Below are 143,175 nucleotides of genomic sequence, written 5' to 3' on the forward strand. Positions count from 1 at the left end.
TGTGACAATTTATCATTCAGACACGTGTTGCTATGACAACGGCGCTGTTTTTTTGTTTGTTTCTGGACCGTTGGAACTCTTGAGACCGTCGTTCGGTTGTCAAGACGACCGAATCCGAACAACCAGGAAAAGTCAGCTGTAGTTCCACCATTCAACACAGAGGGGCAGCACTGAGACGGTTTTTGGGCAGATTTTACAGAATTCAAAAAATTTCCATGAAAATAGGCCTGTCACGATAAACGAGAAATCAATTAATCTTACAATAAATTAAAACTATCGACGTCATTTTAATTAGCGGCTTTATCGTCTCTTTTCCTCTTTCTGTTGATGACACTGAATGAAAAAAGGTTCAACTCCGCTGCTCTCCACTGACCCTCCCTTCCTCATTTCCTCAGTGTAATGTCCAGTTCTCACTACACCATCTTAGAGCTGTCGGCCGATTGTCGGCCCATTTTCAAAACCTGAGAGATCACACATTAGCCGACAGAAATCCTAGGTAGAACGGTTCCATCGGGTTCCATCGGGCCGTGTGGTGTCCAACAATGGGCACAAAATAATGGCTACAAGTCCAGTGAAGTCATTTTAAAACCAGGCATTAATCAATGCTTTACTACAATCTACCTGCAAGTAGGCCTGTCACAATAACAAATTTAGCTAAACAATTAATTAAAAACTATTGCGATAAACGATAATATTGTTTGAAGACCTTTTTACACTGATTTAATGGAAATGACATAGTAATCCTTGTGATTTCCTGCCAAAGTGTAAATAAATACTGGATTCAACCAAAAGAGTTCAGATTATAAAGTCTGTAAACCATATTGTCCTTCAGTAATCATTAGATTTAAATAGAGAAGATGGAACATCGACTACCTGATGCAATAGTTCACACTACACGTTAGTTCACTCCTACATTTTCCCCTTAAGACAATCTGAGAACGTTGATGTTCTCAGATTGTCTCTTGTGGTTTCATAACCGATCATCCTGTAGTGTGTGGTGTGTTACGGTAGATCGTTGTGGCGCTCCGATCTAAATCAGGGGTTTTCCCCACTGGGAGCTTAACGCAGCCTGTTGAATGTGACAGGTAGCCAATCAGAAAGCCGGATTCTCCTCCTGCTTTCTGAGGGGAAATTACAGAGGGGAATCCCAAACAGCTGACACGGAGCAACCCGAAGTCCAGCGGACATTGGAGATGATATGTGGAAACAACATTAATGTTTATAAAACATTTGGTGTAAAGAATATAGAAATGATGAGGGGAGGAGTTGGAGCCAAATTGGTACCAGTTGATGAACCCGGTAACTTTTCAGCTGTTCTTCGTTAACGTGACATAAAAAGGTTCTAATGATTTTCATTCAGTCAGGACGTTACGCTGACACTAGAGACACATGCACTGCAGGTAGATTGTAGTAAAGCATTGATTAATGCCTGGTTTTAAAATGACTTCACTGGACTTGTAGCCATTATTTTGTGCCCATTGTTGGACACCACACGGCCCGATGGAACCCGACGGAACCCGATGGAACCGTTCTACCTAGGATTTCTGTCGGCTAATGTGTGATCTCTCAGGTTTTGAAAATGGACCGACAATCTGCCGACATGAAAATGTTTCATTTTTCACAGAAACTTAAAGATGAAAACCTGAAGGACAAATTTAGACGATTTATCTACAAAACAAAGTTGATTTAAGGTTTAGTTCTTCTAGTTTAGATTTTTATGCTGATCCAACATCTTACTGGTTTCTTTACCTTCTGACTTTAATTCACTTTTTTATTTAAGATGTTTATTTTCATATTTAAGTGTTTGTTTTGAGTAAATGTATCCAAGTTTTACTCATTAATATTTGTTTTTGTTCTCATTTCAGACGAAGAGAATTAATGAGACGTTTGTTTCGTTGACCAGATCAGCCTCCATCTCTACAAAGAAACAATTTAATTCCCATTAAATTTCAATAAACACAAGTTGGGCAAATTAATTTAATCATGTTTTTTTTTTACTTTGTCTTGCTTTTGTTTTGTTTTTTTACAGAAATGGGTCGATATTCTCACAAGTTGATTCATAAAGAATAAAGTTCAGACAAATTAAAATAATTTTTGATTTGAACTGAACTGTCAGTAAATATGAAGTTTCATTACATGTAGGCAAATAAAAATAAAACAAATAATTTCACTGACTGTACAGAGAAGCAAGGTGGCGCTGCATGCAGGGTCAGGAAGCTCTGTGACCTTCAGGTCACCTGCACCGATGGCGGCCATTTTGAATGGACTGTGTGTCACAATCTTTTCAAGGCTGTGGTTATCACTTCAGTTATTTATCTTCCTTCCACTCAATTTTCCAAACCAGCTTTTCTTTAGGAAAAGCTGGTTTCGTCAACAACTTTTTTTTTTAAAATTAATTATGCATTTTTGATGAATTGATTCTTATTTTGAAAGCCGTAAAAAGCTTCTGGATGACGGAGCGATTAGTTTTCTGTATAATTCTAGGGATATAAAATGCAGTAACGTGCGGTGAGGTTCATAGCTGGTGAGGCACTGACGTCATCAGAATCAGATTTGCAAATAGATGCATAGATTGACAGCAGTTTACAGGTTATGTTTCACTTCTGCATCCTTACACAAACAAACTGTAGCTCACAAAACACACATTTCCTTAAAAAACAAAACAAAAAATCACTATCTCTATTATAATCTATCGCTGCACTTGACTTGCTTCCCGAATCGTTTAGCCTAGCTCGCTGTCACTTACTCGGCAGTTGAGGAGTGAACAAGACGAACGTCTGGGATCTTGAGCGCCCCCTGCCATGAGGCAAGAGAACTGCCTGCCTCACCTCGAACCTGTTCTCTGCCGTTTATAATCGCTCATTACACGTTACACAAACACAGTTGGTGACAAAAAGCACTGTACATTATATACATAAGCTAAATTATTGGAAATAAGTTCACATATTAAATTTGTTTAAACCATTTTATTGACGCCGTACAGCAACATGCTCTCTCCGCTTAGCAGCCAGCGCAGAGCCAGGGGTTGCGCAATCCAACCGGCATCGCTTCCAAGCATTTGAATGGGAAAATAAGAAAATTCAGCGATTTTGAACAAATAAAAATCGAAATTGGTGAAGCTACACGAAAAATAAATATTTTTTAGTACAAACCACCGGATGAATATAACAATTTAAATTACTTTATGATTATATATTTTCTTTCTTTCCATGATGGCAGGTGAGGCACTGCCTCACCTGCCTCCCCTGACCGCACGTCACTGATAAAATGCAGCGGTCAGCCCAGTGAGGAACAGTTTAAATGGAAATGAGTCAGAAAGGCTCCTGGTTGACCTCTGATCCAGATAACACGAAGGTCCAGCTCAGCATTCAAATGTTCAGTTGCTCCTCTATTCAAATCCTCCACCGCCGGTTCTTCCATCACACTCCGTCTCCGCTTATCGCCATCCAACCGCAGGACGTCCCGTCACAACCGTCTGACCTGAACACAGAGGAGCAGCGTTTGTCTTCAGGACGTCAGGTGAGCTGATAAACCCTCTTCGTTCCTGTTCCTGCTCCACCTTCAGCTAAACCAGCAGCTTTCAGGATTCGCTCCATCTGCCATCCTAACATGTTTAAGTTATTGTGATTAAAACTGACAGATCTGCTATGGACCGTCTGCAGCGTGACGTCACCATGCAAGGCCCCGCCCCCATCTCAGCGCTGGAGGGCTAACGAGGACTAGCATTGGTTTTAGCTGCTAAGTTGTCAACATCCATCCATCCATTTTCTGTTCACCCTGATGGGGTCAGGAGGGTTGCTGGTTCCTCTCCAGCTGGGTTCCGGGTGAGAGGTGGGGTCACGGGGTCACGGGGTCACCCTGGACAGGTCACCAGTCTGTCTCAGGGCAACACAGAGACACACAGGACACACACTCACACCTAGGGAGAATTTAGAGAGACCAATTAACCTGACAGTCATGTTTTTGGACTGTGGGAGGAAGCCGGAGAACCCGGAGAGAACCCACCATGCACAGGGAGAACATGCAAACTCCATGCAGAAAGACCCCGGGCCGGGAATCGAACCCAGGACCTTCTTGCTGCAAGGCAACAGCTCTAAGTTGTCAACATAACACACTAAATTTTAAATGTAAGAAAAATGAACAGAATGCTTCGCAACACGACATCTAGATAACAAGATCATAAAAAAACGGCACAGAGGAAAGTTTCAGTTTTTCTAGCTTGACTTTGACAACCTAAAGAGTTAAATTACAAAATAAAACAGGCGACCTAAACTGACAGATCATCAATAGAGCAGGTGTTTAAATTAGGTAATCTACTACCGCTATCAGCATCAGTCGCTAATTTACAGCTGCTGTTAGCTTAGCTTATAGCCGCATTAGCTAAGCTACCATCGCTGTGTTAGCTTAGCTAACAGCAGTAATCTACCACTGCAATCACTTATTAATAATCGTAAAATAGTCAAATCTAAAAACATAAACCTGTAATTGAATGTTTTGGGAAATGTTGAGTGTTTTCTGGTGCTGAATCCTGATACGTAGTGGCGTTGTTGTCGGTTGTTATGGCAACGAGTCTGCAGCATAGCAGACAGAAACCAAGAAAAAAGTGGTTTTGATCTTATTTCTCCCTTTGCTGTTGCAAGCTGCACTAAATCAATAATATCCACATCTCCAGGTTACATTCTGTTAAGTACTGCGGCAGCGCCACTATGGACAGGCTGTAAAGGAATAGTCATTTAGAAGTATCCGGGTTGAAGCATTAACATGTAGGAGGTCAATAATCCACCTCTCAGAGTTCTGGTGATGACGTCACATTGAGAGGATTAAGATTTAACCTGTTAATTTTGATAAATTACTAACCTAGATTTTAATTGTTGATAATTACAAACGTCCCAGTCGGAACCTTTTTATTTGCTTTTTATCTACATTTCTGGCCTCAACATTTCTCTCCAGAAGTCTTTGAGACATTTACACAAGTGAAACTGACAAAGGCTCTAACAGGTGTTTGTTACCGTAACGAACTAAAAACAAATGCTGGGCCGACAGTTTTCATCCACAAAGAACCTAAACATCCCTGCGGCAAGAGAGCAACTGAAATGCTAATGGAGCTAATGCTACTGGTGCTAAATATGAAACCACCGATCCCACCAGGCCGTAACCAGCTGTTGCCGAACTGGACACAAAGCCACAGAACTACTTACCGGATCACACAGTTGACCTGAGGTACATGTCATTCATTGTTTCATTTATGAAGCTGAAGGTAGCAGCAGCAAACACCAGCTCCGACAGCTCTGTCCTCTTCCTCCGTTTGGTTCTCCTCATCTTCATCACCTCTTGTGATTTCTACATTCTCATTGATTTCAACACTCCAGTTCAATTTGAAAGGCTTAGAGACGTTACTCCTCACGGCTTTGGCTGGATGAAGCAAGTGCAATCAGAGGGTAACCCTTACCCTAACCCCTAACCCATATCTGACCTAAGCGGCCCCTCTGGTAAGGTCCTACCGAGCTCCGCCCACAACCGACCCACGTGACCGCAAGTCTCACAAGCAAAGCCTCGTAGCGCATTGTTTCTATGTAAACATGACTCCATTAGTGCATCATTTCTACAGGATTTTCACAATATATCAGCTACTATAATGGACAGAGGAACAAACAAGTTCATGTCATCATCTGGGAGGAGGTTACTGGTTTTTCAGTCACAAGCTGGTTGCAAACCTGAGGCCAGCAGGTGTCAGTCGGTCAGTCAGTTATGGTAGATCTGAAATTTGGTTTGATGACCTCAATATGAGAAGCTACAGACTGATAAGAGGAACCAAAGAGCTCTGTTACGGTAAAGAAGCCATTTGTTTGTTAAAATTTTATGAAATCTATTTGTTCTTTTTGATGTTTGTTATGAATGACGTATAATCACAAACAGGGTAATTAGTCAAACGTTTAGAAACTACAGCGGCTGTAATGAGCCACAGCAAATGTAAACAAAGTTAAAATAACCCGAACAGGTGATCAACTCAAAACCACTCGTACCTTTTTACTCTGTCTCTCTCTTTGTAGTTTAAGCACACTTGTTACCGTGGCAACCACCTGCGCCCCCGCAAGACGAGCAAAGATTAAGTTAAAAACAAAACATTCAGTCCGTTACGATATCAAGTTTATTTCTGGATTATTAATCGTTGGTTCCCTGAACACAGCGATGGTTGATTGACCAGCTGTACTTGGTGCTAGAGAGGCTAACAGGAGGAACAGTTTAGTCCAAAACCTTTTCTACTAAAATAAAATCTTTAGTGTGTGTCAGATACACGTTGCATATTGATCTGTTTAACTAACATGACTGTGCAGCAGACAGGCTACAAGGTGTAGAAGTTTTATCAGTGCTGCTTTATGCTGCACTTAGCTAACGTGAAGCGTGTGTTTGTGAGACGGCCAATCACGTGACCACGTAGAACGGGCATCAACCAATGAAAAGCGGCCCCTCTGGTAAGGTCAATGGACCTTACCAGAGGGGCCGCTTTTCATTGGCTGATGGCTGAAATTTACTTGTGGAGACAAACTTTTTATTGTTTTAAACATATACACACCTTATGAATGTCCTCAAAACGAAGACGAATTTCTTAATAGATTGGCTTTTATTATGTCTTTTATGCAAGATAATCAATCTACTTGTTTTTTTATTGTGGGGGACTTAAATGCAGATGTTACAGATAAACATTCTACATTTGCTTCGCATTTAATGCAATTCTGTCACAGTAATGCCTTAATTCTTTCTAGTAAGGTACTTTTGCCTAACAACAGTTACACCTATATTAGTGAATCATGGCATACAACTTCCTGGTTAGATCATTGTATCTGTTCAGCTGATGCTCATGATTCCATTCTGGGAATTTGTGTCAACTATGATCTCGCCACTACTGACCATATACCATTCTCCTTATGTGTAAACATGAATTGCATACCTTCTGTTTTGCCTGTAGACTATAATATAAGTACAGGAAAAATAGCATGGGATAACTTGACTGAAAAAGATCTATCAGATTATTGCTATCGAACTAATGATATGTTCAGCAATATATACTTACCAAAGGGAGCAATCTCATGTTGTGATATGAATTGTAAAGACCCTCAACATGGTATTGAGTTATGTACTCTGTATGAGAATGTTGTGAAATCCCTCCTTATCTCAAGTAAGCCACTGCATAAAACCATCTCGCATAGCACCAAGCCGGGTTGGAACGACTATGTAAAAGAACATCATGCAGAGGCCAGAAGGGCTCTTAAAGCATGGGCTGACGCAGGTAAACAGAGACATGGTCCCTTGTTTGAATACAAAAAACAAGCAAATGCTAATTTTAAACATTCTTTAAGAATCATAAGGAGACATGAAAATACTATGAGGTCTGACTCTCTCGCTAGAAAGTTAGGAAATAATAATGTTAAGGACTTTTGGAAAGAAATAAAGAAAGTAAACAACTGTAAAACGTCACTTCCATCTACTATTGATGGTATTACTGGTGTAAAAGAAATCACTCAGTTATGGAAAGAGCACTACAGTGCGCTATTTAATTGTGTCAAAAGCGATATTTCTGACATAGGAAGCATTCACAGTAATGAGAATGTGACTGTATCCCCACAAGAAATATATCATACAATTATGACACTGAAAGACAATAAGGCCTGTGGGATGGATAACATTTCCGTTGAGCATTTGAAAAATGCAAGTAAAAAACTCTGTGCATTACTCTCTATGTGTCTCACTGGCTGTCTAGTACATGGTCTGTTACCTAAATCAATGCTATCTGTCATTCTGGTACCTACCATTAAAGACAAAGCGGGTAAGATTAGCTCCTTGGAGAATTATCGACCCATAGCTTTAGCTAGTAGTTTGTCGAAAGTTTTTGAAAGAGTCCTTCTAAATAGGCTGGAAGAGTTCCTTTTGACCTCTGAAAATCAATTCGGTTTTAAACCCAAACATGGTACAGACATGTGTATTTTTGTGCTACAGGAGATTTTAGATCTGTATAATTTGCACAACACTACAGTATTTATGTGTTTTATTGATGCTTCTAAAGCATTTGATCGCGTGAATCATCAAAAATTGTTTTGCAAGTTAGAAAACAGAGGTGTACCCAAATATCTAATTAGAATAATGGTCTATTGGTATGGCCATCAACTAATGTATGTCAAATGGGGTAACTCATTGTCTGACTCGTTTAATGTTGGTAATGGAGTAAGGCAGGGAAGTATATTGTCCCCTTACCTTTTTAACATTTACATGGATGAACTATCAAGGCGCCTGAATTGTTGTAAAACAGGCTGTGTAGTTGGTGACCGCATAATCAATCACATAATGTATGCGGATGATTTGGTAGTCTTATGCCCATATAGTGCTGGCCTTCAACAATTACTAAGGGTCTGTTCCCAATATGGATGTGATTTTGATGTCAAATACAACGCTAAGAAAAGCAATGTCATGATTGTTAGAAGTAGAGCAGATAAGCATCTGATAACCCCTGACTTCTCTTTATCTGGCATTGTCCTCAATATACGCAATGAAATTAAATATCTGGGACATTACATAACTGATGACCTATTTGATGATCGTGACATTTGTAGGCAGTATTGCATGATATATGCTCAGGCTAATATTTTGATCAGAAAGTTTGGTATGTGTTCATCCTCTGTGAAGGTAGCTCTTTTTAAAGCTTTTTGCACTTCATTTTACACAGCCCATCTATGGCGAAGATATAAAAAAAGTAGCCTGCACAAACTTTATGTGGCATACAATGATGGCCTGAGGCTCCTACTTAAAGTGCCTAGATGGAGCAGTGCTAGCCACATGTTTGTACATACCGCGGTTCCCACATGTGCAGCTGCACTCAGGAATCTCATGTATAAATGTATGTGTAGATTATCTGTGTCATACAATAATATAATAGTAATTTTAGTGAACCCTGTTTTTAGTACAGTGAGATTTTTCTCAAGATTGTGGAAACATTGGCGTCATCATTTATTTGTGGCTCAGTGACTGTCATATTATTCTGTGTTTGTCTGTTTTTCTTTTTCTTTATCATTTGTGTTTACTATGGACCTCTTTTGTGTCTGGAATAAAGATTGATTGAGATTGAGATTGATTTAATGATTTTGATGAAGGCACTCATCAAAATGTACCAGTTTTCTCAAAGGTTAATTATGGCATATTTTGTGACTTTATATTTATGTTTTTATTATGTAAAACATTTTGACACTGGATTGCTGCTGAAATGTGCTACACAAATAAACTTGATTGAAATTGAGCCAGCAAGAAGAAAAAATCTGACATCAGGGAATACTTTGAGATGATTCACTCACAAGATTCTTAATAAAAATAATTAAACCTTCACCTCCAAAATTCTCACCTTCTTGAAATTTCCACTATTTCTTTGTTCTGCAAAAATACATCAGTCTCTAACAGCAGAAACAGACTTAAAGCTGTTGGAAAAGTAAAATTCTGGCTTATGAGTAAAAATATAAGGGATCAGATCAGAGAGCCAATAGAAAGTTTTTCAGGAGGCAAATCAAACCTCAAAGAAAACTGTCTGGCCCAACAAGCTGCACTCTGAGTACATTAAAACAAATGTCTATTGTCAAATCAGTCAATGACAGAAGAAAACAGCCACTAACAGTAAACATATACCAGGATTGACTACAAATTATTTTAATTACTAAAAAAGATTAGTTAAATAGGATTTAATTGACTCTCCTGTTACTAAACGTGAGTTTGACAAAAATTTTGACAATATTGCATTTACTAATTGTTTTTAAATATGTCTGTCTGAGTGACAAGGCCACAGTTTCAACAGCTGATGTCACTAGTGAGAAATGAATGAAGCATCAAGTTATGAACTTTTGGGCAAAGCAATGGGCCGGGAAGCTTCATTGCTTCACGAGGCTTCATTTGGCCATCACTACCTAGCATACATCATCTAACCAGAATGCATTGCAGCATGAGCAACATGGCGGCGTCCGTGTGACAATATTTTATTTAAATTTAGAAAAACTAAACAGCCTAGAGTATTATCACTGTATTGTTTTTACATGTAAAATAAATATTTCTCAAAGTGGATTGTTCCAACTAATCGTGGATCTCTTTAATGTGCCACTGTTCTGGCTGGAACCTTTGTATTCACATGTTTCTGGTACGCCTGTAAATCTGACGCACAGATGGTGGAAGCTGCTTCTCGGTTAATTTGTGCTTCTATCTGATTGAATTCTGGAAAAGACTGTTGTATCAAAAGGAGTTAGCCTATCAGTGGAGCAAAGCTAACCTAAAATAGCATCTCAATACTAAACATGTAGCAGCTGATGCTAATCCTTCCTCCATCATTTGAGTACTGAAGAGGAAATCGGTCCGTTTGGTTTGGGTGTTGAAGGAAGGCTGAAGCTCTTCTGCTCTGGACTGAAACTCTGCTGTTCTATAGATTATTATTCACGTTTCCAACGATTTTACCTGCTTATATAAGAGCCACTAACTCCTTTATCCTGGAAAAGCTCTCGCTGGCAGAAAGCCTTCCTTTGTCCAAACACTTTTCATTCAAATGAGAACTCACTGGGAGACGGTGGAGGCGCTATCAGGTCCAGATGTTAACAGACCCCCACATGAATTTATCAAGCTACACATGAAAAAGGATCATTTGCCTACAGAGCCACTTCCTATAAAACCAGGACTGGAGCTGGGTGTCACCAGTCTGCAGGTGGATTCCCAGTTGCTCTGCAGAAATTGGTCCAGATCTCCAAACCTCCACGGTCAGTTCAGATCTCACTTCTATTAAATCATCTTCTTTTGTTCATTTTAAAAATGCTTCAACAAACTTCTGAAGCGTTTTGTGTTTCCAGAAAAAGAATCTCCCAGAACTGAAGATCGCGGTACGTTTGGTTTCTCATCATCGATTCTCTGACTGCGAATCAAATGAAATGGTTACATGCAGTTTTCAAATCTGATTTAAATTAAGAGCAATAACCTCAAAAGAAAATGAAATTATGTTTTTGTTTTTCTGCAGCATTTGAACAAAATCTCTCCTGATTTGCTTTATTTTGTTCATTTAATCTTTTGCTAAAATGAAAAAGGAAGGTTGAATCATATTGTTGTTGTTATTAATTTCACTCAAACTTTCATTCTTCCAGGTCAGAGCAGATTTTATAATTTAGCAGAAAGACTTTATGAAGTAATTCCTGACCGTTCTGTGTTTGTCCTCAGTCATGGCGCCGTCTGGCCCGGTTCTGCTGCTGCTGCTGTTTTCATTCCTGGCCTGCAGCCTGAGCGTCCCGCCGCGCTCCGACCTGCAGGGAAACCGCGCTCTGCAGAAGAGAGGCCAGAAACTAGACACAGCAAAGGCTGCAGGGGAATACCTTCTGAAGATTGTAAATGCAGCTAAACCTTTTATCGCTTTAATTGAACCGGCTGGGAAATATTTAAGTGCTGTGATACAGTTGGTCGGAGCGCTTAGTGGTAAAAGTCCTAACAAAGAAGTGCTAGATTATCTCAAGAAGGAATTTGATAATCTAAATTTAAAGATTGATGCGAATCGGAAGGCAGTGGAATATGCCATTCAGGCCATGGCGTATGCAGACATGGAGAGAACAATAAATGATGGATGGACGAGGCTGCAGGAACTGCTGGGAAAATGTGACCAGCCTGAAACATGCAAGACAATTCTGAAAGAATATGGTGAAAAGTTCTTCAAAAACGCTGAAACGACTCTGTATAAACTCCATGACGCCATAGTAGGTCAAGGTGTTTACAGTAGTGACTATGAAAAACTACTGAAAGAAAAAGTCAGATGTCATGAAGATCAAATTAAAAAGTTCTCAGCTGTTAACGCAGCGCTGGTGTTCAAAGCCATCACCATGACTCATCTGTACAACACCATTAATAATAAGGAAACAGCGCTACAAGATGATCTGGTTGATAAAGCACGCGACATCTCTGTAGCCATGTTCCACATTCACAAGAACTGTATTTCAAAACCTGATGAACATGTTAAACTGGAAATCAAAGAAAAGATTGACGAGTCAATTTCCCGCAAGAGTCTGGCACAGAACATCATGATGTATCTGACTAAAACATATGACCGGTACGACTGGATGGTGGTTGCTTTCTTAACAAAAAATTCAAAAGGTGAAACGTTTTTCACCAAATGGAAGAACAGACACACTTTGTCTGGATTTACTGAAGTACAAAAAGGGAAAACTAGTGTGGCTTTTGCCAAACAAGTGAAAGGAAACCACAATAAAGCAGCTGAGATGATAAAAGTTATTAAGGAATGCTACAATGAAAAGCAGCTCTGCAGTAATGTTAAAGAAAAGTTAGATGGCTGTGTTACAAAAACAGGAGAACCTAAAGTGATAGACATGTATTCAGCCATTCATGCTTACATTCATAAGAAACATGATGCTGCTGCAGCTTTAGAGGCAGAAGATATTCCATCTGAAGGATACTTTTTGCCTGAGGAACAGCAGACGCTGCCCTACATTTACACTGGGACATGCAGCATCAGCTTTTTAGGCAGTGCAAATATTCTCCCTTATGGACGCTTCAGGGTTCTGTTGAAAAGTGATGAAGAGTTGATGAATAAGAGTCCATGTGAAGGAATCAACTGTGGAGGTCCAGACAGAGGAAAATGTGTGGAGGTGAAGAACGCCCGCATTGGGCTGTGTGAGTGTGAGAAGAAATACTATGGAGAGAACTGTGAGGAAACTATAGAGGAGTACAAGAAAAAAGTGTTTATTAAAGAAATCCACAAATCCTCAGACAGCATGGGCTGAAAGATCCCACAACGTTTCTGCTCTCATATTTGATTTTTTCTGCTCATAACCTGCAGCTAACATGTTTTAACCTGAACAGTTTCAGTCATTTTGACAGAGTTGCTTTGTGAAAACTCCATAATTATGACAAATCTTTATTTTAGCCACAAAAATGACAGAAGAAACCAGATTCTGTGTTTTTTCTTGCTTCCATTTTGTTTTGCTCTTCACATGTTTCATCTTTTAACTGTTGAGACGTTTTGGGGAAAAGTGGCTGTGTTGGTTAAAAACTGGTTTCATGTTGAAATGATTTGTGAATCCAGAACATCTGAAAGTGACTCAGTTTCTGACCAGCTGGAACCAAACTTCCTGTGAAATGATCTCATCATGTTTCTTTAAAATGATCATTTGCTTCTTTTGGTTTGAGCTTCTGTTGCAACTTAAGGGAAAAAAAACCTAATAAAACTCAAAATTTAAGAGTTATTACATGTTTGTTTTTTTTCATTATTATTATTCTACAACTTTTCCTCCAAAATAAAAACTTTAAAATCAGATTTATTGTCTTCAGTCTTGATGTGAACCAGTCAGGCTTTTAATGAAAAGTTTCCAGTGAGAATAAAAAACTCATTAGACAGAATAACCTGTACAGTTAGTAAGCATTATTATAATCATGTAATGTTATTACTAGTGCTGTGTTCTGCCTGGTGATTTTGTGTATCTTTCTGAAATGTTTCCTGGACTTCCCTTCAGACTTTGATCCGATCCTCCAGTGTCTCCAGCTCTGATCTCGGTTTGGTTTCAGATTCTCTGTTAGATCTTATTTTCCTTTGGCTGTTTCTGTCATCTGAATCTCAATAATAAGAGATTTTCCCATTCTGAGTCTTAAAATCAACACTAATAATGTTTTCAGAAGAATAATGTTTTCATGATGTGTAAACCCTGAAGTGAACTTCCTGCTTCTTTTAACCAGAGTTTTGTGTCTTAGTGTCTCAAATTGACGGTTCATAATCTTTTTATTCAACAGCCTGAACACCATAACAGCTGCAAAATATACAAAATATAAATACTATTAGTAACTCAAACATTTGTTGCCTTCATCTGTTTGACTTATTCATTTACCTGAATGAATTTTTAACTTAAATTATTACAACTTTTATCTTTGAGGATCTTTTCCTTTAGCGCTGTTATTATTTTACAGTATATTTGTTAAATCTTTTGACATTCCCTTCTATAGTTTCCTGTATCATGAAATAAAATGAAATACTAACTAAATATACATTTGGAAACTAAAACATTCACTCCAACCTTGTTCCCTCATCAACAAGGTGCTTTGAGCCACAAACTAACTAATTCTCTTTTTGTCTTTACCGGCTGGACTGTTTGCGCCAATCGCTTTACGGCACCTTCCGGTCCCAAGCCTTTTCAAAATAAAAGCATTGCCTGCAATACTACTGCAGCAAAAATAATAAATAAACCCTATAAGCCTATAACTCTAGTTATAAATTTAGATCTATAACTCTAGATCTATAACGCTAGACCTATAACTCCCGATCTACATCTAGTTACAGATCTAGATCCATGAGTCTAGATATATGACCCTAGATTTATAAATCTAGATCCATGAGTCTAGATATATGACCCTAGATTTATAAATCTAGATCCATGAGTCTAGATATATGACCCTAGATTTATAAATCTAGATCCATGAGTCTAGATATATGACCCTAGATTTATAAATCTAGATCCATGAGTCTAGATATATGACCCTAGATTTATAAATCTAGATCCATGAGTCTAGATATATGACCCTAGATTTATAAATCTAGATCCATGAGTCTAGATATATGACCCTAGATTTATAAATCTAGATCCATGAGTCTAGATATATGACCCTAGATTTATAAATCTAGATCCATGAGTCTAGATATATGACCCTAGATTTATAAATCTAGATCCATGAGTCTAGATATATGACCCTAGATTTATAAATCTAGATCCATGAGTCTAGATATGACCCTAGATTTATAAATCTAGATCCATGAGTCTAGATATATGACCCTAGATTTATAAATCTAGATCCATGAGTCTAGATATGTGACCCTAGATTTATAAATCTAGATCCATGAGTCTAGATATATGACCCTAGATTTATAAATCTAGATCCATGAGTCTAGATATGTGACCCTAGATTTATAAATCTAGATCCATGAGTCTAGATATGTGACCCTAGATTTATAAATCTAGATCCATGAGTCTAGATATGTGACCCTAGATTTATAAATCTAGATCCATGAGTCTAGATATGTGACCCTAGATTTATAAATCTAGATCCATGAGTCTAGATATGTGACCCTAGATTTATAACTCTAGATATATGATTCTAGATACGTGACCCTAGATTTATAACTCTAGATATATGATTCTAGATACGTGACCCTAGATTTATAACTCTAGATATATGATTCTAGATACGTGACCCTAGATTTATAACTCTAGATATATGATTCTAGATATGTGACCCTAGATTTATAACTCTAGATATATGATTCTAGATATGTGACCCTAGATTTATCACTCTAGATATATGATTCTAGATATGTGACCCTAGATTTATAACTCTAGATATATGATTCTAGATATGTGACCCTAGATTTATCACTCTAGATATATGATTCTAGATATGTGACCCTAGATTTATCACTCTAGATATATGATTCTAGATATGACCCTAGATTTATAACTCTAGATATATGATTCTAGATGTGACCCTAGATTTATAACTCTAGATATATGATTCTAGATACGTGACCCTAGATTTATAACTCTAGATATATGATTCTAGATACGTGACCCTAGATTTATAACTCTAGATATATGATTCTAGATACGTGACCCTAGATTTATAACTCTAGATATATGATTCTAGATACGTGACCCTAGATTTATGACTCTAGATCTATGACTCTAGATTTATAACTCTAGATCTATTACTCTAATTCTATAACTCTAGATCTATGACTCTAGATCTATGACTCTAGATTTATCACTCTAGATTTATAACACTAGATCTATGACTCTAGATTTATGACTCTAGATTTATAACTCTAGATCTATGACTCTAGATTTATGACTCTAGATTTATAACTCTAGATATATGACTCTAGATCTATGACTCTAGATTTATAACTCTAGATCTATTACTCTAATTCTATAACTCTAGATCTATGACTCTAGATCTATGTCTACAGATAATGAATTCAGTTTTGTTTTTGTTCTGCTGTAGAAAGTTTCGTCTCATTCATACTTTGATCTGTTCTCAGCATCAGTTCAGTGATTGGACGGGGTCAAAGGTCACCCGGTGACATCCTTACGTTGTCATGGTAATTGATCTTATTTCCTGTTCTAACCTGAGCCAGTGGAGCTGATAGATATTGGATAAGCAGAATCCCAGGGTTGAACCTTCGGTTTGAAACGGCGGTCAGGCGGCTTCATGTCGTCATCAGCAGCTGGTTTGGAGGAAGTGACATCATACAGCCGGTGATTAGACTATTGTCTTTGTTTTCCTGGATCCTGATTGGAAATGATTTGTTTATGAACTCAGCCCAGTTCTGCTTCCCCTGATAAAATGAGTCGATGTGAATGTTGCATAACTTATCTAAACTACAGGTTGTTTTGTTTTTCTTCCTGCCTTTTTTTAAGCTACTATAATTATTTAACCATTAAGTGACCAAATTCAACAATGAGACGCCAAAGCTTTCTATGTGTTCTGTGAATAATTTTATTTAAAATATTTTCATGTCCTGTTTTGTCACAAAACTGAACATCTTCAAAAAACATCAACACACATGAAAAAGCGAATACATCCAAACTAACTTTAAAGTGATTTTATGTTGAACGCAGAGCAAAACTGTGAAAGAATAAAAACATTTCATATGAAAGAGGAGCAACAGGAAGGAACCAACCAAGAAAACCCAGGAGCCGAATTATTGACGGCTGGTTGATCGATCTGATTAGATATCAAACAATGAAACGATATGGCAAGACATTTTGAACAATAATCAATACAAGGCAGTAAATGAACATGAACAGATTGTGTATGTTCTGTTCACATCAAAGTGCATCAGAATACAAACAGAACCGAACCAAAAGGAGTCGGACTCACTGTGAAAGAATCTGATCGAACAGCTGCTCATTTTCTCCCAGTGCTGATCTCTCTGACATGAACACTGAGGCTCATTTCATGAAACTCCATCATCCTCTGAACCTTGTTTTCCACGTTTTCTGACTTCTGGCGTGAACCGTTGAGTCGACAGCATGACAAACACTTTTTACGTTTCAGAACCAACACCAGCACCAAAACAAACACAAAAATCAAACCAGAAATACTGCCGCCGATTATGATCAACTGTTTATGCTCAATTCGGCTGGTTGGGCCAGGCAATGTCATGTTGATTATTTTATCACATGTGTCTCCATAGTAACCGTCCTGACACTCACACAGCCACTCGTTGGATCTCAGCAGCCTCTTACATTTTCCGTCGTTCTGACATCGATTGGTGACGCAGACAGACGACTGTCTGGAGTAATGAAGAGAAATCCAACTTTCATATCCGTCCCAGTAACACTTCACTCTGTGAAACGGCTCTGGAACCTCAACAAACTGCTTTTTATATGCAACTTGTGTAACTTCAGCATATTTTTCCAGAGGAATAGTAATTTCTTCACCACGATCCTTTGAATACCATTTATGGCTGCATCTCTGTGCGGTCATTTGGATTTCACAATCCTTTTTTTCAAAACAGTCGCTGGCTGTATTCTTCACTTCATCAACATGCATCAGATCTGCCTTTATAGTGGAGCTTATGCCCACTACAAACTGACTAGTTGTGAAGGTAAACTCAGTGTGGAGCTTGTGATTTTTGGACTGGCTGCTGTCAAACACCACCACCACCCAGTTGTACCAGCTGTACTTCAGGTCCAAAGCTTGTTTCACCTTACGAGCGAGAGACGCTTCGTCAGACCTGGAATCTGTGATGAGTTCCTCCACGTCTTTCTCTAAGTATTGCCGGTAGTTGTTGAGGCAGAAGTCCACAGCTGACAGCTGAGCCTCAGAAACCTTTTTGAACATCTGTACATGTTCAGCTTCTTTGCCGTTAGTGTTGACACCAGTGAGTTTCCAGTAGAACTGGGTGAGAACCATTCCCTTCCAAAACAAGCTGCTCAAGTACAAGTTATATCTGCTAATCACAGAAACGTCACATTTGAACTTGTCCTTCAGCAGACTGTTGATGTTTTCGCTCAGAGATATGCCCTCCACTGTTAGGTAGTGGTAAAGATTCAACACACTGGACTCGGTTCTTTGTCTTTCGTAGAAGCTGGTGAACTCTTTAACCTGTTGATTTGTTTCCTCAGGACTCGGTGATGCTCTTCTATCCATAAACTCACTAAACTTCTTCCAGGTATTGAGGATGTTTCGTTCGTCTTGGGAGTAGACGCTGGCATAGTTGAACCATTTTACATCTGTTGCCAGGTTGGAGATCTTGATGTAGAGAGAGTCTAGTTTCTGGTTCACCTCAGCAAAGCCTTTCTTCACCTCTTTCAGCACCGGGTTTTCCTCAGGGATAAAGGCCAGGATCACGTTGATGATTGAGGAGACTACAGGTCCAACTTTTGGTGCAAAAGCAGCAAAGCTGGAGATACCCTTCATGACTGCTGTCACCTTCGTAGAGTCGAAGCTTTCCATGAAGTCTTTGAGAAGAAAGAGAGAGTCTTTCCCAAAATTTAGGATCTTCTCTGTTTTCTCTTTACTTCCAGACGGCAGCTGCAAACCGGCGGCTGAGGTCAAAGGATCCGACTGCACAAAGTGAAAGACGATCAGTGAAGCCAGCAGCAACGATGCCGACCTCTTCAGAGCCATGGCTGCAACACACGAACACAGAACCATCGATCAGCACCACTGTAGAAAACACAGGTTAGCTGCACTTAAAGCAGGAAACAGTTTGAGCTCAGGACAGGACTGACCGATGAGAAGAACCCAGAGAGGTAAAGTTCTGATCATATGAATAATCAGATTTGACATTCTAAGCTGAAAGCTTTTAGAGCTGTGTGAATCTGACACCCCACCCACGTCAAAAAATTCAGCAAATAGTCTGAATGGTTAGTGCTCCGTTTGTGCAGGTTTGTGCCGTTAAAATTTTCGTTTGTGCAGTTTTGGTTTCTGAGATATTAAAAGTTATTTTTTAGGTCATCTAGAGTTCACCATCCCCCCATATCGCTCCAAAACAAACCAAAGTGGGCTACTTCTTTTAATTCTTTTAATTCTTGTTTTGAACTTCAATAAAGATTTAGAACAAGAAAAAATGTGTCTCATTTCAAGTAATGTTTCAAGATAGCAATGTTTTCTCGCGAACGTAGCGTTCTCTCCACAATAATTGAATCCTGCTAATAAAGGACATGCAGCCTTGACTCTAACGTAATGTGTATAACCTGTTCAACTGTGCTTTGACTTCGGAGGTGGTCTGAACAATTATATTCACATTGTTGACGTACTGTCTGCTGATTATGCAGCAAACGTGTAAAAAATATACATTAGCCTATAACGGTTCAAAAAATAGAAAAAAAAATCCACAGCCAATTTGCTAGTTGCTTGAGCAAAGTTTTTGCAGAGTAAAACGGAAATGTGGCATTGGTTCAGAGTTCATCCAAGTAATGTACTTAATATTTAGTAAATATATTTTCAATGCAACGACTTTCATTTCATCCAATTTCTTACATTAAATGTGTATGGGCTTCAAGGATTTTGAAAAGCTGCACATGTTTTGCGAACTTTAACATAGTTCTCACACAACTGGGATTGGCTCCATCCACTAGTGAGCCCCTCCCCCACCACCACCACCCCGATCTTGTTTTGGCGGCAGAGCAAGTGTAATTTCAACCTCTCGTTAATATTCTAGCGGTCTCAAATCGTTTTGAATAAGTCATTTTTGGAATTTTTTCAACCCCGATTTTGATTTTTGAACAAGGTAAGTAAATTAATGCTCAGGCTTCACATAAAATATTGACTCAATGCAATCCATCCCTAGCTTATATATGCATTTATTTAAATTCACAACTTGTATTAAGTCGATATTTCAAACCTTTTGAAACATAGCGAGGCATCATCTTGCAGCCTTTACATTTATATTGAATCATTAAGCATATGCACAAAGGGCACATCTTCTGAATTCAATTAAAAATTTATTCCAAAGGAAAATTTAATTTTAACAGGTACTTACATTTTCAAGTAACAATGCATTATTGAATTATATATTTTTTTAATTAGCTTAAATGTTAGAAATTAAACTGGGAAAACCAACTTGATATTTTTAAATTCAAGACTATTTTAAGTGTGCAGACACTGCTAGAATACAATTTGTGTCGTTTTTATGCAATTGATGCCTCGCTATGTTTTGGTAGAAAAGGTATTATAAATCGTGTATACAGTTAGAGTAAGACAATTTCTGGTAATTATCTTTTTGTTTTTTTATGAAGTTGCATGTGCCTCATGGTTTGCTATTGACACACCCAAATATCTGTAGTGTGAGGCAAAGGGTTTCTATCCTAATTGACAAGTAATGAACCATGAAAGTGACTGTTTTGAAAATGCAATTTAATTATACATTATTATAATTATTGCTATATTATTATTATTATTATTATTATTATTATTATTATTATACTTTTTTTTTCTATTTTTTGAACCGTTATAGGCTAATGTATATTTTTTACACGTTTGCTGCATAATCAGCAGACAGTACGTCAACAATGTGAATATAATTGTTCAGACCACCTCCGAAGTCAAAGCACAGTTGAACAGGTTATACACATTATGTTAGAGTCAAGGCTGCATGTCCTTTATTAGCAGGATTCAATTATTGTGGAGAGAACGCACGTTTGAGAAAACATTGCTATCTTGAAACATTACTTGAAATGAGACACATTTTTTCTTGTTCTAAGTCTTTATTGAAGTTCAAAACAAAAGGTACACATTGTACAACAGCTGAAAATCTGAAGAATTAAAAGAACTAGCCCACTTTGGTTTGTTTTGGCGCAAGATGGGGGGATGGTGACGTCATCGGCCAAAATTATAACTGTTAATATCTCAGAAACCAAAACTGCACAAACGAAAATTTTAACGGCACAAACCTGCACAAACGGAGCACTAACCATTCAGACTATTTGCTGAATTTTTTGACCTGGGTGGGGTGTCAGCTTCACACAGCTTAGTTTTAGCCTCATGCAGTGTTTTAATGTGAGGTAAAAGTGTAAGTTTGGGAAAACTTACTGCGTCAGTTACTGGCTTGTGGTCCAAGAAGATGTTCCACAGTTTGTTTGGCAGGAAGAAATCGATTCCCAACAGCTGGCAGGTCAGAGACTCAGAGCAGCTCCTCTCTGCTGGACATCACACATCATGAGCCACTCCCTCCGAATGCTTCCTGTCTTTCACTTTACAGACTAACTTACACTTTTCTACCAAACCTCAATAGGAGCATCTAGTTTAAACACTTTAGATCAACATTAGCAACTTTTTCTCCTGTTGCTCTTTCCTTTGGTTTGTTATTTTGTTTGTATTTCTTTTTAATTCCTGTAAAACATTTTGTGTTGCCCTGTCAGTTATTTTCTCAGCCTAATTAAAAAAGAACCACAGACAACGTTATTTAGTTTTCAATGAAACTCTTGCAAGAACTGAGAAGCACAGAAGATCGACGCCTACAAGCCGATCTGCCATCCTGAGGCAGAATTTATTTTTGTTAGCAGGAAAAGGGAGTGAATGGAAAGTGGGAGAATGATGTTAACAAGAGGAGGGGAACAGAAACTAAAGAAACTAAATTCTCACACAGACAGTTTTCCTAGAGAAACTCCTGAAAACCTGCTGAGGTGAAGGAACGGTTAGTTCTGTCTTACACAGTCTAACCAGTTCTTCTAAACCAAACTAAACCTTTAAATATAAAACAACTAGTAATATAATGTAAGAAAGATAACAAAACATGATGATTCTAACACCTTGACATTTGAAATGTTTCATTTTATTTTGTTTAAATAAAAGAAAACTGATGATTTAGAAAAGAAAAACTGAGCTGCTTCATGTAGCTCATTTTTCCAGGAAACCTTCCAGGAAAGATGTAAAATATTTTATTGAAACATTTTTTTAACATTTTTGTAAATTTTGTTATGAGAAACTCAGAGGAAGGAAAATATTCCGCCCTACACTTGGACTCTCTGTTAACCTTAATAGGAACCAGATGAGGCTGGACTTTATCCACTAATGTCAAATATTCACAACAATCTAACCAGCAGCGACACCAAGTGGAGGAACTGCGGTACTGCAGGACATTTCTACGATAAATAGTTTGTTTTTTCTGTTTTTTCTGTTTTCCGTCGTTAGGATCCTGATTCCTGCAAGTTCATAAAAATATGTGAACTGAAACGTGAACAGCAACATTTCTGGTGCATTAATATTTTGTTTATTGAGGATTTAGTTTTAGATGTTTTAAATGTTAACGTGGTTTCCTTTAGTTGGATTGTTTTATGTTCTCTCTGAAAGATTAGAAGTCAATAAAAATGATTTATCGAGATATAAACTGTAAATCCATGTTGGATTTCAAAGGTCAGGGTTCAGAGTGAAAACAGAACCAAATCATAACTTCAGCTGAAGGTGAACCTCCATCCTAGCTGCTGGGATCCGACCCGAGTCCTGCAGGTATCAGAACCGAGTTTGGGACTCAGTTGGTTTGAGAGACTGAACCGTGTTGAACTGAGACCCGATCAGTTCCTCTGGTTCTGTTTGGCTCCAGTCCAGCTGTTAGCGTGTCGTCGGTCCTGTTTGTTTGCAGAAACAGAAAAACCGTTTCCAGAACTAGGAGTCGGAGAGAAGAACCGTTTCATCCGTTCATCAGGAACAAGCAGCGACACGGAGCATCAAACCCATCGCCTGCAGGGGGGCGTGCAGAAACCTGCGTCCCCACCCGACAGGAGGCGTGTCCCCGTTTTACCAACCGGCTGGTTGTCATGGCGACGGCGGGCCTGACCTCTCAGTCCCGGTTCAGGAGGAACCAGGACCAGGAAGGAAAACATCAGGCGTGAAGTTAAATCCCAGAAAATCCCAGAAAATTGAAGCTCACAGCAGCGCCACCTTCTGGACAAGAACAAATCCTGGGATTCTGCTCCCAGTAAGGAAACATACTGGTTACTGGTCTGAACTCAGCTCAGACTGGGAGGAATCCATGATCCCTGCTGGTTCATCTGGATCTGAACCAAAACAAACTCCAGTTATGAACGACGGCTTCACTTTGGAACAATCCAGAACCAGTTCAATCAATCAATCAATCAATCAATCAATCAATCAATCAGTCAGTCAGTCAGTCAGTCAGTCTGTCTGTCTCCCCGTTGTGGTTAAATGGAGATAAAATCTCTCCAGACATCTGGAGCTTCAGAGGAAACCAATAAACAACATTCCTCTGCTAGAAACCGTAACGGCAGATCTTCAGGTCTCATCATGTTTCAGGTTATTTCTTTGTTCTCTCCAGAGATCTGCAGGATGGCAGATCTGGAAATGTCATTCTACACCTTAATCATTTGCTTCTCCACCTGCTTTTAGCTGGTTTCCCTTCTGATGGTCCAGTGGATTCAGTTCGACCAGAACTCCATCATCTGCTCCACCTGCAGCTGCTGTGGTTCTGAGTCAAACCAACCTGTTCCCCTCCTGGCCTGTGGGGGCGCTGCACCAACAACCACTGAAGGAAACCACACAAAAACCTCTGAAGACACTGAGAGCAACTTCAGATTTTAGTGTTGGAGGATTTCTCTTTAGTCTTTGGCTGAAGACCAGGAGACATTTCTGCTGCTAGCGCTAGGCTAGCACGTTAGCTTTGGTTGTATTTACCCAGAATGCCCTGTGCTGTAGTCCACTTCCTGCTTTTGGAGCGGTCTCTGGTCCACTTGGCGTTCACATTCAAACTGAACCCAGTTGAGTCCCAGTGGACCAGAGGTCAGAGGTCGATTAGGATACACACCTCACCAACCGAACCGGACTTTGACTAGACAAGTGGACTGGAGTTGGATCATTTCTGACCTCAGCTTCTCAGAGGGTGAAGATCGGATGAGATTCCTGACCAGAAGCAACATGAAGGTCCAGAACCTGGATTTATTATTTTCTCTATAATTAACTTGACTTGGTTCTTCATCGTGTTTTTAGTCACATTACAGGAACCACAGCTGAAGCTTCAAAGCTGCTTGAGGCTCCAGGTCCAGACACAAAACCTGGACTAAGAGACTAAAGTCCAGTTAGAAACCGACTGAAGCCGCTTCAGGTTCTGACCCAACTGGTTCTCCCTCCACTCTGCTCAGAACGGAGCTGCTGACTTTACAGCCTGAAACTTCAGGATCTGCAGACGATCCGATTTTACAGGAAGACGGAAAAACGGAGCAGCAGGTAAACATTTCCTTATAAGGTAAAGACAGAGAGATGCAGGAAGAGGAAGAAGAGGAAGAAGAGGAAGAAGAGGAAGAAGAGGAGGAAGAGAAGCAACAAGCTGCAGGCAGAACCAGAGAAACTGAACATAATCAGGTTCTCACCCAAACATGGAGCCGTCCTGGTTCTGATGGTTCTGATGGACCTGGTGTGGAACTGACAGACGGCTTCAGTCTGATCTGCTGATTCCTGGTTGAATTTCTCTGTTTGCAGGACAAACAGAGAAAATAAAACCCAAAAAAAACAAAAAAAAACAAACATAATAATAATAATAATAATAATGATAATAATAATAATGATAATAATAATAATAATAATAATAATAATAATAATAATAATAATAATAATAATAATAATAATAATAATAATAATGATAATAATAATAATAATAATAATAATAATAATAATAATAATAATAATAATAATAATAATAATAATAATAATAATAATGATAATAATAATAATGATAATAATAATAATGATGATGATAATAATAATAATAATAATAATAATAATAATGATAATGATAATAATAATAATAATGATAATAATAACAATAATGATAATAATAATAATAATAATGATAATGATAATAATAATAATAATAATAATAATAATAATAATAATAATAATAATGATAATAATAATAATAATAATAATAATAATAATAATGATAATGATAATAATAATAATAATAATAATAATAATAATAATAATAATAATAATAATAATAATGATGATGATGATGATGATGATGATGATGATGATGATAATAATAATAATGATAATGATAATAATAATAATAATGATAATAATGATGATGATGATGATAATAATAATAATAATAATAATAATGATAATAATAACAATAATGCTAATAATAATAATAATGATAATGATAATAATAATAATAATAATAATAATAATAATAATAATAATAATAATAATAATAATAATAATAATGATGATGATAATAATAATAATAATAATAATAATGAATTTTTAGTTTTGATTTGACAGAAGGAACTGATTCCAGTCCTGTATTCATCTGACCTTTGACCTGCTGCACATTTGTCTCCATGGTGACAATGAGCTGCTGCAGAGTTTAACAGCCTGTTTGATCTCAGGCCGCGTCTCTGCTGGGTGAAGTCACTTTGTGTCAAATAGGAAAATCTTCTGGAAGGACGACATCCTTCCAGAACCTCCGTGGCTGGAGCCGGGTCCGAGCCACAGAGGGGAACCAGGAACCTACAGAAAGTAGAGCATCTTTATGACTTTGGAACAAAACTATTCAACATTTTAAAAAATAAGGCAGTCCTGTATTCTCTGACCTTGTGGAAGTAACAACTTTTTCAGCCGGTCAATATTCTTCTCAGGCCTCTAACGATCCAGGTGTGTTAAACCAGGGAGAGAATACAACATGGAGGATGCCGGACCTCCAGAACCCACTTTGGGCTCCACGGCTCTGGAACAACCTCTGGCTGGGTCCAGCTGCAGTTTTTTGTGTCTCTATCACTTTTGTCCACAGGCTAAACTTCGTCCCTCTTCTTTATCAGGGAAAATCAACAAAAAGTTGGATTTTCATTGGATTCAAGCTTAGGCTTTGACTAGGCCGTTCTAACACATGACTATGAAACCATTGCATATCTTGTTCTTGTCCTCTGAGTCTCGGCTGTTCCCACTGCTGGCTTCTCTTCTCTCTGCTGCTCAGGCTAAGAGCTGAGGTGAGTCATATGAACAGCATCTGTTAAATGAGCTTTTATGATGTTCATAAAGAGAAATGAAATTCTTTGTGTGACTGATGTTGAAGCATCTGAAGAGCTTTGCAGTCAAACACTCCTTCATTTGGCTCACACACAAAGGAAAAAACAGACTCTGCTGAAGCAGAAGGAGCGATTACTGACACACAGACAACACCTGACTCACTTTATGCTCACAAACAAACAACTAACGGATCACCTTGGTGGTCTGGCTGTCGACTCCCTGCTGTGTCAGAAATCTCTTCTTCCTTTAAACTCAACGTTTCAGACGTTTGTGGTGCAGGAGGAGAAATCTTCTTCTTCTGTTTACTTCCACAGCGTTCCCATGGTTACCATCAGAGGCTGGCAACGCTAACGATGATCTTATTCCTGCTAACACACTACATCAACATGGTATTTAGCAGGAGCTAATGCTAAAGCCAGGTGCAAACCTGATAAGAGCTGGAATATAAACTTCTAAATACAGTCAATAAGCAAAACTACAGCGCAAATGTTGAACTTTATTCAACCAAAAGTTTATCAAATTAGATTTTCATTGTTACCAAAAGCGCTAAGCACAAAATTAGCTCCACTATTAGTGCATTAGCAGAAGTATCATGATTCAGTGGATCCAATATTAAAGGACGATTTCAGCCACCAATGAAATATAGAAATCTGTTAAAAACAGGAAATGTCCTCAAAAAACACTCCCAACTACCAAATAGTTCAAATACCAAATAAACCTTCACATGCAGTAGTACAGTGGCAGGATGTTAGCACTGCAGAAGCTAACAGCTACAGTGGACAGGATGTTAGCACTGCAGAAGCTAACAGCTACAGTGGACAGAATGCTAGCACTGCAGAAGCTAACAGCTACAGTGGACAGGATGCTAGTACTACAGAAGCTAACAGCTACAGTGGACAGGATGCTAGCACTACAGAAGCTAACAGCTACAGTGGACAGGATGCTAGCACTACAGAAGCTAACAGCTACAGTGGACAGGATGTTAGCACTGCAGAAGCTAACAGCTACAGTGGACAGAATGCTAGCACTGCAGAAGCTAACAGCTACAGTGGACAGGATGCTAGTACTACAGAAGCTAACAGCTACAGTGGACAGGATGCTAGCACTACAGAAGCTAACAGCTACAGTGGACAGGATGCTAGCACTACAGAAGCTAACAGCTACAGTGGACAGGATGCTAGCACTACAGAAGCTAACAGCTACAGTGGACAGGATGCTATCACTACAGAAGCTAACAGCTACAGTGGACAGGATGCTAGCACTGCAGAAGCTAACAACTACAGTCACCATTATTTCTGCTTTAGGAGGTTTAATCTCCAGCCAATAGCGTGTCAGGTAGCACTGCCACCATTAATCGCTCACACATCCAATATGGCGACATCCAGAGTTGAGACATCATACAGTTTTACATGTTCAACGGTGAAATAATAACCTGCAGACAGTTTGACTCTCCGTCCTGCTCATCACCTCGCTGCCTTTCCTGAACCCTGAAATGAAAACATTTAAACTAAATAAACCATTAAAAAAACTTCCATGTTTCCCTGAACTGCAGCTCCGATTTTCTGCTTCACAGGAAGTAAAACGAGCTCATAAATCAGTTTGCTCATCAAAGTAAGAAGCGACAGCTGAGTGACAATCCAGTTTATGAGGATGAGTTATGAAACGTGAAGTTCTGAGGAATTCAGGAGCTACACCCTGAAGAGGAGGAGGAGGAGGAGGAAGAGCTGCCTTCATCCAACAGACGAAGTTACAAAACAATAAAAACACAAAACCAACGATCCGAGTGACGGATCGTTGGTTTTGTGTTTGATCTGCAGGTTTTACCTCAGAGATGATCTAAAAACTTCTTCAGTGTTTGTTCAGAGAGAAAATCTGATTCCTCTAACTTTTCAGAATTTGTTCTTTCTGAAGAAAAAAAATGGAGATTCAAGTTACACTTAAAAAACAAAGATTAGAGTTGTTCTGTAACTAAACTTATTAAATTAAATTCATTCAGTCACCTTCCCTCCACAATCCGCTCCAGTTAGCTTGGAAGCATCTCCGTTATTTCAGTCCTGATGTTCAGCTTTTATTGTGAAAGGAACTGCATGACCACTTCCCTCCAACGTCGGGGGTCTCCAAACTTTTTGCACCAGGGGCCAAAATCCCAAAGTTGAAAGTATTCAGGGGCCAAAATTGTCTTTTTCCCCTGAAATAAAGATGCAAAAATATCATTTTTTTCATTCCTTTACCTGCACAAAAATAAATCAAACGTAATCTTTTATTGGTTTTTGTTTTCAATTTACAATGTTTATTAAATCCTTCAACAATTAAACAAACAGTGAAACTGATGTTGACAATATCAGTGCTGTAAAGCAGGGGGCCAAATGGGTCCTGGAGGCCCAGGTTCCTGCATGTTTTAGTTCCTTCCCTGGTACCAACAACCTTTCAGCAGGTCCATGTTCTTCTCAGGCCTCTAATGATCCGTCACCTCACTAAAACATGCAGGATGCCGGCCCTCAGGGGCCTCGTTGGGCCCCTGATGTAAATATACAACATTAAGCAGTTATAGAGAGAAGGACTTGAGTTTTTCTCATTTTGCCCCTGATCCTCCCGTACTGCCCCGCCCCAACCAGCAGAAGCAGCTAAAGCAAAAGAGAATCAAATAAAAGTAAAATAATGTTAATAAAACTTTCTCACACGCTGCATGTTTTATTCTGGACCAAAGTGTTGGAGCCTTTCCTCTGGTTTTAAGAACGGTTCCCACGTTCTCTGATCCGCCTCAGTCTGACCGTTTATCTTCAGGATGAGTCTAAACGTGCTGCACGGTTCTCTATAGGCACAGATGTTCTCACCTTTCCAGTGTGTAAATATAACATAAATAATATAATGCATAACCATTGTGCTGTTACTACTTTGACTTTATAATCTGAGAAGTTAAGAAGTCCTAATGAGTCAAGTTGGAGTTAAAGAAGCTGTTAATTTTCCCATAACCTGCCAATAAGAAACTAGTTTCAGACAAGAGGAACATGTGAATGTGTCTCCTGGACTTTGTTCACATCGCCAGCAAATATCACAGGAACTTATTGTAGCTCTAAATAATTTAATTTAATTGTTTTGTTTCCATTGTTTAACATTTTGGGCTTATTATTTTACTTTTTTCAAAGGATGCAAATATTTTTAGTTTATTCCAAGACATGAAAATAAAAATGTTCTTGTTCCTCATTTATAGATTTATAGATTTCATCTGCTCTTTGTTCCTGTTTAAAGGTTTAAATGCAGATTAAATCCAACGCTGCAGGATGGATGAGTGACATTCTGCTTCAACAGCTTTTATTTGAACAGAAATGCATATTAGTGTTTCTGTAGTGAATAAAACATGTCGGGTTGAATTAAATGTTAGTAAATGTTAAAAACTCTGAATGTTTCAGTGAAATGTTCATGAAAACCGTTTCATTCCGTCAGAAGTGGCTGGTTTCTGCAGCTTGTTGTTGCTGCTGCTTCATGTTTGGTTTGTCTACAGAGCTGAGTGAAACGTTGCCATGACGACACACCTGAGGACAGGTGGTTCCTCCCTGCCGCCTGCAGGCTCCCGTCTGGTCACAGCTGCACCGCTGCGTCTGTTCAGACTTGTTCAGAATGTAAAACTCATAAAACAGGAGCGAGCGCTGACTCTGTTTCATTCTGATTTTATGATTTTTATTTCAGTTTAATCTGCGTTTGATTCTCCGTCTAAAGCTTCATAAAATAAACCTCATATAATCACATACAAATTTTAAATTTCAATCAAATCCCACCAATAATTATCAATGTTTTGTTGTTAAGAAAATATTAACAACAAAAATAATCTAAATATGTTTTTAGTTTTAATTTCAGTTAACTGTAAAGGGAGTTCAGGTTGCATGTCATGTTTTAATCTGAGTATTTTTAATGACTGCATAAGTATTTTCTGCTGCTGTTAATCTGCCAACTTCTTATTTTCATGTTCTTGTTTTTAAGTTTACCTTTGTGTAAATCTACATGCTCCGTCTTGCCTTCCTGAATTCCTCCAGGTTATTCAGGTTGAAACCAATCAGAGATTTTCATAAAACAAATTAAATTCGTGAAGAAAAAGAAGCAGATTTTTTCCTTCTGGTGAATTTTCTGCTGCAGAAACTTGGATCCAAGAAGCAGCAAAGTAAGTCAGTGAAAAGTAGAAAGTTTGAGAGAAACATGATCTGAACACGGTTTGGGTTTAATGAGCTGCTGTCAGGACTCTGGACCAGGCAGGAAAGATAAAACCCATCAGTTTCACAGAAACCGGTTCTGCTGGGTCCAAGCTCATCAGCCAATCAGGAACCAGAGTCCGGCAACAACAAACACCTTCACATTTTTAAACATTCCCATTTAATTCCGCTCATTCTGCAGCACAGACCCAAAACCTCTGCTACTGAATCGTGGAGGAAGCTAAACAGCAGCTAAGCTAAGCTACGCTAACCTATTGTTTGTATGGAGGCTAAACTTAATTCCCACAGAAACTATGGTTATGGCACAGAGGTCTTCCGTACTCCCTGGAGGATCAGTCCTTTTTAGAGACATAGTTTTGCTTATTTAACTTCTGACCGGAGCTTTGGACCTTTGGATGTTCAGCTCGTTACCGGCGAACCGTGCGGTACCAACCGCGGCCACCAGGGGGGCCCAAGAGCATTTTTTTCTTTTCTTTTTATCCATAAAATAATTATTTCTACATACATTATCAAATATATAATATTGTAAAAACAAATTAGTTCATAGTGAAATTGTGTGTTTTTGATATTATAATGACATAGAAATTATTACTAACAAAAAACAAACAAAACAAAAATCGGCTCCACTGAGGGAGGCCTTAGTGGCCCCTTAGTGGCCCTGGAGCCCCTTAGTGGCCCTGGAGCCCCTTAGTGGCCCTGGAGCCTTTTGGTGGCCCTGGAGCCTCTTAGTGGCCCTGGAGCCTTTTAGTGGCCCTGGAGCCTCTTAGTGGCCCTGGAGCCTTTTAGTGGCCCTGGAGCCTCTTAGTGGCCCTGGAGCCTTTTAGTGGCCCTGGAGCCTCTTAGTGGCCCTGGAGCCCCTTAGTGGCCCTGGAGCCCCTTAGTGGCCCTGGAGCCTTTTAGTGGCCCTGGAGCCTCTTAGTGGCCCTGGAGCCTTTTAGTGGCCCTGGAGCCCCTTAGTGGCCCTGGAGCCTTTTAGTGGCCCTGGAGCCCCTTAGTGGCCCTGGAGCCTTTTAGTGGCCCTGGAGCCTTTTAGTGGCCCTGGAGCCTTTTAGTGGCCCTGGAGCCTTTTGGTGGCCCTGGAGCCTCTTAGTGGCCCTGGAGCCTTTTGGTGGCCCTGGAGCCTCTTAGTGGCCCTGGAGCCTTTTAGTGGCCCTGGAGCCCCAAGCGGCTGCTTAGTTTGAAGCAGACTCTGGACTCTGTAGCAGAATATCCAGATGTTTCTGCAGAAACCCTCCAATTGGAGCCAGGAGAACTTTTCATTTTGTGTTTTTTGGTTTTCTTGGTCAACAAGAAAACAACAACAAATAAAATCAGAATTTTTTTCAGACTAATAGCCAAACTGAAAAGTTCTTCCTGTGTGATGTCACAGATGTGATTTATGACCTCAACAAGCTGCTGATGTTTAAACCTTCCTCTTTTTCATAATGATAAAGGTTTTATGGGGATTTTAATATAAAGTAAAATATTCACCAGATTGGAGAGTCCAGCTGACGTCTGTTTTCACCCAAACTCAACAAATCCACATTTAAAGGCCAAGCAGACCAGAGACCGCTCCAAAAGCAGGAAGTGGACCACAGTGCAGAGCATTCTGGGTAAATACAACCTAAGCTAACGTGAGTAGCCTAGCGCTAGCCGGAGAAATGGCTCCTGGTCTTTAGCCAAAGGCTAAATAGAAATCCTCCAACACTAAAATCTGACGCCTCCATCTGTTGTAGTTCTGATCCGGTACCGGATCAGAACTACAACATCTGCTCCATCAGGAGTTAAACATCTTATATTGGGGGGGGCAGTCCTGGTCCTGGAGGTCCTGGAGGTCCTGGAGGTCCTGGAGGTCCTGGAACCTTCAGATGTTTCTCCACTTCAACACACCTGAGTCCAGTAATGATGTCGTCAGCAGGAGAACCCGACTGCACTGAGGAGGAGATCCAGCTGTTGGGTTCAGGTTGTTGGACCAGAGAGACTCTAAGAGCTGCAGGACACCGGACCTCCAGAACCAGGACCGCCCCCCCTGGTTTATATCAATGATTCTCTCTGGAATCGACCCCTTTAAATGTTGACCTAAGCAGCTGTTTTCAGTTTACTGACATGTGGAGCTACTTCATGTTTTATCTCTAAATCTGATTAAAAACCTGAAAGGTCCCGTTTTCATCCTGCTGAGTGTTCAGGGACTCGGCAGCTCCGTGTCCAAAGCCCGGGTGTTTTCCTTCCCAGCAGTTTTCCCTGCAGGCTGGGAGCAGCACTTAGCTAATGGGATCATATTCAGTTACACCCAAACCGCTGAAAAACATTTATGAAGAAATGATTAAAAGATCAGGGAGCAGCGGCTCGTTTGATCTGTGTGGGAACGAGTTCTGTCAGAAACCCGAGGCTGATGCCAAACTTCATTAATCTGGCAGTTTTTATTTTTAACGTTTCAGGCCTGAAACTGGAGGAGCTGTGGATCATTAACAGATTATTATTGGATCATTAACAGATTATTATTGGATAATTAACAGATTATTGTTGGATCATTAACAGATTATTATTGGATTATTAACAGATTATTATTGGATTATTAACAGATTATTATTGGATTATTAACAGATCCATGTCCTTTAAAGCTCCACTGAACAGTGAAACTTTCTTCTACAGGCTGTTTGGATGATCCGACTAATTACTGACGATTACATTTATCCTGAAGGAAAAACATCTTCAGACAGAAAAAATGATCCGTCATTCATCCAGCAGCTTCTACAGCCCACATCATCACCCTCCTCCACCATGCGGACAGCAGAATGATGGACTCCAGATGGTTTGGAGATGAAATTATGACCTTCCAGTTTGTTGCTGTTTCTCTGCCAGGTGGACTGGACCGGGTCACCGGACCGGGTCACCGGACCGGGTCACCGGACCGGGTCACCGGACCGGGTCACCGGAAGCCAGAGTGACGCCCAGGAAGGCGTTCTGGATGTGGCTGATGTTTTATGGATTATTGTGGATTAGAGGATTTAAGCTGAATTCTGTGTGGATCCACCTTAACTCGACTGAAGCCGAGTTAAGGTGGATCCCAGTTTAAACTAACATCACTGGAAGCAGCTGCTGGTAGCAAAGAGATGAGAAATGTTGAGTCACTGATTAGCAATAAATGGTTCATATTTTCACCAAGTTATTCATTCTTTATAAATGTCAGTTTCAAACTAAATATTTAGTTAAAGGTTGCTAAAATATTTAGCTCTGAGCTCTTTAATATTTGCTCAGCAAACTACATATTTAGCTCCAGAATATTTAGCTTAGAGTTAAATATTTAACTTTAAGCTAAATAGGAGGCCTGAAGGATTTCATTGGATAAACCCAAAGACTGTCACTGAAATCAACCTGGAGGTCCAGAGGTTCTGGAGGTTCTGGAGGTCCAGAGGTCCTGGAGGTTCTGGAGGTCCAGAGGTTCTGGAGGTCCAGAGGTTCTGGAGGTTCTGGAAGTTCTGGAGGTCCAGAGGTTCTGGAGGTCCAGAGGTTCTGGAGGTTCTGGAAGTTCTGGAGGTCCTGGAGGTTCTGGAGGTCCAGAGGTTCTGGAGGTTCTGGAGGTCCAGAGGTTCTGGAGGTTCTGGAGGTTCTGGAGGTCCGGTCTCCTGAAACCTGTAGATGTTTCTCTACTTCAACACCTGAGTCCAGTAATGAGGTCGTCAGCAGGAGAACCAGCTGCTGATTATTTTCTGCTCCTACTGAGTTGCTCCATGTTTCCCTGATTTTGTATTTATTTCCCTCCTGGGTCAAAACATGACAATGAAAACTAAACCCCCGTTTACTAAATAACACAAATCTTTGCTGTCAATTTTTGACTGTGACTTTTCAAACGGTGCTTTATGAAGTCGTAGATTAAAGCAGCAAAACCAACAGACCAGAACATCTTCAGAGACGTTTTAAAGCTGCACCTGTTCCACCTGGATCAACACCAAACCAGTTTGCTTACAGAAAGTGAGCGGCTCCGTGGAGAGGAATGATCTCAGTCTCTGGTTCTTTGTTTCTACCTGACAGGAGATCATCCAGCTGCTCCTCTGGTGTTTACAGAGGATTAATGCTGACAGAAGTGGCCCAACCAGAGGGTTCATCTTTAAATCACTTTGGCACACAGGTCACTCCTTTCTTTCGAGCTGCGCCTCGTCATTCCTGCAGTGGTTTGAGGTTAATGTATTCCGTGTCTGAACTGGCCCTTGCCTTTCATGTGAAATGAAAGTTGGCATGTTCTGATTCTGATAATTGTTGGCTCCGGTATGTCTCAGACACACCTGAAGGACAGGTGTCTCCTCCCTGTTTGACTCCAGCTCTCCATCCTCCTCCTCCTCTGGAGCAACACGGAGCAGGAGGATATAAAACCCTGCTGCTCCCTCTCGTCTCCACTCTCTCCTCTGCAGCTGATGCTCCGGCACCTCCTGAACATCCATCACCATGAATAGCTTTTCCTCCAGGTCCCTGGGTGGTTTCATGTCCAGCGGCGGGTACGGTGGCCTCAGGATGTCCTCCGGCTCCTCTGCCATGTCCATGTACAGCGGCGGCCGCAGCGCAGCCGGTGGCGGCGGAGCCGGTGGTGGCGGAGCCTCCAGCTACGGCTTTAGCTTCGGTGGCGGCGCCGGTGGTGGAGCAGGCGGTGGTGATAGCATGAACATCTCTGCCAACGAGAAGGCCACCATGCAGAACCTGAACGACCGTCTGGCCTCCTACCTGGAAAAGGTCCGCAGCCTGGAGACGGCCAACGCCGAGCTGGAGAAGAAGATCCGGGAGTTCCTGGACAAGAAGACCTCGCCGTCCGCCAGAGACTACAGCGCCTACTTTGCCACCATCGCAGATCTGCAGGGAAAGGTAGGATGAGTGATGCTGCAGCTAAACAACTGACTCCAAGTTCAGATAAAGATCTTCATCTGGTTTTGGGTTAAAACCTTGTGTAACTGGACCTTCTTGTCCCTCAGATCCAGAAAGCCACTGTAGACAACGGTGGGATCTACCTGGCCATCGATAACGCCAAGCTGGCCTCTGATGACTTCAGGATGAAGTAAGTCCACAGAGTTCAGGCTCAAACTGCTCCAACCAGACCTCTGGCATCACACCTGTTTCCCTACAAACCGGTCCAGAAACTCTCTGTCTTAACATCCTGTCCAGGTACGAGAACGAGATGTCCATGCGTCAGTCGGTGGAGGCCGACATCGCCGGGCTCAAGAGGCTCCTGGACGAGCTGACCCTGGCCAGGTCTGACCTGGAGATGCAGATCGAAGGCCTCAGGGAGGAGCTGATCTTCCTGAAGAAGAACCACGAGGAGGTGAGGCGGCTTTGATGGAGCGCAGTCTGAGTGACTCTGGACGGCGTCATGCAGCTGTAAATGGTGTCTGCAGGAGCTGCTGGCCACGAGAACGCAGATGAGCGGCCAGGTGAACGTGGAGGTGGACGCAGCTCCAGGACAAGACCTGAACAAGATCATGGAGGAAATGAGGGACCACTACGAGTCCGTCGCCGCCAAGAACCGCAAAGACCTGGAGGGCTGGTTCCAGAACAAGGTGAGGAGTCTGCTGCTCATCGCAACATGCTTTCCTCTTCTTCTGAGATTCTCTGACTCTGCTACTAGCGCCACCATGAGGCTGATTCTACGGTGTTCTTGATATTTTTCCTCCACACAGATGGAAGGGCTGAACAAAGAAGTCGCTGCCAACACAGAAACGATACAGGTATCCAGGTCAGAGCTCACAGAGCTCAAACGGACGCTGCAGGCCCTGGAGATCGAGCTGCAGTCACAACTCAGCATGGTGGGTGCAGCAACCGGCATGTATGATCAAACCAAGACACACGTCAACTCAACCGTCTCCCTCCTGTTCCCAACAGAAAGCCGGTCTGGAAAGCAACCTGGCGGAAACTCAGAACCGCTACTCCATGCGACTGGCGGGCTTCCAGAACCAGGTGTCGACTCTGGAGGAGCAGCTGGTTCAGCTGAGGGGCGACCTGGAGCGGCAGCGACAGGAGTACCAGGTGCTGCTGGACATGAAGACCCGACTGGAGATGGAGATCGCAGAATACCGCCGCCTGCTGGACGGAGAGGGAGGCGGCAGGTGAGACATGTTCACCGGGAGAACGATCCTCCAATAACTGTCAGGAAATAAACTCACGTTTACTTCAGAAACAAGCTGAAGGAACCAGAGAGACGCCAGCATGTCATCGACACAAACAACTGAACTGGAGTCACTTTTACAAGCAGCGTTTTCTCCTAAAACACAATCTGAACTAAATCAAACTCTGCTTTTCTACTTTGTTTTGAATATTGTCTGAAAATCTTTAGTAACACTTTTTAATAAATTTATATTATTTTTTATTTCTTTGCTTCTGGAAGAAATTCAAACTTATATGAAAATATTCCAGCAAACCCAGTCAACAATCTTCAATAATATATTTCTGTTTATTTTAAATGTTCATTTTTTTCTCTAAATGTGAAAAAAATACCTACCTCCTTTAGAGGGGGGGTCATAATTATGTAAAAACTGTTTTTTAACCCAGTCAAAAATGCTTATTTATAGGAAGATTTTTGTTTAGAATTTCATAATTCAAAATTTCAAGTGAATTATAAATTTCTCAACATTTTGTTTAAAATTTTCTGGATTGAATATTTAAAAAACCCAAATTTATCTAATATTAATTTAAACATTAAATATATTTAATGTTTGCATCAATAAAAGCATTTATTTATTTATTTTGTTGTTTCATTTTCAGCGTCGTCTCCTCCAAAGCCTCCTCCACCTCGGCCTCCACCTCGGCCTCCACCTCCGGCTCCTCCTCCGCCTCCACCACCACCACCACCACCAGGTACGTGGTTGTAGAGGAGGTGTTGGTGGACGGAAAGGTGGTCAGCACCTCCACACAGGATGCCTAGTGAGCCGCAGACAGCGCCCCCTGCTGCACAAATGGAAACAACTAAAACCTGCTGAGGTGCTTAAAAATAAAATCAATTTTAAAAATCCAGCTTGTTGTGTCTGTAATTCTTCTGATCACCACCAGGTGAAGAATCAGGATCATTTTGATTGTAAGAAAAATAAACGTGAGTTTATAATTCATAAGATGAACCATGTTTTGATATTAAGTAAAATAAATATAGAATAATTCAGTTTTGATCTTTTTTAGTCTTTTTATTGTCAACAATTTAAATCACCAGCAGCTTCCAAAAGGAGACCAACAGGTTTAGTTTTAATATAAAAATGTCTAAAGCTGTTTGGTAAGAATTTTACCAGGATTCAACCAAACTGACAGATATTTCAGAAATATCAGATAAAAACAACAATATTTGGAGATTAAGAAACAACAAACTCCTGCAAACATCCATGAAGACCAACAAGATCAAATATCCTGAAGTTAAATAAAATATCACCAAAGATCATCTGGTATTTTAAATAAACTGCAAAAAAAACAAACACTAATGTCCAAAGTGCTTTTGTCAGCGTCAGATTTCACAGATTAACGTGAAACCAGAGAAACTTTGTCGGTTTAAAGGTTTTCTCCATCGTCCATCTTTGGATTGTTGCAACGATATCAGAACATCAAACTTTATCTTGTGATAATCCATCATCATGGTGACTTTTATGCCAAAAAGAAACAAGAACAGATGAAAAGGACGGCAGCCATTTTCTCTGCTCTGTTAGATAAAGCAGCCAGAAGATCAGATCAGATCCACATGATGGATCCTGAGTCTGTCTGGTCCTGCAGGCCGAATGGGTCAGACTGACAGGATTACAATAATGAAAATCTGGAGTTTATCTGGTGGAACAGAAATGTTTTTAACGAAGGCCGAGCCCAGCAGCTGGTACAACGGAACCGGCTCCCGTCGGATCTGAAGTCAGTCGCTGAAGCAATCCTGACTCCACCTGGTGAAAACCTGAAGCTCGGCTTTAATTCAGCTGAAAATGAAAACTGCAGGAAACCAGCAGGATGACGGTGCAGAAAGATCCTCCAGAACCTCTTCCAGTCAAACGTCGTTTATTAGAGATCATTTTAAGATTTAATTCGATCCAAAATGAGTCGGTTTGACTCCCGGCGGTCAGAGGAGGAGATCGAAGATCCATTTTGATCTACCAGATAAGTTCTGGATGGGAAGTAAGAGAATCTCCCAGAATTCCCATCAGGATCCATTCAGGACAACTGGGTCCAACTCCTGTCCCCCAGAAATGGACCTGCTGTCTCCACCGTCTGCAGTCAGAGCAGCCATTTCCTCTGTGTGGTTCTGGTCCAGCCCAAAGGTCCTGGTGGGCCGGCGTCCTGCAGCTCTCTGCCGTCTCTCAGGTTCAACAGTCAGATAGTTGAATCTCCTCCTCGGTGCTGTCAGGTTCTCATCCAAACCCAGAAACCCAACAGGAACCCTGATGGATGGAAAAGCTTCTTGTTTTTAGAAGAATAATTTTATCTTGGATGAACCAAAAGCTCATCAAACTGTCAGCAGAGCAGAGAAGTCAAAGTTCATAAAACCCAAAACAACCAGCTGTTTTCTACCAGTTCACTGAAACTCCTGCTTTCTGTCCCAGTGAATGTTTCCCAGGCTTGTGGTGATGGACTAGAAACACGTGGAACTGCAGGACAATGTGAGAGGAAATTGATCATTTTCACAATTTATCACACTTTGATGTTTACTGCAAAGAAATCTTCAATATTATTTAATCTTAATAACTTATTTATATTTTAAGAGCATCATAATCTTGATTTGGGCCAAAACAAAATTCACTTTGACGGTCCTGACCAGTCAATGCACAGCTTCAGTTACTGCAGCTGGAAATTAGTGTTCAAATCTCTGTGATGTGATGACCTCTGACCTGAACCTCCAGAGCCACATAAAGTCAGGTACAAAGTCGGCCTTCTATCACCTGAACAACATTTCCAGGCTTAAAGGACTGATGTCCAGAAAGACTTTATATGTGTGTTTATCTTTAGTTACACGGATCAAATCCATCAGACAGTTGATCCAGAACCTGCTGCTCACAGCCCAGTTCTAAGGCCCAGTTCGACGGTCAGATGAACCTGACCGTCGCAGGTTCATCTGTTACTAGACTTTTGCTCTAAATCAGATGTTGCTGCACCACAGATTCTAACAGACCCGATTCTGAGCCGCGGTCCAGGAATGTTTACTGGGCTGAAGACGTTTGGCTGGAGGAAAATTTCCTGACCTCTAGAGAAGCTCTTTAGTTACTGGGAGGAGCTGGGAACCAGTTTAATGAGGTCAGCAGGGGTGTGGTAGGATCCTTTGTTTGAGCAGTCTGAGTTTTCACTGCCTGCAGGCAACAGAGCGACACACAAAGAGACCAAATGAGGCGTAAATCAAGGCTGAGAGACTCAGAGGGATCTGCAGCTGATCTGCTGCGTCTGTCAAGGTTAGCGTCAGAAAACCTCCGAACTTCAGATGGGCTTTTTTCATCTGACCTCATGTCGCTGCGAAAGCCTCGACTCCACAGCAAAGAAGCCAGAAGTTTACATACAGCCAATGAGAAACATGCACCTGGCTGGCCTGGCTTCAACCAACAGGACACAACAGACCTCCTGCTGTGTTTAACCGTTTGTACTTCCTGCCAAAGACAGGCTCCCTGCAGAGGAAGAGGACGTTCACCTCCAAATTGTACATAGACTCGGTTGGGTTAGAATGACAGCGCCTCGTTCGGTGGCGCCTTAAACTGAGACAGGCAGCAGTTCACCGGACCTGCTCTGGTGGACAGGAGAGGCTTTCTGGGTCCTGAAAACAAAGACAGGATGATCCGACCGTCTGTTTTCTAGACGTCAGAAATGTTAAGTTAGTTTCCGTCATCATCAGATTTAGGCCACAATATTTACACATCAACACAGACGGCTGCAGAACAAACAAACCTGGTTCTTCCTGTTCGTCGTCTCAGTCAGTCTCCATCCTGGAACTTAAAGAACCGAAGCAAAACCTCCAGATCACATTTAGCATGTTAGTATTCTCTGCATCCACACCGAAACCAACAGCAGGCCAAACATTACTCTTCTCTTCTGGCTCCGCTCCCAGTGGTTAGTAGTTAGCTAACCTGTAAAAATCAACCAATTGGATTTATTTGTTCTGGTACCGGAGCGCTCCACTGGTCCATTCAGGTTTAAATGTCCCAGAGTGAATAAACCAGGTTTAGTGGCAAGTTCCTGTTTTCTGTTTCTCAGGAGTTTCCTAAACCAGAAAAACTCTTGAAATGTATTTTTGTTCTGCTCAGAAGGAGAGAATTTAAGTTTACTGATGATTTCTGTGATCCAGACTCAGAGGCCGACGGTTCTGGTGGGAATCTGAGCTGTAAAGCACGGCGGAGGAGGGGGCATGATGATGACGTGGAACTTTACTGTTTCACAGCCAGAGGACATTTTTTACAACTGATTCCTCTGATGACAGATGAGGATGAGATAAAACCTGCAAATATTTGCATTTCAAAGAAAGGAGCCAAATATTTGACTGGGAAACACGAGACTGGTACGGAAATGAGACGACTTTCCTCCGGGACAAACGGACCTTTCTGATCAGGAGGTGTGGAGGCTGTGACTCCAGACGGGCCATCGAGCCTTCTGCCTGTCTGGAGAGTTCCGGTTCTGGTTCTGGTTCTGATCTGTGGCGGTTCCAGAGGTTCAGTTTCATCACAGCAAACTGAGTTTCATTGTCTGGTTGCACAATAAGAGAACAGAGGTGGGAGGGAGGATGTGTGCAGACCTGCAGGGCCCAAAGCAGCAGAGCAGGCGGGTCGGGACACGATCCCGGATCAGGAGGGGGGGTCCGGGTCTGATAACAACCGGTCCTGGTTCTGGATGACGTCCCTCACAGCCTGCAGCTGATTTCAAGGAGCAAGAGAATAAAGTGCCTGACATTCCTGCAGCAGTTTGTCACCGTCCTGCGGCTGCAGGGGGTGTTACCTGACCCTCCCCCTGCAGCCGCAGCATAAATGCAGCAGCGCCGTCCGCCGCTGCATTCTCCTCTCCTCCACCCAGAGCAGCAGAACTCCTCCAGCATGGCCAACCTCTTCTCCACCCGCTCCTCCTCCTACTCCAGCGGGGGCCGCCTGGGCTCCATGAGGAGCGGCAGCGTCTACGGCGGCGCCGGCGGCTCCGGGGTCCGGATCTCCAGCAGCACCGCCTCCAGAAGCTTCGCCTCTGGCGGAGGTGCAGGTTTCGCTGCGGGTGGAGGCGGCGCAGGCTTCGCCTCTGGTGGAGGTGCGGGCTTCGCCGCAGGCGGAGGCTTCAACCTGTCCGAAGCCCTGGACATCTCCGACAACAAGAAGGCGGCCATGCAGAACCTGAACGACCGGCTGGCCTCCTACCTGGAGAAGGTCCGCAGCCTGGAGACGGCCAACGCCGACCTGGAGAAGAAGATCCGGGAGTTCCTGGACAAGAAGGCCCAACCTGAGAGCCAGGACTACTCCAGGTTCTACACCATCATCAGCGACCTGCAGAACCAGGTGAGTCCAGGTTCTGGTTCTGGTTTTAGGTCAGGGCAGAGAAACTGATGATGCTCCATTGTAAGAACACAAAGCCTGAAATCCTGCCTGCCTGGGCCACGCCGCTGCAGGATCCTCTTCCTGCTGGAGGAAACTGGAGCGACCACGCCCAGAACCACCAGAACCCGCGGGCCTCGCTCCTCACCTGAACCTGCATCATCTGACTCTCATTTCCACGTTTCCACCAGTAATCAGACTCAGAGAAGTTGTTCTAAACCACGTCTGTCCTCTCAGATCATCGATGCCACCCGGTTGAACGGCTCTCTGCATCTTTCCATCGACAACGCCAAGCTGGCCACCGATGACTTCAGGATTAAGTGAGTCCACAAACACCAACCTGACGGTGTAAACTTGGCTTTCACTGCTCATCGGCTCCTAACCTGGTTCTGCTGCAGGTACGAGAACGAGCTGGCCATGCGGCAGTCGGTGGAGGCCGACATCGCCGGGCTGAAGAAGCTCCTGGACGAGCTGACCCTGGCCAGGTCCGACCTGGAGATGCAGATCGAGTCTCTGAGGGAGGAGCTGATCTACCTGAAGAAGAACCACGAGGAGGTGAGCCGAGCTAACGGTCCGGCTGCGAGGCGGAGCCAAGCTTCCGGCTAAATCATGTCATTCCTGCAGGATCTGCTGAGCATGAGGTCACAGGTGGGCGGTCAGATCAACGTGGAGGTGGAAGCCGCGCAGCAGCCGGATCTGACCGCCATGATGGCCGAAATCAGAGAACACTACGAGAGCGTGGCCAGCAAGAACCGCAAAGACCTGGAGAACTGGTTCCAGGCCAAGGTGAGCCTGGAGAATCGGTTCTGCCAAAAACACAAGAAGTCCAGGAAACAGTTCCTCTACGGAGGTCCATAAGGGCCACAATGAAAAATATGAAAGTCAAAATCTTTATAACAATCAGAACTTGGATAAAATAAACAAATATCTGAAATTATCAAGAGTGAAATTAAGAAAATAATAACACATTGTATTATTTAACCAACACATTGAATAATTAATACAATTATCATAAATGAAAGACTAAAACCTCAATCAATCATGAAATATAATAATTATATTATTCATATTTATTATATTATTATAATATAATCATTTCCTTACTGCCATTATATAATTATATTCATTGTATAATTATGTAATATAATTATTAAATAACCCTATTACTGATTTAAATAATAATATAATAATGATAACAAATAATAAAATAACTAAATGAAAAGAATGAATATAATAAATGTCGAATTATATTAAATAATAATCAGGCGGTTCACATCACACTAATTATCTTAGCGTGAGTGTTAGCCCCGCCCACAAGCTTGGCTCACAACGGAATCATTTTATTACTTTTTAACATTCATAATATTTAAATATAAAATCTTTACAACACTTTACCCATTTTAAGACATTTTAAAAAAATAGATGCATTTAATTAATTTATTAGGTTCTGACACCTTTGGCCTTCTATACTTTTGGGACGTTTATGTCACCATCTAGAGGCGGCGAATGGAACTGCGTTTAAATGCTTGAAGTTTAAAACTCCTAAAATGAACAAAAAACATTTTTTACATCCCAGAGAGAAAAACATTAGTGATGACAGCAGAGTGTCATCTGCATAAATGATTTCTGTTTGTTTTCTGCTTTTCAGTCTGAGGAGCTTCAGAAAGAATCCGCCGTCAGCACAGAAACGCTCCAAACGTCTCGCTCTGAGATCTCAGACGTCAAACGGACGCTGCAAAATCTGGAGATTGAGCTCCAGTCGCAACTCAGCATGGCGAGTCTCTGAAAGCTCCTCCACTCTTCTTCTACTGCCGTGCTTTCTCTAACGTTGCTCTCACTCCTGCAGAAAGCATCTCTGGAGGCAACGCTGGCGGAAACGCAGAACAGGTACAGCAACATGCTGGCCGGCTACCAGAACCAGGTGACGCACCTGGAGGAGCAGCTGATTCAGCTGAGGGGCGACCTGGACCGGCAGGGTCAGGAGTACCAGATGCTGCTGGACATGAAGACCCGACTGGAGATGGAGATCGCAGAATACCGCCGCCTGCTGGACGGAGAGGGAGGCGGCAGGTGAGACGCCAGTTCTGCACGAATCTCACCAAGTATTTTTGGTCTAGTTTCTTGTGCAAGTATCTTTGTACTCATGAAATGAGACAAAACTAATTTACAAGTAACTTTTCAGCAAAATACAGTAGTAAATAAATCCTTAATATTGATGGAAAAGTTTTAGATCCATTGGCTGATTATTTCACTTGTAACAAGACATTTTTCCCATGTTATAAATTAAATAATCAGCCAATGGATCTAAAACTTTTCCATCAATATTAAGGATTTATTTACTTAAAACTAATTCTTATATCTTGCTGAAAAGTTACTTGTAAATTAGTTTTCTTATTTCAAGTTAAGTAAGACATTTGCATTAGAAACCAGAAAAATACTTGGCAGGACTTTTTGCAGTGAACTCTTCCAACACCAGACAGTCCAGGTTAGTCTAACCCTTCCTCCTCTTCCTCAGCTCCTCTTCCTCCTCGTCTACAAAGACGACCAGGAAGGTGATGATCGTCACCAAGGAGACGTCAGAGAACGGAGAGGTCATCACCGAATCCCAGGAATACTCATGAGACGCTGAACAGCCGCTGTTCTCTCAATAAAACTCTACTGATCAACATCTCTGTGTCTCCTCTGGTTCTGTTGGGCCAAGCGTCAGCGCTAAGGACAGAAGGTCTAGTCACTGGCTGTAAAACAAGCCCACATCATCAACCCTCCACTGCCGTGCTTCACAGCAGGAAGTAATGAAATAATGAACCTCGATGAGCCAAACATGAAGGCACCGAGTAAAGGTCCAGTTAGCACAGGACACAACGGATCCGGGTGTTAAAACTGAGACCAAAATGAGGAGTAAACAATAAACAAACTGTCATTGTGGGTTTTAAAGGTGAGATCTAAAACCAGGTGATCAGAGAAAAGATAAACTTCTAAAAAAAAAAATTTAACAAAAGGAAAAGTTACGCAACATTCAGGCAAACGAGCAGCAATTCAACGGTGGTGGAAAAACAGAGGAAGTAGTAAAATCTGAACATCTGAGGAAAGACTGAGCCAATAACAAATAAAAAGGATTAAAAAATAATTAACCTACAGAAAAACTAAAACCAATTTGGGTTCCGACTCAAGATAAAATGAATAGATGAAAAATCTACATTTCATTCAAGTATCTGTGATAAATGTTAATGAGCAAACAAATATGATAAATGACTTAAATCAAGTTAAATGTTTCCTGGTTTGATTAGAAGAGTTGAGGGTTCTGGACGGGTTCTACAGTGAAATGGACCGAAGTGCTGAGGAGGCGGAGACGTCCTGGAGTCACTCCGATCTTTAACCTGATGGAGCAGAACCCAGCAGTCCGGTTTGGTTGTTGAGGTGTGAATGTAACTGACCTCTGACCTCTGGTCCTCCAAACCTCGGTCTGGGTTCGGTTGAAGTGAACGCCAAGTGGACCGGCGGCCGCTCCAAAAGCAGGAAGTGGACTACAGCACCGGGCATTCTGGGTAAATACAACCAAAGCTAACGTGCTAGCCTAGCGCTAGCAGCAGAAATGGCTCCTGGTCTTCAGCCAAAGGCTGGAGGTTTTTGTATTGATTGACCCGTTTTATTAAATGATTCAGACATTTTCATAAAGTCTGCAGGAATAAAACTGTAAAGACTTTTTATGAGCCCGATTTATGAGGTCATGACTCACTGATGTGAAGCTGTTCATTTCTCGCTGCTTTAAAACAAACTCCAGACCCTTCAGGTGTTAGCGGTGTCGCCCTCTAGCGGTCGGTTTTTGTAAAGACAGTTAAAGGAAGTCAGCCTTCAGATCCGTGAAGAAAAAACAGATTTCCTTAAAATGCTCAGAAAATCTGAGAAGGTTCTTTGATATTCCAGCAGGTTCTGGATCTGAATGGTTTGTTTTTTATGTATTTGACCAGACGAAGAATTATTACTATTGTTAATTATTATTATTATTTCTATGATAAAGCAATATAAAAACAACTAAAATGGGTTTAAGAAATTATTAAAAACAAAGTTCTCATATAACAAACATTTTCAAAGCATCTATTTTAATATCTCTTCAGATGTTTTGCCCTGTTTGGAGGCTCTGCAGCTTCAAACTGCCCTTGCCTCCAACATGCAGTACCAGCAGACGGCCACCTGAGGGCAGCCTTACTGCAGGAGTCTCTCTTACCTTTTTCACTCTGACGAAGCGGCAGCTTGGTTCTTGGTTCGGATCTGTGGTTCTACTTCAGGCACGTCCAGCACCAAGACTTGATCCAAACGGCTTCATCTGAAGAACCAAGATGGTGCTATGGCCTAGTCAAAGGCCGGACATATGTGATGGAAATACCTCAGAAACATCAATGAAGACAAACAAGGTGGGAGACAAAAATGGAGCAGAAATCCAGCAGAATGCGATGGACTGGGAAAAGGAAGAACCGATTTGAGTCCAAAGGTCCGAAGGAAGTCGGTTCGGTTTTGTTGCAGTGAAAACCCAAAGTTTGACTTTCATCAGACCTGAAGGTCAGTAAAAATTACCTGAAAAGGAAATTCAAAGAAGTTATTCGAGTAACTGTGACTGTCTCTGGTTCCCCTGCACATTTACAAAAATTGTGGGCGGAGCCACAAGAGACGAAGGGCGTGATCAACTGTGGGGGTGGCCACCAGGGGGCGTGGTCAAGATTAGAGAAGCTCGGGGACTTTGTTGCTGTATTTATCAACTTTTCAGAAGTTTCCTGCTATCAGAAACTTTAATATCAACAAGGTTTTGCAGCTCCGTCGCCTCCTGAGCGAGTTCTGCTGTCAGCTCCTCCTCTTCCTCAGTCCAGCTGCAAACCGTCTGCAGGCCGAGCGGAGGAACCCGGGAGAACCACATGAGCAAAACTGAGAAATGAATCGACCAACGTCTGCCACAGTGACTCACCACCAGGGGGCGTGTCTGAGTGAGACGGGTTTAATCCAGAACCGGGGTTGAATGACAGCTGGGCCGCTGCAGCCAATAGGAGAACTGCAGTACCACCATTCAACCCAAAGAGGGCGGCGCTGAGACGGTTTTAGGCAAAGTTTTGCAGAATTAAATTAATTAAAGTGTCACAAATAAGACAGAGCCCTGAAGGAGCAATTTAGACGGATTATCTGCAGAAGAATGTTGATTTGAGGCTCAGTTGCTCTTCATCGCCCCTCCGGCTCCTCAGAAGTGTTTTTCTTTTAATCACAGAGTTTTTCTCAGCCTCTCCATTATCTGAGTAGTAACAGTAGCTGCAGTGGGAGGGGCTGACTGGAGAAGCCCCGATGAACCAGAACCTGTTATTATTTACAACAAGCAGAACCCGACGGTCCAAAGGGTCACGAAGGTCTGCAGAGCTGAACTCCCACCAACATTTAGGACGGGGGGAGAAGCTGAACTTTTTAAAGTCCCACAACCAGCGAGGCTGTTGCTGCGGTGATGGATTCCCGGACTGCCACCATGGAAACGTCTCCCTGCAGGGATTTCTGCCGTTTCAGTGGGGGGGGGACGGTGCACCTGCCGCCCTGAAGGTTAACCTCATCCAACCCTTTGATGGCTGTGCTGACTGCAGGGAAACATGTAGATCTGAGATGAGATCTCCAGGTGGGTGACGGGTCGGCGTGCCGCGGCTGGTAGGATCAGGAATGAAATCCTGCAGGCTGGGTTCAAAGGTCAGCTCCTGGACGGGTTCTGTGGCTCTAATCAAACAGGATTCAATCGGTTTGTCAAAGAGAACGTGAACGTCTCCAGTCTCTGTTAGATGCTAGTTTTCATTCAGGATGGGTAGCAGCGGCCATAAACCCTCAGGTTTAGGTTCTGGAAAAGCTGCAGGTAGAAATGCTCCAGGTGACGAGCCAAGGTCCGATTGGACCATCAGGCTCTCTGTGGACGCAGAGCTTTTGATCCAGAGATGAAAAAAATGATGAAACATGTCTTCTCACTCTCCACCTGATGTCTCTGTGTTTTCTTTACACAAGCGTAGTTCACCGCTCTGGTTAGAGGCCAAACCTTTTCATGCTTTAGACGGAAAATCAACTCCAGTAAGAAGTTAATCCTTCATCCGACGATCCGTGAACGACGGATTGAAGCAGGAATGTTTCCACCTGCCGCAGCAGGTATGATGGACCTGCTGGTGAAGGAGTTCAAGGAGAAAATAACTCCTGTTATCCAGAACCATCAAGTCACAGCTAACGCTGCCCTGTCCCTCCTCCTGAGGATCAAGCATGTGGCCACAGTGGGAAGGAACAACCGGGGAGTCAACACCTTCAACTCGCCAGGATCCTCAATCCAGTCCTGAAGAATTTCATTCAGGGTCCGTTTTGAAGTGGGTTCAATAGAACCCAAGGTCCAAACGTTGCCTTGGTTCCCCAGTTAGAAGACACAACCAGCCAGTCCATCAGAGGACAACAGAACCGGCGCCAGTCGGCCCAGTTCTCCGCTGCTCCTTCCATGATCTCCTGACTGCATGTGGAGTTTCCTTCCTGGACCGGTCAGCTCCATGATCCCACCTCAGATAAGCAGACAGCATCAGGAGGTCAGAGGTCACCTCACAAGACCAGGTTCTTCCTGTTCCCAACCAGGAGGTCCAGATGTGTGAGAGACAATCAGGGAGGATCTTGATCCTGGAGATCAGCTCCTCCATCTCTGCCTGTGGATCCAACCTAAAGACTGTTGGTGTTTCTTTGACCTCAGGCTGCAGAACCCAGAACCTCCAGGTCCATTCCTGCAGACTTCCTGCCCGGTTCTGCTCAGCAGAGGGAAGTAAACTCTGACCTTACTGGTGATCATGACCTGCATCCTGATTCATCGTCTGTAACGGACCTGGACCAAGGTTCTCCAGAGACGGAGGAACTCCGCCGCGCCTCCACTTGGACCTCCAGGCTAAACGCTGTCATTCCTCAGAACCGGCTGACGTTCCCGACGCTGAAGCGTCTAATTTGCACCTCAGCGAAGCGCCTGCAGGAGGGGATTTTGTCGGAACAGGTCTGGGTAAAGGTCAGCTCCACGCCCAGCGCCTCGCATTCCTGCAGCCTCGCCTCCCGCAGGAGCTTTAAAAGCCGCGCCGCCTCCTCCGCTCCTCACTCTCCTCTCAGAGACGCAGCATCCGTCATGTCCTCCACCGGCTCCATGAGGAGGAGGAGGGTTCTCCTCCTTGAGGGCCGGCAGCGTGTATGGAGGAGCTGGAGGCTCTGGGATCCGCATCTCCTCCGTCTCCTCCTCCCTGGGTGGAGGAGGAGGAGGAGGTTTCTCCCTGGGTGGAGGAGGAGGAGGAGGTTTCTCCTTCAGCGCCTCCAGCATGGAGGACAGCCTGGTGGGCAACGAGAAGTTCACCATGCAGAACCTGAACGACCGGCTGGCCTCCTACCTGGAAAAGGTGCACAAGCTGGAGAAGGCCAACGCCGAGCTGGAGCAGAAGATCCGCGGCTTCGTGGACAGCAAGGTGGGGCCCTCCACCCGAGACAACAGCGGCTTCTTCACCTCCATCACTGAGATCACAGACAAGGTGAGGAGAACATGAAGCGTCTCCTGGTGTGGGTCTGGAGCTCCAGGTTCTCCTGCCTGGTTCCTCAAACTCTACCTGTACCAAACTCTACCTGTACTTTGTGCAGAAGACATCCTTTCATCCTCCTCCAGCTCTTCTCCAGGTTCTGATCTTCCAGGATTGTAATTTGGTTTTCTTTGGCATTCTTCTTCTGGTTCTCTTTCCTGAAGTTATGATTCCTGAACCTGGAAGCCTGACTAGAAATTACTAGCAGCTTTCAAGTGACAGAGGTCAAAAGGTCGCTGCAGTCTCTGGAGATCGAGCTGCAGACAATGCTGGGCATGGTGAGGACACACACACTGAAACACACACACTCTGAAACACACACACTCTGAAACACACACACTCTGAAACACACACACTCTAAAACACACACTCTGAAACACACACTCTGAAACACACACACTCTGAAACACACACTCTGAAACACACACTCTGAAACACACACTCTGAAACACACACTCTGAAACACACACTCTGAAACACACACACACTGAAACACACACACTCTGAAACACACACTCTGAAACACACACTCTGAAACACACACTGAAACACACACACACTGAAACACACACACTCTGAAACACACACACACTGAAACACACACACTCTGAAACACACACACTCTGAAACACACACACTCTGAAACACACACTCTGAAACACACACTGAAACACACACACACTGAAACACACACACTCTGAAACACACACACACTGAAACACACACACTCTGAAACACACACTCTGAAACACACACACACTGAAACACACACACTCTGAAACACACACTCTGAAACACACACTCTGAAACACACACTGAAACACACACACACTGAAACACACACACTCTGAAACACACACACACTGAAACACACACACTCTGAAACACACACACTCTGAAACACACACACTCTGAAACACACACACTCTGAAACACACACACACACACTAAACACACACTAAGACACACACACACACTGAAACACACACACTCTGACACACACACACACTGACACACACACACTCAGAAACACACACTCTCAAACACACACTCTGAAACACACACACTCTGAAACACACACTCTGAAACACACACACTCTGAAACACACACACACTGAAACACACACACTCTGAAACACACACTGAAACACACACACACTGAAACACACACACTCTGAAACACACACACTCTGAAACACACACACTCTGAAACACACACACTCTGAAACACACACACTCTGAAACACACACACTCTGAAACACACACACTGAAACACACACACACTGAAACACACACACTCTGAAACACACACTGAAACACACACACACTGAAACACACACACTCTGAAACACACACACACTGAAACACACACACTCTGAAACACACACACACTGAAACACACACTGAAACACACACACACTGAAACACACACTCTGAAACACACTCTGAAACACACACTGAAACACACACACACTGAAACACACACACTCTGAAACACACACACTCTGAAACACACACACACTGAAACACACACACTCTGAAACACACACACTCTGAAACACACACACTCTGAAACACACACACTCTGAAACACACACACTCTGAAACACACACACTCTGAAACACACACACACTGAAACACACACTGAAACACACACTCTGAAACACACACTGAAACACACACTGAAACACACTCTGAAACACACACACTCTGAAACACACACACACTGAAACACACACTGAAACACACACTCTGAAACACACACTGAAACACACACTGAAACACACTCTGAAACACACACACTCTGAAACACACACACTCTGAAACACACACTGAAACACACACACACTGAAACACACACTCTGAAACACACACTGAAACACACACACTCTGAAACACACACTCTGAAACACACACTGAAACACACACACTCTGAAACACACACTGAAACACACACTGAAACACACACTGAAACACACACACACTGAAACACACACTCTGAAACACACACACTCTGAAACACACACTGAAACACACACACACTGAAACACACACACTCTGATAAACATTAACACTCAGCTGCTGATCAGGATTATTTTAGTTATTGATTATTGTTTTTTGCTCAAAGCCTTTTTTATGAATAAATTAATAATTCATAACATTTTATGTCTAAAAGTCTTTCCTCTCTTGGACGTCAACATGAGAAAAGCCTTTCTGATCATCAATACAGCGTAGAGCTGATCTCCTGATTAATTATTGATTAACAACTGGATTTTATTACAGACAGTAAACCAGGTTAAAACTGAACCAGAGAAGTTCTGACTAACCTGATTTATAGGATTTGATCTTAAATGAAAAATGTTTATTTTTGTAGCTCTGACTGCGTTGTTCTTTAGCAAACTGTTTTTTTATGCTCCGGTTAACGATTAATGGATTAAATTAATCTGATTAACTTCATCCAGCGTCTCTGAGCGTCTAAACAGAAACTTATCACGGCGTGAAAACTTTTTGACTCTTTGGTTTTTAAATGAACGGAGTGAAATATTGAAGTTCTTCTTCTGTGGTTTGTGGGCAGAAAGCGTCTCTGGAGGCGACCATGGCTGAGACCCAGAACCGATACTCGCTGCAGCTGTCCGGATACCAGATGCAGGTGAGACCGGTTCGGTTCTGGTTGACCTGTGATGCAGTGAAAGTGGGAGGAGCTACAGCCTCACCTGTGTCGTGTGCAGGTGTCGTCCCTGGAGGAGCAGCTGGTTCAGCTGAGGGCCGACATGGACCGGCAGGGTCAGGAGTACCAGATGCTGCTGGACCTGAAGACCCGACTGGAGATGGAGATCGCAGAATACCGCCGCCTGCTGGACGGAGAGGGAGGCGGCAGGTGAGACATGTTCACCTGGAGAACGATCCTCAGCCCACAGGTGGTCGGCTCCACCTGATCTGTGCTCTGATTGGTCCGCAGCTCCTCCTCCTCCACGCGACGCGAGGAGACCGTCGACGGGAAGCTGGTCTCCTCCTCATCTTCATCCACCTCTTCCTCAGTGACTCACTGAAGCAGCCAATCGGCTTCCTCCCTGCTCACTCACCTGAGAATAAACGAGAGTCGCCTCAGCTCCGCGTGTCCGTCTTCATTTCTCCTCCAAAACCCCACCGAGTTCGGGTCCGGTCAGAACCGGGCCTGCAGCCTGCTGGTGTTTGGAACCAGAACCAGTAAAAAAAAAAAAATAAAATATATATATATATATATATATATATATATATATATATATATATATATATATATATATATATATATAAACAGTAAAAAACGTTCTGGTTCTGGCTGCAGATGTAAACTGAATGGAGGTTCTGATTACAGGAAAAGTTTCCCAGAACTAGAAAGTTACCAGATAATAATAATAAAACTCCAGGAAGTAACTTATTTAACATTTTATTTTTATTTTCATATCAGACAGTGAGATATCCGAGACATAATCTGTGGGGAAAAAAGTTTCCTCCCAGTGCTGATACAACCAATCAGAGCCAGTGGGCGGGTCTAAGCGCTGTCAATCATCCTCATGCTCACTCCTCCTTGCTCTCTGCTCTTCACCACAACCTGAAAAAAATGCTAATGCTAGTTAGCATAACTACTGATGAAGGCAGATAGACGGTTTTCCTGGAACATTAAATTGTTTCTTCACCATTAGCAAATTTAGCAGTGAGTACATGGTGATGATTGACAACACTAAGACCCTCCTCCCGGCTCTGATTGGGTCTCTTTGACCAGGTATGATCGTTGTATTTTATCAAAGGACCATAATCTGATAGAAGAGCATCAAATGCTGACATTCATGTTTGAGTCCCTTTTTAAATAAAGTTTATTTAATTATTATTATTATTATTATTATTATTATTATTATTATTATTATTATTATTATTATTATTATTATTATTATTATTATTATTATTATTATTATTTCTTGGGAGAAGAATTGTGACTTTTTCACAAACTCTCATGACTTTGTGACAGTTTTAATAAATATGGAGAAAACCAAACATTTGAATAAAAGTTTTGCAGAAAACAGTTTCAGAACCGATCTGGGTTCTTTTAGCAGAACCTGATCCACTCACAGGTCACAGGTTCTGCAAAACCCAAACAGATACAAGAAAAATATAAATTCAAATAAATTCGAATAGAAATATGGAAATAAGAATTAAGAAAAAATCCCAGCAGCTTATGTGGGCAGCCCTGGAGGATAAACACCGCTGGTCAGAACTCAGAACTGGGTCAGGATTTGGTTCCAGTTCAGTTTAAATGAACTAAACTCTTAACTGTCACAAGCAGAGGAAGTGGGGATTGGTTCTGGTCCAGAAGGAAACGCAGGAGGACAAGGAGGGAATTCAGATTTATAATTATCCGTCATGGCCACCAGGGGGCAGCAGCGGCCATTTTTACTTCAATCCACCGATTCAAACTGGAGCTGCAACACGCATGCTACTGCTAGTCGGCTTTTACTGTGAAAAAACCACAACTTTATTTCTGTTTAGCTTTCAACACATCGTCAAAACATGTTCCTCCAAGCTCCAGAGTTAAAAGGTTTAATCAGCAGAACCAGAACCCACCAGGTCCAACAGAACCAGCGGTCAGTTAAAAGTAGTTTCTGATGGTCCAGTGACAGGCATGAAGCTAAGAGTCCAAATTGTTGAGATTCATCTACTTATCTGTTCTTATGTGTTCAACATGTGTTAAAATGATAAAACTATTTTCACACGGGCCTTTCAGAACCAGCAGGTTAAACCCAAAACCCTGAGAGAGTCAGTTTAATGGTTCTGGTTCACAACTATTAAAAACTCAAACGTTACTTCCTCACAAAGTTAGAGAATTACATCAGACTGATCAGAAAAATTATTTTTACTACAGAAATGTTCTGGTTGGTTCTGATTGGTTCTAAAAAGTAAGTGTCACTGCAGGAGGAGCTCTGCTGACACCAAACACAGGGCCGTAACCACAACCTGGAGGCTGGGGGTTAAAATCCTTCTTAGAGTTTTCCAGACTATAGTGGACAACACACAAAAACACACAAATTACTAACGTGTTTTTTTTGTACTGTAAACATTAAACAATCTCCCTTCAGTTATCAGTGGAGACACATTGTTGATGTTAACGTTATAAAATCGCTAACAGTTAATTATTGACAAAGATCAATGTGATTTTCAGTGTTATTGTTAGCAGCTGCTGAAAGTAACTAAAAAAGTTACTTTTCATGTCACTTAGTTACTTTCCAAATCAAGTAATCAGTAATATAACAGTTACTTTTTCAAGGAGTAATCAGTAATCCGATTAAAGTTACTTTTTCAAAGTAACTATGCCATCACTGAAAACAGCTAAGTAAATCAGCGCTTTCGAACTGATACAAAAAAATTTACTTAGGGTAAGTAGAGCAGTAAACTTAAAAAAACATCAGGTACCAAACAGAACCCGACCTCTGGACCTTCTCTGCTCCTCATGGAGTCTCTGTGTCGGTTTGGTTCTGTCAGCGGCTCTGAGCGTCTCGTCACGCCCGACGGCATCAGAACTGGTCCAGTTCCTCTCCTCACCTACAGACAGGGCCGTGCAGAGACCTATGGAGGGGCAGGGGCTCGAATTTAAAAAGGGGCACATTGAACAAAAACTCAGTACAACAACATAGCTGCAGCTGATCCAGAATGCTGCTGCTGGAGTTCTGACTAAAACCAGGAAGATAGAGCACATAACACCAGTTTTAAAGTCTCTCCACTGGCTCCCTGTAGCTCAAAGAATAGACTTTAAAATACTGTTGTTAGTTTATAAATCACTGAATGGTTTAGCACCACAATACATTAAAGATCTGCTGCTGTTGTATCAACCTTCCAGAACTCTCAGGTTCTGGTTCTGGTTCTGCTCTGCATCCCCAGAACCAGAACCAAACGAGGAGAAGCAGCATTCAGCATCTATGCACCAAAAATCTGGAACAAACTTCCAGAAAACTGTAAAACAGCTGAAACACTGACTTTCTTTAAATCTCAACTAAAAACCCACTTGTTTAGAGTTTTATTTGAAACGTGATCAATTATAAATTTATTGATGGAATCTGATTTAATGTTCTGTTTTAATGTTGACTCTGTGTTGCATTGTGTTTCTGTTTGATTTGGTGTAAAGACTTTGAAATGCCTTGATGCTGAAATGTGCTATAGGCTACTAATAAAATTAGATTTGATTGATTTTGATCGATACCAACAACCCATATTAATCAATAATCTAATTGGATTCTACTACATCATTACCATCATCTGGGGAAATGCAAAGTAAATATATTCTATATTTTCCCCAACAGGTTTAAAGTTTCTGTTTCTGCTGCTGACAGTCCTGAAGGTCTGAGTTGATCTGAGACTGTAGCTGTTAAACAGACCAGAGGAGAGAAGGTCAAAGGTTATGAAGTTATGAAATAAGATAATTTGCTGCCATTTTACTAATTAAGCTCTAATAATATCTATTTAACCTCTAGAACAACCTGGATGCAGAATGATTTATAGATCCAAAAAAGCTCAAAGGGGTTTGATGTTAGCAACTCTGAGACCTACAATTATAAGACTGGAATATCAAGGCAAAGAAAACTCAGTAGCTGCTGGTAGGGGCCATTCAGGGGCCTCCAGACACTCAGGGGCCCCTAGAAATTGTAACACAGGCCATAGATCTAAACCTGTAGCATCATTTATAGAGAATGACAATGTTACCAAATTTTATTTAATGCATTCAGCTGAGAAAAATAAATAGTACATTTAGGATTTAATTAGGACGTTTACTTTGTATAAGTTATAGAATTATCTTGATTGATTGTTGTTACCATGGCTACAATATGATGTAATCTTTGTGTTTGAATTGGGTTTGTTCACAAATACATCACAGCAAATAACCAATAATCAGTGATTGATATTAAACTCGGCCAATAAACCTGGTCTTCCTCTGACAGATTCACCTTATTGATATTTAAACATGTTAGTGATGCTGAGGTTCTTAGTAGGACGGTTCTGGAGGGAGGGGGGTTCTGCCTAAGGCCTCATATTACCTTGGACCGGCTCTGCATGAGCAGCTGCTGCGATGCACATCTGTGGAATCCACCTGGAATCTACCTGGAATCTACCTGGAATCGACCTGGAATCCCCCGGTGGCCCCTGTCAGTCCCCCGATGCTTTGGAGACATTTTGATTCATTTCATTGTGGCGTGTTTGGCTTTTTTCTGCGATTCTATTTATTGCTGCAATATTTTCTCTGATGTTTATTTTGTGCATTCGGCCCAAATGCTCTAATTGGGTCGAATCTTCCTTTAACACTTGAGGTTCTGCAATAACTTCTTCAGCCGGGAACCTCCAGCCCAGAACCCGTCAGCAGCGGCTTTAAACCGCCTGGTAGAAACGTTAAGGAGAAGCAGAGCGAACAGTCAGCAAGTGGTACCGGGTGGTACTGGGGTGGTACCGGGCCGTAGCGGGTGGTACTGGGGTGGTACTGGGGTGGTACTGGGGTGGTACCGGGGCGTAGCGGGTGGTACCGGGGCGTACTGGGGTGGTACCGGGCCGTAGCGGGTGGTACTGGGGTGGTACTGGGGTGGTACCGGGCCGTAGCGGGTGGTACTGGGGTGGTACTGGGGTGGTACCGGGGCGTAGCGGGTGGTACTGGGGTGGTACTGGGGTGGTACCGGGCCGTAGCGGGTGGTACCGAATGATACCGGGTGGTACTGGGGTGGTACCGAGCCGTAGCGGGTGGTACCGGGGCGTACTGGGGTGGTACCGGGCCGTAGAGGGTGGTACCGGGCCGTAGCGGGTGGTACCGGGGCGTATTGGGTGGTACCGGGGCGTAGCGGGTGGTAGTGGGGCTTTGAGCTGCGTTGCGACTTGCTGTGGACCGACTCAAGCTGCCTGTAGTGAATCGGGCTTTTAGCAGAATGATGAAGTTAAAGTCAGACGTTTTCTCTGCAGCTGAAACATTTCTGTGTTTAGGGAGGCGGATTTTGTCCCGCTATTGCAAGAACGATTATAAAAATATACAGTTTTTTTAACGTCAACATCAGACCTACGTTTTTATTCACAAACCAATGTATAAAAAATATTCTTGCCCATAATTTGATAGTTAGAGGACACAGATCCGCCCTCCTCCTCCTCACCATGGACCCGATGTGTGAACAACATGGAGGTTCTGAGAGTCTTTATTAGACTGAGGGCAGCCAGACTAGTTTATTTTGCTAACTTATATTTAGCTAAATATTATTGCTGGGGGCCCAAACAGGCCTTCTGATATACAGATTAAAAATTACAAATTTTGAAAAAAAAAAATTTTGAAAAAAAAAATGTTAAAAAGGGCACTAGGGGCATCATGGATAAAAAGGGCAGGGGCTCAAGCCCCCTTTGTCCCCCCCCTTCTGCACGTGCCTGCCTGCAAAGCAGAAAATGTCTTCCCAATGGCCGCCACCGCTAGCCAAACAGCTAATCATGCTAACATGATAACTCTAATCATAAACATTAGCTCAGCATGCTAAAGCGTTACACCAGCACAGAATTTAGCAGAAGAATTTATCCAGAAATATTAAATTAGTGGAAGATAGAAGTGCTAAACAAAGTTAGCAAAAATGCTAAATGAAATATTAGCTACGATATTAGCAGATTAGCGGAAATGTTTATCTTTCCCTGTGTTTATCGCCACCAGGGGGCGTATTTCTGAGTGTCTGAAGGGGGCGGGGTCATTTAAGGTCAGGCGTGATTCTGGAAAAGTTCTTTGGCCCGACTGTTTGGGCCGGCCCAAAAGCAGACTGTAGTTTCTAAACAAAGCCACGATCTCGGCTCTGTCATCAGAAACAAGGTGGGGCGGGGCACAACCCCAGGCTGAATTTCTCTTGTCCTCATTTGCGTTGTCATGACAACTGCAATGCCACTCTGAGCAGCTCATGCGATGCTGGTTCAGCGATGAGACAGTAATTCTGGAACGACATCAGCAAATTCAGCTGCAATGTGGATGAGATGAGATGCAATTGGTCGAGACCAAGAAGCTGCTTCTCCGGATCAACTCAATGCTCAGGGCCTGCAGCCACTGCAATGCACAAAGTTCACAGATTCCTCACCTTTATCTCAAACAATGATCCCAAACCCACATCTACCCAGATCTGGACTGGGTAAGGCAGGGTAACACTATGATCCTGGAATGGCCTAGTTCAAGTCTGGACCAGTCAGCAGAGAGGACAGAATGATGACTGAAGCTACAGAGTTTTCTGCTCTCCCAGAAACATCTGAACCCCCGTTTCCTGGTTCCGCCTGCAGCGGATCCGTGACCCGTCTTTGGTTTCGTGAATCGGACCCGTCCCCGGCCCCCGGCGCCGTCACCCCTCCCAGATCTGCAGAGTGCTCATAAATCTGTTGATGCGCAGCGCTGGAGGGGAACTCTCATCAGATCCTGGAATGATCTCATCGCTCCGGCGCGCCACAACCTGATCCGAGTCCGTTCCAGGAGGTTCTGTTGAGACCTGAACCAGAACCCGGCTCCCTGACTGAACGGTTGGAAAGCCAGCAGACAGAGCCGGCGTTCATCCTGCCCTCTGCCTGCGTGCCCTTTGGCCAGGCGCTGAACCCAAGCCGCATGTCCCGTCACATTTTCAGCAGGTTGATCCTCTGAGCTCCCATTTGACCTTTGACCTCTAAACAGAAGCAGATTTCTAATCATCAAACCGGCCTCTCTGTTGATCATAATATTTTCTGTGAAGGTCGTCGAGCAAACGTCCAATAACGTGATCATAAACGATCAGCGGCCAACAGGCGTCCAGAAAATCACATGATAAATGAAAACAAACTATAATTTATTGTTTAGATGATTTATTGTTTCTCTCTCGTCTCGGGGGAAGCAGATCAGAGGCGGACAGGAAGAGGAAACGACTTTAATGTCTCTGTTTGTCTCCCAGTCTGGACCAGGAGGATCCTTCAGTCTCCTACAGACTGAAGCAGAAATTATTATGAATCATCAGTTTTCATGAAACTGGGAATCACCAGACAGGTGAACAATCCCGTCCTTATCGGACCGGTCGCCACTTCCTCACATATTAACGTCATATTTTATAAAACCACGCGGGTCAAAGTTCATAGAGACGAAGTGAAGGGAAAGTGACGCCGTTTGGACCAGAACCTGCTCAGACTCCAGGTTCTGGTGTGGTATGAGTTTATTATGAGTCGTTCCAATGTACAGGAGGAACAGAACCAGAACATATATGGTTCTGGTCCAGAACTCGGGTTACGGATACAGGAGTTTTAGGGGAATTCTGCAGGAATGAGAGGGAAGGCGGAGCAAGTCCAACACCTGTCAAACACAGAACGTCCTCCGAGATCAAACTAAAGGAAAACCAAAATGTTCCGGACCGGTCCGTCTGGTTTTAGAACTCTCTGGATCTTACGGGCTCTGCTGGACTCTGGTTTTCAGATCCCGTCCCTGTAAGCCTTCAGTATCGGACCGTTTGGACTTGAAACGGAGACGTTGGTAGAACTTTATCCTGGCGGTAAAAGTCCTGGTTCCACTGCCGTTCTGTTTGAGGTCTGATGTTCTCCCGGGTCTTCAGGGTTCTCTCTGGGTTCTCCAGCTGAGATCCTGGTGTTCCACACGGCTGCGATCAGATGAAGATCCTGGTTGTTGGTTAAATGATCATTTCAGTGAGAAATAATCTCTGAACTCCAGAAACCGTCAGTCTGGAGATAAACCAGTTTCCTTCTGCAGCTCACAAACTGAACGGCCTTCTAGATCTCAGCTTCTGGGAGATTCTTGATGTTTTCTGAAGAAATCACAGATTTAAACAGACGATGTGGTCTAACCCGAGAGCCTCTGGTGGATTTTGCTCCATTATCGAAGCTGGAGTCGTCCTCAGAGAAACATTGATGCGCAGCAATGAGCGGCAGAGTCAACGGATCAGTCTGTGTAAGGGAGAATGGACTCTTAGCTGCCCAGGGGGCCGCGGTCGTCCGGCGCCCAGCCGACCCAGCCGACCCATCCTCCACGCCACGGCGATTCTCGTCCTCCAACACCCGGTTGCTGCAGCAGCTGAGCGAGCAGCGGGTGCTGCAGCAACACGCCTGCAGTCAGACCCGCTCCGTGTTCCATCAGTGCTAACCATGCTAGCTGTCCATGTCCTGACTCACCACCAGGGGGCGTGTCTGAGTGAACCGTTTCTGCAAAATTCCCACAGAAACATAAATATAGAACCTTTAACTTATTTTGACAGTTTATTTGCAAAAATGTGATTTGGGTTTAGTTTCTTTTTCAGCTCATTAAACGTTGTTGGATCAGGAGAGGACGAGTTTGACTTTTATTAGTAGGAGGTTCAGAAGAGCCGGGTTATTATCCCCCAATGTTTTATCAGCCTGGCGGGCTGCCAGGTTTTACCTGCCCTCCCACCAGGCTAAGAGTTTATATTTGAAATTCCAGTAACTGTGACGGATTAAACCGGGTTTAATGGTTGCAACTTTAAACATTTTTCAACCAGAAAGCGTCTGGTGGGCGACCCAGAGTCCTGTGTGGGGTCCAGACATCGGGGCCGGTGTGTGGAGCAGAAAGTCCAAACCGCCTGCTTTAACGGTTCAAACACCAAATTTCATTAATACACAGAGGAAGCCGGCTAAGTGCTAATGCTAAAGTAACATCTAGTGGCTCACCGGCACCAGCAGGTCCAGTAGTTTCTTCTTGCTGTCTCAGGTTCCCCAGATGCATTTTCTACAGAAAAATCTGTTTTCCAGATTAGCCTGATGCTCTTGATGCTGTTGGTACCAGAGAGCGGCTGGTTGTCTCCGTGTTGGACTGGAAACCCGTCCAGGATTCATTCTGGACCTGCTAACATCTAGCATTTCCCTTTCAGAACCTGCAGGAACCATTTCAACAGGTTCTGTCTCGTGTTTTTGGCCCGAATTGGAAAATAAATTTCTCCACTCCTCTTATTGACTTTAGGGATTTCTTTCCAATCTGACAGAATACCTGGAGGTCTAATCTGAAGCGCTCTGGAAGGTTTGATGACAGAAATGCTGACAGTTTTAACAGGAACATCTTGAATAAAGTTTCATTTGCAGCGATTGGACCCGGAGCGATTGGACCCAAACTGATCCAAAAAGCTGCTGATGCAAGCAGAGAAATATGCAGCTGTGATGAGAGCCGCAGGCCGACGGCAGATTACTGCCTGTCAGTCACAGCCTCACCTTTAGTGCCTCGGATCAGAACCCACCTGCAGCAGGTTGGCATTCGCTGGAGCCAGAACCAGAACCAGAACCGACTGGAGCTCAGATGCCGACTTAACAGGAGGATTAAGAGCCACACAAAGAAACCTGCAGTTTCATTTTTACTCCATCAATAAAGAAGAAAGTTGTTTTTATGCCTCTGGTCCACGGCCAGCGTTCAGAACCAGAACCAGAAATTATGGAGTTATTTGGATGTTTCATAACCTGAAGAATATCCAAGAAGTTCAACATCTGTGTTGAAGTTATTACTGTTAAGAATGACATTTGAAGTTATTTTAAATTAAATACCAATGTTGAATAAAGTTAGATCTTTAATGACATTAAATTATTTTCAATCAAACTTATTATCAATATTTTTATTTTATCTTTAGGACAGTTGAGTATTTTTATTACTTATTATTTCATCATTAGTAGAAGTAGAAATGTTATTTTTGCCTCTTTAATAGAAATATTTTATTGAACTGTTTGGTTTTGTTTACATCACCATAAAAATACTCTAAACATTAAACATTGTGTTAATGTTTCAGTTTGTTTACCGTTAGCATTAGCATTAGCAGGACCGATGTTTGATTAGCGCTTTAGCGTTAGCGGAACTAGTAGTGTGGAACTGGAAGACATGAACTGGGTTCTGTTCAGACGCCGACTCCATCCGGTCCACTTCCAGAATGAACTCAGCTGAACCCCAGCAGAACCAGAACCGGCCTGGTGGTTCTACTCAGACCAGCAGGAGGTCCAGATTACCTGCAGGAACATCTTCAGGTGAGTCAACCTGAAGCCTCTGCTTCACTCTGATGATCACAGAAAATGTTCTGACCTTTGACCCATAGAATCACTCCGAGGGCCGCAGTCTGCCCCCGGACCACCCTGGTTCTGGATCAAAGCAGACTTTGTTTCAGAGCTTCACGCCCGAACACACTCTGCGCCGCGAGTCAAGCTGCGTCGCCATGGTGACGGCGGCCCAGGGCGCTTTCCCACAGCGAGCCGTTTCAGTCCGCTCTGAGAGCGAGATCAGCGCCAGGTTACCTCAGGAGCTCCAGAACCGGTCCGACCACCAGGCCTGCACCTGGATCCACAGAACATTATGATCACCAGCAGAACCGCACCAGAACCAACTGGAGGTCCGACGCATTCTGGGTTTATTTTGTGTCAAAACAGTAACTTCACTTTTAAAACGGGCCGTGATTAGCGCTTTAGCGTTAGCACAACATTCATACGTTCTGCAATGTCACATGCAGTGAAAGAATAACCACAGAAAGTTGAGTGGAAGGAAAAAGTGCAGCAGCGGAAGGTGAACAGCGGCCTTTGGAGGATCATTAAGCAGAATCCAATCCAGAACCTGGAGGAGCTTCATTGGGAGTCAGAACATCTGGACCCAGACGGGTTCTGAACCAGAACCACAAGCTGGTCCAGTGACCCTGATGGTTCTGGGCTTCATGAGCCTGAAACAGGACCCGATCCGAGGAGGAAGAAGAAACCAGGACCAACGATGAGGACTGCCCTGGACCTACAGAACCTCAGCAGAACCTGGTCTGGGTTCTGGAGCCCAGACCACAACCGAGACATCCATCCATCCATCCGTTTTCTATACACCCTTTATCCCTGATGGGGTCAGGAGGGTGGCTGGTTCCTCTCCAGCCAGAGGCGAGAGGTGGGGTTCACGGGGTCACAGGGTCACCCTGGACAGGTCACCAGTCTGTCGCAGGGCAACACAGAGACACACAACCATTCACACTCACACCTAGGGAGAATTTAGAGAGACCAATTAACCTGACAGTCATGTTTTTGGACTGTGGGAGGAAGCCGGAGAACCCAGAGAGAACCCACCATGCACAGGGAGAACATGCAAACTCCATGCAGAAAGACCCCGGGCCGGGAATCGAACCCAGGACCTTCTTGCTGCAAGGCAACAGCTCTACCAACTGCACCACTGTGCAGCCAGAACAGAGACATTTCTGTTAAAATCTGTTTTTTTCATGAGTTTTCTGAAACATTCTGATGTTCTGAGATGTTCTGGGTTTTCCAGAACCATCAGAACCACAAAACATAAATGCTGCATAATAATTCATGTGTGGATTCTCCAAACTGGACCGGTTCTGTTCAGCAAGTGGTTCTGTTTTTCCCAGGTTCTGTGGGTTTTTATGATCCTCCATCAGAACTGCACCTTGGGCCAGACTGCGGTTCTGGACCCGGTTTGGACCTGGACCTGGTTCGGTTCTGGACCCGGCAGAGCTGCAGCAGTGGCACCGCCCTGGCCTGGTTCTGGTTCAGACAGGTCAGAACAGAGCCTGATGTCTGGGCCGGTTCGGTTCTGCTGCAGGTGTTTGCCTCGGTGGGTGTGGGGTCTTGGCTCCGCCCCCTCACCTGAAGCCCCGCCCACCGCGGCTCCATAAAAGGCCGCCCGGTCCGCCGATCCTCACTTCTCCTCTCTCCTCCTCTCCTGAGAAGACAGACCGACTCCTCATCTTCATCATGGCCACCATGATGTTCTCCTCCTCCTCCTCCTCCCGGAGCTCCATGGGCGGAGGCCTGGCCCGCTCCTCATTCGGCGGCGGCCTCAGCTCCTTCAGCGTGGCCGGGGGGGCCGGCGGCGGCGGCAGCATCAGGGTCTCCCGGGCCAGCCGGAGCTTCTCCTCCGGCGGGGGCGGCGGCAGCGCGGCCTTCGGCTTCGGCGGAGGAGCCGGTTCCGGGTTCGGCGGCGGGTTCGGTGGGGGTGCAGGTGGCGGGTTCGGAGGGGGCGCGGGGTTCGGTGCAGGTGGCGGTGCCGGGTTCGGAGGAGGTGAAGATGGCATCATCGGCAACGAGAAGTTCACCATGCAGAACCTGAACGACCGGCTGGCCTCCTACCTGACCAAGGTGGCGTCGCTGGAAAAGGCCAACGCCGAGCTGGAGCTCAAGATCCGGGAGTTCGCAGAGAGCAAGGTGGGCCCGTCCAAACGGGACTACAGCCACTTCTACGTCACCATCGCAGACCTGCAGGCCAAGGTGAGTCTGCACCAAGACCCGAAAACACCCGACAACACCCGACAGGACCCGAAACCACAACTTCAGAAAGATGCTGACAGCGGCAATAATCTGCAGAAATTAGGAAATCTGAACATATTTATTAAAGATTTTGATAAAAGATTCTCCAGATGATTAAAAAGTTTTAAGCAGAGAAACTTTTCATCCCGATGATGCCGCACCCAAAAGACCGTCAGCAATAATCATATCTATAACGATCATATCTATAACGATCATATCTATAACGATCATATCTATACCGATCATATCTATAATGATCATATCTATAATGATAATATCTATAACGATCATATCTATAATGATCATATCTATAATGATAATATCTATAACGATCATATCTATAATGATCATATCTATAATGATAATATCTATAATGATAATATCTATAATGATAATAAATGCTGGTTTTGGGTTGTCTGTGTTTTCAGATCGAAGCAGCCCTCGTCGCTAGAGGCTCCGTGATGCTGAGTATCGACAACGCCAGACTGGCTCAGGATGACTTCAGGATCAAGTCAGTGTGTGTGTGTGCGTGCGCGTGCGTGTGTGTGTGTGTGTGTCAGCACAGGCGCGCCCTCTCCTGGCGGAACGTCCCCATTACATGGAAAAATCAGTGAAAATGCATCAGGAGCTGCGGGGCTGGATCGATTAATCAGTTATTGAAATAATCAAGTAATTTTATAATTAAACGCTAGGTGCAGCACACAGACTATTAAAAGGTAATTTGTTGATAAAACACAGAAGAAATCAATCCAAAACTGAAGTGGTATTTTTATCTTCACACAGTTCAGATTCTGAAATAATCTGCTATTTCTATAACATTAATAAAAATTAGCTTTCCTGCAAGAATAAATAAAATGTCATTATTTTTTAAAGCATTTTAAATATTTGCCTTTTTTATGTATTTTATTGCAGATTAATAGGTCAAATTAAAACTCTGCAGAATGAGCCTTTTTTAAATCCGATTAATTGTCTGAATAATCAATAACAAAAATAATCATTAGCTCTATCAGGTAGGCAGCTGACCTTTGACCTGTCCAGATAATTCAATTCCAAAATCCTTTATTTATCCCAAAATGAAGTTAAATGTTGTAACTCATTAATAAGGCTACAGTTGCTTAATTAATTAGTTTAATGTTACATTTCTTCCCAGTTTGTCTTGTTAATTTTCTAAAAATTTAACAAGTTCTTACATTTAAAAAAAAATTATTTCAAAAATAAAAAACATTAACGTAATTTTATTTTAAATGTTAATAAATTTTTAGCATTTTCTAAATTTTAGTTATTCATCAACAAACATTAACATTTGAAAATAAAAAAATAAAATAATTAATTTAATTTAATTTTAAAAAGTTATTGTTTTTAAATTCGTAAAGTTTGCCAAAGGAAATGTCTCCCAGTGATGTAAATCCAGCGACTCCTCCGGCCGCCGAGTCGCTCCTGGCGGTTCTGACGCGCTGCCGTTCGCGCCTGCAGGTACGAGAACGAGCTGTCCATGCGCCAGTCGGTGGAGGCCGACATCGCCGGGCTGAAGCAGCTGCTGGGAGAAATAGGCATGGCCAAGGGCGACCTGACCATGCAGATCGAAAGCCTGAAGGACGAGCTGGTGTCCATGAAGAAGAACCACGAGGAGGTAGGCGAGCCGCCGCTGGGTTTTCACTGCCTCCCACAGGCTGACGCTTCAGCTGCCGCTTCCCTCCGCCGCAGGACCTCCTCTCCATGCGCTCCCAGGTGGGCGGCCAGGTCAACGTGGAGGTGGACGCCGCTCCCCAGGAGGACCTCACCAAGATCATGGAGGAGATCAGGGAGCACTACGAGTCCGTCGCCGTCAAGAACCGCAAAGAGCTGGAAGCCTGGTTCCAGGCCAAGGTAGGAACCCGACCGCGCGCAGCATGAGCCGGCGGAGGTTCTGTTATGTTACCGAACCGAAACGTCGTCTTTCTGCAGTCCGAGACGCTCACAAAGGAGGTGGCGTCCACAGAGATGACTCTGAAGACGACAACCACAGAGGTGAAGGAGGTGAAGAGTCAGCTGCAGGCGCTGGAGATCGAGCTGCAGTCCCAGCTGAGCATGGTGAGAAACCTGACTTTTACAGAAACACAAAGTTACAGGAATAAAGTACCAATACCCTGTTTCTATGGAAAATCTGAATGTCATAAGAACAGAGTTAAAGTGATGGAAGTCAGAATATCACAGGAATATATTAATGTGAGAATAAAGTCAAAATAATACAAGAATAAAAATATGAGAATGAATTAGAAACATCAGGGAAATAAAGTCATAATAATTTTGAGAATAAAGTCATGAATAGGAATGTTGAGCAGCTTGTGAAGTTCTACTTCAGTATCAGTTTTACGAGTAAGAAAATACTTTATGCTTTTACACGTCATCAAATTAAAAACAGCAGAAACAAAAAGTCTGTTGAGAAAAACCACAGCGGAGCAGAACATCCAAAACTTTCTCTCATTTGATAACTGCTACCTGGTAAAACAGAATCTTTATTCTGCAAATATAAAGATTTTATTCTCAATTAAATGATGAATTATAAGCAGCACTGCGGAGGTTGGTCTGATTTAATCGTCTCGTTGCAGAAAGCGTCTCTCGAAGCGTCTCTCGCTGACGTTCAGAACCGCTTCGCCATGCAGCTGAGCAGCTTCCAGATGATGGTAAGCCAGAGCTCACCTGTGAACTGCTGAGGCTGATCTGAACAGCAGCACTCAGCGCGAGGTTACCTGTGCAGGTGACGTCTCAGGAGGAGCAGCTGCTGCAGCTGAGGGCCAACCTGGAGCAGAAGGGACAGGAGTACCAGATGCTGCTGGACATCAAGACCCGTCTGGAGATGGAGATCAGCGAGTACCGCCGGCTGCTGGACGGAGAGGCAGCAGGATCCGCAGCAGGATCCGCAGCGGGATCCGCAGCAGGGTGAGAGTTAAAATGGAGGCCAGCGGTCTGCAGACACCCAGCAGGTCTGTTTGGTGGAGATTAGCAGCATCTTACTGACCTGAAGCTGAAAACTGGATTGAGGAACATTTAATCTACTCAGTGACCAGCTAATTCCTGTTAGCATTGCATGCTAATGGCTACAGTTGCCTCTACATTCAAGCAGTAAAGCACCAGATTCACATATTTAAATCTGAGAAAGATTTAATGATACACAAACTTCAAACAGGAAAAATTAAATCTCTATAAAGGCAGCCATCTTGGATTGGTAAGAAACCTTCAAATTTAATCCAAGAGGATTTCTCTCCCTCTTTTTTCTTCTTTGTGTTTGTCTTCATTAAAACATTTTCTGACTCTGAAATATATAAAATAAAAGCACAAAAGAAGAGACTCACCACTTCCCTTCTTTTGCAGGCTTTCCTCTTCCTCCTCCTCCTCCTCTTCAACCACAGTTACCAAAACTGTGATCACCAAGGTGATCGAGGAGAGCAGTAGTTAAGAGCATTCACACGGCTGTCTGATGGGGCGGAGTCGAATCTTGACCTTTCACCTTCCTGCCGATGAGGAGCGTCCATCTCATCTTCTTCCTTTTAACTCACTTCCTGCTGTGACTCAGTTAAAGATGGTGAATCTGTGAGGGAAACTTTCTGTCTGTCTTCAACAAATAAACTAAACTAAACTCAATAGAAATCATCTCGTATTTATTTGAGTCTATTAAAGTGTTTAAATCAGTTCTGGAAAAACTCCATTGATCTCACATCTATCAGCCAATCAGAATGGAGGGAAACTTTCTTCCCTACCTGAGAGAAACGTAACGCAATCTATAAAGGAAGGAGGTTTATCACTAATCCAATTATAAAATACAACAAACTATCTGCTAATGAATAATACAAAGGAAGCATAAACTATTAAAGACTAAATACATTTCTAAAACCAAGAGGGAAAGTTTTCTGACTAAAGCATTTAAAAAATGACTAAAACCAGAAAAAGTGGTTGAGAGTTTATCAAAGTCTGACTTTAGCCTCTGAGTTTACCATAGCCAACATGCTAAAGATAGCAACATGCTAAAGATAGCCAACATGCTAAAGATAGCCAACATGCTAAAGATAGCCAACATGCTAAAGATAGCAACATGCTAAAGATAGCCAACATGCTAAAGATAGCCAACATGCTAAAGATAGCCAACATGATAAAGATAGCCAACATGCTAAAGATAGCAACATGCTAAAGATAGCCAATATGCTATAGATAGCCAACATGCTAAAGATAGCCAACATAATAAAGATAGCCAATATGCTAAAGATAGCAACATGCTGAAGATAGCAACATGCTAAAGATAGCCAACATGATAAAGATAGCCAATATGCTATAGATAGCCAACATGCTATAGATAGCCAACATGCTAAAGATAGCCAACATGATAAAGATAGCCAACATGCTAAAGATAGCAACATGCTAAAGATAGCAACATGCTAAAGATAGCCAATATGCTATAGATAGCCAACATGCTAAAGATAGCCAACATAATAAAGATAGCCAATATGCTAAATATAGCCAACATGCTAAAGATAGCCAATATGCTAAAGATAGCCAACATGCTAAAGATAGCCAACATGCTAAAGATAGCCAACATGATAAAGATAGCCAACATGCTAAAGATAGCAACATGCTAAAGATAGCCAATATGCTATAGATAGCCAACATGCTAAAGATAGCCAACATAATAAAGATAGCCAACATGCTAAAGATAGCAACATGCTAAAGATAGCCAATATGCTATAGATAGCCAATATGCTAAAGATAGCCAACATGCTGAAGATAGCAACATGCTAAAGATAGCCAACATGATAAAGATAGCCAATATGATATAGATAGCCAACATGCTATAGATAGCCAACATGCTAAAGATAGCCAACATGCTAAAGATAGCCAACATGCTAAAGATAGCCAACATGATAAAGATAGCCAATATGCTAAAGATAGCCAACATGCTAAAGATAGCAACATGCTAAAGATAGCCAACATGAGAAAGAGCCAATATTCTATAGATAGCCAACATGCTATAGATAGCCAACATGCTAAAGATAGCCAACATGATAAAGATAGCCAATATGCTAAAGATAGCCAACATGCTAAAGATAGCAACATGCTAAAGATAGCCAACATGATAAAGATAGCCAATATGCTATAAATAGCCAACATGCTAAAGATAGCCAACATGCTAGAGATAGCAACATGCTAAAGATAGCAACATGCTAGATATAGCTAACATGCTAATGTTAGCATTGGATAACTTTGGGATTTAGCTCATTTATTTTTTGTCACTGCAACAAAAGAACTGCAGATAATAAAAGAAGCAAATATCTAAAATGTTGAGTTTGAACAATCATAAATTCATCCTATGGCAAAAAAACCTGATCCTCAGGGATGCGACCTCTTTTTTTTCCCCACCAGGGTTTTTTTTTGTGGGCTCTGGTGTCCCTTATACCACAGTGGGGTGACAGGAAAGGGGGAAGGAGAAGGGGAAAGACATGTGGCAAATGGCATCGGGTCCAGGAATCGAACCCGCGACAGCCACGTCGAGGACTAAAGGCCTCCAAACGTGGGGCGCGCTACCATCTGCGCCACCGGACCACGCCCCAGGGATGTGACCTCTGACCTTCTCTTGCTGCTACATTAAAAGAACATCCTGTTGGAAATGTGAGAATGAAAGCACTTTCTGTCCTATTCAGAAGTGCAACAGTCATCTGCTTCCTTCACCTTGTTTCCTTCATGATGTTGGACTTGATACCTTAAATCTGAACTTATTTATTATTTAGAGCTGAGAACAAATTGCTTAAACGTGAAAATTAAAACTCAAACTTAGAAGAACAAAACCATTGGAACCAGATTTCATCAGATGCTCCAGGATTTCACGGTTGTTTTTGTCATTTTATGCAAAGTCACTGATTTTGTGGTGCTATTTGTAACAAATTGTGAGGTATTTTCTTCATTAAACCCCTTCCGAAGAAAAAACGTTAGTAAAAAGTTAAGCAGACAGACTGGAGACAAAGATTATTAACAATCCACCAGGTGTTTGAATATAAGCTGCAGGTGAGTCAGATAAGCAGCAGGTGGCGCTGATCCCTGATGGTTTATGAACAAGAAGGTGAAAAAAGTCCATGAAGCTTCAGCGTCTTTTCAAGGGTTTATTTAAGGTTATTTATCTTTATCTGGCCCCATTTTATAACCTTTTTTTAATATTCGGTAGAAATATTCCTCTACAGGAAGTGTTGTATAAAGGTTTAGAGATACAAACATATATCTATATTTTGGTGGACGGGTACTCCTGGTTTTCCATCAGATAAATAAATGGTATGATAAAACAAATGCGTCCAAACAAACACATTTTTAGATTATTCGAGCTGAAATAAATATATTTGTTTTTATTTTTGGAGATTCGTCCACCCCCTCGCCCATAATTTAAGTTTAAATTAAATTATATATATAAATAATATGGTAGCTTTCAGAATCAAGCACTCATAGCCTGATATCTGGGAGAAAAGATTAATTTCTATACGTTTTGGTCTTTCAACACAAAAACTCAGTTTAACACAAACGAAAACTATTCATTATTAAATCTCCAATAAAGTGGAGATTTGAGAAACCTCCGTGTGGAGGGAGAATCCGCGCAGTGCAGGCTGCCGCAGATAAAGCGCCAATAAATCCACATGTTTGCTTTGACACGATTCCCGTTATTGTGTTTTAATAACTTTAAGTTCTGATACACCGTTTAAAGCAGTTCAACACAAACGAAACCCCTGACGTCATTAAATATCCAACAGGAAGTCCCTGTTGTTGTGAAGCCATCTGATTGGCTGATGCGTTTGAGTTTTGCGCTACACTGCCCCCTAGGGGCCAGGCGAGTTTTAAACAGTGTGCCGCTTCATCAGGTAAAAAATGTGTGAAAACGAAACCGTTAAATATTTTGTTTTTAAATAATGTGGACATTTCCATCTTCATAAAGATTTTATGATGTAAAACAAAATAAAATTGAATGAATCTAACATTAGCACTTTAGTTTTCTTTCATTCCCATCATTGTTTAATGTTTATTTATTGCATATTTTAGTCAAAAAAATGTTTCTTTTTTTAAATGAGAAATGTTTTATTTTTTATTTGAATCATTCTTGGAGGCCCGGCTTCAGAACTCTGCAGGTTCCTGTTGTGGAGAAAAAGCAGAGGAGTCAAAGGTCAGGATGTAACATTATGTCTTTAATAACGTCTCCTTTACAGGATGTTGCATCACTTCCTCTGTTTTCTTTGTTACACTTTGTTGGAGCAACATAATCCATTCGAGATTTGTACACAGTGAGCGATCTCCGTGGAGCTGGGGGGGTCGGGATGTTTGGTCCGAAAGCCCGGCGTTCCCGCTGAGCTCGTCTGGAAAAATTATCTGGAATGATTCGGAGCGAAAAGGAACGCCGCCTGATTATCGTCAGCAACGAGACGCCGGTCGCGTCCCGGTCCGAGGACGGCCGGCCTCAGAAGATCGCCTGCTGCAGGCAGGAAGCCCTCTGAGGTCAGAGGTCAACGTTAACCAGAAAACACCTGAAGTTAAGAACCAGAACCCACCGGAACCGGATCACAGAGCGGACGGAAGGAGCCGCAGAACCTGACCCGGCTTTTAAACATGAAGTTACTCTGGATGCGGCTCCTTTAGAACCGACAGATCCATGAGACAGTAGGTCCGGTCCGGTGCGGTCCGGTCCAGTTGGTCCGGTGCTGCTGGTCTGATTCAGTAAAAAACTGGAAATATTTATAAAAAAAAAACAAACAAACAAAAACAAACATGAAACTTTTGTGCTTGTGTTTCATAAGTACTCCAAAAATACAGACAGGTCCTGCAGAACCGGTCCAGTTCCTCCTCCCCCCCACAGTATATAAGGTGAACAAACACACACGCACACACACACACACACACACACACACACACACACACACAGCCTTGCATAAATCGCTCCTTTCACTCCGTCCACAGATAAAATGTAAAAGAGCACAAAGGTATGAAAATGTAAGAAAAGTCATAAAGAAACCTTTATATAGCGCTTGTATAAAAACAGGAATAATACTTTGACTCTCCGGAGGTTAAAGGTCGGCTTTAGCTGCTGTCGCTGCTCACGGCGCTGCTGCCGCCGTCGCTGCTGGTGCTGGCCGTGTCGGCCCGCTCCCGCTTGTGGATCTGCTCGTGCGCCTTCAGGTGGCCCGACTGGCTGAAAGTCTTGGCGCAGCGGGGGCAGGCGTACGGCCGCTCGCCCGTGTGGATCTGCTGGTGCGCCTTCAGGTGGCCCAGCCGGCCGAAGCTCTTGCCGCACTGCGTGCAGCCGAACGGGCGCTCCCCCGTGTGGATCTTCTCGTGGGTCTTCAGGACGCCTGAGTTGCTGAAAGTCTTCCCGCACTGTGAGCAGGAGAAGGGCTTCTCGCCTGTGTGGATCTGGATGTGGTTGCGGTAGCTGGTCTCCTTGGTGAAGCTCTTGCCACAGTGCTGGCAGCAGAACGGCCGGGTCTTGGTGGTGATGAGCAGACCCAGGCCGGCGCCGGCCTGGCCCGCCCGGCCCGCCCCGTCCGCCGCGGGCTGCAGTTCGTACAGCGTGCCCTCTCCAAAGTCGGGGTCGGGTTTGCCCAGCCCATCTAGCAGCAGGGCGTCGGGCCGCAGCTTGTTGAGCTCGGTGCGCAGCTCGGCCATGTGGATGGACTCCAGGCCGTTGTGGTGCAGGTGGGCCGACACGGCGCCGGCATCCGGGTACTCGGACTTCAGCGCGCCCAGCTCGGCGCTGTAGTAGCAGTGCAGGTCCACGGCGTGGTCCGACTTGATGTACTCCAGGGTGTCGGTGACCTGCAGGAGGAAAACCACCCGATGAGTCGGACCTGGAACAGACCAGAACCGCTACGAGTTCTGCAGACCACAGGTCTACAGAATGGAAATGAGAAAATCATTTCCATTTTAAGAACAATGTTAGAATTTTATAACTTCTCCTTCAAAATTTAAATATAAAACAAAACTTATTGAGCATTTATGAAGTTTTACTTTTAGGAATGAGAAAATACTTCATCTTTTAAAACACCAGCATCAAATTATCAGCAGCAAAACTTTGAAGCAACAGACAGCAACTGATGGAGCAACAGTCGGAGCAACAGACAGCAACTGACGGAGCAACAGTCGGAGCAACAGACAGCAACAGACGGAGCAACAGACAGCAACTGACGGAGCAACAGACTGCAACTGACGGAGCAACAGACTGAGCAACAGACAGCAACTGACGGAGCAACAGACAGCAACAGACTGAGCAACAGACAGCAACTGACGGAGCAACAGACTGAGCAACAGACAGCAACTGACGGAGCAACAGACAGCAACTGACGGAGCAACAGACAGCAACTGACGGAGCAACAGACTGAGCAACTGACGGAGCAACAGACTGAGCAACTGACGGAGCAACAGACGGAGCAAAAGACGGAGCAACAGACAGCAACTGACGGAGCAACAGACAGCAACTGACGGAGCAACAGACAGCAACAGACGGAGCAACAGACGGAGCAACAGACGGAGCAACAGACAGCAACAGACGGAGCAACAGACAGCAACTGACGGAGCAACAGACAGCAACTGACGGAGCAACAGACAGCAACTGACGGAGCAACAGACAGCAACTGACGGAGCAACAGACAGCAACTGACGGAGCAACAGACAGCAACTGACGGAGCAGCAGTCGGAGCAACAGACAGCAACAGTCGGAGCAACAGACAGCAACTGACGGAGCAACAGTCGGAGCAACAGACAGCAACAGTCGGAGCAACAGACAGCAACTGACGGAGCAACAGACAGCAACTGACGGAGCAACAGACAGCAACTGACGGAGCAACAGACTGCAACTGACGGAGCAACAGACTGCAACTGACGGAGCAACAGACAGCAACTGACGGAGCAACAGACTGAGCAACAGACTGAGCAACAGACAGCAAGTGACGGAGCAACAGACTGAGCAACAGACTGCAACTGACGGAGCAACAGACAGCAACTGACGGAGCAGCAGTCGGAGCAACAGACAGCAACTGACGGAGCAACAGACAGCAACTGACGGAGCAACAGACAGCAACTGACGGAGCAACAGACAGCAACTGACGGAGCAACAGTCGGAGCAACAGACAGAGCAACAGTCGGAGCAACAGACAGCAACTGACGGAGCAACAGACGGAGCAACAGACAGCAACTGACGGAGCAACAGTCGGAGCAACAGACAGCAACTGACGGAGCAACAGACAGCAACTGACGGAGCAACAGACAGCAACTGAGGGAGCAACAGACTGCAACTGACGGAGCAACAGACAGCAACTGACGGAGCAACAGACAGCAACTGACGGAGCAACAGACTGAGCAACTGACGGAGCAACAGACTGAGCAACAGACAGCAAGTGACAGAGCAACAGACTGAGCAACAGACTGCAACTGACGGAGCAACAGACAGCAACTGACGGAGCAACAGACTGAGCAACTGACGGAGCAACAGACTGAGCAACTGACGGAGCAACAGACAGGCGGAGCAAAAAGGCGGAGCAACAGACGGAGCAACAGGAGCAAACAGACAGCAACAGACTGAGCAACAGACAGCAACAGACGGAGCAACAGACAGCAACTGACGGAGCAACAGTCGGAGCAACAGACAGCAACTGACGGAGCAACAGACAGCAACTGACGGAGCAACAGTCGGAGCAACAGACAGCAACTGACGGAGCAACAGACAGCAACTGACGGAGCAACAGACTGCAACTGACGGAGCAACAGACAGCAACTGACGGAGCAACAGACTGAGCAACAGACAGCAAGTGACGGAGCAACAGACTGAGCAACAGACTGCAACTGACGGAGCAACAGACAGCAACTGACGGAGCACCAGACGGAGCAACAGACAGCAACTGACGGAGCAACAGACAGCAACTGACGGAGCAACAGACAGCAACTGGCCGACGAGCAACAGACTGAGCAACTGACGGAGCAACAGACAGCAACTGACGGAGCAACAGACTGAGCAACTGACGGAGCAACTGACGGAGCAACAGACTGAGCAACTGACGGAGCAACAGACTGAGCAACAGACTGAGCAACAGACTGAGCAACTGACGGAGCAACTGACGGAGCAACAGACTGAGCAACTGACGGAGCAACAGACTGAGCAACTGACGGAGCAACAGTCGGAGCAACAGACAGAGCAACAGTCGGAGCAACAGTCGGAGCAACAGACAGCAACTGACGGAGCAACAGACAGCAACTGACGGAGCAACAGACAGCAACTGACGGAGCAACAGACTGAGCAACTGACGGAGCAACAGACGGAGCAACAGACAGCAACTGACGGAGCAACAGTCGGAGCAACAGACAGCAACTGACGGAGCAACAGACAGCAACTGACGGAGCAACAGACAGCAACTGAGGGAGCAACAGACTGCAACTGACGGAGCAACAGACAGCAACTGACGGAGCAACAGACAGCAACTGACGGAGCAACAGACTGAGCAACTGACGGAGCAACAGACTGAGCAACAGACAGCAAGTGACAGAGCAACAGACTGAGCAACAGACTGCAACTGACGGAGCAACAGACAGCAACTGACGGAGCAACAGACTGAGCAACTGACGGAGCAACAGACTGAGCAACTGACGGAGCAACAGACGGAGCAAAAGACGGAGCAACAGACGGAGCAACAGACGGAGCAAAAGACGGAGCAACAGACTGAGCAACAGACAGCAACAGACTGAGCAACAGACAGCAACAGACTGAGCAACAGACGGAGCAACAGACAGCAACTGACGGAGCAACAGACAGCAACAGTCGGAGCAACAGACAGCAACTGACGGAGCAACAGTCGGAGCAACAGACAGCAACTGACGGAGCAACAGTCGGAGCAACAGACAGCAACTGACGGAGCAACAGACAGCAACTGACGGAGCAACAGACTGCAACTGACGGAGCAACAGACTGAGCAACTGACGGAGCAACAGACTGAGCAACAGACAGCAAGTGACGGAGCAACAGACTGAGCAACAGACTGCAACTGACGGAGCAACAGACTGAGCAACTGACGGAGCAAAAGACGGAGCAACAGACAGCAACTGACGGAGCAACAGACTGCAACTGACGGAGCAACAGACAGCAACTGACGGAGCAACAGACTGAGCAACTGACGGAGCAACAGACAGCAACTGACGGAGCAACAGACTGAGCAACTGACGGAGCAACTGACGGAGCAACAGACTGAGCAACAGACTGAGCAACAGACTGAGCAACAGACTGAGCAACAGACTGAGCAACAGACTGAGCAACTGACGGAGCAACAGACTGAGCAACAGACGGAGCAACAGACTGAGCAACTGACGGAGCAACTGACTGAGCAACAGACAGCAACTGACGGAGCAACAGACAGCAACAGTCGGAGCAACAGACAGCAACAGACGGAGCAACTTGTGTCAGATAACTTTCCAAACTTTCTCATTAAAATGACTTTTTACACAAACATTTATTTTTTTTCTGCTAATACATTTTTTTTACAGTGTTGTAATTAACAAAAATCTGTGATGTATGATGTCGGCCATGCTTACAGATGTATTAGCATTTCAGCACTAGCATGCTAGCTGTTTGTGTATTTTTTTGGTTCCTCCATATTTTATGTTGATTTACAGTTTTATGTTAATCTGCTGAAACAAGCTGATTAGTTTTATTATAACTAATAAAAACTAAAACAATATTGAACTAATCTAAACAAACTATATATTTAATAAAAAAAAAAAAACTAAACCATTTTAACTTATAAAGACTAAACATTTAACTAATAATTAACGCAAACTAAACAATATTTAACTAATAAAAACTAATTAAATCAAACTGAATTAGACAAAACGTCTCATAAAAATAAATCTAAGTTGTAATAAAAACTCCAGAACCATCAAGACTCTGGTTCTGACCCGACCGGGCCACGTCAGAACCGCCTCTGGTACCTGGGAGATGTAGTCGAACACAGAGCAGGGCTCGTAGTGCGACTTGTAGTCCAGCTCCGACGCGTCGCCGTGGTGGAACGCCAGCTGGTGGTTGTCATGGTGACCGTGGTGCTCGGACTTGATGTAGTCGAGGCCGCTGATCTCCATCTTGATCTGGTCGTGGCCCAGCTCGGCGGTGGACAGCGGCTGGATCTCCGACAGGTCCACGGTCCGGATGGGCTCCAGGTCGCCGTCCTCCGGCTCGCTCTTTACGCACGGCAGCATCACCAGCGGCTCGGCGATCTCCGCCGCCAGTGAGCTGAGCGTGGGCGTGGGGCAGTCTGACGACAGCAGCGCCAGCGTGGGTGTGGGGGGGGCGGCGCCGTCCAGAGGCAGAGGGGGGGAGCCGCAGTCCGGCGGCAGGCCGAGGCCCAGACACTCTGCCTCCAAGTCCGACATGTGGAGGGGCGGAGCCAATCCTCCTCACCGCTCTCCGTACTTACGCCTGAAGAGTCGCCGAGGCAACAAGCCACGCCTCTTCCTCTCCTCCTCCTCTCCCCACGGCTGCTGGGGGGGGCGGTCCTGATGGGGGGTGAGGGGTCGACCTGAGAGGAACCAGAGACGATGAGGAGAAGGTCCGAGACGTCAACGCCGTCACCTGACTGGAACCAGCCTGCAGGGGGAGACAGAGAGGGGACAAAAATAATATTAATTATTATTATTATTATTATTTAACGCCTTCAAAATGGGGCTCTGTCTCTTTAAAACTCCTGCTCTTTCTGAAGCTCCGCCTCCAGGAAGTCATGCCAACATGGCTCCTCTATTAACCCTGAAACGTTTCTACCAGCTCTGCTCTGAGAACCTGATGCAGTTCCTCCAGGTGTTTGCTAATTGCTGCTGGCTAGTCTGAAGGAGTTGAGAGAGACGGGCGCTGGGAAGCTGCAGCTGTGAGGAGGAGCTGCGCCTCGAAGGCGGGGCTAGCTCCACCCTGGAGCTTTGCAGCTGAGGGTTAAAGGATTTATCAAACACGCATGAAAGAATTAAATGAACACTCCAGGTTCGTTTCTGATGAGGACATAAAAACATTTTAATATGATAGAAAGATGAAAAAGTTGGTTTTATGTAAAACTGGCAAATCAAAAGGGCATTAAGTTGCTATGAACAAAAAAAAAAAACATGAATATGAAAAATGATCTCCTGATCTGCTACATCCTATTTTAATGAACTGACATCATCAAGTCATTTAGAAACCATCTATTAACCAACCATAATTAATTCACAGCACTGTCATTAATCAGATTAAACTGTTTGACAGCCATAATTAAGAGTTTTATTAATTCTGTATCCAATATTTAACAAATGAAGTTTATTATTGTTTTTGGTTGTAGTGGTACTTTCTATTTAGCTGCATTAATTATTCATTATATTGTAATTAATCATAAAAAACCAATAAACAGAACCTTCTCCAGCACATAGTGGACAGACAGAGGAGAACCTTCTCACATAAACTGCTGCAGCTCTGCTGTTGTAGAGACAGATACAGGAAATCCTTCCTGCCACATGAAATCTCACTGTACAATAAAAGATAAATCATTGTTCTGCACTAATCAGCCCAATTTTGCACAACTGCACTGTGGCTCACTGGCTGTACATATATTACATTTACATATCTGCATGTTTTAATCTCTGTAAGGACTGCTCTTAAGTTGCATTTTATATTTTACAGCACTTTATAATTTTACAATTTGTAGCATTTTATATTTATTTTATTTTATCTACAACTAGTTGTTGCTGTGTCTTGTCTTTATGCTGCAACTGCGAAGTAATTTCCCTGCTGGGATGAATAAAGTACTTCTATTCTATTCTATTCTATTCTCTTTTACCGGCATTAATTAAATTAGTTTAACAGGAGCTGCATTCACTGACGGCAGGAAAACAGACCAAACCTTTTCTTGCATTTTTTTTCAGTCCTCCTGCTGCAGACTGTGTCGCAGCACAACCTGCAGCAGGAAGCATCATGTCAGGTTACTTCCTCCCTCTGAACTCCAGCAGCTTTAGTCCTTCATGTCTCCAGATGTTTCATCTGTTTGGGAATAAAGTGGAAAACAAACGCAGCAGGTTTCCATTCCAATCTTTAACTTGGTTAGATTTTGTTTCCTCTTTCATCTGCCAGCAGCGAAGGATCTGCTAATTATAAGAGCCATAAATCAGCATCAGTATCGGTAACGTATCGGTATCAGTAAACCTTGATATTCATCTCTGATCCAGATGAATATTAATATCTTCTGAATATATTATCCAGCAGTTCCAGACTGGACCAGGAGAGGAAAGGGTGACATGCGCTGCGTTCACTGACTCCGGCTGGGATGCGATGCGTTCACTGACTCCGGCTGGGATGCGATGCGTTCACTGACTCCGGCTGGGATGCGATGCGTTCACTGACTACGGCTGGGATGCGATGCGTTCACTGACTACGGCTGGGATGCGATGCGTTCACTGACTCCGGCTGGGATGCGATGCGTTCACTGACTCCGGCTGGGATGCGATGCGTTCACTGACTACGGCTGGGATGCGATGCGTTCACTGACTACGGCTGGGATGCGATGCGTTCACTGACTCCGGCTGCTTCCATCATTTTCAGATGTTGTTTATGTTCAGATTTATCATCTGTCTTCTTCTGCTGCAGAACTATGACGCATGTTTCTCGTCAGCAACGTAAAAGTTGGATAAACGGCGACGTTCAGACTGCAGGCGCTTTGGAAACTATCAGTTTTAGTTCCACATCTGGAAGAGGAACAGATAACTGCATTACGCCACACTAATGTAGCTCTTATTGATTTAATTCTTATTTGGGCCAATGTTAATATTTCTACTATAAACTGGAACATATATATTTTCCTAACGAAAAGTTGACCACATCACTAGTATTGCATCTCTGCTCCAAACTACCCACAATGCAACGCTGCATAACTGTCACATGACCAAACGCCTCCACAAACAGCAACAAGATGGAAATAAACGCCAGTTTTTAAATATATAATATATTATTTATCGGTTCCTTACGGTGAGTAAAAACTTCACAAACTTAACGACACTGATGTAGAAGAAAGGAAAAGAAAAATCAGGAAAAACCCAAAATCCTGGCAGGTTTGGGTTCATCTGTCTGACATTATCGTCACAACTAAACCAGATTCTGATCACATTCTTTACCACAAAGGCATCAAGAACACTTACAATTTACAGACATTTTCCTCGTCATCAGTGCTTTCAAAAGCTGTGATCGTTTGGACAACAATTCCTGTAATATGGCCACCAAAGGACTGCATGGATTAAATATTGAGCCATTATATTATGAAGCCAATGGAGTCCCTCTGCCGCTGACTGGCAGAAATAATGTTCATGTTAAACTCAAAGAAGGTCTCTGCTGTTTCTTTGGTTGCTGTTTTACTCGCTCGGTTCAGTCTGAGGAAAACTTGGGTTAAAATTATGGGATGGAGCAGCTCCAGGTGTCCATCAGGTCCTGGGCCAGATGTCCTGGTGATGATGGAAGGACTGAACTGGTACCAGGGTCAAAGGTCAAGCTGATGCCAGCTGATGAAGGCTGAGATGGTTTCAACATAAATATGATGGGAATTTCTCTTTTTCACTCATTTCTGAACCTCCAGGTTTTTCTTATCGTTTAAACAAACAGAAACAAAAGTCCAGGAATTTAAATGTTTTTCTTTTGTCCTCACTTATCCCTGGAAATCAAATTCTAGTTTTATAGGATCAGGAAATGACCCGCAGGCGCTGACCGTTACCTGTCTGCTGTCACACAGCCACGCAGGCTCACGCACACCGGCCCACGCACCGCCGCCGTGACCTCCTCCCGGTGGCGGCTCTTTCTTGACCTCCTCCCGGTGGCGGCTCTTTCTCCGCCTCCAGACAGCGGTAGAAAGCTGCTGCTGTTTGCGGAGGGAGTCGCTCTGCAGCCGCACCAGCAGGGCCAAGCTGTTAGCCGCTAGCAGCTACCAGCTAGCCAGTGGCCATCTTGTTTACGGCGAACCAGCGGGGCTAGCTGCAGCTAGCATCCCGCAGAAAGTGAGAGTGAGGCGGCCACAGGAGGAGACACAGCGGCTTCATTCAAGCTGCCTGGCCGCTTTATGCATCCCACAGGCAGGCTGCGGGCACCAGAGACCGGCTGACACCCTGACACGGAGCCACAGAACCGGGGGCGATACGAGCGGCGGCCCGGTCCTCCGTCAGACCGTTAACAGGCTCCGAACAGAGCGGAACTCCGCGGCTCGGGGCTGGGGAGAGGGAAATCCCCGGAGAGGGAGGTTCTTACCTGCGGGTGACCCGCTTCATGGTCCGCTATCCTGGTTCTGCTCGGTTCGGTTCGGCTTCCCCTCAGCTGCGGTAGCTCAGTCCTCCGGACCCGCCACGTCCACCTCGGCAGAACACCCTCTCCTCCTCCTCCTTCTTCTCCTCCTCTTTCACTGACTAATTCCCCTCCCTCCTTCCTTCATACCTTCCTTTCCTCCCTCCTTCCTCCCGCTCGTGCACACACATACCCGTTCAGGCGGGTATCTGGGTCACCATGACAACGGCGCCAGTAGGTGGGTACAGCTGTGAGGGCGCGCGCAGAGCGGGTACGCGCAGTCATCTCGCGCTCTGCCTTTTGATCTCCATTGTTCAGACTGCACGCGCCGATGTGCTAATTTGAATTGGTGAATGAATGAGGAGCAGCACGCGCCCCGCTGAGCCGGGGCAGCCAGGGCACGAGGCAATTATCTGACGTCACTACGTCCCAAAGAAATGTTTGCTTTCTTAAGGGAACCAAACACATTTCAGAATGTTTTTCGTTATATCAGCGTTTAAATACTTAACTTCTTTATTAATATCAAATTATTAGTTTTATTAATTCAATCTGAGCTTTAATTTAAATAATGACATTAATATTATGTCCTAATACTTTATTCCCATTTCTTTTGTCAGTTTTTATGTATGTTTTGTAATTTACTTATATTAATTTAACACATATTTGTTCAAATATGTTATTCATATATTTTGTTTTCATTTATTCTTATTTCATATTTAATATTTTCATATGTGGTATTTATTTTTTGACAGGTTTTTTTATGTGTCATAATGATCACCTTTTGAGCTCTTTAGTTGTTACCATTTTAAATAAAATATTTTTTATGTTTTATTTACTCATTTTAATTTATTTGCACCATGTTTCATATTTAATAGCCATGTTTGCTGTTCAATGAGTTCTTTAGTCTGGGACTATTTTGGTTTATTTGCCTGTTTATTGTTTCCTTTATTTTTGCACTTTTCTCTTTGTTTTCATTTCGAACCTCTAAGGAACACTGTCACCAGTTTTACAGCAGAAAAATGTGGTTTATTGATAAAGTGATGAAAACTGAGTCATAATCAGTTAACTATTGGTAAATGAATGGGCTTAAATGAGAAAAGGGAAAGTTCAGAATTATCTATCAGAATATTATATTTCTAAACAGTTAAAGGACAGATAATATGTCAAACATGGCGGATAAAGATGCAGAACAATAACTCAGGTTTACAGGAGCAAATGTTTCTGATTGTTTCAGTTCTTTTTACATCTGTCTTTCAAGCTAAGATTACCATCATTGCCCTCTGACCCCAGGGCTCCTGAGCGTGCTCAGTGATCCAAACGCAGGTCCAGGGCCGGTTCATTAACTGGAAACCTGTTGATGATTCACAGAGGAAAAACTCTGGATCTTTTCAGTGATTGTTCTTCACCAAAACGCCTCGTTCTGGGTCCAGGTCCGCGGCATGGTGGCTCCAACACTAGTGTTTCTCTGGGCGCCAACCTGAAACCCGTTTCGTCTCAAACCGGTTTTCCTCTGGGTTTGAGACAAAGTGCCGTTGTCACCAGAGACTCATCGTAACGAGCATGGTGGCCAACACAGCTGGACTTCGCTCATCCTGACAGTGACTGGAGAAACTTCGTCTTCGTCTCACTTTCTGGTTCAGCCCGAGCAACAATCCAGCAGGTTACCATGGTGACCTGCTGGTGTTTCTTTATTGCTGGACAGCAGGCCACAAACTCACACTGCTCTTTATGACTGTTTCCCTCCTACTGGTCCGGTCGACCCGGTTCTACTGGAACCAGAACTCCATCATCTGCTCCACCTCCAGCTGCTGTGGTTCTGAGTCAAACCAACCTGTTCCCCTCCTGGCCTGTGGGGGCGCTGCACCAACAACCACTGAAGGAAACCACACAAAAACCTCTGAAGACACTGAGAGCAACTTCAGATTTTAGTGTTGGAGGATTTCTCTTTAGTCTTTGGCTGAAGACCAGGAGACATTTCTGCTGCTAGCGCTAGGCTAGCTCGTTAGCTTTGGTTGGATTTACCCAGAATGCCCTGTGCTGTAGTTCACTTCCTGCTTTTGAACCGGTTTCTGGCATCTACATATGGATTCAAACTGAACCAGAGTTCACTTCAACTGAACCCAGATCGATGTTTGGAGGACCAGAGGTCAGAGGTCAGATAGTATTCACACCTCACTATGCAGACCAGACTTTGACTAGACAAACGGGCAGGATTTGGACTAAAGCGGAGTGAGTCCGCTCATTGATTCTGAGTCGGAGTCAAAGTATTGGAACTTTCTGGTCTTGATTTTGCCGTCAGTTTGGTGAACACTTTCAAGAAATTTCATTTCCGACCATTTTCTTTTGATTGATCGCTCCATATTTAGTTAAATTTAAATTTCTTCCAACTATTTCAAATATTCAAGATATTTCAGTAGGTAAACCCTGATGACAGAACTAAAAGCCAGCAGGCTGTGATGTGTTGGGAACATTTATTTAGGTTTTTCCATTAAAAGTACCCGGTCTCATCGACTAAAACAGGTCAGAAATATTAGAAACGAAACCAAAACACCTCCACCGTGGCCTTCATCGTCATCACATCACCAGTTAAATAACAGACAGAGCATGAATTAAAACAAACTGATGATTGGTCTGCATTTCTTCTGATGAAGGCTGAAGGCTTCATGCTCTTCATCACTCATGTTCAGACTGAAGAAACGTTTACATCGATTCATCAGAATTACAAAAAACACGCTATATTTTATAAAAGTATTGCATCAAATCCAAACAAACACAGGGATGAACTTTCTTTGTCAAACAGTTCATCGACATCATACAGGAAGTAGAAACAAGATGTCCGAAGTACAAAAACAACGAGGAAATCCATAAGAATATGAACATCAGTCACGTTTGGCTGCATTGATAAAAACAGATAGTTCTGTAAAAAAAATCTAATTAAGGATATTTAAAAATGTCCCTTTCACCCTCACACCTGCATCGAACATCAGGAGGATCGAGAGTCCGTCCGTCTGTCCGCTCCTGCTCAGCTGACCTTTTGAGACGCCTCGGCGCTCGCTGCCGGAGGGTCAACAGTAACATGGTTTTCTCTTCAAATAAAACAGAAACAGCTGAGTTATGTACACGTTCACGGCGTCTGGATGCGTCTCAGAGGACGACATGAACCCGACGTCACGGCGCCCAGCCTCCTGTAGAAACGTCGGACGGAGAGACGCGCACCCGCCGGAAATCGGCTCAACCGGGGAAACTTTAAAACTGACTGAATGGTTCAGATACCTAAATTATTGCTTTATCTCTGAAGTATTACATCAGATCAATCAAACTTTATGCTAAAATGTTCCTAAATGTTGGCTTACATTGGGAATATTTTGATTTTACAACAATCTGGGTAAGAGATCGCTACGATGTTTTAATTTCCACACGGGTGCGTTTCTCTCTCATGGCTTTGTAAACATGACAGGAGGAGCAGTGATTGGTTCAAGAGGTCACATGATCACAGCGGCTGTTGGAGGACACCAGGTAACCTCCAGGTAACACTCAGCTGGTTCCAGTTCTCCTCCGAAACCGGATCAGAACGCTGAACTGAAGCTGTTTGGTAAAAGAAACGCATCAGGAAATCGTTCATGGTGAAAATTAGCAACTTATTTCATATTTTTGGGGGCATTTTACATGATTTTCTTCTTTTCCCAAATTAAAGTGTTTAACATTTTTATTCCCAAAATTATATGAAAAATCTTTGTGATATTTAAGTTTATTTACAAACCAAAAATAAAGTATGGAAGGTGAGTGCAACTAAAATAATTTGATTTAAAATATTTTAAAAAATAAATCAACCTATAAATTAAAAATTACAATTAATCACAAGAACTTTGCTTTCCTTAGAAAATTTTTTTGCATCAAAATGTTTTTTTTGAATCTAAATGCTTTTTTCCCTTAAGACTAAAGATTTGATAAAGTTGAAATAAAACGTTTGTTTTAACAAAATACATTGAAAGGAGAAAACTTTTGCTTTAACATGATTTAAAAACCTCGTTATAGGTTTCTATCTGATAAAAATCTAACTATTTTCCTCTAAGTAAATGTTGCAACAGTAAAACACCTGCTGGGACTGAGAAGGAGAAACAAGATTTATATCTGAATTTATATCCGAGTACTGGCAGTTATAAGCTTCCATACATTTCTACTTATTTTCCTTCAGATTTAAAAATCTATTTGGACGAATCCTGTCAATAAATCTCTACCAAGAGCAAATGAATAAATATTTGTCTTCCCTCAGATTCTAACATTTAAATGTTTGTTTCTTACCAAACAGCTTCAGGTTCTCGTGTGATTTTCTGACACCCACCCAAACAGAAACAACAAACGATTCGCTTTAAAAAACTCTAAGAAAATCCACTTCGACGCAGCCAAATATCAGCGCTGTACATCTGAGGTAATCGGGTCTGTTTGGACACAGAAACACTTGTAAAAAATGAGGTATGTGAACACGGTGGAGGCTGAGAGTGCAAACGAGTCGGTCCAACCGAACACGCGGCGTTCGCAGAAGTTCGGATGTCAGCGAAGCAAAAACGTGGAAATAAATTGTAAAATCGACCCCAACAAGGTTTTTAATTTCTGTTTTTTTTTTTACACGGCGGGTTGGCAGAAACCAAACCCAAAACGCTCTGCAGATCCTGACCTTCATCTTCGATTAGAAACCAGGAGTTCATCACGAGGCGAGAAACGAAAAGATAAAAACGAGTCTGTTTACGAGAAGAACCGAGAACCGTGAGATCAATCTGTCAGCTGATCCTGCGAGATAAAAACAATTGAAAATCTGTGATTTTAGGCAGGAAAATCACCGTAGGGATAAAAGAGTCGCGATCAGGACATTTTCTGCCTTCACAAATAAAATCAGAATTTGTTAAAAGATTATAGTTAAATGTAAAATATTCATGATTTTTGTGTCATGGCAAAAACTCCAATAAAAGCAATAAATTAATATGAAGCTCAACGTCTCTCATTTCAATATTTAAAAGAACTAAAATCAATCATTTTATTCCAAATCGCTTTCAAAATAAAAGTGTAAATTTCAGGATTTTTCTTTCTGATCTTCATTCTTTAAATAATTAAAATTTGCTTTTTATCTTTTTAAAAATGTTTCATTCATTATAATTGTATGAATATTTTCATAATTTATCAAATTAATTATTTTTGCATCAATATTTTTAAAAATATTAAATTTGAACATTTTTTATGAAAATATAAAAATGTAAATTAAATTTACATTTTCATATTTTATTGCATCTTAAAATGGTTGAATAGTTTTTTTTGCACAAATTTTTTTATATATGAACATTTTAATTTTAAGCATAATTTTTTAGTAATATCTTATAAAACACTAAGAGCTTTTCTGACCAACCATCTAATTTAAGTGCTAAACGTTTAATTAATTTACTGTTTAGTTTTCTGTCATAATTTTATATATTTTAATACTCTGACGTTTTGTTTTTCCGCTCAGCAGGGAGGGAAAAGCAAACGGCTCGTTTTGACTTTAAATCTTGCTGGCAGTGACGATCTGATGCCGCCGCCAACCGACCGGCTCCTCTCTGTAAACATCTGAAGCAACATGGCCGACAGGAAGTAGAAAGTAGAGCGGGGGTCAGGGAACGACGCCGGCCAGGAGAGTAACCAGGAAGAGTCCGGTGGCACTTAGAAAGCCCGGTTCTGATCCAACATGAGAAGCCAAAGAAAGCGTCAGGTGGTGGGAAGCCTCAGGGCGTGAGGTCACTTCCTGTCAGCCTGGAGGACTAATTTACACACCGAGAAGGAGAAGAAGAAGAAGAAGAAGAAGAGGGCCTCGGTTCTCCGGGTCCAGTTGGTTCAGATTCAACAAGATGGTCTCTAAATGGATTAAAGTTCTGAGTCCTGCACATCAGAGATCCTCTCTGGTTTCCTGTAAAACCCAAAGTCCAAGTGGTTCTGGTTCTGGTCGGGAAGTTCTCAGAACCTCGTTCTATTTTCTTACTTTGTCAGAAAGAGAAATTCTGGTCAAATTGGGCGCAGGCTAACCGTTCTGCTGTCCTGACGGTAGCTGCAGCTCAGCACCGGACGTCCCAGGTCTGGACCTCTGGTTCTGGTTCTGGTTCTGGTTCCCTTAGTTAAATTCTTCTGCTTTAAACCCTAAAAAGGTTCATGAAAATTTTCTTCTGGCTGCAGAATCAGGCGGATACGGTTTCCACGACCAGAACTCTGCTCTGGTTCCGAGGTAAATGGGCCTCGCTGATCCCACTTCCTGCTGCCTTTCAAAGTAAAAGCCTCAGGACTGGTTGGGATGCTGGGTCCGGACGTGGCTGTGCAGCCGGGTGTGGGACGAGAACCTCTTGCCGCATTCGGAGCAGTGCAGCGGCGAGGCGGCGCCAGCCGGCGGCGACGACGACGTGTCGGCGGCGGCCGAGTCGCCGGCGGCGTGCGTCTGGCGGTGCGCCTTCAGCAGCGACATGCGGCTGAACCGCCGGCCGCACTCCTCGCACTCCGACCAAACGCGCCGCCGCTTCTTCTGCCAAACGAGAGAGAGAGAGAGAGAGAGCGTCACCCGACCAGAACCAGAACCAGAACCAGCTGCTTCTCCTGTTCCTCACCTTCCTCCCTTTGTCCCCCTCCTCCTCTTCCTCTTCCTCCTCCTCGTCCTCTTCGCCCCGGACCGTCGGCTCCGCGTCGTCCCGCTGGTCGCTGCTGCCGTTGGTTGCCAGGGCGATGAGCGTCTCCTTGGCGGCGGCGTCTTCGTCGTCTTCGTCCAGCAGCTGAGACGGCAGCGTGAGGAGGCGATGAAGCATGGAGGCAGAGGAACGCCGGCCTGAGGGGTCAGAGGTCACAGATTACATCGTTGAAGAGCCATCGGCCACCAGAGGGCGACAGACGCCAAACATGAGTTACAACATTTCAATTAATAAATTGGTTTTTATTTAAAACAATATAATTTCCTGACATTTTTTTTAGTATTTTACTTAATTTGTTTACAGTTTTATTAAAGAAGTTTTTATGGTCATTTATTAAAAAATTATTCAAAAAATAAAAAACAGTTTGAACCAAAAGCTATTATTTATATTTTCTACGAATGTATTTTTAAAAAATTATCTTTTCTTATTCGACTGAAATTTGTTTTTGCATAAAATTGCTTTAAATCATTATTTATAGCATTTTAAATTTATAAACTATGTATTTTTACATATTTTTGTTATTTTTATCAGTTTAATTTTTGACATTTTTATTTACTACATACAAATAGAAATTCGCAGAATATTCAGACTTTGAAGGTTTTTGTGTTTAATTTTCTAAGTCACTAGATATTGGATAAATTAATGAGTGTAAAATATTACTCTCCAGGTTTGAAAGAAATGAAATTTAAAAAAAAAGTTATAAATATGAGTTGCACCGTTGTATTTACAATTAAAATAAAACTAATCTTTAATCTCACAATTATGACTTAGAAACACAAAACAACATTATGACTTATTTTCAAAATTATAATTTTAAAACTTATGACTTATGGCTTTTATTCTTTTAAATATGGCATTAAAATTTGAACAATAACTTTAAAATGTGTAAATCTGGGAGGATCAGGAAACCCGGCGGCTGGGCGCTCAGCAGTCCGTCCAGCGACTCGTCGTGTTTTAGAGTTAAAAATGTTTAAAGTTGACAGGAATCTGGGAACATCTGGCGGAATCCCCTGTGAGACGGAGCTTTAACTCCCATCTCCAGCAGAACTTTGAACACGTCCCAGGTGAGGTGGGGACATGGAGTCTGAGTGGACCGTGTTCCTGCCTCCATTGTTGAGGCGGCTCATCTGAGCTGTGACCGCAAGGTTGTCGGTGCCTGTCGCGGCGGCAACCCTCGAACCCGTTGGTGGACACCTTCGGTGAGGGAAGCCGTCAGGCTGAAGAAGGAGTCCTATCGGGCCTTTTTGGCCTGTGGGACTCCGGAAGCAGCTGATGGGTACCGGCGGGCGAAGTGGCAGGGGGTTCTGGTGGTTGCTGAGGCAAAAACTCGGGTGTGGGAGGAGTTTGGAGAGGCCATGGAGAAAGACTTCTGTACGGCTTCGAGGCGATTCTGGTCCACCATCCGGCGTCTCAGGAGGGGGAAGCAGTGCAGCACCAACACTGTCTACAGTGGGGACGGTGTGCTGCTGACCTCAACTCAGGATGTTGTGGGCCGGTGGGCAGAATACTTCAAAGACCTCCTCAATCCCACCAACATGCCTTCTATTGTGGAAGCTGAGCCTGGGGACTCTGGGTTGGGCTGTCCAATCTCTGGGGTCGAGGTCGCCGAGGGGGTCAAAAAGCTCCTCGGTGGCAGGGCCCCGGGGGGGGATGAGATCTGCCCGGAGTTCCTCAAGGCTCTGGATGTTGTAGGGTTGTGTTGTCTAACACGACTCTGCAATATCACATGGACATCGGGGGCAGTTCTCCTGGATTGGCAGACCGGGGTGGTGGTCCCCCTGTTCAAAAAGGGGGACCGGAGGGTGTGCTCCAATTACAGGGGTGTCACACTCTTAAGCCTCCCTGGCAAGGTCCATTCGAGGGTTCTGGAGAGGAGGGTCCGTCGGATTGTCGAACCTCGGATTCAGGAAGAGCAGTGTGGTTTTCGTCCTGGTCGTGGAACACTGGATCAGCTCTACACCCTCAGCAGGTCCTGGAGGGTTCTGGGAGTTCGCCCAACCAGTCTACATGTGTTTTGTGGACTTGGAGAAGGCGTTCGACCGTGTCCCTCGGGGAGCCCTGTGGGGGGTTCTCCAGGAGTATGGGGTACCGGGCTCCTTGATACGGGCTGTCAGGTCCCTGTAGGACCGGTGTCAGAGTCTGGTCTGGATTGCCGGCAGTAAGTCGGGCTCGTTTCCGGTGAGAGTTGGACTCCGCCAGGGCTGCCCTTTGTCACCGATTCTGTTCATGACTTTTATGGACAGAATCTCTGGACCAGCCAGGGTGTTGAGGGGATCCGTTTTGGTGGCCTTAGCATCAAATCTCTGCTTTTTGCGGATGATGTGGTCCTTTTGGCTTCATCAGGTCGTGATCTGCGGGCGCTGTACCGGTCCGTCGTGGTGAAGAGAGAGCTGAGCCAAAAAACGAAACTCTCGATTTACCGGTCGATCTACGTTCCCACCCTCATCTATGGTCATGAGCTTTGGGTCATGACCGAAAGAACAAGATCACGGATACAAGCGGTCGAAATGGGTTTTCTCTGTAGGGTGGCTGGGCTCTCCCTTAGAGAGAGAAGTTCAGTCATCCAGGAGGGACTCAGAGTAGAGCTGCTGCTCCTTCACATCGAGAGGGGCCAGTTGAGGAGCATCTGGTCAGGATGCCTCCTGGACGCCTCCCTGGTGAGGAGTTCATGTCCCACCAGGAGGAGGGGAAACCCAGGACACTCTGGAGGGACGATGTCTCTCTGCTGGCCTGGGAACGCCTTGGGATTCCTGGGAACGCCTTGAGATTCCTGGAGGAGCTGGAAGAAGAGACTGGAGAGGGAAGACTGGGCCTCCATACTGAAGCTGCTGACCCCACGACCCGACCAGGATAAGAGGAAGGAAGGAAGGAAGGAAGGAAGGAAGGGAGGAAGGATGGATGGATGGAAATATCACTTGATAATTATGTGTTATTGTAATATTAGAAGGTTAATATTTTAACAACTATAAAGTCTTAAAAAAAATCAAAATGTTTTACAGAAAACTTCAATAAATAAGCAATGCTAAGACTAAGAAATGTTTTTCACTTAATGAATGAAATAAATGTAACCAGTTTGTCCAGTGTTCACCTGACGGGCTCAGCGGGGGCCCCGGGGTGGATGTGGGCCCTGGGGTGGGTGCGGCGGCAGCGGCGTTGCTCTGGCCGTCGGCTGCTTCGTCGTCGTCGGGAGAAAACACCTCCATGTCTTCCAGGGGCGTCCAGCGGGGGTCCTGCTGGGGGGACGAGGGCGAGGGCTGCAGGATCACCGAGGTGGAGGAGACGAGGTCGTCGTGGTGACCCCCGCCCTCGCTGGGCCCCGGCCCGTCTCCACGGCAACTGTCTCCACCTTGAGCTTTGATGGGCCAGACGGCGCTGCACCACTTCTGACCGAACACCTTGTCCAGGATGGGAACCCAGTCCTGGGCGGGAGGAGGAACCGCGGGGGGCTCCGGGTCTGTCGGGGCAAAGGGGGGGTTCATGTTAGGGTTTACAGACCCAATCAGACCCTATCAGAACCATCCCTATCAGCGGATCACTCACCATCTGCCCGCACCGTCTCCTTGGACTCCTCAGCCGGTTCCTCCCGAGTGTCTTCGGACCCGCTGGGCGACACCGAGTCGTTGATGGAGCCCCGCCTCCTGCCCCCTCTGGGCTTGTCCCCGCCCCCTCTCTCAGAGCTCCGCCCCAGTTGGTCCTCCAGCTGCTGCTGCTCCGCCTCCATCTTGGTGATCTCCAGCAGCAGGTCGTCGAACGACGCCTCCACGATCTTGGTGAGCTCACGCAGCGCGAAGGCCAGGACCTGCTCCATGACGGACTTCAGCTGGTCTGCAAGACAGAGACCAGACGGGTCAGAACCTCAGAACAACAGAGCCCAGCAACAAGCCCCGCCCCTCTGGACTCAGACCAATCCCTGGGTTCTGAAGCACAGTGATCCTAGCAGCGACGCTAACAAATTAATGGTCAAAAACAGTTTATTAGATTTAATCTGTTCCCTTTGATTAAAGTCCATTTAGATTTTCTGTTAGTTTGGCCTCCATCCAGCAGAGGGCGCTGCTGCTCATCCTGAAGCAGAGCCAGCTGAAGGAAGAGAAATAATCATGGCGGGGGAAAGAGAAACGATCCAAACAGTCGAGTCGAGAATCTGTTCACAGATGAGTCTTTTGAACTGAATCGTAAACATTTCCAGTTCTCTGTGGGAACTATGATGGGTGAATTCACTGAAGGTTCTGCAATGCGTTCAGGTTCTGATCCGTTCTTCAGACCCGCTGACCCGGCTCCAGCAGAGAGGGTTCTGGTTCCAGTTCTGTTCCTGTTCAGTTTTGTAGATTTAAACAGGTTATTTCTGATTTCTTCCCAGCAACATTAAAGGTTCCAGTCTGGCCACCTTCAGAACCAGAACCAGAACCAGCCTTCTAATCTGACCCCCCTCCTCCTCTTCGCCCTCCGTCTCCATGACAACAAACAGATTTTAGGTCACCATGTCATCTGACCAGAGTGTGTCACTGCAGTGACCTCATTACATCACCCTGTTTGTTGGCGTTAAGCCCCGCCCCCCCACACCTACAGCCGCACCCGATTGGCCGATGAGGCCGCCCGTCCTCCAATCCGGCAGCGGCGGCCATGATGCCGGCCCGATTCCCCATGGAGGGGCCGGACTGTGTGTGTGTGTTTGTCTCTAATACCTTGTGGGCACCGAAGTCTGGGCCCCATAAGGGGAAACGCTGCTTTTGGGTCAGGGGTCAGATTTAGGACCACGGTGTGAATTTAGTTTTGTTTTGGTGTGTGTGTGTGTGTGTGAGAGAGAGACACTGAGACAGGTTGAAGCTTCTTTTAATTTGAAAGTCTGAAGCTTTAAGGTTCTTCATGAAGCTGATTAAATAGGAAATGGACTGAAGTTATTTAGCACTGGAGTCACACACACACACACACACACACACACATTCATACACCGATACGCAGATTGGGTTCAGTGCCCAGTGGCAGTAGGAAGCTGGAATCAAACCCGTTAATGGACAGTTTTCCGGATCAGAACCTCGGATCGGATTCTGGACCCAACAGAACTGCACAGACGGTTCTTCATCCATCGTAAAGCCCTGATGTCACGCTCTGCATATCTTCCTCCTTTATGAAGGAGCATCTCCTCAGATTAAAATCCTAATCCCAGCCTCGTTCCTCCCAGTTCTCCCAGTTTCCTGAAGGTCTGGTTTCTCTCTCATCCAGTCCAGCAGAGGCTTCCTTTTCCCAGTTTGTCTCCTTCTGGAAACACTGGGAGGAGTGGGAAGCTGCTGACTCTGGATTTTCTGTTTACAGACAGGTTCCACTCTGAATTATTCCAGAGGGAAAATAGCTGCAAACACGACCAGCAGGAGGCACTAGAGCTCCAATCCTCCCCACAGATCATTTCTGGTTCTGTTCAGGTTAATGAAGAGATCGTCTTGATTTGAAGGAATCAGCAGTCAGAATAAAACAAAACCAGATTTAAGTAGAGCATCGTTTTTAAATAAAGAGTGGACCGAGAACACGACCCTGAGGAACGCCATGTTAAATTAGACACAAGAAGAAGACTTCAAACAGACTCCTCATCTTCTGTCACTACGCCACGTTCAAACAGCAACATCGTAAAATGATGCTCCGCTTACGATTCCAAGCTGAAACCTTTTTTTGACGTGTTCATTCATTAAACCCACCCGTTCCTGCGCAGCGCTCCGTTTACAGCAGTAAAGATGGCCGCCGGCGTCTCCTGATGGATTTTAAAGTGGTTGACAGCGACATCCCGGTCACCAGATTGTCAGCAGACATTTTCAGCCTTTTTTTACATCCAGATTTACCGTCTGGCTTCTTCTGCTGCAGAATTATGGCGCATGTTGGATAAAATGCGACATAAGCATCCAGATGCATCTGGAAATGGAACAGGTCGGATTTACTTGGGGTGAAAAAGTTGGAATTGGGTCGTTCAGACTTCTGTTAAAAGGTCGGTTCTGGGTTCTGTTACTGGATGACATTTATAGCATCAGAGTGGATATGAAAGAAACTTTTTTGTTGTTTTAAGAAAATAATTCAATCAAACCATCAAACGGTTGTTTATGTTTTCCAAAGATCTGATTGGTTCTGCCATGTTTGTTTACAGCAGCTCCTTCCTGTTTTACCTGCAGCTGGTCCCTCCTCTAGAGGCCCATCCCGCTGCTCTGTCCACTGTGCCTCTGCTCCAGGTAGCAGCCGGCTGCAGTGACCTCCAGCTCTGACCTCTGGCCCTCCATGCCGGACCAGGAGCTCCAACAGCAGGACAGCCCCCTCCCCCATCCATTAACCCCCCTCTCCCCTCCTCCTCCTAACCGCAATGTGTTGCCTCTTTGTCCTGGTGACCCCCTCCCCCCACACACTCCACCCTTGAAGGGAGACCTGTCAAACCGGACTGTGGCTCATGTTTATGACCTCCAGGCGGCTGGGTGGGTGTGGGGGGTCAGAGGTTTATTTTTAACCCGCCCGGTTCCGTCCCCGGGAATCCACAGCTTCTGGAAACTAGGCCACATCCTCCCTGTAAGCAGCTTTGCGTGCAGCGGCACGGCGGGTGGGCGCTCTCCGCTGCCCGCCCTCCGCGCTGCTTCGTCCCGATCCGGGAGTCAGGAGAGGCCGGGGATGCAGGTCCCGCCCCCCGCAGGCCTCCGTGAGTCTGCAGCCTGTTTACAAATCTCACCCCGCTTACGCAACGCCTCTCCGGCTCGGAGGGATCCCCCCACGGCCGTTTGTTTACGTGTGTGTATGTGTGTGTGTGTGTGTGTGTATGTTGGTTCCAGCGGCTCACCTACGACCCGTCCTCTCTGCTCCAGGCGGCGGGTGTCCACAGCCGTCACGGGCGCTGCGGGTTCTCCCCCCCGCGCTCCGGCGCCGCGTGGCTCGGGCTTTGTCCTGCCTCCGTCCCCCCGCTCGTCGCCCGCCTTACTGCTCCTACCGCCCGCCGCGGAGCCTCCGTCCTCCGGGGAGGTCGAGCCTCGGCCTTCGCGGGTCTGGAGCTGCAGGCGGAGCCGGCGGTTTTCCTGCTCCTTCGCGGCCGTCTCCAGCAGCAGGGCGTTCAGGCTGGAGCCCACCGACTTGCTGATTTCCTGGACGGCGAGCTGAACGACCTGCTCCAGGACGGACTCCAGCTGGCCCTGGAAAAACGAAATGTAAACGGCCCCGTTCATGTTTTCGGCCCCTCTGCGTAGAAGCCTCTCTCATTCTTCTGTTCCCGACCCTCCAGCCCGCTCCCCTCGCCGACACCCTGACCGCAGACTGGGTGAAATCTTTCCCAGGTCGCGGTGCTCCTCCGGCGGCTGCGCGCTCCACGTCGCTCGCTGCTACTGCTGCTCCGCATGTTTTCCGACGATGGCCGAAAAGAGCCGAGTAGAGGCGCAGCGACATTTTCCCGCCCACATGTGCTGCCTGGGCCGTGACGCCATTTTGGCTTTCAGAGAATAACAGCAGTAATTCCCAAATGTCAGACTTCCTGCCTGATTTTTACTAGAAAAACACCCGGGAAATGAACTCCAGAGGCCACACAAAAACAACCACACGTAGATTAACTACAGGTTCAGCTATAAAAATCTAAATCATGTAACTTAAACTGAGATATTATACAAATCTATCCCACATACAGGGGAATATTTCAAGCCTCAATCTCTTCTCTTGCTAGTTTGATAATTATGTCTTAAAGATATTGACCCAAAAAACCCTCTGAAAAATTTGAATATATTTCAAATGAGCCATTATTCAGTTTAAATGACCTGCGATGAGCAGCTGGATTTGTTGAGCTCACAGTTGGTTGGAAATCTCCTGTTTCTTCAGGAAAACCCAAAGGTTCTCTGTTTGCTTGTTTTTATGCTTAATTTAGCAACAGTAGGCCTTGGCTTTGTTATTAACATGAGTTTTTAGTAAGGTGTGAGTTGTTAACTTCCTGTTGGAAACAAACAAAATGTTCTTGTTTCCTCCATCATTTGATTTTCCATCTAAAAGTTTGGCCTCCTGCAGATTTACCAGAAAAATGGTTCTGGTTCCAGTCGACCCGGCCTCTGTATATTCGTACCCTCGGTTCTGAAATGGACTCAGAGATGACCTGATGTCTAATGTTGTTACACTTAACCTGGAAAACAGTTTAATATAACATTTAAATTAAATAATATGATTATTCACCTGGATGCATGGCTCTGGTTCTGGAACCAGTCTCCTTGAGAGGGGCTGGACATACTTCCACTCTGGAGTTGTCCAAGGTGAGAGGCATCGGGCAGGAGTGGGCATACTTGTTGCTCCCCATCTCGGCGCCTGTACATTGGGGTTTACCTCGGTGAACGAGAGGGTAGCCTCCCTCCGCCTACGGGTGGGGGGACGGGTCCTGACTGTCGTTTGTGCTTACGGGCCGAACGACAGTTCAGGTTACCCACCCTTTGTGGAGTCCCTAGAGGGGGTACTGGAGAGTGCTCCACCTGGGGACTCCCTTGTTCTGCTGGGGGACTTCAACGCTCACATGGGCAATGACAGTGAGGTCTGGAGGGGCGTGGTTGGGAGGAACAGCCCCCCGATCTGAACTCAAGTGGTGTTCTGTTGTTGGACTTCTGTGCTCGTCATGGATTGTCCATAATGAACACCATGTTCAAGCATAACGGTGTCCATATGTGGACTTGGCACCAGGACACCCTAGGCCGCAGTTCGATGATCGACCTTGTCATCGTTTCATCGGATCTGTGGCCGTATGTCTTGGACACTCGGGTGAAGAGAGGTTCTGTCCACTGACCACTACCTGGTGGTGAGTTGGCTCCGCTGGTGGGGGAGGATGCTGGTCAGACCTGGCAGCCCAAACGTGTTGTGAGGGTCTGCTGGGAACGTCTGGCAGAATCCAATGTTTTGATATTTGTGTATTCCTAAATAAAAACGTATCAGTAAAAAACTGCATGAATAGGCAACAGTATGCTACTTATTAAAAATAGGAGGGAAAGAAAGTAAATGCATAAATAATCCATCCATCCATCTTCTTCCACTTATCCTGGTCGGGTCGTGGGGGTAGCAGCTTCAGAAGGGAGGCCCAGACTTCCCTCTCCCCAGCCACTTCCACCAGCTCCTCCGGAGGAATCCCAAGGCGTTCCCAGGCCAGCCGAGAGACATAGTCCCTCCAGAGTGTCCTGGGTCTTCCCCGGGGCCTCCTCCCGGTGGGACGTGCCCGGAACACCTCACCAGGGAGGCGTCCAGGAGGCATCCTGACCAGATGCTCCTCAACTGGCCCCTCTCGATGTGAAGGAGCAGCAGCTCTACTCTGAGTCCCTCCTGGATGACTGAACTTCTCACCCTCTAAGGGAGAGCCCAGCCACCCTACAGAGAAAACCCATTTCGGCCGCTTGTATCCGTGATCTCGTTCTTTCGGTCATGACCCAAAGCTCATGACCATAGATGAGGGTGGGAACGTAGATCGACCGGTAAATCGAGAGCTTCGCTTTTTGGCTCAGCTCTCTCTTCACCACGACGGACCGGTACAGCGCCCGCTTGACGGCAGATGCTGCCCCAATCCGCCTGACGATCTCCCAATGTTGAATATTTATAATAAGGTTAATTACTAACCTTTATTGACTAGAAAAACAGAAAAACTACTTACTAGAGTGATACGATAATGACCAACATCCGCATCGAGCATCCCTGTTTTTATTTTGCTACTTTATTTTAATACCTTTATGATTTTTTTTCCCAAACATATATTACTTATTAGTAAATTTTTTGGTATTTTTTCTTGCTATAAACTTTACATTTAATTTTGCGTTTTATTTTTTAATGTTCCTTTATGAATTAATAGTAAAAAACTGTTCTGGAGCTAAATTTCTATGAGTTTTTTTAATGAGTCTGTTCATTTTTCTAACATTGTTTTTTTTCCCAGCTTTTAATCTTTGAAAACACTTTTTGTTGCACCATGCTGCACAAAATGAGCCTTAAATGTTTATTTATTGGTTTATTGAATGGAGAAAATGTGTTTTTAAATTTTGTGGCTAAATTTAAAAATGATTGATGATGCTTGTTCTGTCTGAAGCGGTTAAACTGGATCTGGACGGACCCAGAGGCAGTTAAACTGGACCTGGATGGACCCAGAGGCGGTTAAACTGGACCTGGATGGACCCAGAGGCGGTTAAACTGGACCTGGACGGACCCAGAGGCTGTTAAAGTGGACCTGGACGGACCCAGAGGCTGTTAAACTGGGTCTGGACGGACCCAGAGGCTGTTAAACTGGATCTGGACGGATCCAGAGGCTGTTAAACTGGACCTGGACGGATCCAGAGGCTGTTAAACTGGGTCTGGACGGACCCAGAGGCTGTTAAACTGGATCTGGATGGACCCAGAGGCGGTTAAACTGGACCTGGACGGACCCAGAGGCTGTTAAAGTGGACCTGGACGGACCCAGAGGCTGTTAAACTGGGTCTGGACGGACCCAGAGGCTGTTAAACTGGATCTGGACGGATCCAGAGGCTGTTAAACTGGATCTGGACGGATCCAGAGGCTGTTAAACTGGACCTGGACGGACCCAGAGGCTGTTAAACTGGACCTGGACGGACCCAGAGGCTGTTAAACTGGATCTGGACGGACCCAGAGGCGGTTAAACTGGACCTGGACGGACCCAGAGGCTGTTAAACTGGACCTGGACGGACCCAGAGGCTGTTAAAGTGGATCTGGACGGACCCAGAGGCTGTTAAACTGGACCTGGACGGACCCAGAGGCTGTTAAACTGGATCTGGATGGACCCAGAGGCGCCTGTTCTGCATGAGCCTCAGTAGAAGCAATTTGCAGGTGAAAGTGGCTCCATTAGGTGCTGATCAGATGTGCTGAAAAACAACTGGATGTGGTTAAATTTGGGCGGACTTGCCCTTTAATCCAGCATTACATCACTGACTCCCTCCCCCCTTCCCCAGCCTCCCCGCCCTCCCCCGTGAAGGAGCGCATGCCGCAGCGGAGCGACACTCCCCCTGAAAACAGCTGCACCTCTGCTCTGGGTTTTACGGTAGCTGGTATCACGGAGTTTGAGCAGGAGGGGGCGGAGCCTGCACGCTGCTAGTCTGCGGCTTTTGTTGTTGTGAGACGGTGGAAGAAGCCGAGCCGAGCCGACCGCGGCAGAACCGGGCTGCGTGCCTGCAGAACGCGCTTTAGGGAAGTGGTTTCATCATTTCCTTCCCATGTCTGCAGCTTCTGTGACTTCGCTTCATAAATCAGCAGTTTACGAGGCTGAACTCATCAGTTCAATACCTGTTAAAATATATTTAGCACCCAGACCTTCAGTTCCTGTTTATTTCCAAAACATTTTGATTCAGGTTTCAAACATTCAACATAAACTGATTTAATCGGTGCAGTGAGTTTAATAAATCAAGTCGTCTTGTTCGAATTCATTTGGTTCTTTGAATTAAAGTAGCCACGGATCCAGGGTCCAGTTAGGTTCGGTTCTGGTTCCTTTGCCCCGGAGCAGCTCCGCTGAGGCCGGTACCGGTCCATTAAGGCCTGTCATAATGACACAGTTTGTTGAACGATAAATTGTTCCAGAAGTTATTGTGATAAACAATAATGTTGTTGTTTTGAAACAATTTTTATGTAATATAATGCAAATGGCAATAAACTTTAAATTCCAATTATTATTTAACACTAGAACTGGGAGACATTTTAAACATCCAAAATAAATAAAACAACAAATAAGATGAACTATGAAGTCTCTGTAAACAAAACTGTCCTTTAAAAAAGGAACTAGTTGAGACCAAAGCAGCCGACTGAAAACTTTTCTCATCCAGTTTTTGGTAGAAAGATTAAAAAAAACAAAACTATTGAGTTCATTTTCATTTATCACACAATTAATGTATTTATTGCTTATTGTGACAGGCTTAGGTCCATTCATCCGATTCAGTCTGAATCAGACTTTAGGCCAAAAAATAAAGGCCAATAGAAGACAAAAAGAAACAAAATACTAACATTTTTTTACTTACTCAACAATAATGTGTGTTGCAATACTTTAATTAAATTAGTAATTAGTACATTTTTGTTGGAAATGAAGGTGTTAATTATTGTACCTTTTTTTAAAAGATCTACACTGAAAGTGAATAAAATCTTTGTTGTCAATTTTAACAATAAACCTACATGTAGTTTTGTTTTAAAGAGAGATTATGAATTATTAATGAGGCGACGCATTAAAAACACTGTAGCCTGCCAGACGAGCTGCCGACTGAAACCCGTCCAGTCTGGCTGCAGGTGGAGGTAAAACTGAGAAACGCTTCACTTTCCTGGTTCTAGATGCAGAAATGTAGATGGAAACCTTCAAAAGACGGAACTGACCCACTGATGCACCGGCATGGAAGAGCTTCAGCCCAAAGAACCGAACCTCCATCCAACGTTTTAACCAACCAAGGTTCAGACCGGCTGTGGAATCAACTCCTGATCACCGAAGCGAGTTGGTTCTGCTGGATCGGCTGCAAAGAAATGAAACAACTCAGGTGATCTTCAGCTGAGCCACTGGATACAGTATCCGTTCAGATTACCTGAACTAAATGAACTAAATCTTTATTTTCACTGAAGCAGGAAACGAGCTTTGAGACTGAACAAAAAAAACAAAACTGAGCGGAAAATGAAAATGAAAATCTAGATTTCAGGTGAAACATTAAACAGAATCACCTGGGAATCATTCAGTCTGAGTTCCTGCAAGCAGCACGATGCAACCTCATGTTGCCATGGAGACGTGTTGTTGCCAACATCCATGATGACCCAGAGGAGGAACTGTGTCTCAAATGAAAGCCAACTTCCTGTGGACCATGTTCAGTTCTGAAAACACACACACACACACACACACACACACCCACACACACACACACACACACACACACACACATTTCCTAGTGCCCTTCAACCTCAGTCCAAGGAGAAATAGGAGCAGATATTGTCTGAACCTTGGCCAGCAGGGGGCAGTACAGAACAGAGGAGGAGGAGCTCAGAACTTTGATTCTTCTTCCATCAATATGGTTTCTGTTTTGATTAAAGAAATACTCTTTAAAAATCAGCCACAATTTTATTTTCCTTTTTATCAGGAACGTTTTCTATGTTAAAAAGCTTCAGAGGCTTTTTGAAAAACATCCTCCATTGTGTAAATCTGCTGAGTCCATAAAGACACACTCTCAATAAGACACACTCAATAAGACACACTCTCAATAAAACACACTCTCAATAAGACACACTCAGAGCTCCAGTGAACCCAGATGCTGGTTAACGTTACTTCAGTGAGACGCTGGAGTTTCCTGACTGAACCTTCATGGAGATCAGAGGACAGATTTACTCCAGACCAGGTAAATATAAATCTGTGTAATAAAAAACTTTAAACAGGAATTTGTTCTGAATGTCTTTTTAAGTTTTATGTTCATAATTGTGCAACTTATTATATACAGAAAATTTGTTTTTTGAATAATAATTTTTCTTAGTTATGTGATGATGATGATGTACAAAGTTAATTCATTTAAGGAAAAGCATTATTTTAATTATTTAGTTTTAAAAGTGCTTGCATTTTCCCTTTAGCAGGAACCTGGAGTCCCTGCGGTTAGCTGGGGTCAGCTGGGGTCAGCTGGGGTCAGCTGAGGTCAGTTGGGGTCAGCTGGGGTCAGCTGGGGTCAGCTGGGGTCAGCTGGGGTCAGCTGGGGTCAGCTGGGGTCAGTTGGGGTCAGTTGGGGTCAGTTGGGGTCAGTTGGGGTCAGCCTGGGTCAGCTGACCTCAGCTAGGGCCTTTTCTTCCCACTGAATGAAAATCAAACCTGTTTTCACCAGAAACTCACCAGATTCAGACTCACTTGTAGTTTCTGTTAAATCTCAGAAGTTTTTGACTGAAAGAAACTGATTTGGAAAAATTTTCTTTTGCCGGATTTTGTTATTTTTTGGTTACTTATATGAATTATTGTCATTTTTGTCTGTAAAATACCAACATTTTCACTTAGCATTAAATTTAAACTGATGTAATTTATAAATATTAAATTATTGATCATTTAATCTGTTAGTACTTGAGAAGACTTTTACCAAATACTTTGTTACCCTTGAACTTTTTGGACGGCTACTTTTTACTTTTACTTGAGTACAAATATGCTGAAGTATTTCTACTTTTGACAGGTTGGAGCATTAATACTAAAGTTTAAAAATGGGTCACACTGTTTGTTTTGCAAAACACAGCAGAAATAACCGCAGCTTGATTTATTTCAGATTTAAGTGTAAAATCATGCTTTTATTATGAAATCATGTTGAAGCCTGCGAATCTGTAGATGATATTAAAAACATAACATGATTTAATTTCAGTAAAAACTGAAATTAAATCCAATCCTCTGTGATTTTGATGCTCAGTTTGAATTTCAGCATTTCTTCCAGAAGGTTTTTGAATCGCTGCTTGTCAAGTTTGTTAGTTTTGCAAATTTCAACAACAGCAAGTATTCAACATGTAATTATGAAACAAACAATAAACGTTACATTTTCTCAAATGATCCCATCAAAATCTTCCAGAATGATCAAATTTATTGATCAGTGTTGCATTTATTGTTTATCAGAGGCAGCGCTAAAGTCCAGATTTAAAGGATCTTGGTGTTTCGGATGTTTTTCAGTTTTCTGGAAGTTTGTTTCAGCTGAATGCTGCTTCTCCGTGATCTCTCAGACAATAAGCTTGAGGTCTGGAAGGTTGCTATGACAACAGCAGCAAATCTTTAATATATCCTGGAAATGTTCTTCAGCTGACAGAAGGCCGACTTTGTAACCGACTTTATGTCTCTGAAGGTTCAGGTCAGCCTGAAGCTGTGTGTGCTGCTCTAGATCATTCCTCCTTAACTTCAGTTTCTGTTCAGCTGGAGAAAGTTTTGTCTCATCCACACATTGATCTGTTCTCAGCATCTGTTCAGTGATTGGATGGGGTCAAAGGTCGCCTGGTGACATCATGAGCTGACTAATCAGTCATCTGAGTTTGCATTAAAAACTGATCAGGTGTTCCTAATAAATTGGCCAGAGCCGGACTCAGAACCGGGGATCCCAGTTGTAGCTAGTGCGCATGTGCACCCCTCTCCCCCTCTGCTGTCTGCCCCCCCAACCTTAACCCGCCCCTTAAACGCACGCGCACATGCGCACGCATACATGCCTATATAAGGCAGCAGAGTGAACAGATTTTCCTCCCCTCTGATGCTGATCCTCTCTCACCTGAAAGCAAACAGTCTGCTGCGGTGGGAGGGGGAGGGGGGGGCAGACATCAGGGAGGGGAAGGGAGAAATGGCAGCAGGAAGAGATGGAGGATGAAGGGAGGGAGCGCATGCGCGCTGCTTTCCATCCGCTCCGCATCTCCCCCTCCCTCCCCTTCTCCTTTTCTGCAGCATCAGTACCACCCCCCCCCTCCCCCCCATCGCCCCTACTCCCCCCCTCCCCCTCTCTCTCGCTCCGTTTTCCTGCCGGGCTGCTGCTGCTTTGCGCGCTGCGGGGCCACACTGCGACCGCACCGAGGAGGAAGAGGAGAAAGGCGCGGAGTGAAAGGGGGGAGAGATCCACTGAGGAAGAGGCAGACCGAGCTGAGGAGGAGGGCTGATTCACGCACCGTCACCGCACGGATAAAAAACCCTCCGAAGCAGCAGCAGCAGAAGGCGGAGACGCGTCACACCGCGCTCTTCCTCCCTCCATCTCTGCTCCGTGAAGAAGAGGAGGACGCCCGGAGGGACCCGCTGGGATCCGGTGTTGGACAGCCCCCCTCCCGCACGGACCAGGGCCGATTCCCCGCACTCTAGCAGCCAGCTCGGCACCATGAAGGACCGCACGGCGGAACTGCGAAGCGTAAGCTGCTTTTCCTCTCCCATCCTCCCGCCGGCCTCCATCTTCCTCCCATCCCCTCCTCTTCCTCCTCCCGGGCCGCCGCAGCATCTCGGCCTGCCTGAGCGCGGCGGCCGGAGGATGCGGGGAGGGAGAGCCGCTGGACCCGCGCTGCTGCGGGTTCCCGGTGGCTCTGCGGAGGTTCGGGTGCGGGTCGCGCTGCGGCCCGGAGCCTTTCATGCTGTGAATACAGAGTGCGCTGCAGCCCGTAATGGAGTCTGTGCGGTGTGAGCGGATGATGCGTGGCTGCAGTTTGGACTCTTTTTATTCTGATTATTTGCGGGATTTCCGCCTCTGACGGCGGATTTGAGCGGCCAGACGCAGAGGCCCAGCTCCGCCACTCCGCTCGGGTTTTTCTCCCCTCATGCATCACAGGGACGCGGCTTGAAACGCACCCATCCGAGCTAATTCTAATTCGGGCCGTGCGTGTCCGTGCATGCGTGTGAGGAGGAGGGACGGAGGAGGAGATCTGACCGAGAGGAGGAAAAAATGCAGATTTTCTGTTTTCTACACCGAAGGAGGCCGCATCCGGTAGCCGCCGCCTCCCTGATGGAGAGCCGCGGGAATGTGGAGGAGGCGGGATGGATGGATGGATGGACGAACAGTTGGATGGATGGATGGATGGATGCGGCTCTCCTCGTGCTCCTACTCGGGTGAAGGTGGGAGGGGGCGATGGGGAGGCCTTCACCGTAGGAAAGCCTCACCCATTTTATGACTGTGCGCCTCTGCGCCGGGTGAGAGCGGCGCTTTGACGCGCGGGCGGCGCGGCGCGGCGCGATGCGGCGTTTCTGGATGGCCTGGAGCGAACAGCTGATGCTGGCGGTTTGGGCGGACTGATGGGGGGGGGGGGGGGGGCTATCACGTCAAGCAGTCATTCTGCTGCAGCTCCACGCGTGTCCTCCCCCCTCCCCCCTCCCCCCGTGGGTTCATCCAGGTTGGGATGATCTGAGTTCAGCAGTAATTCCCATTCTGTTGCATTTCTCCTTCATCCCCTGTCCCTCCATCAGGGGGTGGGGGTGGGGCGGAGGGGGATCAATAACCTCTGATCGGTAAATCAGCAGCTGGATGTGGAGCTGATCAGAATGAAAGAGGCCTCAGCAGAGTTTACCGCACTGCCGCCCCTCAGGAGCTTCTCTCATCTTTCATTTGATTTCTTCTTCTCCAGTAATCTCAAGCATTGCTTCTTCTTCTCAGCCCTAAATTTAAAGTCCAGTTAGAACATTTTCTCTGTGGATTCCTCTACTCACTGATCTGCTTTGACTTGAAATATTTTATCTGGAGATATAAAAAAAACCTCATTGGATTTCCAAACCTACTGGAAACCTTCAGTAGAAAGGTTCTCCCACATCACAGCCTGACATGAGAGGGAATAAAAATCTGCCTCCTGAACAATAAACTGTCCCAGCAATAATTTCAATAAACATTATTATTGTTTTGAGACCATTTTCAAGTAATATATTGATAATAATAGCAACAAAAAAAAAATGCAAGTATGTCCTGTCAAAAGCCAAAAGAACTTTAATTCAGTAAAGAACCTGCAGACACACAGAGGAGGATTTGGGAAAACAATCAGGTCAAAGGTCAAAAGACATTAAGCTTGAGAAATAAGTCTAATCTATGGTTTCCAAATGTATTAGTAGATAATCAAGCAGCAGGAACCGAAAGAAGATGTGAACGTGAAATATATAGATGTGGTGAATTGTTTACTGTGGGGAATGTGTGTTGGACAGAGTCCTAGAAATGGAGGATTCGCTACGATTGGGCCAAGATTTCCTCACAACTCAGTCATGCTGACTTAGGCTGCAGTATTGTAATAAAACTTTACTGTTCAACCAAAGTCTGCAGCATGCAGAGTCTTTTCCTGCAACGTCTCCACACACATGGAGAGGAGACGGACAGAAAGCACCGCAGACTCTCCAAACTGGAGCTGGAAAACATTTTAAACATCCAACATGAAACACGACATTCAGAACCAAAATGCAAAAATCCCTACTTCCAACCAAAACCATCAATAAAATAGATTATAATTATTGTGATGAGGAGCCTCAGGTTTAGTTTAGTTTTACTTGGTGTTCTGCTCCCAGGATTCTACTGACAATTATTTTAGTCATCAATTACTTCATTGATTATGATGATGATTAAATCATCATTAGAGCTACTAATTATGACAATTAATCAATTGCCAGAATAAGAAATTATTCCAACGATTAATTAATTAACAGCTTTCCATCTGCAACTAAAACATCCTTCTATCATCCACATGTGGAAAAGTCAGGCCTTTCTGCTCGACTCAACATCGATACAGTGGGGAGATTATTTGGGATTATTTTATGGATTAACTGATTGATAACTGGACAGAAAAAGGGGCTTAATCCAGGATTTTTTTGGAAAGTCTGAACCAAGTACAAAACTGCTCCAAGTTTGTTATTCATACAGCAAATAAAATTCTTTCTTAATCGGCACTCTCCAGTTAACGATTAAACAATTATTAAATTAGTTGATTATTTCATAATCGATTAATCGTTCCAGCTCGTTTAAAAATAAAAGATGAATGGAGAGCTGGTCACAGCTTCTGGTGTCTGGCAGAGAAACTCCATTTACTGACATTTACTGATGTAAATCAGCACAACCCAACAGTGAATCAGATTCTCTGGATTCATCGTAGCTTTTCTGATTTTAGTTCCATCTCCGTTAGGTTTCTCCCTCATATTCAGGGTTTTTTTATCCCAGAATTTCTCTGCAATCACTCACTTTTATTCCTTCATACATATTCCCCTCTCTGCTATTCCATTTATTCTCTCATTTTGTCTTCCTCATGAATTTTTCTAGCATCACTTTTTGTCTTCCAACTTACTCATCCCTTTTTTTCTTTTTCACCATTTCACACCCAGTCATTCCTCTTCATGAAGTAAATTTGTGTTTTTTATTTCTATGCTCTGCCTTTGTGAAGCACTTTGTTGCACTTTTCACAGATAAAATCACAAATGGTAAATTGACTGAATATATCTAGAGCTTTCCAGTCATATGTACAGTTTCAGGCTCTTTACACTAGAGCCACATTCATCCAGATATGTTCAGTACACAACTCTGTGTTAGCTTCTTTTCCCAGACGCAGCTATATAGCAGAAGAAAGCTGGAATTAAACCCACAACTTTTCCATAGGGCCACTACATTTACAGAGCAAGGATAAAAATGGAAAATAAAACCATAAGTCTGGCTTTAGCACATGTTAGACATCATTAAACATCGATAAAATAATTAAAATGTCACTTTAATTAATGTTGATTAACTGGTCGCTACGTCTGACAGCGTCATGCTAAGTTGAAAGGTTTTGTAAGTGATGTAATTATGGGATTGGTAGGGCAAATGTAAGCGTTACAACATGCATTAGAGGTTTGTAAAATAGAGACGTTTCCTTGATTGCTATATCAAACATTGCTTCTTAAAACATCAATACTCGTCTTATTAATAATTGATTTGCTGGTTCTGCTGGTTGCTGCAGCCGCATGTCGACAGTATTTTAAAGAGCTGGAAACAATATCTGTGCACATGGAGCGACAGACGGATCGTTTGTGTTTGTTTGCAGCAGAGTGTGTGATCACATATCCTGTTTCATTTTCATTGACTAAAACAGGGGGAGTTGGGACGGGGGTTGGGCGGTCTGTGCTGGGACATAACTCACTGGTGATGGATGGATGCTGACGTTTTTTTATTAATTCTGAAGACATTTCCTGACATAAACTGAGTTTTCACACTGAAAAATTACACGTTTTCTGGTGGTCCCACAACATGACAAGACCCCATAAAGTAGCTGTGAGTACGCTGGGCCCTGAACCACACATAAACAAGTACAGAGGTGTAAGTTTATTACAACTGATGTGTGCTGTTGTTTCCACAGTATAGTAAATAGATATTTCATAAAGTTTCAGTTCAGTTTCATGTCCAATCCATACAAGTACCATCAAACATGATGAAGCAGTCAGTCCAAATTAAATAATTAAATTAATCATTCCTTAAAATTTAAGCTTTAATTTTCAATTCCCTTTTATTTCATGATAGCTAGTTTTGTGAAATGAAATGAAACTACTCAGTTCATCCAATTTTAATCATTCTTGGTTAAATTAGGTACAATGCAAATGGATGCCATTTTAAGATATTTCTAATATTGTATAAAAATGTAGGTGGCTAAATGAAAAACATGCAAAATGTAAAAAATTTTTCCCCAATTGATTCATAAAATAATCATTAGTCGCAGCGCAAAACCCAATAAAATGAACTATTCTAGCTCTCTGCACTATTCTTAAATGATTCAGTTTATCTATATATAATCCAATTCAATCCATTCATAGCTCAAATTATTTCAGAAATTTCTAGTTTAGTTTAAAACACTCTAATTAAAACATGAAAAACAGAAAGCATCTTAAAGCAGAATTAAAGTTTGAATGATTGTATATCAGGAGAGCTAGCGAGTGATCAGACCAACCGGATCCCTGCTGGGTTCTGGCAGTAGCAAAGCAGCCTGAGGTGATGACAGCAGCGCCATTTATTGACGACGATTAAAACCTAAAGCTGGAGAATTTCTAAGGTGACATGAGACATCCTGACAACATGAGGAAACAAACGGCTGAAAATGTGATCACACCCTGTCAGTGTTGCCAAGCCAGCAGGTTTTCAACCCAGAATGTGTTTTTCTTTAGTTTCTGGTTTTTACTTCCTCTAACTTGTAAAGACACATTTACATCAAAATGCAGTGGATCCAATGAATACGCTCAACAAAAAGGCCTCTGCAGAATTTTCCTGACATAGTTGGATGACTCAGAAGAGTGTAAAGCTGATGGTTTTGAATATAATTTCATTTAGACCGACAGGTCCACAGGATGAACCACAGAATGAAGGCAACAATCCAGTCTGTACTAAGTCAAAATCCCAGCAAATCATTTAGCATGATTCAAATTTCTCCTTTTATTGATTCACTCATCAAATACAATCAATTTATGTTGACAATTGTGCCAAATATTGGGTATTTGATCAAAAATAGATTCTTGCTGATTAATTACAAAACCCTTAAGAAATTAGATCAATACATTTTATTATTTGTATTTTTTTTGTGGGCTCTAGTGTCCCTTTTATCATAGTAGGCTGACAGGAAAGGTGGAGGAAGAGGGGGGAAGACATGCGGCAAATGTCGTCGGGTCCGGGAATTGAACCTGCGACGGCCGCGTCAAGGACTGAAGGCCTCCAAGCGTGGGGCGCGCTAACCTCTACGCCACCGGAGCACGCCCCAGAGCATTACATTTTGATAAATATATAGAATTACTAATTAATTGCATAAATTTTAACAATCTAATAAAATTTTAAAAAATGCATTCAAAATTTCGGGCCAGAACATTTGTCTTTATGTGTTTCTGGTACGCCTGTAAAACTGGCACACAAGCAACTTCCTCTAATGGTGATGAACGACCGAGATGCTTCTCTCTGGTCCCACTGGGGATTCATTTCTGCTTTTAAACAATCTGACTGGATGGTGGAAAAGACTAATGTGTTCAAGTTGTGCTAAAAGGAGTTAGCCTATCAGTTAAGTTATGCTAGCCTAAAATAGCATCTTAATGCTAAAAATATAGCAGCTATCACTAATGTCAGCGTCCATAGTCCGCATTTCTAAAGAATCTCCATGAATGATCAGGACTTTCTGAAACTCTGGACAGATGAGTGGACAGAAGAATCTGAAGAACAGATTAAAAACTGTAAATATCTTTGTTTTTCAGCTCCATTGTTTATTTATTCAATAATTCAGCAGCTGAAATGAGTTTGAATTGAAAATGTTGCTCATTTTGTCTTTTGAATAAAATTATTGACAATTACAGATCCTGCAATTAACACCATTAAAAATTTTAAATGAGAGCCACCACTAATAAAAATGTTTCCTCCTGCTTTATGGAGACAAATGGACTTCCTGTTTCAGACGATGGAAACTAAACAAAGCCGTGTGTGCTCAGTCCTGGATAACATGGTCTGGTTTGTTCTGCCCCTCTGGCAGCTCTGGGCGGGCGGGGCTGGGTTTGTCTGACTTTATTTACTTAGAGAACACACACACACACACACACACACACACACACACACACACACACACACCTGCTGTGGTAAGGCGTGCAAGGACACTTTGATTGCTCCAATCACTTTTAAATTGAGCTGCTGCTCTTCCTGTTGTATGAACTTTTCAAAATAAAGCTGTAGAGACTCTAGCTGCTGATCTGCTTATTTGTACATTTCAAGGTCCTTGAAGGACAAATAAAATATTCCAAACCAAGTTTAAAACAGTTCAGTTTGTACTTTACATTTTTGACTATTCATCATGTTTTATGGAAGATATTAAACAAATCAGACTTCCATTTATTGTTCACTAGTTTCCTCTGATGATGCGACTCAGCGTGTGTGTTGGTTTGATGTCTGGAAGTTGCTCTAAAACCCAGTCATGAGGAGGCCGACTGGCCTCAGTCAAACCCAGCCCAATGTTGGTTTGTGTTTCTAATCTCTTCTCAGCTACTGAACACAGTGATGCATCATTAACAGTTCACTCAGTTTCTGCAGACATACCCTCACTGGAAACTGACACAAAGATAAAAAACAGAATAAAACAGCTGCAGCTTCAGTCCAAGCTGTAAAACCATCAAGGCCAAAAGGCGACGACGGGAGAAACGTCCAGTCAAACTGACCAGAGGACAGAATCTTCTGCAGAGTAACTGCTGGTCACCGTGGCAGAGCTTGGATGATCAAGAGTTTATTGCAGCTTTTGAGATGAAAACTAAGTAAAAATGTAAATCTTTGTATACAAAAAAGATCTAAATGATGAAGTAAGACTATCAGATTTAATTTTAGGCAATTTAAACAACAACCACCAGCTATGTTGTCGGGCTAATTTTGAGAGAACTTTTAACAGAGTCTGATTTTGTCAGATGCTACGCAGGTGGAACCACAAATCTTAGAAAAAAATCCTCCCTTCCAACTGGATCTACAAGCATCACTTGAGCCAAAGTTTTGAAATCAGGGAACATTTCTCAGACTGAAGCAGTCAGAAGAAGGGAAGCGTCTCTGAGAGGATGCACTCCCTCTGCCAGATGCTTTTAGTCCAGTCTGCAGGTCAGAGACCAGGTTCAGATGTCTTCTGTTGAAATGATGAATTTTCCCATAACCGTTTAAAGAAAAATGGAAAATATTCGGTTAACCAACTGCAGTTTGGTCAAATTTGAGTTTGGTGCCTCTAATAAGGCACAGACTTCTTTAGAGCATTAACTCTTAGCCAAAAGCCACCTCAAGTTAAAACATTTTTGCAAAATTGAGTAAGTTATTTTGAATTTTGCCATTTCCAACGTTTTCAAATGCAACACCTCATAATGTAAACAGTTGATGGAAACGTGGCTAGTGGGTTTAATCTGCACATGCAATGCTTGTCATATTTCTGACTTCCTTTTTTAAAACTATTTAGATTTGCTTTTCTTCATAAGGAATAAAATGTTGCATCCTTTGCTGATCACTTTATCAATATATGAAATTATTTTCCCTGCGGCCCTAAAAGAGCAGAAAAACAACTGATCTGTCCGACGGCTTCTTGGACTGAATCTGGACTAAACCTAAAATGACAGGAGGTTTGACTAAAACCAAGTGAAAGTCTGCAGTGAAAGTGAACACGTGTCTGCAGACTCGCCAATATTCCGATGCGGTAACTGTGACGTGTTGAGCTGCAGTGAAATCTGCAGGATTTGAACCCTGTTGGTGTTCCTGCCTCAGTGGTCAAACAGCAGCCACATCAAGGACAAACTCAGCGTTTCTGCAGGCGTACAGAGGTCACTTTCACCGCTCCGCGAGCCGGATCAGGGAGCAGGAAGCTGATCATAAGGATGCAGAGCGGCACGTCGAGGCTGCTGCAGAAACGTTCAGGCTGTCAAAGAAAAGCTGGAGGAGGAGACAGGATGGGGTGAAATCCCATCGATGGGTTGAAGGAGAACGGTCATGGTCACTTCGCAGGTCTTGATGTCCAATTCCAAATTTATCCTTGTGAGCAGCTTCTGACCCCAAAGAAGCGCAGAAGAAGAACATATCCAGCCCCCGGCAGCGCTCTGCTTACGGCAGTAAAGATGGCCGCCGCAGCGCTCTGCTTACGGCAGTAAAGATGGCCGCCGCAGCGCTCTGCTTACGGCAGTAAAGATGGCCGCCGCAGCGCTCTGCATGGATCGTCAGGTTGTTTAGAGCGACAGCAGGGCTGATAGAAAGCTAACAGCAGCAGCCTTTAGCAGAGCACTGACTGCAGCTTCTGACCCGGTTCTGTTTGGATGTGGAGTCGGACCAGGACCGGTGGGCTTGGGTTGTGATGCCTTCACTGACTCAGACTGATTCCAGTTCATTATTATTTTTACGTCCAGATTTACCATCTGTCTTCTTCTGATGCAGAATCATGATGTGTGTCCCACATGAACACAGTAAAAGTCGGATGAAATGCGGTGTGAACGCTCAGGCTGCAGACACTTGGAAACTATTGGATGTGATTTTGTTCCATTTGTCAGCGCCTGGGTTCTCTCTGGGTACTCCAGGTAGGAAACGGTTTGGTGCGTCTGCATGGTGGTTGGTCTTGCGTCTGTTTTCCTGAGAGATTCATTTCACGCAGTGCTCTTGTGCGTTCTGCTCAGACGGTCCAGTTTCATCTTCATCCTTTTTCTGCTTCAGGAAGGAGACGGTAAAGAACAGCAGCATTTCCTAAACCACTGGAAGCTTTGCTGGAAAGATGAGAACATTTCTTCATGATGACATAACAGAAGGGTTAGAGGTCATTCTTGTGATCATAACTCATCATGGGGATCCCCAGTAATTTCATTAAAACTGTCGTCTCTGAGGATTCTTTTTAATATTTTATTATTTCCAGTTTTTAAAAATGTACCTGCAGAGCAATAAAAGATTTTGTTTGATGGGTTTTGGATTTTTTGACAACATTTAGTTTCTCATAAAATTTTCTGAGATTCTTTTAACAGCTTTGATTTAAATCCCAGAAATCTTCAGATATAAGGAGCAAAAACGCTGAATAATAAATGAAAAAACATAAAAACTGCCTTATAAATAATGACTGATGAAATAGTGAAAAATATGTAAATAATTTTTTATCCAAAGCAGAAAAATTAAGCTAAAAAATAGTTTTATTCTCTCTGTCGGCGCCTCCTGCAGGTTTTTCCTTTAAACGTGAAGATTGAGGAATAATCTGCACAAATACTGGACTGAAAATCTTTTAAGAGCTGAAATTGCAAATTCTGACTTTCATTTTCGTTTGCATTGAAATATTGTTGCTAGGGTTGATTTCCCCTCCTTCTGCCTGCCAGCGTTGTTTCTTTCAAAGATCTGGACGTTTGTCGGATTTTTCCCTGTTCAGGACATTTTGTCCTCGTTTTTAAAAACGCATCCAGAAATGAAGAGCTGGAGAAAAACCCTCTTCCTCTCTGAAAACGAGCTGCCAGTGAAGATGCTCTGACTTTCCTCCGTGCATCTGCTGACTGAAGGCAATCTGGAGCGGCAGCTGATTGGTCCATCAGACAGTCATGTGACTCATGGCTGCCTCTGCTCAATGGCCTCCTTTATGTGTGTGTTGTGTGTGTTGTGTGTGTGCGCTGTCATGCATAATAGATGCACCCCTCCCCCTTCAGCAGCGCGCCGAGCCTCTTCCTCTCACCCTCCTCTTCCTCTTCCTTTAAAGCTCGTTCGTTTGTTCTCTCAGCCAATCAGAGAGCAGCTCATTATCGTTACTGTCAGGTTTTGGTTTCTGGCTTCAGGCAGAGAGACGATGATGTCACAGTGATGTCACAGTGATGTCACAGAAGATGTGACTGTTCCAGCTCCAGTCGTCTTCCAGTGACAGTCAGACTGATGAAGAGTTTTGATGCCGTCAGCAGTTCAATAGATGAAGCTGGTTTATTACACAGAACTGCAGCATCAGCAACTTTTCGGGTTCAGTTGTTGTCCAGGTGATGCTGAAGCAGGACGGCTCTGATTGGTCGAGCTGCAGTGGCTCCGCACAATATTCTGAGTATTTTTGACCAAAAGTTTTGATTTTCCTGTTTTCAGTTCGTGTGGTTTGGAAGGAAAATGAACTCATGTTTCATTTCAGACAACATGAGCTTCCCGTTTACGTTTTGAAGAGAAATTCATAAAAATATCACACAGTTTTGATACCGGCTTTGGTTGGACCTACATCTTTCTTCACAGTATGAAGTCTCATCATCGTTTTAAATTTAAGTTCAACTGTTTGTCCCAAAAGGAAACTACGTGTCATAAGACCTTCAACGGGTCCCAGGATGGTGATGCTGCGGGCCGGAAGTATCATCTCCAGTAGCAGTCAGTCTTATTTGAAGAGGCCTCTGACTGAAGACTGTTGCTGTGTGATGCTAACATGCTAACAGCTCAATACCGAGGAATCAGAGACGAAATTCCACATCATAGGTTGTTAATCCCTCAGCTCCTTTACTTTGGCTGCTCCTCTTTGATCCTCTGTATCATCAGAGATGTTGGAGTAGGGGATAAGATGGCTTGAACATTCTCCTCCTCTCTGTGCACCATGCCTCCGTTTCAACTCCTCTGGCATTTGGGGTCAAAGTTCAGGGATTATTTGAGCTTTTGAGATGCTAATCAGCTGTTCACAGTTGTAAAAACTACACCTTGTTTCCATGACTACACATCATAATAACCTGTGTATGTAGCACCGCTACTAAATGTTTAAGCTTTTCTAAAGAGACTATTAAATATTAGGGAAGCTCCGATCAGGTTCTTTGCTGCCGATTCCAATCACCTGTTAATTTTTCTCTTTAGCTATAAATGCTACTACCTAATCTGGCGAAATCAAAACATTAGCTGGCAACAAACTGACCTAATTTAGACACAACAGAAACATTTCACTAGATCTCTAAAACCAGTTCCAGTTCCTGCTGTCAGAGTTCACCGTCTGGACGTTCAGCGGTGAACGTCTGGCAAATATCTCCAACAGAACCGGCGTCTCGCTCCGCAGCTCCAAGACTTGAAGTATTGTTGGGTCATTAGTTGGGCTTTCTGACCGTCATGCTAACCCGGTGAGAGTTGGTAGCTGCGCTGCTCGACCTGCTGACTGGACCCGGACGTCTTTAGTTCCTGGTTGAGCCTCCATGCAGCCAAATCCATCAACGTGTTTGTTTTTTAAATGTCTTATTAGATTCGTTGTGTTGATGCGTTTTGACGCGCTGCGTCGTCGAGGTCGTTCTCCGACGCAACACGCAAACGTCCCCGTTCGCTCGCCGTTCCAGTTTCTCTCCACGTCACGCAGCGTTTGCAGTGCGACGCAAAGAGGAGATCAGCTGCAACGCAGGCTGAGAAGTCAGATACTTGTGATCGGCAACAAGAGACGGTGATCGATCAGACATTATGATCGGTGGCCGATCGATCGGAACGCCTCTATTAAATTTTATTAGCGTCTCAAGGATACATTCATGTGGAACACCAAAACTAAATGTATCTATATTCAAAAATTTTCTGTAATTGATTGCTGTTTGAATTCCCCTCTCTTCCTCAGACCCCACCCTGCTTCCTGGGGTCACACTGTGCCCCAGAGAGGAGGATTCTGGGTAATAGTTACAGTCCAGGGGGCTTTAATTTAAACAGAAATGTGTTCAATTAGAAGAAAACTGAAAAAAGTCTAAAATCTGTGTCACATGTGAGACAAAAAGGAGGTTTGAGTCGTCTTCAGCTGCTGCCTGAACGGTAACATGCTAATGCTAACGGCGCGGCTCTCTGGGGAACAGGAAATGGAATCGGGACGCTTTAGGAACAGGAAATGGAATCGGGACGCTTTAGGAACAGGAAATGGAATCGGGACGCTTTAGGAACAGGAAATGGAATCGGGACGCTTTAGGAACAGGAAATGGAATTGGGACGCTTTAGGAACAGGAAATGGAATTGGGACGTTTAGGAACAGGAAATGGATTGTCGTACAGAACTTTCTGCTGCAAGGAACCATTAACATGTTGGAAAAGGTTTAAATAATTAACATTAAAACACAGAAACAGCACATCAGCTTCACAGCAGTCAGACACATGAAACCACCTCATCATCATCATCATCATCGTTTCACCCAGAGACGGCAGGAAGGAGGGAGTGAATGGAGAAACAGAAACCAGGTGACCCAGTCAGGGTGTGCAGGTGAATGAATCAAACAGCCTCAGCTTCACCTTCACGCTGACAGGAAGTGAGTCACTCACCTTCATCACCTGAGCTGCCTCATCCTCCCACCTCTGAGTGAACCCTGCTGGGGTCACATCAGGTCAGTTCAGGACAAACATTTCCTGTCTGGAGTGTTTCTGTTGCATTTCATTTATTTTAATCTGCAGTTCTTTGTGTCTGAGGAAGAGATTTCATCACGACTAAATTAAAATAAACAAAACTAAAAATGAAGTAAATGGTAATAAATAAATATTGTTAAAAAAACATTGACTAAAGTATAAAAAGACAAAAATATATAAAATATAATAGATAAAAATAACAAAATTTCACAAAATAGAAAAAATATAATGAATCAGTGACAAAACAAATAAACTAATATTAAATAAAAAATGATTTACAATAAAAGCAGAAAGCAAAAACAAACATTTAAAGATTCCATATATGTACACAATTTGTATTTTATTAGTTTTGTGTTTTGTCTTCTTTCCATTTGTAATTTGGATTAGTTTCATTTTTTGATTTTACAATATTAATCTGAAAGTAAACTTGCAGTTGTTGTGATTTTGTGTTGTTTAAATTCTTCGGTTGCTTCCTGTTTTTTAGTTCATGTTGCTCGGCTCAGATGACATTCAGAGTTGTTGTTGCGAATTAAAAAAAGGTTTTATTTACCTTTATACACAGTGCCTAACGCTCCCAGAAGAACGGACACCGAGCGCCGCATTCAATGACATACAGGAAATATCAGTTACTGAGTTATCAATGAAAAATGAAGGAACTTATTATAGTAAAGAAAACAGATTGGGTGGGGTTCCTGTGAACTATAAGACACATGGACAGTAAAATAAATAGATAAATCTCACATTCAGTTTTTATCTTAGAAACAATCTTTGCTATTAAGTTTGTTTCTTAATCTCTGTTCCATCTGAATGGTGTTTATGTTTTTGGGGTCAAATTTTTGTTTATTTTTGGTGTTTAAGTTTTTTCATGTTTATTTTCTTGGTGATTCCCAACAGTTTGAAGTTTTTTCAGTCGTTGCTCTGTTAGACTGCTGGTTGGGTTACGCATTGAAGCAGTTTCTAAAATAAATGGTAGTCGATATAAAGTCCTCAGACAGACAGGAAAACAAGAATGTGTGTGTGTGTGTGTGTGTGTGTGTGCGCAAAGAGTCTTAATTATCCAATTAGAGCCTCACCTCATTAATTATCTGCTTGGAAGCCACTTTGTTCAGGTTTTCTGTTGCTTTCTGAGTTTGGTGTCTTGTTAAGGAGGCGGTTAACGATGCAGCATCTGTGAATAAATCCCAGGTGTAGCGTTGAGGCTCAGGTGAGCTGTAACACCTGATGTGTCAGGTATTGATCCTGCTTCAGCCGTGCAGCTGCTGGAATCCAACAGATGTTTTTAGAAAGAAGAAATCCTTTTTGTTGAAAGATTTAATGACATATTTAGAGAAGGACAGTTGGATCGGCCTGCTGGAGCCCATTGGTCTAAAATCCTTCTGGTTGCTCACTAAACTTCGTTAGTAATACAGTTTCAGTTCTTGCATCGACCTCTGTGGGGTCGTCTTATCGGACTTCGCCTGAGTCTGAGCCGGGCCGGACCGCAGAAACCCTCCATCCTCTGGTTTATGGCCCAATATTTAGCAGGCTGGTTCTGGTCGGGAATGTTTCTGAAACGTTCTGCTGCGGCCGTGTTCAGTTGGATCTTTTACAACATTACATGGTGTTGAGTTAATCCTATTCTTTAAATCCTGAAACCATAAAGTTTCAGCACCAGAACAGGAGGAGTGCCTAATTCTTCCCCCAAAACGAGCCGTTCTGTGCAGGACGGACCGGGTCACAGCGCCAATATCTGGTTCTGCTGGAACCTGCTGTTTGATTTGAACTTGATCTTTCATGTCCCGTTTCTTCATCCAATCAAAGGTTTGTCTCCCACTGCTAGAGGACTTCCTGTTTTCCGTCCAACCAGAGTCCAGAGTGCAGGTGGACACGCCCACTCCTTCCATTTAAGCTTCGAAGGGTTTTGTAAATTTGTTTGGTCGACGAACGTTTGGACATTTATTGCTTCTGGTTCTGGATGATTTGCAGCTGGAAGGTTTCTGCTTGCCTTGCCTTGATATTGAGCTGTTAGCATGTTAGCATGTCCTGATGGCCATGAGACTGTCACACAGCAAATCTTCAGTCAGAGGACTCTTCAGATTCACTGCAAGACTGACTGCTACTGGAGCATCACCATCCACAACGACTGAAGATTCTTGGATGAGTTAATTTTGCTTTGGGATAAATAAAATTTTTAGGAATTTGAATTTCTGCAGATTCTATTAAATCAGGAGACAGGAAGCTGGACTCCTGTCTCCTGCCCACTTCCTGTGGGCCGCCATCCGCTTGGCTAGAAGGTCGTTACTGATTATCCAGAGGGTCTCGGATCCGTCCTTTAGGTGTTCACAGAGTCAGGACATGACACCAGACTTTCCTTCCTGTTGGTCAGCGGCTCTCTAAATGACCGGCGCGTCTCCATCCTCCTCTCTGACGCTCCGCTCCGTCTCAACTCTCAGGCTGAACCTCCGGCCCGGTCACAGCTTCAATGATTCAGCAGAAACAGTCAGAACCAGGTTTCTGCGGTTCTGCTCTAAACCACTAGACATGCTGCCTTCAGGAGCGTCAGGAAATCTCAGCCCCGGATTGATTCCAGGACAGACTTTATTAATATCCTCCATGACGTCCGATTTAAGGAGCAAATATTAAACACCATCAGATCAGTCAGAAGGAGTTTGAAGTCTTTTTTCTGTTCAATGAAAAACAACTGAAGAAATAAATAAAAAATATTCACCTTTAAAAATCAGTTTTCAGGAAGAATAAAACCCTCTGATCAGAATATTCTAATGTTTTATTCTGGAGAGAAATAAATGAGCTAAATACCTAAAATCAGATGGTGAAACATGTCGGATCGTTTCCAACCCAAACTTCCTCTTGCAACTATATTAGCATTAAAATAAAAGAGAACCACGAACTGCAGATTTTCTGTTACTTTTTCAAAGACACTTAAGAGCTTGTCACTGATTGGCTGGCTGTTGCAAGGCTTTTTTTCCCTGGAGCATTCTGATTGGTCTAGGCTTTGGCAGTACAGTGATCCCTCGTTTATCGCGGGGGTTACGTTCCGAAAATGACCCGCGATAAGTGAAATCCGCGAAATAGAAAACTTTTTTTTTTTTTTTTTTTTTTTTACAATTAGCAACTATTACATGTATATAAATACAGTGACTCACGTGTAGGCCGTTTCACTGCTCTTCAGACTGGGGCGCTGCATCCTGACTGCGCTCTGCAGTGTTCTCTTCTTCTGAAGCCCGCGGTGCAGGTGTGTTTGTTCGGGAGAAGAACATAGTGATAGGCAGCTGTTGTCGCTCTTTTTTCTTCTTTGCAAAAAGATCCTTGTAGACCGACATGCCACCATCGATTATGTTGGAGAACTGTAATGAACGGCTCATCAAAGGGTCCCATTCCTCAGCTACTCGCTTAAGTTCAGTGGCCATTCGCACCATGGTTGCTAAGCGACCAAGCGTTAGTCCTTCCTCCTCATCTCTCGTGTCCTCTTCTCCCTCTTCTCTTTCATCGTCGCTTTGTGGCTTTGTCATTTCTGCCAGCTCTGCATCGGTCAGCGGCTGTGCGTCTCCATCAATCAGGGCGTTTATGTCATCCGGACTCATGTCATTAAAGCCGTCTCCTCCAATCTGTTTAGCCAGATTCACAGCTGTTTCTACGGCAGAGTGGTGGACCTCGTCAAGCGAGCCTCCGGTTGCGTTTTGCACTGCCTCTAGCCATAGTTTTTTCCAGCAGGCCTTCAGAGTTTCCGTTTTCATTTCCTGAATGGCCCTCTGAATGTTTTGGAGACACAATGCGATGGTGTATCCACGCCAGTAGTCCTTCAGTGAGAAATCTTGATCCGAGTCCATAGCGTCAACAAGATGTTGCAGGGTGTTGCGCGTATAGAGAGCCTTGAAAGCACGGATGACTCCTTGGTCCATGGGCTGAATCAGGGATGTAGTGTTTGGCGGCAGAAATTCGATTTGCACACCATCATATGCCAAATCATTACCGTGACCTCCGGCGTTGTCAAGGAGCAGAAGCACTTTAAAGTCCAGTCCCTTTCCTCTCAAATAACACTTGACCTCCGGGATGAAACAGTTTTTGAACCAATCCAGATTGAGCGCTTTTGTCATCCAAGCCTTTGCATTGTACATCCAGTAAACAGGCAAATCATCCTTATTTTTGTTTTTCAGCGCCCTGGAATTTTTAGACCTGTAAATCAGCCCCGGTTTAATCATGAAACCTGCGGCATTTCCGCACATAGCCAGGGTCAAACGGTCTTTGTGAACTTTAAATCCTGGGGCTTTGGCTTCTTCCTGCATGATGAAGGTGCGGGAGGGCATTCGTTTCCAAAATAAGGCAGTCTCATCCATGTTAAAAACTTGTTCGGGCTTATATCCCCCCTCCTCAATGATCGCCTTGAATTTATTGTTCACGAAGGCTTCTGCCTCAGCGGTATCCGCAGACGCCATCTCACCGTGCAGACAAACATTTTTAAGTCCAAAGCGTTTCTTAAACTTTTCAAACCAGCCCTTGCTTGCACTAAATGGCACTTTGTCAGCAGCACTTGCTGAGGGCCCGGCATCCTCTCCCTCTTCCCCGTCACTGACAGCAAAGTTTTCATACAGCATTCTCGCTTTTGTGCAGATAACGTTTGTATCCAGGGTTATGTTTTTTTTCCTGCAGTCATTAATCCACAGAGCTAATGCCGTCTCCATCCGTACCATGGTCTTGTTGCGGACAGTTACAACCCTTTTTGCATTCGTATTAAAATTGACTGCTGCTGTCGTCCTTATGTTTTTTTCATCCTTCTTTATGTAACGAACGGAAGATTCATTGATTCCGTAATGGCGAGCAACGGCTGCATAGCTTTTACCTTCCCTTAGCATGTCCAGAAGTTTAACTTTATCTGAGATAGGTAGCATCTTCCGCCGTTTGGTCCCATCCGCAGGTGCTTTTGTCGGTCCAGGCCGTTTCGTCGACATTATGGGTTTAGGAGATGTTCGAAATTACAAGATAATTTTAAATTTGCCAAGCTGTTTTACGTACGTACACAACTGCACGAGACGACAAAATGATAGCACAATTCGTAGCATGTTTTGATACAAGAAGCGGGAGTGAGTTTTTAGCGAATCAGAATGCAGAGCACAATGCAAAAAAAAAAAAAAATACTGCATTATGAAAATCCGCGAAATAGCGAATCCGCGATAAGTGAACCGCGAAGTGGCGAGGGATCACTGTATCTGTCTAGCTCTGACGCCAGGTAAGCTAAGTTCTTAACGTTTCCAGACGATTCCTAATAAGTTTAAGATCATTTGTGATCCGTTTACTGACTTTTCAAACCTCATGGAAGAAAAGGTTTTGCATTTTGCAGAAACTCCAAATGATTTTTGGTTTTTCTCAGATGACTGTGGATCCAACAACAAATACTAAAACGTTGTCCTTCACTGTCAGAGGATGCTGCTTGTGCGTCAGATTTAGTCGTGCCAGAAACAAGCAAATGTATAAAGGTTCTGGTCCGGTGCAATTAATAAATCAAACTTTACACATTAAAATCCTGCCCCAATTTAAATACATTTATATTTGTTAAAGTTTTTAGAAAAGCATTGATGGTTTTTCTTGGAGGTTCGGTCAGATTGGGGGTCGGCTCGTTTTCCAGCAGCGGCTAGCTGCATGAAGCGCCAGAGAACGTGGGAGGAGTCAAACTCTGAAACGGATTCAGGATCAGGATCTTAAAACAGCAAAGAAGCAGAGAAACGACTATCAGCCTCTCCTTGTGCTTTTCGATATTCAGAAGGTTTTTGGAAGCTCTGCATCTTATTTCAACTTTTAAAATACTATTTTTAAATTTGCTATTTTCTCTGCAGGATTTATTGGTTGTATTTTATTCTGGAAGCTTTTCGTTGTTTTTCTGTTTTGCACTTTTTAACTTTTGGTTGATCTTTGGAGTCACTTTGTCGTTTTCTAGTTTGTTTGGAGAATCAGATCGTCTCTGAGCTGAAGTTAAAACCTCCGGTCTGGTTTCGGTTCTCATGCGGAATCATGAGGATTTTCACTGGTTCTGGTTCTGAAGACCCGATCATTAAGTCGCGCGCTCTGCTGATGCAGTTCTGGTGGTGCATTCAGGGGCTCCTGACAGCCTCTGAATTCTGAGCGTCCGGATCAGCAGGAAACAGGAAAAATTCCTGTTGGCTGTTAAAGTCGGAGACTGGAAGCACAGATGGACTCTGGGAAGAGCCAGCGCTCCCAGAGGATTGTGGGTAAGATGCTGCTGGCGTGCTTTGCTGCTCACACACATGCGTGTGCAGAGTGTGTGTCCATGCATGCAAACACACATTCTGCTGGCATCAGAGCTCGCTGTGACACCTGAGGTCAGCCTCCTGATGTGAGCGTGTGTGACGTGAGAGCAGAGAGACGCGAGGAAGAGGAGGAAGAGGAGGAAGAGGAGAGACGGGATTCAACTGGACAAACAGGACTCAGAGGAAGGAAACGCACACACACACACACACACACACACTTCCTCCTGATTCAACTCAATAAAGAGTTTAAATTGTCTGATTATGAAATTTGTTTCTGCAGAAGATGATTTAAGATCCTTTTATTTAAACGGCAGATTTCTGTCAAGAAGAAACTTTTTTCCTAGAAAATGTCAGAGAAACTTTTGACTTTGAGACAGAAAAGCTGCAGTTTTCATTCATTTCCAAACATGGAAAAAGTTGAAAGTTTTATCAGAACATCAGTGGAAATGTAGAAAAACTTTCAGAATTTCTCCAATGAACAGCAGCAGCTTTGTGATGAAGCCGGTCCATCAGAACCGGGTCACAGGACGCCGGACTTTACCCGACCCGGTCGTCACTCTGATCCGTTTTCCTAGTTTTTTCTGAATCTCAGTTGAACTTTGAGGATTTTTGCAGATTTTAATTCGGAAAACCAGAACCAAAAAGGCTTCAACTGATCAGGAATTGATTGTGCGTCAGATTTACGGTCCCACCAGAAACACAGCTGTACAAAGGTTCCTGCAGGAACTTTTGTATGTTAGAAGAAAATGAGATTAATTTCAGTTTGAAATTCATTAATTGAAATTGAGCCGTTAATGTTCGGCTCTGCTTGGTGATTAAAAGAAAAACTTTGGATCCCTTAAATCAGTGACAGAACCAGAACCAGCAAGTCCAGTCTGAGCTTCCTCCATATCCTCATCCTCCTCATCATCATCCTCCCTCTCTCTTTCTGCTGCTATGGAATCGTCTTCAGATATTAATCCAAGCGGTTCTGTCTAAATCCTGGAATCAATTGGATCTGATTCTGTTCTGGACACTACCCCCGGTTCTGTTGGATCTCTGTGTTGTTCTGGTTGTTCCCAGAGGAACCAGATTTGGGCCCATCAGGGTCAGTAGAGTCTGCAGCAGAACCGGGCCACATGTGGCTTTATGTGCTGTGGCTCAGTTCTGGTTCTGGTTCTGGTTCTGGTTCGGTTGATGTCACTCAGCTGTTTTATTTCCTGTTCAGAATATTTTTATTTAACTGAGTGTTTTATTATATGGTGAATAGTTTTTTACTTTATCAGTCTATTTGTCTATTTTTATTTCCAGATTTATTTTTGCTAAATCTCATAATTCAGTTGATATTTGTATTTTTTTTAATTACTGAAATTTGTTTTGTGTGTAAGAAATTGTCAATATTACATTTGAAATGTTTTGTTATTTTTTCATTCTGGTTCTGGGATTATTGTTTTTCTGGTTGACCGTTTTGGTCTTATTTTTTTATTGCGTATTTAGTTTTTATATTTTGTAAGGTTAGAAAAACTCCCAGGTTAGAGTTTTTCCTCTAACCTAATTTTCCTGATGGCGCTGCCGTTTATCTGAGGCGGTATCGGTCTGGGCTCCGTCTATCTCCTGGAGTCTCTCAGATCAGCTGATTCTCTGAAGGTCATCTCGTCCTCTGCCGTCACATCGTCTGCGGAGGATTTCCACCGGGAGGGGCCCGCGGTGCCTTCAGGGACCCTGTCTGAATCAGACACTCGATGACACGCTGCTGCGTTTTCTGAACCGTCCCCTGAAGTCCGACCCAAACTGAACCCTGAAACCAGATCCGAACCCAGAAGGATTCGGACCAGTCTGAGGACAGAAAGCTGGACGCCACGTTGAGTCACTTCCGTTCAAACCTGCTGCCTGTGGCAGGAATGATGGAGGAATCGGCGCCGCCTGCAGATCTGCAGCTCGTTAGTTATTATTTTTAAAGCAGTGAATTGAAGAAGTAGAACGACCCAGTTTCAGATGAGCTGCATTTCGGCCCCAAGCGATCAGGACGACAAACCATCTGCAGGACGGACCGCGTTGGCGCCCTGCTCTGCACAACATGATGCAGTAAAACGCTGAAGGTTTCCACTCAACCCAGAAATACTTTTTCCGTGGAACCTTGAACCGATAAAAAAAAGATTTCAATCAAAAATGTGCTCAGGTTTCACCAGCAGCTGTTTGGGTCGGTTCTGAACATCTGAAGAACTTTACAGAGATCCTTGGAAAAGGTTGAATGAGAAACGATCCCAGTCTGAAGCTGACTGGTTGGAATGAAATGGATTCAATGGGATTATCTGGGATTAGGGATGATGTTTGCTGATACTTTTAGATCTTGTCAGAACCAGTGAGCACCATGTAGATCCAGTTAGATTCTGTAAGATCCAATTGAAAAAGCTCCAGCAGAACCTTGTGGCCCGGTCTGACCCAGTTCAGCTCCATCTGCTTTCAACCTGCATCGAGACGAAACTATTGGTTCTGTTCAGGTCAATAAATACCGTTCAGGAGGTGAAATATTTCCCATCAGGCCTTGCTTCTGTCCCAGCTGATCGTCTCCAGGCGACCCGACCCAGTCCGGTCAGTCCGGTCGGCTGGACTTCCTCAGCGGCCGCCTGACCGCCGCCGCCATGTTTTCAGCTGGTTTCTGAGTAAATCCAAGTGAAACGGGTTTGAACCCTAACCCCAGCAGCTGGTCAACAAATCCAACCGGAGTCGGAACCAGAACATCCGGACCCTGAAAGACCAGTGGCCAGTTTGCTGGACTGGTTTTGTAGAAGCACCAGGATCCTCTGACCTTCTGACCTTTCACATGTTAAATTATTCAGCGCTTCCAGCAGTGAGCTTCATGGATCCATTAAATCCAGTTCAGAGGTTTGAGGCTGGACAGAGAAACAGATTTCTGTGGAGGCGGGTTCTGCCGACCCGTTGACAGGAATGAATCCAGCTGATGGAAATTAAACTGACGGTCAGTTCAGGACAAACGATCCAAAGAGACGCAGCAGAGAAAGAACAGTTCTGATCGGCCCTCCGTCCCGTTTCAGCTTTAATTGGCTGAAACTCGTCTTCCTCTGTCATGATGTCACAGATTTTATTTCAGCAGGGAGCCAATCAGAGCCTCATCTTCATCCTCTGTGTGTCCGCAGGCTAAAGACAGCGATGATGACGAAGAGGTGGTGCAAGTGGACAGGGACCACTTCATGGACGAGTTCTTTGAACAGGTGAGACCCAGAAACACGCGCAGGTGCATCACCATGGCAACCAGCTGGAGGCCAACGCTGAGAAAAGGTTCGGGTAACTCTGGCGTTATGTAGAGGTCCAGTTGGGCCAGGTTTGAGTAACGATAGCATAATGCTAAGCTAACAGCACAAAAACATTAGGATGATTTTCAGATAAAATTACAGCAACATGAAATAATCCTGACATCAGATAAAGTGTTAAAATGTTAAACTATTTTAGTCATGAACGACGTTTTGCTGACGTGGGAAGAATTTTACACTGTAGCGTAAAAACAGAAGAAATTTAAAATAAGTCATGTTTTACTTTCCAACAGTAAGTTAAAGGCTGTTTTGCTGCCGTTCAGGTGGAGGAAATCCGCGGCTGCATAGAAAAGCTGTCTGAGGACGTGGAGCAGGTCAAGAAGCAGCACAGCGCCATCCTGGCCGCGCCCAACCCTGACGAAAGTAAGTCACCCTCTGCTAACATCTGCACCAGCACGGCTCGTCCACAGAGTTCTGGTCGGGTCCGGCTCCGGGTCCAACTTGGAATAACACAGCTGGGGACGGTTCTGCAGAACCGGGCTCAAACCGTGTGAAAGGAGGGTCACCTGGTTTGATTGGGCTTTGAGTCCGGACCACCAGGCCGACCCGTTTTTGCAGCTCAGTCTCGGTCCAGAATGTCCGACGTGCTGGAAGTTTCCCGCAGCAGGAAGTCTGACGCAGACGCTCGGCGTTCCCGTCCGTCAGACGGGAAGCAGCTTCCGGCTCCGACGTGGAGATTCCCAGAATCTGCTGATGGATCTCTGCTCCCTTCTGATGATGTTTGGGTTCAGAGACCCGGATTCTCCCGATTCCATCGATCCGATCAGCAGAACCCAATCGCTGTAAATCCTCCTGCTGGGCCACAGATCCGTGAAGAACTTTGTTCTTCAAGACAAAGGTCCGAATGAGCCCATCCGGGTCAGGAGAGTCCTGTGTTGTTATTCCTGATCTTTCCCTTTGCCTGATCCATCGGTCCGGTCCGCAGGTAAACATTCCCGATCCGGTGATTTCAGAACTTTTCCAGCTTCCTGTCACATTTCATCCCTCCGTTTTGTGCTGCTAACCTCAGACCCAAAGCAGGACTGGTTCTGGTTCCGACAGGTATCAGCTCCAGAAGGCTTTAAACACCTGGATCCTGGTTCTGGGACCAGCAGAGACCCTGCGGTGTATCCATCTCGGGTCGAACACAGACGGACGGTTCTGACCGAGCCTCCAGCGGCTCCAACCCGACCCGCTAAACGGGTTCTGATGAGCTCCGCAGCGCCGCGTCCGACCCGCTCCACGACACACTCCTCCTGACACCAGAAGAAGAAACGGAAGCGGTTTGGACCGGAGGGCGCAAAGCCAGCGTAAAGCCCGACCCGGTCCGACCCGGCCGGTCAGCACCGACGCCTGCAGCCCGGTCCACAGCAAACGGGTCGGGTGGAAGCAGATCACTCTCCTGGTTAAAACCGGACGGTCGATGTCCAGACTGAGTCCGGTTCTGGACCTTTCTGGGTCGGTCTGAGCCAGAAACCCGATGGCTGTCCTGAAGAGTTTGGTGTTTTCCTCCTGCATGTTTTCTCCGTGTGATTTAGTTTCTTCTGCCTGATAAATGACGTTTTGTTTGTTTCCCATCTGTTCCGTGTTTCTTTTCTTCCCGTCTGCATGATCCTGTTTTTAATCTGCATGACGTGACATTAGGAGGAGACGCCAGGTTGGCCGCATGTGAGTAACCTCCATCAGCTCTGCATTCCTTCATGTTGGGAGCTTTAATGGGAGGAAAACAAAGTTTCACTGGGGCTGAACCCCAGGAGGCCGTCAGTGGCTTCATATGGACCCAATCATCAATCTGAAGGACAAAGTTTAAAGAAAGAAAAACATTTAATCAATTCTGCTAATGACATCGAGATCCGTCTCCCAATCACAGTGGGAGGAGAGAAAGAAAAACCAGTGGTTGGCACACTAATGCAGCTAGCTTTTAGCTTGGCATGTTAGCATTTTTGCTAACCCCAAAAATATTTAGCACACTAATGTTTCTCTAAATGAATTTTTCTTGATAAATTCTAAAGCGTTAATTTTCTTAGGTGTTTGTAAACTTTAACTTGAAAAACATTTGGAATCTGTATTGAAATTTTTGGTTATCGACTTAAGAATTACGATGTGGGGCGACGTCGCTAGCTAACGTTAGCATCACTAACCCCAAACCACTAATCATAAACATTAGCACAGCTGATGCTAAAGCGCTACACCAACACGGTATTTAGGGGAAGCTAATGCTAAAGCGCTAACCACACTTCAAAATGTATCTGCTCTTAACAGCCTCCAGCACCAGATTAATGTTGACATATAAAGGAAACGACCTCTGACCTCTGTCAGCTATTAGCCTTATTTATGTCACTGTAAAAATATTCAATAAATGTAGAGACTTTTTTCCCTGATGTATTTTAGGAAAACCCCTTTGGTGAGTTCAGAGCGACAGTCGCAGAGTCTTTCTGACCAGAACGTGAATCGCTGCACCGTCCCTCAGATCCAGAATATGAAAGTATAAAAAGTTTGACTATAATCCAAAACTACTGCAGAATAATTTCAGACAGAAATTTATTTATTCTGCGAGGAAAAACCCGACTGTAAAAATGTTTTTCTGATTAAGAAAACTGAATGTTTGACTTCAACTCCAACATTTCTGATGACGTGAACAAAAACATCCTGGACGCGTTTTATTAGCTTCGGGACGTTAGCGCAGACTTGGATCTGGGTGGTAGAAACCCAAAGTGAGATATCAGTGGACGTTTATCGGAGTGGACGTTCCTCCTCGCGGTGAAAACTCGTCTCTTCGCTCTTTCCTCTCCTGCTTCCTGCTCAGTTCTGGGTCAACTGGCTCTCAGCTGCCAACAGGTCGTGTTTCAGCCTGAATAATGCATGATGGGAGTTGTAGTGAGAGCTGAGGACTACAGATGTAAACCGCAGCCGTTCAGGATCCTAACAGCTCATTTTAGTTCATCCTGTTCTCTTTACCCAGTCGGTCATTTTACTTATTTTACTCAACTAAATCTGAGTTCAAGTTAAAAAATGTAAACATTTTTAAAGGCTCGGTTTCCTTCAGCCCTTTAGAGAATAAACAGTTTGTCCAGAGGAAAATCTCCCTCAGGCAAAAATAAGACCTTCAGAAAACAAACACATATTTTTATTTCATGTTGTTTGAGTCTGGATTTAAAAGCTGGTCAGTTAATTTTTAAATAATCAAACATTCACTAAAATCCAATATGTTAAAAAATGAAAACTGCTGGCTGAAAAGTAACAATGAAATATTTACATTTGTGAAAATTGTATCGATTTAGAATTTTACTAAATGAATTAAGATGTTAAAATTCATTTAATGGAAAAATAAAATGTTAACATTATTCTAAAAACATTCATGAATATTTTAAAACAAAGTGTAAATAAAATATACAATTTTAGGAATGTTATTTTTAATGTGTATTTGAACATCAGTTCATTCTTGACTATTTCTAAATTCAGTTCAGCTGCATTAAAATGATTCATTCATGTTCATAGTTCACCTGAACATTCTGGACCAAGTTCACAGCTGAAGTATAAACCAGTTCATTCATTCATTCATTCATTCAACATATTTTGTGTGACCGATGTTTTAAAACTCGTGTGACTCATTCATCAGTTGCTATTGGTTACGTCATTGATCAGCGTTAAAATCTGTTTTCTTTGGTATATTTTATAATGATCAACTGAACAACTTGGTGGTTTTGTCATGAAACTGGAAGAGTCTGAACAGCAGGACATTTAGGCTTCGTTTACAAATACGGCCATTTTTAACCCACAGACCAGATGGGACATGACAACCTGTTCCCCTCCTGGCCTCTGGGGGCGCTGCACAAAACCCTGGAGGTTAAATAAAAACTAGATGCAGAGAGAATGTTTGGTGTTACTGATGAGAGCCGCTGCTGATTGATCATTAGTGTATTGATGAGTGTTAACTGCGTTTCTGATGACTCACCTGCTGAATGATGGGAAAATAAAAGTCTGACGGCAGGTTTGATCATCAATCCGCTCCATTAATGCTAATTGGTTAACGACCAGCCAATTAAAACGCTCTGATGGCAGTTTGAGGCGCTACAAAGCTTGTTTCCTGCCAGAGTTTGGTTTCTCTTTAATGGTCACTGACAGAAATGTTCATCAAAAGTCTGACGGGTTTAATAATTCATCTGATGCTCAGAAACAGACACAGCTACAGCTCATCAGATTCAGTCTCTGCTGCATTTTTAACGCCAGATTAATTCCTGGGCGCCCTCGCAGGACGTTTATCCAGGCAGACGTTAGTGGGTCGAACGCAGCAGCAACCTGCAGCCCGCGCTGCAGCGACGCCCCGCTGGGTCTCCGCGCCGCAGCTGAGCGACGCGGCCAGACAAGGAGCAGCGTGAGTCAGAGGTGGAGCGGCTGAGAGGCACTGCAGCGCTCGTAAATCTGACTGCATGCTGCAGCCTCCGCTCGCCGGCGCCACCTTCCAACATGGCTGACACGATGGGAGGTTACCGCTCCTCCTCCTCGACCTTTAACCCTCAAACAGCTTCAGGGAGAAACCATGTCTGAGTTTGATTCTGCAGGTCCAAATGGACAAGAAATGCTGACAAACCGAGACGTGTGTCCTGCTGCTCGTTAATCACTAAACTATCTGACGTTTCTGTGAAAGAAAGTATGATTTTAAATCTTTTCAAATGAGTTCAATCAGTCAGGACAGGTTCCTAGTTGTCTAAAAACTACTCACTATAAATCATTTCTCAAATGAAATACGGATTGATGGAGAACTTTGTGCCACTTCCTCACCTGGTTTTTCTGGTTTTTCTCTGCAGAGACCAAGCAGGAGCTGGAGGACCTCACAGCTGACATCAAGAAGACAGCCAATAAAGTTCGCTCAAAATTAAAAGGTACGAGCAGAAAGCATTTGATAATCGATGGAACCGAACAATGATCAGCTGCTCGTCTCATCAGGATGTTTTGTTTCAATCTTAATTTGGGTTGAAGGATCTTCCTCTGAGTCTGACTGGATTCATTCATCTTTCAAAGTGCTGACAGTCCAGGAAGCTGGTTGGAACTTAACACACCAGCTTCTTCACTCCTTTATGCACCAATATTAGATTCATTCTTTGTCATTTTAGCATCATTTTCAGACTTTAAAGGCAAGTGCCACCAAGTTAGCTTTTTACACTGAAACACAGATAACCATCGTCTACTGGAGCTCCGACTCCTGACAGACTGGATTGTTTTTCAGGTAGCATGCATTACAATAATAAAAATGTGTGAAATAAATAAAGCTAAAACCAATACATAATTGTTTCCAAGTTGCCACAGCAGTTGTTGTTAATATTATAATTAATATTATTTCAAACACAAGTCCATCACCTGTTGTGCTAAATGAGCCGCAAGTAATGACTGATGCTCCAAACACGACTTGTAACTTCAGAGTTTTTAGAGTTGGAATCAGTTCAAGTGTGAGGAAACGTCGTCTGCAGTTTTATAATGATGAGATGGAGGTCAGGCTGCATCAGCCTCCTACCACACCGCAGGCCGGGTCCTGCTGCGGGCCGGTCCGGGTCGGTCCTGCTGCGGGTCGGTCCTGCTGCGGGTCGGTCCTGCTGCGGGCCGGTCCTGCTGCGGGTCGGTCCTGCTGCGGGTCGGTCCGGCTGCGGGCCGGGTCCTGCTGCGGGTCGGTCCGGCTGCGGGCCGGGTCCTGCTGCGGGTCGGTCCGGCTGCGGGTCGGTCCGGCTGCGGGCCGGGTCCTGCTGCGGGCCGGTCCGGGTCGGTCCGGCTGCGGGCCGGTCCGGGCCGGTCCGGCTGCGGGTCGGTCCGGCTGCGGGTCGGTCCGGCTGCGGGCCGGGATTACAGGCTCTAAGCCGCGCCGCACGTTAGCTCACCATCCACAAACCTCCAGCCTGTTTGAGTCCACCCACCCGAGTCCACCTGGCCAAACAGGACTTGTAAGGTTCTACTCATCAAGCTAACAAATGCTGACCTGAATGGAAGCTTGAACATGTGTGCATAAAGCATGAAGCCAAAAGGAAACTAATAATTCCCAAACTAAAATTAAATACATTATTGATATTTACAACGGAATAATATTGTTCAGAGTTTGTACACAAAACTGAACAAAGCAACAAATAATCCTAATAGGCTAACAATACAATACCAACAGCACTGGATCTGCTAAAAGCTGCGTATTAGCGGCTAATGCTAACCGCTAGCAGCACCAGACCCAGAGGAATCAGAGCCAGTACCAGGTGGTGCTGGTACTGGTTCTGATTAATCCTGTTGCCAAGAAAACTGGCATAGGGTTATTGAAGCTCCTCAGCTGATTGTTTCTTAACTGAAAAGGGTCGTAACTTCTGGAGTGGAGGCAGTTGGAGCCAGACGAGTCTCTTCTGCCACCAGTTTAAATAGATTATCTCTTATAGACCTCGTTTAGAGGTTGTCCGGACCTGTTGGACAGAGAACTGGTCAGTAGTCAGCGCAGAGGGGTTGAGAGGTGCAACCAAGATCAGTGGATCTCAGAGGAAACAAGCGGAAATAACGTTACTCTGAGCCACATGCGCAGAGCCAGGAACCCCGTTCTCCGTTAGACCCACAGCGCCCCCTGTGGCAAGAAGATACATGCACACAACAAACTGAAAGAAACGAAGACAGAAGACAAGACCAATTCTGATTCAAAAATAGGAGGTGTATTAATTTTTTTATCTTTTTACTGTTTCTTAACCCACTACACTAACCGCTAGCGGCTAATGCTACAAAACCAACAATTCGGACTCACCAATTGCAAGATAATTTCACATTCAGATGGATGAAAACTTCTGCGTGCTGATGATCCGGTCTGAAAGTTTTAAATCAATACATCTTGTCAAATGATGCTGCAGAAATATTTTATAGATCTAAATAACCAATTTCTGGTGAGAGCAGACCTGACAGTAGCCGTTGGTGCAGCCGGTACCGTCGCTACCATTGGTCCAACGGATCAGGACTTATGTGAGGGATAAAGACAATTATGTGTGTAGGGAAAATTTATTGTTGTTTTGCTCGGAGTGATGTCACAAACGTAAACAATGGAGAGAAAAGAGAGATGTGATGAGAGGTATATATATATATATATATATATATATATATATATATATATATATAAATGTGCATCTCTCTTTTCTCTCTATTGTTTATGTTTATGACGTCACTCCGAGCAAAACAACAATACATTTTCCCTCAATTCAACAATAAAAATAGTATCACACAGTGGATGCAGAACTTTCATATAATTATTGGATTGTAAACAGTGACGTGTTAGATTACTGGTTACTGAAACAAAAGTGGTATTTTAGAGTAACGGTTCCTAAGTAACGTGTTGATGACATCATGTCACATTTCTGCTCAAGCTATTTATGGATCTGTCAGGTTTCCAATATGTGTCCTCATGGGTTCAGGTTCCTACGCCGTGTGTGTGCTACACATGTCCTGTGTATCTTTCTGGTACATTAATTGGTAAGAATAAAAGCAGCCGGAGTGGAAGATGTTTTAGACTGTAATAAGAATACATTTTTCAGGTCTCTTTAACACAGAAATGATTGTTATATAGCGGCTGCATCATGCAGGTATTATTTGTGTGAGTTCATAGAAAATTTCTGCTCTGAGGATGAGCACACACGTCGACCTTCAGCTGCGTCAGAAGATGAAAATATTCAGAAACTGTAGCAGCGATTTATCAAGCTATAATCACTGTGACAGCAGCACAAACACTGAGAGGAAGACAAGCCAATGAGCTTAAAGCTACAGAAGCACAGAGAGCGGCTGCTGCTGCAGCACCGGTTCATGCTGAAGGTTCAAGGACATCCCTGCTTTAATGTGCACTGCCAGAAGATGGACTACCCACCCCACGCACACACACACGCACGCATACGCGCGCGCACACACACACACTGTACACATGCAGACTGAGAATAGCTGCGATGAAGCTATAATTGGAACCCCCATGAGGCAGCAGAGTTGTTGTCGCCACACAGACAGGATCTCTTACTGTAGGTCTGAACCCTGAGGACGGGAGCAGCGCTCTCTGCTCCGCCTGCAGAATCATCAGCATGTCTGTCCGGCCGTGAAGGTGCAAACTTTTTACAACAGACACAATCAACTTTTTACTGACAAATTAAACATAAGTTGCATTCCCATTACAAATGTGTACAAATCTTCAACTAATGTTGCTCAAACACAATTTTGCAATCGTAAATTTTGCATTAAATAAGAAACAAAATTAAAATCACATTTGAATAAGTTGTTCATGCAGTAAGTCATTAAACATCATGGCAGCAACGGGTGTAAACAGTTACGACATAAATTCATAATTCAACACTCATCTATCAGCCAATGAGAGGAGACGCGGTGCCTCAGCAAGCCCCGCCTTCTGGGGTGCAGCTACTTATGCAGCATTTTGGGGAAATTGGAATTGGATACGTTGGAATAACACAACTTTTTATGAACTGTGTGATGCTGTGAAAGCTCTGGTGGAACAACACAAACCATCAGCATCTTTCCATTTCCTGTCGTCTTCTTTGTGGTTTTCGTCAGTGGTAACATCCTGTTGTTGATCACATGACTCATATGATGCAAAATTTTTTTTTCTGCTTTCATGAAATACTTCCATTTCAATACGACTGAAAAACCACCTCATCATAGAGCAAAAAATTTATTAAAAACTTAACTTTTCCAAAATTAGTTTTTTCCACTAAGCTAATTTATTTTCCTAATCTTAATTTGGGGGAATTTTGTGGTTAATGGAAACAAAGCTAGCGTTTCTATGCCTTCACGTTCAAAGGTCCATATCTGATTTTAAGACAAGGTCAAACATCCTAAGTAGTGATGGATAAATAGAAATAAAAATAACAGCACCTTAGAAAGACGGGGAACTGCAGCGACCGATGTGACCCAAACATTCACTGATGGAAAATCCTCAATTACTTAATTCTATGTTTTTATGTCTAACTGCACAAGAACATCAGAGTCCAACACTTGATTTATAATATAGCATTTATGAGAGAAACCAAACACTATTAAGAACATTTTAACAAAACTAAGAATTAAAATTTTTAAAGTTGCAAATAAAGGTTTCATGAATGAAATTGTTTTAGAAAATGTTGTCAGCATAACTGAGCTCAGATTTGATCATTATATGAATTTATGCACCACATGATCACAGTCTAACTTTATACATCTTAGTGAAACATTGAGTTTAAACTAGATTGTTTTAATTAGAGTCCCGCCTATAATTAAACAATCCTGTAAACCAGAGCGGGTCAAAGTTCACCTTCAGGCATGTAAAAGACTCCAGTTATCACAAAATATCAGATTTAAGGAAAATATTTTTTTCACATAGGGCCAGGTTGTTTCCTTAAAATTATAATTCATAATTAAAATAAGCCACTTCATAATCTGAAATATTTAAGTGTGACATTTATTTGTCTTTTATTCTTCCAGAAGCCTTTATGTCAGAGTGAAGTGTACGAGAAATCCTTTAAAGCTCTTTAAATGTTTTCAGCTTGTGAATAATCTTTCTGTGTTCGACGACGGACCTCAGATGACTAGAAATGGCCTCATAACTCTTCCAGATTGATGAGCAGCCATATTTGCTCCTTGCTGATGTCTGCCCAGTTTGGCGTTGTGTTTGCTGCCAGGACTCTTCCTTTTATAGAGGTGTTCACATTGAACACGATCACTTATTCAATGCATTTGATCTGCAGCTCTTGGCTGCTACTTTCACTTTTAAGTCCCATGAAAACAGCAAGGACAGACTTTAAGCTTCACCTTTCTTTAATTAAATAATGACCATAGAAAGACTGTCGTCTTTTTGTATACTTGCAAAATTTAAACATTTTTAGATACATTTAATTTTTACCCTGCACATGAAAGACATTGAATTTTCTTTTTTACCATGACTGTTCTAATTACTAATGTTGAAGTGATAGTTGCAATTTAATGTCTTTTCAGTTTTCCACAAAAATGCAGTCTAAATTGTAGATTTTTTTTATAGTTTCACTGCAGCTCTGCTGAGTTCTAATAATTTGGGAGAGACTCTTACATAAGAACAAATCAGCATGCATCAGTTTTTTTCAGCTAAATGGGCCAAACGTCCTCAAATATACACCAGGACTCAATCTGTTGCTTACTCACCCAGTTTTCATCGCACTGTCATACAGAAAGACAACACCCAGGAATACAGTGCGCACGCACGCGCACACACACACACACTCACGCACGCACACACACACACACCATCGGTGGTGTGATAGTGCTGAGTCATCATGGATCCAGCAGGGCGCTGCCAGGCCACGGGCCAGAAACGCACACAAACAATCCTTTGAGGTAAATATCAGGACATGACATTGACTCCCACCACACCTCACTGCTGAACACCGAGCATTTCTGCAAACAGGTAATGATATTCATTAAGGAGACTCCTGAGACCGTTTGTCCCCATAGTGCAGGTAAACTGATGTCCGACCCCAAAAAGCAGCGAGACAAGAACATATACACACACACACACACTAACAATATTTGGTATGTTCGTGTGGTCGCCTCTGTCACGCAGTGTGAATGTCAGACTTGTTCATTGATATGATGGAATCTGTCAATCAGTTTGTGGCAATTTGTCCTGAAGTAAACAGTCAACATGTCTTACCTGCAGGACGACGCTTTAGAGTCTACAACTCACTAGATTTATGATTGTTGACTATTAAATGGTCAGAGAGATTTGGTGGAAAATAATCAGAGAAAAATGTTAGAAGTTGTCATGGGAACAAGCAGAAAGCAGCTTCACACAGAGAAACATTTAGACGGCAGAACGGACTTTATTCCATTTCTGGAAAAAAGTAGAAGAGGAAAAACTCCTGCAGCCGAGAACCGCTGGAGACAAACGGACCAATTAAAGCACGAAATGTTTGGATGAAGGTTTTGTCATCATTACATCACTGGCGTGATGAACAGTTGTCCAAACCACACACACACACACACACACACACAAAGCTCATAAATCGGCGACCCGCCAGAACCGCACATGGTAGAAAGCTCTGGCAGGATCCCAACGGCCGATATTAGAACTGCAGAGGATTCAGACTTCACTCGTTCATTTTTAAGCACCAAATTTACAAAAGTAAACTGACCAATGAGATTCAGGCTTTGTGTGGACCTCAGGACTCTCACAGACTCTCTACAGACAAGATGATTTGACTCAATAGATCTTTTTTAGTCCTAAATGTTGTTGATAGTAAAGAGGGTTAGATAATAAAAAAAATGATTCTTTTCTGTTTTACTTAAAGGAAAATCTGAAGGAACAGCTGTACAGCTGCAGCAACAGCAACTGCAGCAGCAGTAACAGCAGCAGCTGCAGCAGCAACTATCTGGATGCTGTGGGTCTGAAACCAAAAGGCAGCAGATTCTATTTGCTGCATGTTCCACTAGCTGTGCAGGAAAGAGATATCAATATTTTTGCATTAAAACAAAATGAGAAACCACATGAATGAACTTTGATGTGATTGTTGTTTAACAGACAAAATGAATTTCAACAGAGACCTGAAAACCATCAGCAGCCGTCAATATTAAAGGCTGGTTGGCTTTTGGAACAGCAAAGAGGGAAAATAAAATAATTCACTCAATTATCTTTTGACCTGAGCCAAAATGTTCTGTTCTGGACAAAGTGTGGGTGAGCATTTGGTCCGGACCGTAAACAGAAATGGACCCGATGTTCATCCCATTAGCAAGAAAACATCGTCACAGTTCTATAAACGGCAACAAATTCATTCATTCATTTTTAGGCAGAATTGGTTCAGACCTGGACCTGATCAGAGTCCAGTCCTTTTCTCAGATGTCAGAGCGGTTCATGACCCCGACCCGACCCGACCCGACCCGACCCGACCCGGACCTGCTGCATGTCTGTAAACCTTTATGATCTAGAGCCTTAGGTTTGGTCTCAGAGCTGGAGGTTTTATCTGTTCCTCTGTCTGCATAGAGACACAGAGATGTCAGTCACAGATTGTCAGAGTTTTGTGCCGCCTGTGAATGTCTGGCAGGACCAGCGGGGCTGTAAAGTGGGGGGGCCAAAGAGCCCCTGGCCCCCCGGTTCCGGCGCCAATGGCGATAGCAGAATTAATGTTTATGATTAGCGCTTTAGGACTAGAGCAGCTAACGTTTTGTTAGCGGTGCCCACCACTGTTGGAATAAAGTAATAATAAAGAAGTTGTTAAACTTCCTCTCTAATCTTCTCTCATTAGCATGTTGAAGGAAACCGTCTAAAGGCTCAGGAAATTGTCTTTTCAGATTAATTTCCTCGTTATAGATTGAAACCTGTTCTTGTTAACCTCCCTGAGAGTCTCGGTGGTCAAATGTGGTTCAGGCCTTTCCTCCTGGATGGTTTCTTTAGAAGCTGCAGTGATCACAGATCCTCAGTGAGAAGATGTAATTAAGCTAGCTCTCCTGGGTAAATAAGCGCTGAGGCTGGAGCACATTTCACTTCAGGTTGAAACTGAACAATCTTTTTACACATGCTGCATTTTCCTCCAGTCTTCCTGTTAACCTGCTCCAGCTCTGTCAGGTTCAAGAGGATCAGCTGTGAGCAGGTCAGGGCTTTGAATAGGCCACTCCAGAACCTCACCTTGCTGTGTTTAATGTTTTTCTTTAGCGGGATTGTTTGGGTCGTCATCTTAGACTGATGAAGCAGTGAAGGTTTAAGGAAAAAGCTCATCTTTTTAAATCTGATTTTGTTGTATTTTGTTTGTTGAAGCAACTTGTGATTTTTATCCTGAAAGGTTTTTTTCTTACAATCACTGGAGACTCGCTCAATCTGTGACGATTCGGTTGTACCCTGCGTTTGTCTTGGTCTGAGGAGCTCGTGCATGAAGACGGTCGATGGTGGACGATAACAAATGACCTGAAGACGGGTCAGAACCGAACCACCCTGTGGAGCAGAACAACAGAATTCAACAGTTTATAACATCGTCTGCATGTTTGTGTTCCTGCAGCAATTGAGCAGAGCATCGAGCAGGAGGAAGGCCTCAACAGATCATCAGCGGACCTCCGGATCCGTAAGACACAGGTGGGTCGGGTCCAGACCCGGTCGTGGCCACGCCTTCTCACATTCAAACCCGTCACAAAGCAGAACCAGTTACCAGATGGTCGACCTCTCTAGAACGGGTCAAGCTTACAAAGTCTGTCAGCAAACGATAAAAGTAGTCCCTGTTTGTCATGTGACTGCTGCTGATTAAATGTGTTGAAACCGACACGCGTGTTACAGCCAGACGACGTTTGGCGTCTCACACAGAGCAGCTTCATCACTAAAACATTATTATTTAGCTTCTTCATTCATTCCTGCTCAAAGTTCCTTCTGAACGTCACTTCCTCATGCTCTCTGGTCTGTGATTGGCTGCAGCCGTCATGTGTGCTGCCGCCTGGTGGACAAGAAGGGAACTGCAGCCACCAACAATAGGATCAGCCTGTTGGGGCCGTTGCAGATGGAAAAAATGAGCACATTTGGAGATTCGTCTCTGAAATTTTCAAGAAAATAAAATAGAAATTTTAAAGTTTTTAAAAGTATATTTACTGCCTTATTTCTATCTACAATATCTCTAAAATGCTGTATTATTTGTTTATCATATTTAACCAAAGTTATTAAGAGCCATTGAGGAATGTCCAAATGATCCGTTCAACAAAAATAAGTTCTGAGCATCTGGATGTACATTATGGAGTTCCGGCTCTGGTTCACAGTCCTTCCCAGTTAAACCAGTTCATCCACGTTCAACTAGTTTTCCTCCTTGTCTCTGTCCAGCACTCGACGCTGTCGCGTAAATTCGTGGAGGTGATGACCGAGTACAACACCACGCAGTCCAAGTACCGCGACCGCTGCAAGGACCGCATCCAGAGGCAGCTGGAGATCAGTGAGTTCAACACGCAACATGGCGGATGGTAAACACAAACGATGACAAACCAGCAGCAACAAACCAGCAGCAACAAACCAGCAGCCCAGACAGAAACTCCAGATATTGAAACGAGTTCTGCTGGAGATTTCTTGCTGTTAAATGTTTTTTCTCTCCACTGTCGCTACATTCATATTTGGTAGAAGGGATTGCTGTTAAGACAACGACTCAACGCCAGCAACTGTCTACTGTCGCCCCCTGCTGGTCCAGGAGGGGTGAATGCTGCAAGTCAACGACTCGATGTCCTGCTGGGATTCCTCAGATGGAAACTTCTGAATAATTAATTACACTGTACTGTATGAGAAGCAGGATCAGTTGGATTGGATGTGTGATTGAGTTTAAATGATTTTTTTGCAGTGCCTTCAGATGGCGCTCGTTATGAAATGACGCTACAGAAATGAACTGAATTTATTTACGCTGCTGCTGAAGGAACCGTCCAGGGGCCTCATGCATAAAGTGCCGTGCGCACAAAAAATATGCAGTGCCACATTTTACACACAAGTTGGCTTATCTGTGGACAATAATAAACTGCAAAGAGTCAAAACTCACTGAATCCACAGAAACCTGACGACATTCAGTTATTTAGACCAGGAAGCATCAAAAACGATGATTTATGATTTGAACATTTTATCATTTAAATAGTAAAACTGAACCCGTTTATCCTCAGACAATAAGCCAACAGAAAATACAGAAAATAGAAATAAAGGATGTGAAAACCTCAGTCCAATGTCAACAATCATGTTGCTCAGTTTGAGTCTCATAAAGATGAAACTCCTGGTATGAATGAATCTATTTATTGTCCCTAAAGAGAAACCAGGGCTGATCAGACAGTTTGATTATTGATCAGGTGTGGAGACAATCACAGGTCCATCAGTAGCTGCATCCAGGTGAGCCGCTACCTGAGGAGAACATGGAGCCATTGATCAGAGATCAGATTGATCAGATTGATCTGCTGGTTTATCAGCGTTTAGATTCATCCAGACTGATCATCCTGGAGCTCTGAGCAGAACTTACAGCTGGATCGGTACCGGTACCGGTCCAGCTGAGGCCGCCCGCTCTGTGAAATCATCTAATATTTCTAATAATCCTCCACATTCCCACTCAGAGACTCTCTGCTGTTCTAACAAACATTTACAGAATCTCTTTATTTTTTTACTTTTTTAATTTGGATTTTTCTTTTTCTTTAAAATGTATTTTTATTTTTGTGAGGTGTCATAAATTAGGATTTATAAAGGAAAGGTTTGTGCGCACGTCTTTGTGCATCCAATTTATTTTTTTGTACGCCACATTTTTCTACATTTTTCCGTTCGCCAAGTTTTAGTGTAAAAACTGCAAACTCTTTTATGCATGAGGCCCTGAACTTCAGTTTTCACTGCAAAGAACGAGCTGTAGGCGGTTCAAGATGGCCGAGGACGGCGTCACGTTACCACCGGTGCAGAACTTTCTCAGGATCGGCAGCAGGTTGAGGAAAAAGGCTGAAATTTTCTGTGCCTGAAAGTTTAAAACCTTTAATCAGGAGAAACGTCTTCCAGTTTGGTGGCAATCAGTGGATTTTTTAAATGTAAGGCTGCGTTCACACCGTCAGTTATGATTTGTTGTGAAATCCATGTTTTGTTCTTTGTGTGGTCGTTTACACTTCTGAACTTTTGCAGCATTTCTGTGTGAACCGCAAGCAACCTAAAAGTTGTAATGTTACGACTTTATTCTCATGGCATTACATCTTGATTTTATTCTCTAATTATTTTTGAGTTTTTCTCCTGGTATTTTGACTTCACCTCCTGAACTTGCTCCTGTGACCCGAGGCTCGGTCAGAACAGAAACGTTTTATCTCTAAGCTGGTTGCTGTTCGGTGAAATCCTGCCTCATAAATCTCTGAATAATCTCATTGTTTCTGCTCTGTCTGCAGCTGGAAGAACCACCACCAACGAAGAGCTGGAGGACATGTTGGAGAGTGGCAAACTGGCCATCTTCACCGATGATGTAAGCACCGCACCTGCGGTCACTTTAACGTGGAGCCTTCTGCTTCCTGTACGCATCATCATGTGGTCAGGACGCAGAACGGCCACGAGGTGCGCTGAAACATCAAGTGAAGGCAGCCTTTGCTTCTGGACATGGGAAGGAAAGCTGAAGAAAAGCCACCACTGCTTTTATTCTGAAGGAGTTCATATTGTTTTCTTCTTCAAATTAAAAGCGGCCGTGACTGCAAGGATTTAACGAAACACCTGGCTGCAAATGACAGCTGAGCTCCTCTGATTGAAGCCACTTGTATTGTGATGTCACAGTGTGGTGACCAATCAGCACAGGTCAGTAAAGTTCAGGTTTGCAGCAGGTGTGGAGTTAGTCTGAACAGGTAAGTCCGTCTAACTGCCAACGAACCGAAGGTGACGACAAACGACAATAAATCATCCAGAAAGCAACTAAAACTGGAACCTGTGACTTTCATTTAACAGGAAAAACTTTTTTTACCAACTAATCATATTATGACCAGAAAATAGAAACAATCCCATTTAAATGACTTGTTGCACAACATGCTGAAAAAAAAGAAAACTAATACAGAAACAGAAGCATTTAAATTTATGTTAATAATAAAATCACAAAGACCGAAAACATGTGGTTAGAAGCAGAAACTCATTTAACTCTGTCTAAATTTAAAATGCTAATGCTAATTAACAAACAAGGATAATCAGGACGTCAACTCTAGCCAGCAGTGAAATAATCCTTGCTACTCTGAAAGCTAAGTGCAGCTAGCACTATTAGCTGTAAGCTAACTTAGGCTAATTATAGCTGATTCAGAGTCTAACTTCAGCTAAACTGACAGCTAAAGCCAAGATAGCACATCTGTAAATGATTTCTCGTCTCGTGAAACAATTTTTCCTTATTTTGAAGCTAATTGTAGCTAACCGTATGCTAATTTCA

The 143,175-nt window shown here is 43.7% G+C and overlaps 9 protein-coding genes and 1 pseudogene across 11 annotated transcripts in view; 7 read left to right on the forward strand and 3 right to left on the reverse strand.

The window, feature by feature from the left end:
- Positions 1-1,976, forward strand: part of eif3d (eukaryotic translation initiation factor 3, subunit D) — a 10,176-nt gene extending 8,200 nt beyond the window's left edge. For both annotated transcript variants that reach the window (XM_044099847.1, XM_044099846.1), the window contains exon 16: positions 1,866-1,976. In XM_044099847.1, the coding sequence (XP_043955782.1) occupies positions 1,866-1,879 (14 nt within the window). In that variant the 3' untranslated portion in view covers positions 1,880-1,976. The remainder of the gene's footprint in view (positions 1-1,865) is intronic.
- Positions 1,977-10,494: 8,518 nt separating this feature from the next.
- LOC122821693 lies at positions 10,495-13,314 on the forward strand. The gene is made up of 3 exons (XM_044099816.1): positions 10,495-10,775; positions 10,866-10,895; positions 11,227-13,314. The coding sequence occupies exons 1-3, from the start codon at positions 10,568-10,570 to the stop codon at positions 12,792-12,794; spliced, it is 1,806 nt and encodes a 601-aa protein (XP_043955751.1). The 5' UTR covers positions 10,495-10,567; the 3' UTR covers positions 12,795-13,314.
- A 3,223-nt stretch (positions 13,315-16,537) lies between these two features.
- LOC122822048 lies at positions 16,538-26,307 on the reverse strand. 2 transcript variants are annotated; one of them, XM_044100406.1, is made up of 5 exons: positions 26,242-26,307; positions 25,336-25,530; positions 24,387-24,485; positions 21,097-21,206; positions 16,538-18,692 (listed from the first exon to the last, which is right to left on the reverse strand). In XM_044100406.1, exon 5 carries the CDS (start codon positions 18,688-18,690, stop codon positions 16,963-16,965), a length of 1,728 nt encoding a protein of 575 aa, XP_043956341.1. In that variant the 5' UTR covers positions 18,691-18,692; positions 21,097-21,206; positions 24,387-24,485; positions 25,336-25,530; positions 26,242-26,307; the 3' UTR covers positions 16,538-16,962. The 2 variants fall into 2 exon arrangements, with proteins under 2 accessions (XP_043956341.1, XP_043956342.1); XM_044100407.1 differs by lacking the exons at positions 24,387-24,485; positions 25,336-25,530; positions 26,242-26,307 and having other exon boundaries at positions 16,545-18,692; positions 21,097-21,496.
- An 8,307-nt stretch (positions 26,308-34,614) lies between these two features.
- On the forward strand, positions 34,615-37,223 carry LOC122821607 (keratin, type I cytoskeletal 13-like). Its single transcript, XM_044099682.1, has 7 exons — positions 34,615-35,084; positions 35,192-35,274; positions 35,382-35,538; positions 35,612-35,773; positions 35,894-36,019; positions 36,096-36,319; positions 36,975-37,223. Exons 1-7 carry the CDS (start codon positions 34,674-34,676, stop codon positions 37,132-37,134), a joined length of 1,323 nt encoding a protein of 440 aa, XP_043955617.1. The 5' UTR covers positions 34,615-34,673; the 3' UTR covers positions 37,135-37,223.
- Positions 37,224-41,049: 3,826 nt separating this feature from the next.
- LOC122821606 (keratin, type I cytoskeletal 13-like) lies at positions 41,050-44,387 on the forward strand. Its single transcript, XM_044099681.1, has 7 exons — positions 41,050-41,683; positions 41,957-42,039; positions 42,118-42,274; positions 42,344-42,505; positions 43,368-43,493; positions 43,566-43,789; positions 44,235-44,387. Exons 1-7 carry the CDS (start codon positions 41,171-41,173, stop codon positions 44,338-44,340), a joined length of 1,371 nt encoding a protein of 456 aa, XP_043955616.1. The 5' UTR covers positions 41,050-41,170; the 3' UTR covers positions 44,341-44,387.
- A 3,493-nt stretch (positions 44,388-47,880) lies between these two features.
- Positions 47,881-52,418, forward strand: LOC122822010 (annotated as a pseudogene).
- An 11,545-nt stretch (positions 52,419-63,963) lies between these two features.
- Positions 63,964-68,195, forward strand: LOC122821605 (keratin, type I cytoskeletal 13-like). The gene is made up of 8 exons (XM_044099680.1): positions 63,964-64,535; positions 65,003-65,085; positions 66,048-66,204; positions 66,279-66,440; positions 66,519-66,644; positions 67,163-67,237; positions 67,312-67,493; positions 67,926-68,195. Exons 1-8 carry the CDS (start codon positions 64,023-64,025, stop codon positions 68,008-68,010), a joined length of 1,383 nt encoding a protein of 460 aa, XP_043955615.1. The 5' UTR covers positions 63,964-64,022; the 3' UTR covers positions 68,011-68,195.
- A 4,369-nt stretch (positions 68,196-72,564) lies between these two features.
- Positions 72,565-82,271, reverse strand: si:dkeyp-113d7.1 (uncharacterized protein LOC407709 homolog). Its single transcript, XM_044099683.1, has 3 exons — positions 81,847-82,271; positions 77,541-78,192; positions 72,565-73,385 (listed from the first exon to the last, which is right to left on the reverse strand). The coding sequence occupies exons 2-3, from the start codon at positions 77,976-77,978 to the stop codon at positions 72,651-72,653; spliced, it is 1,173 nt and encodes a 390-aa protein (XP_043955618.1). The 5' UTR covers positions 77,979-78,192; positions 81,847-82,271; the 3' UTR covers positions 72,565-72,650.
- Positions 82,272-84,336: 2,065 nt separating this feature from the next.
- On the reverse strand, positions 84,337-96,673 carry si:dkeyp-113d7.10 (regulator of G-protein signaling 3). Its single transcript, XM_044099685.1, has 5 exons — positions 95,377-96,673; positions 92,115-92,399; positions 91,663-92,028; positions 88,497-88,711; positions 84,337-88,414 (listed from the first exon to the last, which is right to left on the reverse strand). The coding sequence occupies exons 1-5, from the start codon at positions 95,753-95,755 to the stop codon at positions 88,175-88,177; spliced, it is 1,485 nt and encodes a 494-aa protein (XP_043955620.1). The 5' UTR covers positions 95,756-96,673; the 3' UTR covers positions 84,337-88,174.
- Positions 96,674-103,972: 7,299 nt separating this feature from the next.
- Positions 103,973-143,175, forward strand: part of stx1b (syntaxin 1B) — a 48,930-nt gene continuing 9,727 nt past the window's right edge. The window contains exons 1-7 of the mRNA XM_044099686.1: positions 103,973-104,386; positions 126,161-126,235; positions 126,598-126,697; positions 131,122-131,196; positions 139,309-139,382; positions 140,112-140,220; positions 142,166-142,239. Coding sequence (XP_043955621.1) covers positions 104,357-104,386; positions 126,161-126,235; positions 126,598-126,697; positions 131,122-131,196; positions 139,309-139,382; positions 140,112-140,220; positions 142,166-142,239 — 537 coding nt within the window. The 5' untranslated portion in view covers positions 103,973-104,356. The remainder of the gene's footprint in view (positions 104,387-126,160; positions 126,236-126,597; positions 126,698-131,121; positions 131,197-139,308; positions 139,383-140,111; positions 140,221-142,165; positions 142,240-143,175) is intronic.

The sequence above is a fragment of the Gambusia affinis genome, linkage group LG19, assembly GCF_019740435.1.
Source record: "Gambusia affinis linkage group LG19, SWU_Gaff_1.0, whole genome shotgun sequence".
NCBI lineage: Eukaryota > Metazoa > Chordata > Actinopteri > Cyprinodontiformes > Poeciliidae > Gambusia > Gambusia affinis.

Bases quoted from the DNA above. Each gene is read 5' to 3' on its own strand.
- LOC122821693 (XM_044099816.1), top strand. From the start codon at position 10,568: ATGAGAACTCACTGGGAGACGGTGGAGGCGCTATCAGGTCCAGATGTT. The intron at 10,776-10,865 runs GTCAGTTCAGAT...TTGTGTTTCCAG, and splicing joins CAGATCTCCAAACCTCCACG to AAAAAGAATCTCCCAGAACT. The intron at 10,896-11,226 runs GTACGTTTGGTT...GTTTGTCCTCAG, and splicing joins TCCCAGAACTGAAGATCGCG to TCATGGCGCCGTCTGGCCCG.
- LOC122822048 (XM_044100406.1), bottom strand. From the start codon at position 18,690: ATGGCTCTGAAGAGGTCGGCATCGTTGCTGCTGGCTTCACTGATCGTC.
- LOC122821607 (XM_044099682.1), top strand. From the start codon at position 34,674: ATGAATAGCTTTTCCTCCAGGTCCCTGGGTGGTTTCATGTCCAGCGGC. The intron at 35,085-35,191 runs GTAGGATGAGTG...CTTGTCCCTCAG, and splicing joins TCGCAGATCTGCAGGGAAAG to ATCCAGAAAGCCACTGTAGA. The intron at 36,320-36,974 runs GTGAGACATGTT...TTTCATTTTCAG, and splicing joins GACGGAGAGGGAGGCGGCAG to CGTCGTCTCCTCCAAAGCCT.
- LOC122821606 (XM_044099681.1), top strand. From the start codon at position 41,171: ATGCAGCAGCGCCGTCCGCCGCTGCATTCTCCTCTCCTCCACCCAGAG. The intron at 42,506-43,367 runs GTGAGCCTGGAG...TCTGCTTTTCAG, and splicing joins AGAACTGGTTCCAGGCCAAG to TCTGAGGAGCTTCAGAAAGA. The intron at 43,790-44,234 runs GTGAGACGCCAG...CCTCTTCCTCAG, and splicing joins GACGGAGAGGGAGGCGGCAG to CTCCTCTTCCTCCTCGTCTA.
- LOC122821605 (XM_044099680.1), top strand. From the start codon at position 64,023: ATGGCCACCATGATGTTCTCCTCCTCCTCCTCCTCCCGGAGCTCCATG. The intron at 65,086-66,047 runs GTCAGTGTGTGT...TCGCGCCTGCAG, and splicing joins CAGGATGACTTCAGGATCAA to GTACGAGAACGAGCTGTCCA. The intron at 67,494-67,925 runs GTGAGAGTTAAA...CTTCTTTTGCAG, and splicing joins GCAGCGGGATCCGCAGCAGG to GCTTTCCTCTTCCTCCTCCT.
- si:dkeyp-113d7.1 (XM_044099683.1), bottom strand. From the start codon at position 77,978: ATGTCGGACTTGGAGGCAGAGTGTCTGGGCCTCGGCCTGCCGCCGGAC. The intron at 73,386-77,540 runs GTACCAGAGGCG...TTCCTCCTGCAG, and splicing joins TGTTCGACTACATCTCCCAG to GTCACCGACACCCTGGAGTA.
- si:dkeyp-113d7.10 (XM_044099685.1), bottom strand. From the start codon at position 95,755: ATGAACGGGGCCGTTTACATTTCGTTTTTCCAGGGCCAGCTGGAGTCC. The intron at 92,029-92,114 runs GTGAGTGATCCG...TTGCCCCGACAG, and splicing joins GGAGACGGTGCGGGCAGATG to ACCCGGAGCCCCCCGCGGTT. The intron at 88,415-88,496 runs GTGAGGAACAGG...CTCGTTTGGCAG, and splicing joins AGGGGGACAAAGGGAGGAAG to AAGAAGCGGCGGCGCGTTTG.